Source organism: Malus sylvestris, chromosome 8, assembly GCF_916048215.2.
Source record: "Malus sylvestris chromosome 8, drMalSylv7.2, whole genome shotgun sequence".
Classification (NCBI taxonomy): Eukaryota; Viridiplantae; Streptophyta; class Magnoliopsida; order Rosales; family Rosaceae; genus Malus; species Malus sylvestris.
Window position 1 is genome coordinate 27,850,656 of NC_062267.1, and position 142,412 is coordinate 27,993,067.

The 142,412-nt window shown below is 38.5% G+C and overlaps 12 protein-coding genes and 3 long non-coding RNA genes across 22 annotated transcripts; 6 read left to right on the top strand and 9 right to left on the bottom strand.

Annotated features, from left to right (window-relative positions):
• Positions 1-4,910: 4,910 nt before the first annotated feature.
• LOC126631036 (uncharacterized) lies at positions 4,911-7,496 on the bottom strand. Its single transcript, XR_007626212.1, has 2 exons — positions 7,426-7,496; positions 4,911-6,495 (listed from the first exon to the last, which is right to left on the bottom strand). It is a non-coding gene; the product is annotated as an uncharacterized LOC126631036 (long non-coding RNA).
• Positions 7,497-10,414: 2,918 nt separating this feature from the next.
• Positions 10,415-12,538, top strand: LOC126631163 (protein ROH1-like). Its single transcript, XM_050301319.1, has 2 exons — positions 10,415-10,639; positions 10,862-12,538. Exon 2 carries the CDS (start codon positions 11,009-11,011, stop codon positions 12,203-12,205), a length of 1,197 nt encoding a protein of 398 aa, XP_050157276.1. The 5' UTR covers positions 10,415-10,639; positions 10,862-11,008; the 3' UTR covers positions 12,206-12,538.
• A 117-nt stretch (positions 12,539-12,655) lies between these two features.
• Positions 12,656-15,971, bottom strand: LOC126631165 (bZIP transcription factor 12-like). Its single transcript, XM_050301321.1, has 4 exons — positions 15,030-15,971; positions 14,836-14,907; positions 14,695-14,724; positions 12,656-13,149 (listed from the first exon to the last, which is right to left on the bottom strand). The coding sequence occupies exons 1-4, from the start codon at positions 15,747-15,749 to the stop codon at positions 13,069-13,071; spliced, it is 903 nt and encodes a 300-aa protein (XP_050157278.1). The 5' UTR covers positions 15,750-15,971; the 3' UTR covers positions 12,656-13,068.
• A 13,236-nt stretch (positions 15,972-29,207) lies between these two features.
• On the top strand, positions 29,208-38,322 carry LOC126631162 (sterol 3-beta-glucosyltransferase UGT80B1). Its single transcript, XM_050301318.1, has 15 exons — positions 29,208-29,353; positions 29,474-29,545; positions 29,831-29,933; positions 30,013-30,137; positions 30,488-30,558; positions 31,135-31,216; positions 31,408-31,509; positions 31,719-31,774; positions 32,404-32,438; positions 34,194-34,410; positions 34,635-34,850; positions 36,361-36,420; positions 36,603-36,642; positions 36,751-36,963; positions 37,686-38,322. Exons 1-15 carry the CDS (start codon positions 29,273-29,275, stop codon positions 37,743-37,745), a joined length of 1,533 nt encoding a protein of 510 aa, XP_050157275.1. The 5' UTR covers positions 29,208-29,272; the 3' UTR covers positions 37,746-38,322.
• Positions 38,323-39,443: 1,121 nt separating this feature from the next.
• On the top strand, positions 39,444-40,263 carry LOC126631169 (basic blue protein-like). The gene is made up of 2 exons (XM_050301324.1): positions 39,444-39,624; positions 39,948-40,263. The coding sequence occupies exons 1-2, from the start codon at positions 39,444-39,446 to the stop codon at positions 40,139-40,141; spliced, it is 375 nt and encodes a 124-aa protein (XP_050157281.1). The 3' UTR covers positions 40,142-40,263.
• A 1,037-nt stretch (positions 40,264-41,300) lies between these two features.
• LOC126631161 (uncharacterized) lies at positions 41,301-45,430 on the top strand. The gene is made up of 5 exons (XM_050301317.1): positions 41,301-41,741; positions 42,578-43,514; positions 43,643-43,738; positions 44,354-44,490; positions 44,883-45,430. Exons 1-5 carry the CDS (start codon positions 41,506-41,508, stop codon positions 45,040-45,042), a joined length of 1,566 nt encoding a protein of 521 aa, XP_050157274.1. The 5' UTR covers positions 41,301-41,505; the 3' UTR covers positions 45,043-45,430.
• On the bottom strand, positions 43,652-44,141 carry LOC126631170 (uncharacterized). Its single transcript, XR_007626261.1, has 2 exons — positions 43,991-44,141; positions 43,652-43,837 (listed from the first exon to the last, which is right to left on the bottom strand). It is a non-coding gene; the product is annotated as an uncharacterized LOC126631170 (long non-coding RNA).
• A 433-nt stretch (positions 45,431-45,863) lies between the features above and the next one.
• LOC126631504 (probable dolichyl pyrophosphate Man9GlcNAc2 alpha-1,3-glucosyltransferase) lies at positions 45,864-47,395 on the bottom strand (the record flags this gene model as incomplete). Its single annotated transcript, XM_050301623.1, has 3 exons — positions 45,864-46,437; positions 46,638-46,745; positions 46,862-47,395. Coding segments are annotated over 3 exons (816 nt in total), but the record flags the coding sequence as incomplete, so codon positions are not given.
• Positions 47,396-51,860: 4,465 nt separating this feature from the next.
• Positions 51,861-66,576, bottom strand: LOC126631164 (WAT1-related protein At1g25270-like). Its single transcript, XM_050301320.1, has 7 exons — positions 66,066-66,576; positions 65,863-65,922; positions 53,189-53,305; positions 52,818-53,073; positions 52,535-52,693; positions 52,267-52,418; positions 51,861-52,160 (listed from the first exon to the last, which is right to left on the bottom strand). Exons 1-7 carry the CDS (start codon positions 66,272-66,274, stop codon positions 51,989-51,991), a joined length of 1,125 nt encoding a protein of 374 aa, XP_050157277.1. The 5' UTR covers positions 66,275-66,576; the 3' UTR covers positions 51,861-51,988.
• A 10,575-nt stretch (positions 66,577-77,151) lies between these two features.
• On the top strand, positions 77,152-81,581 carry LOC126631166 (partner of Y14 and mago-like). Its single transcript, XM_050301322.1, has 4 exons — positions 77,152-77,473; positions 77,723-77,845; positions 80,614-80,844; positions 81,113-81,581. The coding sequence occupies exons 1-4, from the start codon at positions 77,270-77,272 to the stop codon at positions 81,257-81,259; spliced, it is 705 nt and encodes a 234-aa protein (XP_050157279.1). The 5' UTR covers positions 77,152-77,269; the 3' UTR covers positions 81,260-81,581.
• A 6,599-nt stretch (positions 81,582-88,180) lies between these two features.
• Positions 88,181-91,541, bottom strand: LOC126631168 (uncharacterized). The gene is made up of 8 exons (XM_050301323.1): positions 91,386-91,541; positions 90,694-90,859; positions 89,934-90,024; positions 89,794-89,852; positions 89,178-89,238; positions 88,774-88,864; positions 88,609-88,685; positions 88,181-88,477 (listed from the first exon to the last, which is right to left on the bottom strand). The coding sequence occupies exons 1-8, from the start codon at positions 91,411-91,413 to the stop codon at positions 88,361-88,363; spliced, it is 690 nt and encodes a 229-aa protein (XP_050157280.1). The 5' UTR covers positions 91,414-91,541; the 3' UTR covers positions 88,181-88,360.
• Positions 91,542-108,176: 16,635 nt separating this feature from the next.
• Positions 108,177-114,614, bottom strand: LOC126633237 (UPF0481 protein At3g47200-like). Of its 2 annotated transcripts, none has more exons than XM_050303809.1 (2): positions 114,426-114,614; positions 108,177-109,707 (listed from the first exon to the last, which is right to left on the bottom strand). In XM_050303809.1, exon 2 carries the CDS (start codon positions 109,662-109,664, stop codon positions 108,321-108,323), a length of 1,344 nt encoding a protein of 447 aa, XP_050159766.1. In that variant the 5' UTR covers positions 109,665-109,707; positions 114,426-114,614; the 3' UTR covers positions 108,177-108,320. The 2 variants fall into 2 exon arrangements, with proteins under 2 accessions (XP_050159766.1, XP_050159765.1); XM_050303808.1 differs by having other exon boundaries at positions 108,177-109,715.
• LOC126633240 (uncharacterized) lies at positions 110,731-112,589 on the top strand. Its single transcript, XR_007626998.1, has 3 exons — positions 110,731-111,673; positions 111,757-112,048; positions 112,167-112,589. It is a non-coding gene; the product is annotated as an uncharacterized LOC126633240 (long non-coding RNA).
• LOC126633238 (diacylglycerol kinase 5-like) lies at positions 114,291-120,129 on the bottom strand. Of its 6 annotated transcripts, none has more exons than XR_007626995.1 (5): positions 119,649-120,129; positions 118,144-118,309; positions 117,203-117,824; positions 116,663-116,713; positions 115,569-116,362 (listed from the first exon to the last, which is right to left on the bottom strand). XR_007626995.1 is itself a non-coding variant. In XM_050303810.1 (3 exons), the coding sequence occupies exons 1-3, from the start codon at positions 116,816-116,818 to the stop codon at positions 115,423-115,425; spliced, it is 369 nt and encodes a 122-aa protein (XP_050159767.1). In that variant the 5' UTR covers positions 116,819-117,196; the 3' UTR covers positions 114,291-115,422. The 6 variants fall into 6 exon arrangements, 2 of the variants coding, with proteins under 2 accessions (XP_050159767.1, XP_050159768.1); XR_007626996.1 differs by having other exon boundaries at positions 115,569-115,959; positions 116,053-116,713; positions 119,649-120,124; XR_007626997.1 differs by lacking the exon at positions 116,663-116,713 and having other exon boundaries at positions 115,569-115,959; positions 119,649-120,128.
• Positions 120,130-126,089: 5,960 nt separating this feature from the next.
• Positions 126,090-142,224, bottom strand: LOC126631265 (beta-amylase 5-like). 2 transcript variants are annotated; one of them, XM_050301436.1, is made up of 5 exons: positions 142,122-142,224; positions 127,986-128,077; positions 127,704-127,818; positions 126,659-126,717; positions 126,090-126,205 (listed from the first exon to the last, which is right to left on the bottom strand). In XM_050301436.1, exons 2-5 carry the CDS (start codon positions 128,011-128,013, stop codon positions 126,105-126,107), a joined length of 303 nt encoding a protein of 100 aa, XP_050157393.1. In that variant the 5' UTR covers positions 128,014-128,077; positions 142,122-142,224; the 3' UTR covers positions 126,090-126,104. The 2 variants fall into 2 exon arrangements, with proteins under 2 accessions (XP_050157393.1, XP_050157394.1); XM_050301437.1 differs by lacking the exon at positions 142,122-142,224 and adding an exon at positions 130,194-130,280.
• Between the last annotated feature and the right edge of the window lie 188 nt (positions 142,225-142,412).

Consider the following 142,412-nt stretch of genomic DNA (forward strand, 5'->3'; position numbering starts at 1 on the left):
AGTAATCAACCGGAGGCCCTCTAATAGCCCTGCACGGTTGAACCTAGAGCTCAAAGTCTATCACTCTCACTCTGCCGGAGTCACCTCTGTGACCTGTACGGCCTTCTGCACATAGGTTACGCTCTAGTGCTTCTCTCATCAATCATCTGTGCACATAATCTAAGGTCACCCACCAGTCGAAATCTCACTAACACTCTTCGACTGGCCCGTCGCACCCACTCCGCGTGGACTGTGCGACCAGCATCTACTTGGATCCAAGGCGAGCGTGCGATGCGGTGAATACTATAAGCACTAAACCATGGTGCAGGATTTGAGCTCAATATACATCAACATCATCATAACAGTAATTAAATACTCACCTGTGCGTCCGCCGCACCATTCATTCATATGCATCATATCTCAATTCATACTTTTCATATCATTTCATGCATGGCAATTCGATTCACATTTCTATATACTTTTCATATACTTTTATGCATGGCATCTCAATTCACATTTTTCGTATAATTCTATATACTTTTCGCATACTTCTATGCATGGCATTTCAACTAATATATCTCATATACTTTTATACATTTTCATTTAAAGCATAATTTCATGCATTTTCAATTTCTGGGAAAACGGTAAGTATATATGTATACGGAAAACAAAACTGCCCACTCACAGAATACATCGACGTGTCGAAGGTCCCTGAGCCTCCCTTAGCCATGCCCAACGTCCGTATAATCCTCGCCTATACGAGAAGTAACAAATTGACGTTATTTAACGCACAATCCCACTCTTAGCTAATAACTCCTCATAAATTGCTCAAATTGGGTATATGAATATACCACTGTGACCTACATAACCTCAGGATCATCCCCATATTTTTAAAATAATTTTTTGGAGTCCTCACGCGCCCCCACGCGCCTGACGTGGCACGGACCTACGCGCCCCCCACGCGCGGCCACGTGCCAAGCACACTGACGGTGTCAATTGACGCCGTCAGGAATATTCCGTTAACTTAACCTTTTTCCGTTACTGCCGTTAGGAATATTCCGTTAAATATAACGGATTATTCCTTCTTCTTCTCCGGTCGTCCCTCGCCGGACTCCGGTCACCGGAAACTGGGGAATATTTCAAATCCACTATTCTCCTTCGTTTTTCATCCAAATTTCTCGAATTTTACACCAATTTGAAGCCCTAAACATCTACTTTCACGTTGGACTAGTTTTAGGGCCTAAAAACAACGGGATCAAACTTTCAAAAATTCAAGAAATCGGCCTACCTTCGAACTAGGTGATCCCGACGTCCAATTCATGCCAACGAAGCACTCCGAGCTTCCTTGGGACTTCCTTAAGCTCACTGTGAGCTTGGTTTCACCTAAAACAAAGTCAATTCGAAGATCATGAACAGTGCTCTTCACGGGAACTTTGAAACTAGGGTTTTTCCGAAGCAAAACTTACCTGAAATGGATACCATCGTGATCGTGGAGGTTCCAGGAGTTTGATAGTGGTCTTAACTCCGTCGTTGGTAGAAGTTTAGGGTTGTTTTGTGGTTGGTTTGTTCGAACGGAGAAGAAGAGTAACAGAGAGAGTGAGAGAGTCGTGAGGGAAGAGAGAGAGAGACAGTATGCAGAAAATAGGGAGAGGATTGAGGGATGTGGGGATCCCTCGTGGTCCTTTTCCAATCCCCAACTCCAAACCACAAAATTTTAACCTAAAAATCTAAGTTCCATCCTTAATAAATTCCATTTTATTTTCAAAACTTAGGAACCTAGATAATTATCAACTTGAGCTTCACATACTTAGTATTTCTTAAGGGCAATTTCGTCCATTCACAGCCACGAATGTAATATTTTGGAACGGGCTGTGACAATCTCCCCTCCTTATAGAATTTCGTCCCCGAAATTCCAGCCACCAATCAACCCATCAATACTCATACCAAACTCGGTAAGTCTCTTTCATCCGATTCTCTTTCTCCCGCGTAATTTTCTTCCACTGAATAATTCCTTCACAAAACTTTTACCATTTACTCTATCTTAATTCTCAGGACCTTCTTTTTCCAATCCAAAGTCGTCATTGGTTCCTTATCAAGTCGAATCCAATTTAATTCTCAATAGTTGCACCAGAATCTCATGTGACGAATCTGCCACCTAGTGACAACGTATCGAACCCAAAATACATTATGTGCCTTAGCCAATTCTGAAGACATCACCACTTGTATGCAACTTTATTGATTCCTTTAGTGATCAAAACGGACTGGTGTGTTCAAGACTTATCTTGTCTTCCTTTCTGAATCTTACTATTTCTGTTCATGGTGAAATTCCAAAAATATCAAACCATTTACCTTACACACTCGATTAGTGGCATATCTATCTGTTGATCTCTTTTGCCATTCCTGGTTACTTCAGGTTAACTTAATCACCTGAATACTTTGAGGAGACTCATCCATAGTCTCAGGGTCTACTAAAACTCTTTCTTGATCGAATCTTTCTCTATTCAGAAGCATTTCATTCACACGACACGCTTCAGGGACCCTATGGCGTTATTTCGGAAACTGCGCACCCAACATACTTAAGAAACTCAGCAGTTCCGTAATCCAATTCTCTTTCCATAAAACAAATAAGTACCGTTGTCCTGTCTGGGAAAAAGTTATTACTCAGCACTGGAGTAATTGTACTAACTTGGTACATTGACCAACTATCACTTCAAATTCGATCATAACCATCCTATGTACAAGGAAACTTGTACACATAATCCAAAGTAATATCTTTCCATTTCCACTGCGAAACAGAAAATAGTTATCTCAATCCAAAGGTTTATCTCTTTCTGCCTCAATCTGCTGACCAAATAAAACTGTCGAATGGTATGATAAATCTTATTACTTTTGGAATATTGCAGAAGTTAAACAATGTACTTCGTCCAAAATTGCTTACTTTAAATCCTTAGCATTAGGCACATACTTTTTGTTTCCTTGTATCCACATACCATTTGATTCACGAATCATGTACTCATTCTTTTTCCTTTCTTTCTCTGCCTTGGTTAATTCTTAAATTTCCTCGTCAAACATTTAAGTTTCGAGTACGACCTTACCAAACAGGCCTAACTTGAAAATTAACAAGTATAACTTCTTCTCGATCTTTCATTCTTAACTTTTCTTCCGTTGGTTTTCAATCCACAAGATGATACTCTTGGCAACGTGCCAGACATTAATCTTACTGCAATCTTTTCACCAAGTGTATCAGCTAGAACAATTTTACGATCACCCTGGTCGTACAATCATATACATTAAACAATTCAATTACCTTCGCTACCTCAGATCAAAATCCTTCCGAGTAATGGATATTGAAGACTTTTTGGATTCGTAAAAATCTTGCATTCTTACCAAATATAATGCCTTCATAACTTCACAGCAAGAATGGTAATCGTGACTTCCAAGTCACCCGTAGGGTAATTCATCTCATGAGGTTCCATTTATCGTGAAACGTATGCAATCACCTTAACATTTGCATCAACATGCCTCCAATACCATTCAAGAAACATCACTAAAAATTTATGATTACCACTATTCTCTGGGAATACCAAAATACGTGCATGAGTGAGGAAATACTTCAGTTGTTGAATCCTTTGCTCACAATTTCCTTCCCACTCATACATAACCTCTTTTCTCAACAGTCTCGTCAATGACAAAGCAATGACTAAAAACTCTTTCACAACCATCCAAGATAGCCTGGTAAGCTAAGAAATTCCGAATCTCAATTACAGCTCGTGGTTGTTCCAATTCCTCAATTTCTGCTATCTTTTAAGGATTCACTTGAATACCTTAAGAATATATAACAAATCTCAGAATGCCACCTGATTCATCTAACTTTAGCATTTGCTATTTAGCATACAACCAACGTTCTCTCAATCTTTGCTTCACCGACTTAATACGTTTACATGCTCTGCTCTGGCTCAGAATATGCCAGAATATCTTCAATGAAAATGAAATCTATTTATCAAGGCATTACTGGAATACTTCATCCAATAACTCATAAAACAGCATGATTATCCATATAGCATCACCAAACTTCATAAAGACTATAACAAGTCCAGAAAACCATCTTATGATCAACGTTACTCATAATCTTCAATTGATAATAAACAGACTTCAAGTCAATCTTTGAAAATATACAAGCACCTTTGAACTGATCAAATGAGCGTCAATACACCACAATGGATAACGGTTCTCATTCGTTACCCGATTCCATTATCTATAATCAATGCATAGCCTTAAAATCCATTTTCTTCCTCACCAACGAATTGGGGCTCCCCCAAAGCGTTGTACTAGGTTGAATGAAACTTTTATCAACCAATTCTTTCAACTGAATTTCCAATTCCCTTAACTCATCATGAACTGATCTCCAATATAAATTTATACCTGGCAACAAATCAATAATGAACCTCATATCTCTGCTTGAAGACAATCCAGGTATACTTTCAGGGAAGACATCAAGAAAAGTCTAACTCTTTTGACATTATTCACACTACTCCAAACAACATCATTTAGCACCACATGAGCTAAGTATTTTTTTGACAGCCTTTCGAAAACAATCTCTTTGCTCTCACAGCATAAATAACGGTTTGACTCAATCCACTTTGCATACTTACAAAAGTAATCTCTGGTCATCCAGATCGATGGAAAGTGACTGGTTTCCCGTAATAATCCATTTAGTCACAATTATAACCAACCAATCTAATGGAAATAATTTAACCGACACAATACATACTTTAATAATACTGAACATTCTAATTAAGTACAACACTAACATAAAATAACCTACCGGTTTGCTTGCTTAACGAATCCACGAATGAGTTATTAATATTACGGTCTGCAGCCCGCAATACTGATAAATCATCGTTGTCTCGACAAGTAGGCAACCACTCTCAAAGATATAACATTACTATTTTGTCACTCAATGCAAAATACATACACTCGTCTCAACTACATTTATTTACTACTCTCTAGGTAATAACATACATAATAAGAAATATATCAGCCGAAGTCAACTAGAATGACCAATACGGCTGATTCAACTCTTATCTCAATAATACGTCGGCCGGATCCACTCCGCGTGGTCGGTACGGCCGAGCCTATAACTCACCAATTTCTCATGTGTCAGTCGAATCCACTTCTCATGGTCTGTACGGCTGAACATATAACTCATCAAACCTCTCTGTACTCACGGTCAATCCGACCAAACTACTAAATCCATAACTCTGCTGAATCGACACTATGATATCATGGAAAATTGTTGAGTACAACTGATTCTAGGGACGATTCACAATTCTGTGTCCCCTCTGTTCACATAAACACATTCATTAATTTCACACTTCCCAAAGTGTTAATTTTGTACCTGCTGCACAAGGTACATTTCCTTTACTCGAGACACCTTGTCTCAAATATCTGGGATTACCAGTATATCCATCACTTTTACTCTGACCAGCGACATTAAAACCTCAGCTGGAAGAATTAACTCTAGCTTCACTTCTTTCGAAGCTCTGAATTTTTCTATATCCTTGATATGACGAATCATTAACTTTATCGTCTTCTTTTGATTCCCATTCTTTTCTTATTCTTCTTTATTCTCGTTGCTCATGTTCTCAGAGTCCTCAAGGCTCAACAACATCTAGCATACTCCTGATAAGAACTACAATGGATAGTGGTCACCCAAAATACCACTTCCCTTTTTGCCACCCAGCTTAAAACAACATAACACCTCCACCAAATTAACAACAATATCTGGATGGAACGAGGCAAGTCTGAAAACTTTCTATAATATTCATTTATCGTCAACTTCCTTAATTCACATTTGCAAACTCTTGCTTACTACCATCGATAAATGCCGGAGGGATAAACTTTTCCTTAAACAAGTCCTTAAACAATTTTAAATCGGCTGTTCCTCCGATGACAACAAATCATACTCCTGTTTCCACCAGGATACAATTTCATACCCAAAACCAGGTAGTCGTCTCGACCCCCTGTCAGAAGGAAGATTCCTTTGACTTGCATAATCTGAAACATCTTTTCCAAATGGTTAAACCGTTACTTCGCTCCCTCAGGTTCATCATTTCATAAGGTGATTCAAATTCGACTCATAACCCGTCTTAAAATGTCCCTTTTTATAATAGACTGAATCACCATAATAATAGTTTTCCCTAAACCGCTATATTAGGGAGACTAAATTCCTCTAACTAAATGGCTTGCTACGAGGCGGTGTAGTTCTGACAGAATTCACTAGAACTTCTCAAAATGTCCAAGATTGCAACCATGCTCTGATACCAACTGACACACCCCGTCCCGAAGGAGGGCATGCTGGCCGTCACGTGAGAGTGACGTAACCATTTGCACAGTACGGAAGCTTTAAGATACAATTTATAAGTTGATACACCCGAAGGTGAGTCCTAATTTTGTCCAATCTGTCAGAACACCGTCGAATTCCTCGTAGTCACCACACCTTTGTGATTCCTGAACCTGGAGGGGCGCAAAACCAAAATTGAGTGGGTCAGTAAAACAATTCTTTTCCAAATCCAAACATTTCTCAAAACGTTATAACCCCTCTCCGTAAAACCTGTATACTTTCCCAGAAATGTAAAATATAAATATACATATATATTCTCAATACTTCAATTCATTAACTCAACATTTTTCAGTACAAATATGCCATGCCATATCGGAATTCAACAGTTAAGTATGAATGCATCAACAGTAATTATATCAGGTGCAAGAAGTAATCAACCGGAGGCCCTCTAATAGCCCTGCACGGTTGAACCTAGAGCTCAAAATCTATCACTCTCACTCTGCCGGAGTCACCTCTATGACCTGTACGGCCTTCTGCACATAGGTTACGCTCTAGTGCTTCTCTCATCAATCATCTGTGCACATAATCTAAGGTCACCCACCAGTCGAAATCTCACTAACACTCTTCGACTGGCCCGTCGCACCCACTCCGCGTGGACTGTGCGACCAGCATCTACTTGGATCCAAGGCGAGCGTGCGATGCGGTGAATACTATAAGCACTAAACCATGGTGCAGGATTTGAGCTCAATATACATCAACATCATCATAACAGTAATTAAATACTCACCTGATACTCACATGTGCGTCCGCCGCACCATTCATTCATATGCATCATATCTCAATTCATACTTTTCATATCATTTCATGCATGGCAATTCGATTCACATTTCTATATACTTTTCATATACTTTTATGCATGGCATCTCAATTCACATTTTTCGTATAATTCTATATACTTTTCGCATACTTCTATGCATGGCATTTCAACTAATATATCTCATATACTTTTATACATTTTCATTTAAAGCATAATTTCATGCATTTTCAATTTCTGGGAAAACGGTAAGTATATATGTATACGGAAAACAAAACTGCCCACTCACAGAATACATCGACGTGTCGAAGGTCCCTGAGCCTCCCTTAGCCATGCCCAACGTCCGTAGAATCCTCGCCTATACGAGAAGTAACAAATTGACGTTATTTAACGCACAATCCCACTCTTAGCTAATAACTCCTCATAAATTGCTCAAATTGGGTATATGAATATACCACTGTGACCTACATAACCTCAGGATCATCCCCATATTTTTAAAATAATTTTTTGGAGTCCTCACGCGCCCCCACGCGCCTGACGTGGCACGGACCTACGCGCCCCCCACGCGCGGCCACGTGCCAAGCACACTGACGGTGTCAATTGACGCCGTCAGGAATATTCCGTTAACTTAACCTTTTTCCGTTACTGCCGTTAGGAATATTCCGTTAAATATAACGGATTATTCCTTCTTCTTCTCCGGTCGTCCCTCGCCGGACTCCGGTCACCGGAAACTGGGGAATATTTCAAATCCACTATTCTCCTTCGTTTTTCATCCAAATTTCTCGAATTTTACACCAATTTGAAGCCCTAAACATCTACTTTCACGTTGGACTAGTTTTAGGGCCTAAAAACAACGGGATCAAACTTTCAAAAATTCAAGAAATCGGCCTACCTTCGAACTAGGTGATCCCGACGTCCAATTCATGCCAACGAAGCACTCCGAGCTTCCTTGGGACTTCCTTAAGCTCACTGTGAGCTTGGTTTCACCTAAAACAAAGTCAATTCGAAGATCATGAACAGTGCTCTTCACGGGAACTTTGAAACTAGGGTTTTTCCGAAGCAAAACTTACCTGAAATGGATACCATCGTGATCGTGGAGGTTCTAGGAGTTTGATGGTGGTCTTAACTCCGTCGTTGGTAGAAGTTTAGGGTTGTTTTGTGGTTGGTTTGTTCGAACGGAGAAGAAGAGTAACAGAGAGAGTGAGAGAGTCGTGAGGGAAGAGAGAGAGAGACAATATGCAGAAAATAGGGAGAGGATTGAGGGATGTGGGGATCCCTCGTGGTCCTTTTCCAATCCCCAACTCCAAACCACAAAATTTTAACCTAAAAATCTAAGTTCCATCCTTAATAAATTCCATTTTATTTTCAAAACTTAGGAACCTAGATAATTATCAACTTGAGCTTCACATACTTAGTATTTCTTAAGGGCAATTTCGTCCATTCACAGCCACGAATGTAATATTTTGGAACGGGCTGTGACATAATAGGTAATCAACTCCTAATAGAAAAATAAGATACATTCCTATATCTACTAGGATTTACACAATCACATTCATATTCTAAATATGATTGCAACATTAATTTTTTTTTTTAATTATGGATGTTTCAACCCATATTAAAAGCCCAATATTTTACAAAAATTATCCTATGGATTCAAGGAGGTGGCTATTGACCATTTTGATTCTCAAATCTCCACGGGAAGGATACATTTAATGAGGAGAAATTTTTAATTGTGACGGGAATATAAATAGTGCACCACATGTTTTAATAGAAGTTGTGAGAAATTTTATTTTTTAAGTTATTAACTTTTTAGCACACATATTCCACCATTTGTATAATGACACGTGATGTACCACCCCGTGTACCGATCACACTGAAAAATCTCTCATGTCATGTGACACCTCAATTTACAGGTCATCATAAGAAAAGTCTTTTACCCTTTACATGATATATGGCTCTCTTGAAAGTGTTTTTAAAATATCTGAAAGTGATTTTAGAGAAAAATTTATTGGGTTTCGAATATACTTTTCCTGCAAAAAGCACCAATTATGCAAGAAACACTTAATGAGGTATGTTATGTGATAGCTCAAATTACGATCATCATAAGAAGTCTTTTAACCTTAACATGATATATGGTTCGTTTGAAAGTGATTTTAGAGAAAATGTTACTGGGTTTCGAAAACACTTTTCCTGCAAGAAGCACCAGTTATCCGCTTTTAGTAGGAAGCACTTCAAGTATATTTCCGTGATTCATTTACATTTTTACTAAATATTGATTCCAAAAACATGTTCACGAAAAAAGAAAAAAAAAATTCAACCATTCTAAAAGTAGTTCCAAACGAGTCACTATTTAAACAAGGCAACCCATCATGGTCACCCGATGGGGAGCAATAACTCCATAACTCTTGGCCCATTCATGGGCCTAACCCGCAACCGAGTTAGCCGGAGTAAAATTCTCTCCACTCCAAATCTCCTACTCATTGCTCTCCTCCTCTCTCACTCTCTTTTTTTGTCCCTTTATAAAAAAGTCAACATAGATGTTGACGTAATTTAATTGTAACCGTTCAAATAAAATAAGAGAAGTTTGAAAAAGAAAGAATCCGACCCCAAATTAGCTACCCAAAAATCATGAACTCTGACTTGCGTCGTCTATCACGTCTCTTCCACTTAAACGGCTAATTAAACAAATCTACGTGATAATGGCCCAAAGAACACAAGCTGCATATACTTCTATCAACTAGGATCACACTTCAACTTAATCATTATAAGTTTAGTGGATCAAAATCAAGTTTTAGAGAGTAAAATATCGACTTTTGAGTTTTAAGTGACAAAGTTTAATCAAAATCGAGTTTCAAGAAGTAAAATGTCGGCTTTTGAGTTTCAGGGACAAAGTGAGATTGAAATCGAATTCCAACAAGCGTAGTTAAAAATATGAAACTTTAACGAAAAGTTGCCGGTATTGTTTACTTTAACGAAAACCACATTTTTACACTAAAAAATTAATCATGGTACCATTCACTTTACTCTTTATTTTTTCCTTATCGTTAAAACTCAAAGTTTTCAAACAATTTTTATAGTTTTCGTTTAAACCTTTCAAAAGCGTATTTTGACAATTCGTGAAATACATGTCAAAGTATCACTTGCATTCGTAATCAGTAAATTCGTATATAATACTTGTTACACAACTTGCGTACGTACATTTCAGAAATACACGTGATTTTTCAGACACGTCATCGACTTGTCAAATTTTCCTTTTGTTTTGTTCTTAAAATATATTTCCGCATCTGTCGCTCCTGGATTTTGGGTTTCGAAGGAAGCGAAGCGAGAGGGCTGAGCTGTGAAGATCCACTGTTTATATTGTTTGTCCGAGTCCGAGTCAGTGACTCAGTAGGCGCTCACATGTCTGCCTGTCTGTCTTCAATTATTCTCAACAAAAACATTCCTGGAGAGCGTTGAGAGTTGAGCTTCTGAGTTCTGAGCCTCCCTTCCAAGCAAAACCAAAGGTACTTTTCTTTTCTTTCACTTCTCAGAATTTAAAATTTCGATCCTTTGCCTCCTGAGATTTTCTGGATCTGGGTTTTTCGTGTTATTGCATTGTAGAGGTGGGTTTGTTCTTCGATTTTGTGTTAGGGTTTCAAATTCTTTGCATTTGTTTTGAGTAAAGGTGGAAGAACAAAAGCTTAAACTCGCGAGTTTTTTAACTGATAAACCTGAATGAATTGTAGGTGGATTTTGAAATGTTGTCGATTTTTCGCGGTTTGGTGCATCGAATTTAGCTGAATTGGAGGTGGGGTTCTGTTGGTTTTGTGAAATCTGTGAGTTGTGTGAGTATTCAGAAGGGTTTGGTGTTGGAATATTGTGGCATTGTCACCATGCCTTCGACGCACAATCAGGGTTCTTCTTCGCCTATGACTTCGATTGGTCGCTCGATTTGGAGCCGGCGAGAGCCATTTCAATCAGAAGAAGCTAATCAGGAGTTGAGTGAGCTGGAATTAGAGGTTCAATCTTTTCAAAAACTTGTTACGGACCTGTTTCATGACTTGTCAGCTGCTGGTGCTGATGAATTGCTCTCCATTGCGTGGATTCGGAAACTTTTGGATGTTTTTGTTAGCTGCCAAGACGAGTTCAGGGTTTTATTGTTGAAAAACAAGGTGCAGGTTTCTAAACCACCGTTGGACCACTGGGCGGATGAATACTTAGATAGGAGCTTGAAGGCACTTGACATTTGCAATGCTGCTCGTGATGGGATTGACAAGATTCGTGCGTGGCATAAGCATTTAGAGATTGTTCTGTGTGCCTTGGAGTCGCGCCAGAGGGCATTCTGTGAGGGCCAGTTCCGTCGAGCAAGAAAGGCTTTGGTGGATTTGGCACTTGAAATGCTTGGTGAAAGAGACTCTGGGTCTGTTTTTTCTCACCGCAACTGGTCTTTTGGGCGTAACAATAACACAAGAAAGGATGCTCGCCGTCGCCAACACTCATCTGGGAATCCAACTGGGCATTCCCGCTCTCACTCGTGGAGCATATCCCATTCTTGGTCTGCAGCTAAGCAGCTTCAGTCAATTGCAAGCAACTTGGTAGCACCTCGTGGAAACGAGGTTATTGCAACAAATGGTCTTGCAGGGTCTGTTTTCACAATGAGTTGTGTTCTCACGTTTGTTTTGTTGTCTCTTGTGGCTGCGATCCCATGTCAGGATCGAGGTATCAGCACTCATTTTTCGATCCCGCCGCAGTACTCCTGGGGCATCCCGTTATCCTCACTTCACGAACGGATAATAGAGGAGTCTAAGAAGCGAGAGCGCCAGAACTCTCACGGGTTGCTGAGGGAGATTTATCACGTCGAGAGATGTGCCCGCCACATGACAGACTTGATGGATCTGGTTCAGTTCCCGTTAAAAGAGGAACAGAAAGTGGAAGTCGAGCAAGAACTGCAGGAGCTAGCATCGATTTGTGAAAGTTTTAAGAACGGACTGGATCCGCTGGAACGCCAAATCAGGGAAGTATTCCGTCGGATTATGAATTGCAGAACTGAGGGTCTCGAACTTTTGAGTCGCGCAAACAACCCGGAGTAACTTAAAAGAGAGAGTTTCTACGGAGCAAGAAATGTACAAATTTGCGAATACATTCGTTGTTTTGCATATATCCGAGTTTGCAAGGAGAGAAGAAGTATATCGGTCAGCAACAATACAGAGGTTAAACAAACACCGTGAAAGAATCTCTTCGGTTTCTCGAGCAACATGGTAATTCTTTGTTTCTGGGACTTTTGGTAAAATGAGGTATGTATGTCACAGTTTGGTTTGTATATGTTACGTTCTAAAAGTCCCTTGCAATATTCTTACAGTTTGGTTGTAGCTCCGGATCGTTTGATATATATAACTCAGTCCAATTTAGTTACATACATACAATCGAAGCTAACACATAATCGGAACTTATCAAAACGAATACTGATCAGCATCGGTATATCACATTCGAAAACAGATCAACATCGGTAAACCAAATTCGAAAATCAAATCGTGAACGGGTTTTAGTATCATGTACCATATGGTTCCTCACTCGAGCATATCATTTAAGAGTAAACAGCAACATTAGTATAAATTAGTCCGTCGTCTAGCTCTGTCGGCTTGCCCTTCAACCGGCATGAAGGGCAACAGGGCTTTCTGTAAATGAGGTTATTTTCTACAAATACTAATTACAATGAACCTGTCAAGTGTTTGAAAAGGATCTCCCACAAGCCGTCAACTGAGAGCATCCACAGTTACTTGTATTGAAATTGATCCAAAGCTTCAGCTGTACCTGCTTCTCTTTACAAAATCCGCTTCGACTACCAAAAGATTAACCAACAGCTAATCGACCCTTAATCTGTTTTCCTTCTTTAAGTATTTATCTACCAAATTCCTTTTATGTATAACCGCAGACCACACGGTTGGTACCGCATCTACCAGTGCACCGAATGTACTCTCCGAAGAACATGTGGTGGCCTCCGCTTCTCTACAACAGGAATGAGGTTCTCCATGAGCTGCAAGTGCAGACAGAATGAGAGAGAATTAGATCATTTACTAACATTTGTAAAATGCAGCTTTAGATGTATATAAAGAAGATATGATCAAAATAAAAGGATGTATATAAAGAAGACAATGTAACATCGTCGAATCTAAATCACGGACTGCAATGCATTGTAGTTTTCGAATATCTTCCCGAACAAGGTTGTTTGACTTGTAAGCTATACAACTCAATACTAAGCAACCAGAGGGCGTATTCTACGAGTGATCGCTAAGAATGGCGGTGTGTAAGTGCAACCTAGTCTGTTTTCAACAATAGTATAGGGATGCAGCAAAACAGGGCCTTTGTTTCATCGATAAATCCAGAGAAAAAGCCAAGAAAAAGAATCCGAATTGTGAACATCTTGCATCTCCTTGTAAAAAAATTAACATATACTAAATAGTGTTAGAAAATCAGACCAGAAGATGAAAGGGTGACATGCAACTTAGGTTCCAGATATAGGCCAAACTTCAGCCTGATCAAAATACTAAAAGCTTTTGCTGATATCACCTCTTTTTGCAGTTAATTCAGTTATTTAACGATATGTTAGTTGATTGGCCACGTACAAGTTCCGGTTCACAAACCAGACAACTAACAAACTACGTTGTATGCTCGCATACTAACTGCAGCATACACATATCAAAACCCAGTCCCAACTTTCTTCTTATGGTCAAACCACAATATCATGATGCTAAAATACCAAAAGACGTTTGAAAACTTCAGTTAAGCGTTGTGACATTTAAATATAATGACAACTTAAGAGCTCGTTTGGATGAACTTTTAAAATGACTGAAAGCGCTTTTGGTGAAAATGTTTTTGGAACCAATCCTTAGTAAAAATGCAAGTAAATCTTGGAAAAACACTTAAAGTGTTTCACAGAAGAAGCACATAACTGGTGCTTCTTGCAGAAAGCACTTAAAGTGCTTTTGGAACCCAAAAACATTTTCTCTAAAGACGCTTCCAGCCATTTTAAAAGCACATCCAAACGAGCCCTAAGCCTCTCTGATTTGATTATACGAAAAGCTGCCATGCTTCTTACTGAGAAAGCATACAGATGTGGCCATAGAGTTGTCTCCCTCATTTCTCTTGCATCAGAAAGACTCCAAGGAGCAAATGAATACTCTTCTAATGGATTTTGTTGCATTTTATGAAAACTAATCCTAATCTTGTTCAGCCATAATGATTTTTTCTACCTATCCCAAGAACCCCCTACGTAAGTGATGGCAATGTTCGTAAATCAAATCTAAACTTTCGTTCTTCCCAATTGAGGTATTGTTTCTACACAGAAATCTTCACAATGCAAGGTCAAAAATCAGTAAAGCTAGAAAATAACTCCTATCAAGTTGATTACGTATTTTAAACTTAAAGCTGATTAAAAAGGAAAGTTCCAAGCTTATGAACTGGAAGCTGCTTATGTTCAACATGATCACACCTACGAATCATTTACGAAACTGAAAACCATAAAGAATAAATCGATACACACACTAAGGCAGTTCACAATTCATAGATGTAAAGTACATACCTGCTTAAACCTCTCCTTCTTTTGCTCAGCCTGCATTCAGAAATCAGAATTCATACGGAATTAGAGCGAAAAACTTTCTTTTAAACAGAATAGTAAAAGCATATGATCAAATTTTAAGAAATGATTGAATAATTAATAGACCTGTTGTCTGAGGAGCCGCGCATTTTCCTCCTCCAGCTGCGTTACCAGAGATTCGAGCTCTACGGTGTAAGCCTAAAATCGCAATTAAAACACGGCAATTTCAATAAACGATTTCAGATTTCTGTTTGTTTACAATCAATTTAACATTTTCTCAGAAACCAAACAAACATGGTCAAGCAAAGACTGAATCCAACCTGCTTCCGTTCCCTGGACCGGGCAGCGGACTCTCTGTTCTTGATCATCCTCCTCTGCTTCTGCTGCGTTGCCTTATCGAGTGGAGCTTCCTGCACGGCTCTCCTCTTCCCAGCCCTCCCTCCTCCACCACCACCACCTCCGCCTCCGCTGGCACTTGTTGTCCCGTTCGCGTACACCAGCTGACCCTGAGCAGCCGGAGGTGGAGGAGGAGGCTGCACCTGGAACTGCCCGTACCCAATCGGAACTCCGCCGGCATTCACGCTGACGTCCTCTTCCCTCACGGCCCCAGCCCTGGTGAGAAAGTCCTCCAAGGTCATCTCCTCCATCCCACCCCCACCACCACCTCCTCCCTCTCCTCCCCGCACCTGATCCCCGCCATCTCCCTCCGCCACTCCCACCTCCTCCTCTCCCACTCCCACTCCCACTCCAGCTCCTCCGGCGACGATCTCCTTCCAGACCTCGTCGACGGACCTGGCCTCGGCGTGATGATGAAGTTGTTGATGGTGACCGTTGTCGCGCATGTCATTTCCAGTGCCAGTCCCGGTGGAGCTGTAGATGTTCCTGAGGATGTCGTCCATGGTCATGGATTGGTGCTTGTGGTGACGGTTGTCGTCGTCGTCGGCCAGGAAAGTGGAGAGTGAACATATAGAGGACTCCCTCCGCGGCAGATCCGAATTCGCGGTTGAAACCACCGCCATTTTCGAAGACGTCGCCATCATCCTCGCAACTCTCCCCCGGATTTCCAGCCCTCTGATTTGATTCTTCACCTGATTTCTTTTTCTTCTTCGACGAAGAATTCCGATGAATCTTTTTTTAATTAAAAATAATAATAATTAAACTGCTTTGGAATTCCTTCCAAAACCAACAAACAAAACGAACCAAAAGTCGTGATGCCGTAGGCTCTACTCTCTCTGTGTGTTTCCTCCCACCTGCACTGCTTACTCGTTTACCATTATTATTATTATTAAATTCAATTAATTAATGCTTATCCAATCACTCAAAATTCTCAAAAATTTTAGATTTTAACGAAAATGACAAAATTGTTATAAAAATGTAAAAGTTATAGAGAGATAACCTTTATTCGGGACAGGAACGAAGCAGTTGCAGAGTATTATACCAACACAAGCTATTGCAGAGGAAGTAATGTATATTATTACTATTAGATATTTTTCTCTTCATTTTCTCTCTTCTTCTTATACACTCTTTTGCACAAATGAAGTGCTCTATTTATAGAGCCACTTCAATGGAAAATTACAAAACATTACTATTTAGCTTGTGAGTATATAGTACACACATGTGGGCAAACATACCCATTATTTACAACACTCCCCCTTGGATGCCCACATATCAACATCAGTTGCCTTATTAAAACCTTGCTTGGAAAAACCCTGTGGGAAAAAACCATAGCGAAGGAAAAAGAGTACAACTTTACCCGGATGGTGTTGAGCATGCTTAGGTTGCCTCGTTAAAACCTTGATAGGAAAAACCCAGTGGGAAAAGTCCTAAGCGAAGGAAAAAGAGTACAACATGCATGTATCATGGATGCTCCCCCTAAATTGTATCTCCCCCTGATTCCGCATTCTTCAAATCTGTAAGTCGACGTAATCCGATTCCCTGTACCAACTTCTGAAATGTGCACTTTGGTAGAGATTTGGTGAACAAGTCTGCTAAATTTTCATTGGAACGGATTTGTCTGACTTCAATAACTTTAGCCTTCTGAAGCTCATGTGCGCTGAAAAATCTTGGAGATATGTGTTTAGTCTTATCACCTTTGATAAATCCTTCCTTCATCTGGGCGACACAGGCTGCATTATCTTCATGGATGACAGTTGGAGTGTCTGTCTTTAAAGGTAGACCACATGAATTCCGGATGTGATGGATCATTGATCTTAACCAAGAACATTCACGACTTGCTTCATGTAACGCAATTATTTCCGAATGATTGGAAGATGTTGCAACTAACGTTTGCTTCGTTGATCGCCATGAAATTGCAGTATCTCCATTAGTGAACACATATCCATTTTGTGAGCGGGCTTTATGCGGATCGGAGAGAAAACCAGCATCTGCGTATCCAACAAAGATTTGTTCATTTGTGGGCTTGTCTGAGTAGAAGAGACCCATATCTGTTGTCCCACGAAGGTATCGTAAAACATCTTTGACTCCCTTCCAATGACGAATTGTTGGAGCAGAGCTGTACCTGGCTAACAAGTTAACTGAAAAAGCTATATCTGGTCTAGTACATTGTGCTAAATACAATAAAGCACCTATTACGCTCAAATATGGTACTTCTGGACCAAGGACCAGTTCATCATCTTCCTTTGGACGGAATGGATCTTTCTTAATGTCTAAAGAATGAACGACTATTGGGGTGCTAAGTGGATAAGCCTTGTCCATGCCAAATCGCTTCAGTATTTTTTCAATGTAAGCTGATTGATGGACCAAAATTCCACTAACACAATGCTCGATCTGCAGGCCTAGACAATATTTGGTTTTCCCAAGGTCTTTCATTTCAAATTCGCTTTTCAGATATTCAGCAGTTTTATGGAGCTCTTCAGGAGTCCCAACTAAGTTCATATCATCAACATATACTGCAACTATAGCAAATCCAGAGTTGGATTTCTTAATGAACACACAAGGGCAGATGACATTGTTGATATATCCTTCTTTAATCAAATACTCACTGAGACGATTATACCACATTCGCCTAGATTGTTTCAACCCATATAGTGATCGCCTTAATTTGATTGAGAACATACCCCGTGGTTTGTTTGTTGCTTCAGGCAACTTAAGTCCTTCTGGGACTTTCATATATATGTCAGTATCTAATTCTCCATATAGATACGCGGTGATGACATCCATAAGTCGCATGTCAAGTTTTTCTGAAATCACCAAACTTATTAAGTAACGGAACGTAATTGTGTCCATTACAAGAGAGTATGTCTCCTCATAATCAATTCCAGGTCTTTGTGAAAAGCCTTGTGCAACGAGTCGTGCTTTGTATCTAGCAATCTCGTTTTTCTCATTGCGTTTCCTTGTAAATACCCATTTGTAACCTACGGGGTTTACATCAGTTGGGGTTCCAAAAACACTTCGCCTTTCCAAGGAATTTAATTCTGCCTGGATTGCATCTTTCCACTTAGGCCAATCTTGTCTCTGTTTGTATTCATCAACAGAGCGGGGCTCAATATCATCACTTAATATGATTTCAGTGGCTACTGCGAATGCAAACATATCGTCAATAATTATTTCATTCCGATCCCACAATTCATTAGTACATGCATAATTTATGGAGATTTCTTTGCTTTCATGTACTTCTGTCTCTTCAGGGCCATTTTCTTCTTCTGGAAGTCCAGAGTCATGAATTGTGGATTTGTCATTTACTCTCTCTTCCTGAATGATTTCATTTGGATTCAGTTGTGCCCCCGTCTTTCTCTTCCGAGGGGCTGAATCTTTTGAACCTAGTGGTCTACCACGCTTCAGGCGTGCACCAGATGAATCATTCGCTGCCACTTTATTTTGTCCAACAAGGACATCAATTATGGCAGGTGCATTTGCAGCTGGTATATGCGATTTTGTCACTTCATAGCATCATTAAATGCATCTGGCATTTGATTGGCAATGCTTTGAAGATGAACGATCTTTTTCACTTCATTTTCACATTGAAGGGTTCGAGGATCAAAATGAGACAAGGTGGGAACAACCCATGTCAGCTCTTTCCGTTCTTCTGGAACGGTCTTTTCTCCCCCTAACGATGGGAAGACTGTCTCATCAAAATGACAATCAGCAAAACGAGCTGTAAACATATCACCTGTCAAGGGTTCCAAATATCTAATAATAGATGGTGAATCAAAACCCACATAAATTCCTAGTCTACGCTGAGGTCCCATTTTAGTGCGTTGCGGGGGTGCAATAGGCACATAAACAGCACAACCAAAAACTCGTAAATGTGAAATGTTTGGCTGATGTCCAAACACGAGTTGTATTGAGGAGTATTGGTGGTTGGCTATAGGTCTCAATCGAACCAATGATGCAGCATGTAGAATGGCATGTCCCCATGCAGAAACTGGCAATTTGGTTTTCATAAGCAAAGTGCGGGCTATTAACTGAAGCCGTTTGATCAATGCTTCTGCTAAACCATTTTGAGTATGGACATGAGGAACAGGGTGTTCAACATCAATGCCCAATGTCATGCAGTAATCATCAAAGGTTTGAGACGTAAATTCACCAGCGTTATCAAGTCGGATTGATTTAATGGGATAATCTGGGAATTGTGCTCGTAACTTAGTTATCTGAGCAAGAAGTCTTGCAAAAGCTACATTCCGAGTAGACAAGAGACAAACATGTGACCATCTGGTGGATGCATCAACCAAAACCATAAAATATCGAAATGGTCCACAAGATGGTTGAATAGGTCCACAGATATCCCCTTGAATTCTTTGTAGAAATGATGGGGATTCAGCATCAACCTTTAGTTGTGATGGTCTAATTACCAACTTCCCTTGAGAACAAGCCTTGCAAGGGTTATCATTTGAGATAGCAATGTCTCTGCTCAATAATGGATGTCCATTAGAGTTGGTAATGATCCTACGCATCATGGTGGATCCTGGATGACCCAGACGGCCATGCCAAAGCATGTAAACCTTTGAATCAATGAACTTCTGGTTCATGATAGTATGTGATTCAACTGTCCCTATGTATGTATAATATAATCCACTCGAAAAACCACGCAACTTCTCCAATATACGCTTCTGGGTATCATTGGAGGTAATGCATAGATACTCCACATTTTTTGCACTTTTCGTTTCAATGTGGTATCCATTTAGACGTATGTCTTTGAAACTCAACAAATTTCGAGTAGATCGAGTAGCATACAATGCATTTTGTATGGACAATATTGTTCCATTTGGTAACATAATCTGAGCTTTCCCTGAGCCTTTAATCACATATGAAGGTCCTGATATTGTTGTTACCCCTATTTTTGTAAGCATTAAGCTTGAGAAATACTTTCGATCACGAAGTATTGTATGTGTGGTTGCACTGTCTGCAAGACAAATATCTCCGCCATTTCTCATGTTCTGAGAATAACCACAGTTTTTATCCATGCTTTCTGATTAAATGGAATCACAGTTAACAAACAATTTATAACAGGAAATTTACATGCCATTTTTATTGAATTTGAAAAACTAGTTTTAGACAACAAGTTCAGCATAATAAAAGTACATCAAACATAAACGATTTAGTCGAACCGATATACTTCATTCCCCCTTTCCATAATGAAGTCTGAAACATCTAGGTGAGTTGCGTCAAATTGCCCTGATAAATCAAACACTGGATCAGGTATATCCATTGGTTTAGCTTGGTCGAGAAAATTGGTCTCGACACCCTTCTTCTTGAGGGAGGCTTGATACAACTCCACCAGATGTTTTGGGTACGACAAGTTCGCACCCAATGCCCATTGCCACCACACCTATGGCAGGCTCCTTCAGAGTTCCTGGGAGCATTGGTCATGTTAGCTTTGCCTTTGTGACGATTCACATTTTTGAAGCTCGGGCCAGAATTATGCCTCTGAACCTGGTTGTGAAACTGACCACCATGGTTCTTGCCTTTCCTATTCCATCGACCTCGTTTGTGGCCACGTCCTTGTTTATGATAATTACCACCAGAGGATGTGGCGTTCACTTCGAGGGAAGTAGCATTTACTTCTGGGAATGGTGCAGATCCAGTAGGTCGGGAATTATGGTTTTTCATCAGGAGCTCATTGTTTTATTCAGCTACCAGGAGCACAGATATCAGCTGGTTGTATTCAGTGTAGCCTCGCGCTCTATACTGCTGCTGCAGGAGCACGTTATTGGCATGAAATGTGCTGTAAGTCTTTTCCAGCAATATTTCATCAGTAATGGTATCCCCACAGAGCTTCATCTGAGAGGTAATTCTGAACAACGCAGAATTGTACTCCGCTACTGATTTGAAATCCTGAATTCTCAGGTGAGACCACTCATAGCGAGCTTTTGGAAGAATCACCGTTGTCTGGTGATTGTATCTGCTTCGCAAGGCCTCCTAGAGAGCTAACGGATCTTCAACCGTTAAGTACTCACTCTTTAGTGCCTCATCAAGATGGCGGCGAATAAAGATCATAGTCTTCGCCCGATTTTGAGAAGATGAGCTGCTTTCTTCCCTGATGGTATCTCCAAGATTCCCTGCTTCCAAATGGATCTTGGTATCAAGTACCCAAGTAAGGTAATTCTTCCTGGTAATGTCCAGGGCAACATATTCAAGCTTAGCCAAGTTTGTCATTTTCTTTTCTGAAAGAAAATGAGATGTGTAAGAACTTGCAGTAATATGTATTCCTAGAGGAATGTGATGTTAGAACTTCTGGTTCTTACAAATTTTTCATTTTGATCTTCAGGCCAAAATGATAAGCACTCGAAACTTCTGGCTCGAGATTTTCAGGGTGAATGAGAAGGGTGATTGTACCGCACCATTCTCATTGAAAGAATGTAACATGGAATGGGCGATTAGTCTGCACCACTCAAGTAGCAAGAAAATTGAAATACGCAGAGCAGGGTGGGCGATTATACCGCACCACCTAAAATTGCAATGAAATTAAACAACAGGTAAATTTAAATTTGGAGAGCAAGGAGGGCGATTATATTGCAATGAAATTAAATAACAGGTAAATTTAGATTTGGAGAGCAAGGAGGGCGATTATACCGCACCACCTAAAATTGCAATGAAATTAAATAACAGGTAAATTTAAATTTGGAGAGCAAGGAGGGCGATTATACCGCACCACCTAAAATTGCAATGAAATTAAATAACAGGTAAATTTAAATTTGGAGAGCAAGGAGGGCGATTATACCGCTCCACCTGAAATTTGCAGTAAAAGTAGATCTGCAGTCCAAGATAGGCGATGATACCATACCATCTTGGATCGCAGTAAGATGAAATTTGCAGTTCAAGACGGGCGATTGTACCGCACCATCTTGGATTGCAGTAAAATCAATATAAATACTATGTTAGTAATCAATATCCAAACCAAACAAGTAATCAAAGATGTATGTAACCGCTAGTTGGAGAACTACGAGCAGGCATGGAGCAAATAGTTCGTCGCGAGGATATACCGCGCAGTTGAGGCAGATGAAGAAGATGAACAGGAAAAACCTTAGAGGAAACATTTTTTTTTTTTTCGTTCGGCGGAGAGAAATGAGAGAATGATTTCCTTTATTGTTTAGTGAATGTAAATGAGACATGGTTATACTTAGAGACTCGTGCTGATAACGTGTTATAAAAATGTAAAAGTTATAGAGAGATAACCTTTATTCGGGACAGGAACGAAGCAGTTGCAGAGTATTATACTAACACAAGCTGTTGCAGAGGAAGTAATGTATATTATTACTATTAGATATTTTTCTCTTCCTTTTCTCTCTTCTTCTTATACACTCTTTTGCACAAATGAAGTGCTCTATTTATAGAGCCACTTCAATGGAAAATTACAAAACATTACTATTTAGCTTGTGAGTATATAGTACACACATGTGGGCAAACATACTCATTATTTACAACAAAAATAAATATATAAGTAAATAGTACCCGGAATAATTTTTTAAACTAAAATATCTTTTTCGTTAAAAATGAACAGTACCATAAATGATTTTTTAAGATTCCCTTTATTTTATACTTTCTCGCTTTACACTTGTTTATACCATATTTAGGGCCTCGTATATTTGGGCCTTGGGCCTTGTATTTGGGCCTCACACTAAAGCCCATACTTTGTAAAAGAGGAGGAGCCCCTTATTCTATAAAAGGGGACTCCTACCCTCATTCTAAAGGGGGCAAAAGAGCCAAGCCTAAGAAGGCTAAGAGAAGCTATCATTACATTCAGGAGAGACCTCACACCACCGAGGCTCTCCTCTCCCTTCTCTTCTTTCTCCTCCGGGGGACTTCCCCCAAACACTTGTATCCATACAATTACAGAGAAACAGAATCAACTACAGTGTGGACGTAGCCCAAACATTGGGGTGAACCACGATAAAATCCTTGTGTTCTTTGTGTTCTTCGTGTTCTTGAGCGTTTGTGTAGATTCACGGTCGGATTTACGTTGTTCCAAGACCTCCGGTTTTGTGCATCAACATTTGGCGCCGTCTGTGGGAATCGACACAAAAAACTATGTCGGTTCTCTTTCATTTTTTCACTTCCATCGTGAATCTGCAGAATCTGCAAATCTGCAAAATCCGTTTCAAACCTCCAAACACCACTCAACACAACTCAAGAAAACCTCAACTCATCGTTGTTTATTTCACAATGAGCTTCTCTGCTGCTTCAATCTCTGCCGTCTATCACGCATAATCACGTATCCTAATCTAACAGCTGAATACGACGGTAAAAATGATGTCGTTGAATGGCGCCATAGACCTGATGACGACGTTGGACGACATCCCGTTCGGGACGGGGTCGTGGTATCTCTACGCCGGCGTCTCATGCCTACTCGTCCTCTTCGCAGGGCAATTACTACAGGTTCAACGCCATGCAATCCCCGATCCAAAATACTGAGACCGGATCTGGAAGTTATCGGGAATGAGCGTCTAGAAACATTGAGGTGAATCCTCGTTGTGATCATTACCGCCTTCTTCCTCCTCGATGAGGTAATTGCTGCCATTTTTTTACCAGCGCCGCCGGAGCTCCTTCACCGGAACCAACTAGCGACACGGAAGTCCACGGCCTGAGCTTGAAATCAGAGGAAGACGAAGAAAGAGACCGGGATCGGTGCGACAAAGAAGCAGAGACCAAGAACGTCTCCAGTTTCGAGTACAACCACACCGAGAGCAAGATCTGACCCTTTCCTGATCTGTTGCAGATGCTTAAGGGTTACCACCGCATTCGTCGTTTACGAGGACATCTACGACGCCAAAACACCGTCTGAGTTGAAGGGATCAAACATTCAGAGAGCATCGCCGAAGTCTCACATGGCTCCCCCTAAATCATTCATACTGCCAGTCCCTGCATCCTGGTTACCGAGAGTGGCAGCCCCAGATTGAAGCTTTTGGGATATGTGGCGAAGAGAATCTGGAGCGTCGAGCCTACGGGTCCGCGGCGGCTCAGCTGCAGTACGACGAGAAAAATGTTTCCATTATTTTTTGGTTCTTTGCTTCAGTTCGTTGTTAAGGAAACCAAAGCCCTCCAATCCAAGCTCCACTGGAGATATCGCCAGAACTGAGGTTTACCCGTGAGGTTATTGTTTGGTTAGAAGAAAGGTCTGATGGATTTTGACGAGTACGATTATTTAGAGAAAATAGTAAAATTCACCACCAGACCAGGCAGAGGCAGGACAAGAGTCACAGCCGAACTCCGACTTCCCCAGCTCCACCACCGCGTCGAAGCAGGACCGTCGAGACCATCAAGGAAAACCTCGAGAACTGCCACCTCATAGCCGAAATCCGTTGCAATCGAGGGGACACCATGGGAGGTGCTGAAGCTGTGTATGACGGGGATGAACGTCTGGCTGTTCGTCCACAGCGAGGAAATCCCACCGGCCATTAAGCTCTACAGGGATTTTCAAAAAAAAAATAAAAAATATGGAAGAGTGGGGAACAAAAGCAGAAGAGCAGAAAAGAAAAGTACTTTGATGGGATTTTTACAGCTGGAGTACACCAGCTTGTGTTTCAAACAGCAGAAAAAGAAAAAAGAGGCGTGATAGTGGATGGGCACGACCAAGATGTCCAAGAAAAGCAAGTGGAGTTAACCCTTCAGTTTCGCCAAGAGACAGACAGAGATGCAGTGGGAACAAAAGTAGAAAAGAAAAAGGAAAAGGAGGAAAGGGTCTGAAGAAGTTTGTGGAGATGGCATGCGCCAATTGCACACCAGTGAAGCAATCCAGCCATCATGTCACTAAGAAAGCAAAAGTAGAAAAGAAAAAGGAAAATGGAGGCCCTCCTCGAGAGCACATGGGAGACAATGCAAAAGAAAAAGAAAAAAGTGGTGCAGTCATGGAGGGGTCATGTGCTCACAAAGAAGAAAAGCAAAAGCACTGACAAAAGCAATGCTATTGGCAGATTTAGATCAAAATACATTGCGCCTAGCCTACGCAGAAAAAGAAAAAGAAAGTGAAAAGAGAAAGCAAAGGGAAACACACGGGGACACTGCAAAAGCATGGAATAAACACCCCACCAGAATGATGTAATTTATTTTCCTTATCTTTCGGACACATCTGTATAAACCCCATCCGAGGGTAATATGTATAAACCCCATCAGAGGGTAAAAAAAAAAAAAAAAAAAAAAAAAAAAAGAACAACGACAAGCCCAAAATAAATGGGTTGGACTGGAATGTTGTGGAGGGCAAAGACCCATAAGCCCAAAATAGCACCAACCAGGTGATCAAAAGTACGCCTAGTACTTCAAGTCATACATGAGCATTACTCATGTCAATCATACATAAACATTCATGAGCATCACTCATGTCAACATTCATGAGCATCACTCATGTCAACATCCATGAGCATCACTCATGTCAATCAACATAAACATCCATAAGCATCACTCATGTCAACATCCATGAGCATCACTCATGTCAATCAACATAAACATGCATGAGCATCACTCATGTCAAATCAGCTTCAAAGACTTCATTTACAGAGCTCTAGCTTCAAAAGCTTCATTTACAGAGCTCTAGCTTCAAAAGCTTCATTTACAAGAGCTCTAGCTTCAAAGACTTCATTTACAGAGCTCTAGCTTCAAAAGCTTCATTTACAAGAGCTCTAGCTTCAAAGACTTCATTTACAGAGCTCTAGCTTCAAAAGCTTCATTTACAGAGCTCTAGCTTCAAAAGCTTCATTTACAAGAGCTCTAGCTTCAAAGACTTCATTTACAGAGCTCTAGCTTCAAAAGCTTCATTTACAAGAGCTCTAGCTTCAAAGACTTCATTTACAGAGCTCTAGCTTCAAAAGCTTCATTTACAGAGCTCTAGCTTCAAAAGCTTCATTTACAAGAGCTCTAGCTTCAAAGACTTCATTTACAGAGCTCTAGCTTCAAAAGCTTCATTTACAAGAGCTCTAGCTTCAAAGACTTCATTTACAGAGCTCTAGCTTCAAAGACTTCATTTACAGAGCTCTAGATTCAAAAGCTTCATTTACAAAAGCTCTAGCTTTAAAAGCTTCATTTACAGAGCTCTAGCTTCAAAGCTTCACTTGCAAAGCTTCACCTACAAAACTTCAGTGCAAGGTATACAAATACCACATCTGAACAACCGTCACTTCGGCCCATACATGGATTCAATTTGAAGTCTCCAGCCAACAGACTCTATTGACCGAAGACTTGGGGGACTACATTATGTATCATATATTGGGCCTCAACTGGGCCTCATAAAAAATACTTGGGAGACTCTAGCCCATCACTTATGTATTAAGGAGCGAGCCCTTATTCTATAAAAGGGACTCCTTCACTTTTAGAGAGCACTCATGAAAAATACTTGGGGGACTCTAGCCCATTATTTATGTATTAAGGAGCAAACCCTTATTCTATAAAAGGGACTCCCTCACTTTCATTGAAGATCACCCATGATTTATGTATTGAGGAGCGATCCCTTATTCTATAAAAGGGACTCCCTCACCACCATTAGAGAGCATCGCCGCCTACTGAGCAACCGTCTCACTGCGAGCATCAACTCTAACCCATCACTTATGTATTGAGGAGAGAGCCCTTATTCTATAAAAGGGACTCCCTCACCTTCAAACGCCACAAGCCGAGCCAAACAAGGCAACATAAGCTACAAGCAAAGCGGCCTCACAACATGTGCTACTTCTAGTTGAACATCATTTCAGATTGAGCACCGCCTCATATCGAGCATCAGTTCTAGACGACATTTAGTTACTTCGGCCCACACATGGACTGAATTTCAAGTCTCCAGCCAAAAGACTCTCTTGACTGAAGACTTGGGGGACTACTGTTTATACCATATTTAGGGCCTCGTATATTTGGGCCTTGGGCCTTGTATTTGGGCCTCACACTAAAGCCCATACTTTGTAAAAGAGGAGGAGCCCCTTATTCTATAAAAGGGGACTCCTACCCTCATTCTAAAGGGGGCAAAAGAGCCAAGCCTAAGAAGGCTAAGAGAAGCTATCATTACATTCAGGAGAGACCTCACACCACCGAGGCTCTCCTCTCCCTTCTCTTCTTTCTCCTCCGGGGGACTTCCCCCAAACACTTGTATCCATACAATTACAGAGAAACAGAATCAACTACAGTGTGGACGTAGCCCAAACATTGGGGTGAACCACGATAAAATCCTTGTGTTCTTTGTGTTCTTCGTGTTCTTGAGCGTTTGTGTAGATTCACGGTCGGATTTACGTTGTTCCAAGACCTCCGGTTTTGTGCATCAACAACACTCAAGTCTTTTTTTTTCCTTTTTCTTTAGCTCACTTTTAGTGCTCCACAGTTCATAAAGCAATTAAAAGGTTAAAAATGTCACTTAGCATTACATATCCGCGTAGATAAGCTCACACCAACCCGTCAATTTGAGATACAGTTTGGAATTTTCCTTGGATTTGGGCATCCAGGGCTAGCTCGCCCATCAGAAGGGCACCCTTCGGCTTCTGTGCAGAGTACCCGTTGGGACTGGTTTGTATTTCAAAAATAAAATTTCAAATCAACATCTCCACTATTGGATTAGTGCTTATATTTTATATATCGTTAAAAATGCTACATGTATCCCAATTATTTATTGGCGTTTTAATCAAAATAATCCTTAAGATTGATATAACTCCTTAATTGGTCTTTGAGGTTTAAAATCGATAGAACTGATCCCTGAGTTTGTCCGCCGTCGATCATTTTAGTCATTATGTGAGAAATCTATGTTAAAGTGAGGGTATTTTGTTAAATTTACCCTTCCCTCTCATAACACTAAATGATAAAATGACAAAAATACGCTTAATTTGTTGTCAAATTAATTTGGGTCATTGTTTATTAAATTGAGGGTATATTTATCATTTTGATCCTTATTTAACAGAGATTTTTCATGGAATGACAAATGTGATTGACCGTTAACAAACTGAGAGACTAGTTTTATCAATTTCAAATCTCAATAACCAAAATGAAAAATTATGCCAATATCAAGGATCATTTTGACTAAAATGCCTTTATATATATATATTTTTTTTTTACAAGAAAACAACACGAACACGATAAACACGACCAGTTTGCCAGACTATTTGTGGGGTCCACAAGAAATGGCAACAGTAGAAGGAGTTCCCAAAGGAAGAGGATCCCTTCGAATCCACTCTGTGGGAATCCTAGGGATCCCTACATCCTAACCGTTCATCGTGTGGCCAGCTTTCGTCAGATACTATTTGTGTTTAATTTTAAATAAAAAAAGTCAAATAATTTTTTACTGTACAATACACAATGAATGATTATGATCCCCACAAAGTGGATCCAGATGGGATCCAATTCCGTTCCCAAAATTGGGGTCGTACGGATGAGATAATGAAATTTAGCAACAATTGGGCTCGGGTTGGGAGTGGTTTTGGTTCCTAAATTCTAAATTTTGGGTTTTAGCAACATACATTAGAATTGGTCTAAATGCCTTAAAATTTGGAACCCAAACATGCCCTTATTTCCTCTAGTGACGTTTAATATTGTCATGTAACTCCATTTTTCATTGCTTTTGATATCCACGTCACTTATAAAGAGACACACTTATCAAACACATTATATTTTATTTCACAACTGATTATTCGAAATTAACTACAATATTTATATGTATTTAATACAATTCTCATTTAACAGTAAAAAATAATTCATGTGAATATACGTATTTAATACAATCACAATCTGCCACTTAGTATTACGTCTTAGTGGCATTCCTATTCACTTATAAGCGAGAGGTCTTAATTTTATGTTTGAGCCAAATGCCAATTCGAACCAAATCATCATGTTAAGCCCATGTGAGACTTAAGACTGGTTTGACATTGCTTAAATTTACAAAATACTCTTACACTACTTTTTTTTACTAAAAAGTACTTTTAACATTGTAGTTTACCAAACACTTATCTGTTTATTTTGTAGAAACAGTTTTGACAAAAAAAAAAAGCATAGTAATCCCAAACTAGCCCGTAGCAAGGCCCAAGTTGAACATTAGTGAAACAACTTATATTGGGTAGTACGGAGTGTGGCCCTGTGGGCTCGTCACTTAAACCTTACTTGTTAAACAGAAAGCATGGTCTGCATTTGCAGAAGCTAGTAGGGAATAGTAATGGAGGTCGAGACGGAGAGGACGAAACCTGCTGCTGCGTTCATGGCCTTTGGTACCAAAGGCGATGTCTATCCAATTGCTGTAAGTCATCATCCCTTTCTCCCACTCATTCTTTCCCTTTGGTTCCCGAGAAAATGCAAGAAATTGAAACATTGCCAGAATCTAATGACGGTTTTTGCTTCTGCGGTTTGCACTTTGCAGGCCATTGCGGCGGCTTTTGCTTGTGACCAGATACTGTACGATGTCGTCCTTATCACGCATTCAGCACATGAGGTTTGTTTGATAGTATACTATATATGTGTATGTATGTATGAACACTTCAAACTCGATATTTAGAGAACAACCCAATATACTTTGTACACCAAAGGAATTTTACAATTAAGAATTAATTAGAGCATGACGATTCGATAGGGGAGGGTTTAATTTTTTATTTTTTATTTCCCTCCAATTGAGCTTTCGAAGTGTTTTTCTATGAAAACTTATGATTGTAGGGGTCTTTTTTCTAATTTACTAATTGTTTTTGTAATTGGTTGGTTGTTGTTGTGACTTGTAATGCAGAACTTACGTTGTCATTTAGCCGAAAAACATGTTTCGTATCTTCCAATTTCATCACCACCTGTTGTCCCAATCCATCGGGAACATGATAGTACAGAAGAACCAGGTTCAGATTGCTCGGCTACTCTCTTGTTGTTGTTCTCTCAGCATGTGTAAAGTTGTCATTGGATGTTTTGTTTTACCAGGTTCTTTGGAGAAAATCATGTTTTCTGCTGAACACAGACAAGAATGTTGTTTGGCAGTGGAGAAGATATTTGGATCAGGCCCGAGCATGGAGGGTGATTTTATACTGATCAATTTCTTTGCTTTGGTACTTCCTTATTGCTGGTTTTTCCACTCTTTATCCTTTCCGTAACTTACGTCATAGGCATCTGTTCTATGGATGAATACATTGTGCATGAAAGAAGAATAAATTTTGAAAGGCTATATACAGGGATGTCAAATATTAACAAATAGAAGTTTTGTATGGTTATCTGGTTTTCCATTCAAGTTCTTACGTAGGTTTTATTGCCGGCTCAAACATCTTGAACATCTGCATCTCAAGTTAGCATTATGTTAAATTTTATTTGACCCTAAATAAGTATTGCATCCAACTAGACTTTCTGACAGTAGGTATAATGACGAGATATCTAAATTGGTTTCAATTGCTTGATGGTCAAGGAAGGATGGAGTATTGCAGAACTTTTTCATGTCCGTTGCATAGTTGCTGCTCCTTATGTTGTTCCATATAGGTACTAAACCTTTTGTTTTATTTTATTTAAGTTGAATATTGATCTTATGTAACAATCAATGTATATATGGTGACTGGCCAGCCTCAACTGTACGCGTTTTAATATGGAATCTCTCATGTTTATGAAGATCTTGGAGAGGTGGGGGATTAATATTAGGGCCACTTTGAAATTCTACTGCATAATGAGTTCCACTGATCATATAGAAAGGAAAATCAGTATTTGACTTTGTGTTTAATTGTATGAAGATGCATATAGGGTAGTGCTATCCACACACCCATTTTTACTTCTCACACACCCCTCTCAATTTTTCGGTTTTCAAATCGAATGAATTGAAGAAGATCAATGGCCAAAAATTAACAAGGGTGTGGAAGAAGAAAAAATGGATGTGTGAATAGCCTACCCTACATATAAAGTCAGGAAGCAATTATTCCATATCCTCATTATCAAATAACTAGAGCAACACTATTGTGTATAGGTATATAGAAAATCCAAGGAATAATGTAAGAACTTGTAAGTAGCTATAACGTTTTGAAGTTCTGGCTTGATGATTTGTTGCTGCTTCAAATTATGTTCCAGTGCACCTTCGTCGTTTGAGCGCCAATTTGAAAAAGAACTTCCACTTTTATATAAATACCTACAGGAAGCTCACAACACTAAGGTACTTTATTGTTTGTAGAGTAATATTTGAAATAATGTTGATGTAAGTGGTATTGATCTGCCTTAGGAATTGATGGTGTACAGCATCGCTAACAAGTGAATTTCAATTTTAGTACCTTGTCTATGTAATATAAATTAAGTTTGTTACCTGCAAAAATAACATTCTTCTTTTCAATTTTTATATGCACATAGGTTTGTTGGAAAGATGTGATCCACTGGATGTGGCCGCTTTTCAGCGAGTATTGGGGATCCTGGAGATGTGACGATTTGAATTTGAGTCCTTGCCCTTTTACGGTTAATATCTTTGACTTGAAACTCCTTAATGCATTCAGTGTATTGTAACAGTAGTTCTTGAGGACCAACGTTGACACATTTGGTATTTTTTCTGCAACGAGTTCTTCACTCATCAAATGAAGTTTGTACCACCTTAGCTGAAAATTGTCTATCACATATCTGCTGTAATTATATTTGAACTTGTGTAATTGTTTCTTTGTCAAATGCAGGATCCAGTAACAGGTTTACCCACTTGGCATGATAGGCCTCCATCTCCGCTTCTTCTGTGAGTTCCGAGTTTTCCACTTGCACATAGGGTACAAGTAACAAATTTACAATTCTGGAGAGAGAGGGTTTACCCACTTGGCATGATAGGCCTCCATGGCTCCATCCCCCCCTTTTCTTTGAGTTCTGAGGTTTCAACTTGCACATAGGCATAGGTAACAAAATGAACATTCAAAAACATTCAAAAGCAGAGAGAGAGAGAGAGAGAGAGAGAGAGAGAGAGAGAGAGAGAGTACCCACTTGGCATGATAGGCCTCCATGGCTCCATCCCCCCTTTTTCTTTGAGTTCTGAGTTTTCAACTTGCACATAGGTATAGGTAACAAAATGAACATTCAAAAGCAGGACCCAGTAACAGGTCTACCCACTTGGCATGATAGGCCTCCATCCACCCTTTTTGTTTGAGTTCTGAGTTTTCAACTTGCTCATAGGTATAGGTAACAAAATGATTTAAAAGTGTTGATTATCTTTCTGCAATTATCTGGTAAATACTGTAGATTTTAAAGTTCCATGTGAAAAATGGCTAGTTTTCCATGCATCTATTCAAATAAATGTGTGTTATTTATTTAATTCTTTGCTGGAAGAAGTTATTTATAGTTTCTATTCTGAAGATTTTCCTCACTGTGTGACAGGTATGGATTTAGCAAAGAAATAGTCGAGTGCCCTGGTATAAATGTTTATACAATTTTAAACTTGTACAAATTTCTTTTATGTCTGTATTGTACAGTTGTACTACTGAATTCATAGGTTTGATATAGGATACTTGCGAAGGTGATGGTTTTGCATATCATGCAACTAGGTAGAAAATCAATCTCTAGCTAACATTCTCAAATCCCTTTTATTTACTGCTCTTGCTTTAGCCTTTTTAAATCTCTTACCTTCTAACTTTGTTGTAGCCCTAAACTTTTTACACAGGTTGCACCAAGGTGCTCCTAAACTTTCTACTTAAAAAAATTGCCCAGAAAAGTTTTGTATTGTTTCATTTAGTGGGATGAGAGGAATTCAGTGATGAGAATGAATAATAGTCCCTTTAGAGATTAAGTAGAAGCATATTCATAATGCAATCATCGTTGAAGGCTTGGAGCCAAGACTTATAGAGAAATCTGAGAAAAGCCTAAGAAATGACTGAGGAAGATTTTGATAAACAGTGAAAATGGTGCTAAAAACTCTGTTAAAGGGTTAAAGCAGAATAGGAATTGGTCAGATGATATTTTCTTTTACTTCTAAGGTCTATATTATGAGTTCTTGCATACTTCCCTAAACAAATCATTAATTACCTTAGCCCATAAATATTACTCATGGGAAATATAAAAGGCTCTTGAACTCTTTTCTGATTTTCAGACGCTTATCTCAGCATCATTAATTTGTTATGTGTCATTTTCTCTGTGAAACAACTCGTCCCTGAGTATTAGTTTTTTATGATAGCTTCTTCATCTTCTCTTTCATCGTGCTGAGAAAATTTGTCACTAGTTTGAAGCATAGAGGATGGAGTCAATCCCCAATTTTTGGGTGCCTACTTCATAAGTAGTTTCATATTTAATGAAGACAAAGATAATGTTATTTTCCCGAGGTGCACTGCTTTGTTATCAAACTTACATGGTCTTTCCAAGAGTAGATGGCAGGATTCTGTGTCAAGCACGTCACACAAGGGATTGTTTGAACTACTGTGCGAAGCTTACTTTGATTGCTTTCTTGAACTTAGTGATTCTGTATGACCATGGATATGATTGCACTTCAAGTTCACTTTTTCTATATCTTCACAGAAAACCTCAGAAAGGTTTCTTGGCATTATGGCAATGATTCTACAATCTCTAGAAACTAGGGTACGGATTCAGTAAGGATATGTCAATAAGATAATATTATTAAGTTCAATGCTAATCATACATGACCCCTTTGTCCAGGCACCCTATTTATGTTTCCTCACCACACAAAAGAAAACACAAAAAGTTGCAAATTATACTATTTACATCATTCATAATACTATCTTTGCTCTCATTTTCCTCACGTGTAAATAATACAGCATCCCATTCTTGTTCAGCAAGGAAAAGATTTGCATTTTCTTATATGGTTTTCCCATATATCTTGACTGTAATAGTGGTGTCACGCTAGAGTGTCGGCGAAAATCCTAAAGTCAGAGTTGACAATAGCCAAGGGATATTTCAATTTTGGATACATATAGCCAAGGGATACTCCATACCTAAAATTTAGGAGTGCTTCACAGCTTAAATAGCTTCCCCCGGTCATTTTATGCTGAGTGATTTTTACTATAATCAATGCATGCGACTTTATCATTTATTAATTTTTCGTAAATGCTACGGTAGATCCTGTCTCTTCTTTTGAATATGGTCGATCTGGTCAAGTGGTCAGTCACGTTTTGTTCCTACTATGTCAAAATTCTCACTGGTTTTTAGCACTTTGACAGGTTATTGGCCATCAAATGTTCGGGTTTGTGGCTTTTGGTTTCTCCCAAATGAATGGCAGTTTTCGTGTAAGCAGTGCAGTGAACTTTCCAGAATTGTTTCTTCAGAGCGTCTTTACACAAAAGATGAAATGTGTTCAGCTCATGTTCAGTTAGAATATTTTTTGAAGACCCCAGTGTCTATGCCACCTATTTTCATAGGCCTGAGCTCAATTGGAAGGCAAGTTCTTTCTCTAATTGGTTCCTTAGCTACTTCTTTAATGCATTCTCAGAATTTACTTTACAAGAATATGAGGGACTCTGGATGTAATTGAATTATTACATGCTGTAGTCTTGCGCTATATATAATTAGCTTTCTTTGTTCTCCTTTGTACAGGTTAATGCACGATCAACTCGTATGATTTACTGAAATACTGATATCTGAGTTTCCCATTGTGCATGCAGCATGGGATTTTTAAAAAACACTCAAGCGTTTCTTCGTCTTCTCCAAACTGTCTTAGAGATAACAAATTACCGCTTTATCCTCTTTACAGCCGGCTACATACCTTTAGATGCAGCAATCCGAGCAGTTGCTGCTGAGTCATCACCATATGTAACCCACAAGCAGTTTAATGACGAGTGCATTTCTCTCTTCAATGACCGACTCTTTTGCTTTTCTGGGTGAGCATCTCGTATTTATAAGAATATAAAATGAGCATTTTTCTCTTGAAACTTGTAATGTTTGTGAATGTTTATTGGCAAACTTACTTGGAAACAATAACCTTGTGAGGATATTTGGAAAGAAAAAAGTATGTAAGCTATTTCAAAACTAAAAAAAATAAAAAAAAAAACTATGCAAAAAGCTTCTTGTATGACCATCTCATTCCGATCTGCTCCCACCTGAATGTGTTTGTGATAGCAAAATCACATTTTTTTTTTCTCTTAACATGTTGCATGTAGTTACAGGACTTTAATATTTGATAACAACATAATTACTCTTCACTGTGTTTATAGTTAGTGTATGCAATAGTAAACATGGATTGCACCCTCACGTAGCCGTTTGTAACTTCTTACTACCGTATTGTATAAAAGCTGTTTGCATGGCATTTGTTGACTTCTTGACTTTATGTAGTAGACTCCTGTGTATCGTGGTGTTACCTTAACTAAGGTTGACTACTGTGTACTCTTGGTATTAACCTTAACAGTTAACACCAAGATACATAGGAGTCTACTACATAAAAACCAACAAATGCCATGCGCACAACTTTTATATAGAAAAGGCATATTACCCAAAGTTGTCCTTGAGATTGACATAACTCCTAACTTTGGTCCCAGAGATTTGAAATCAATAGAAGTAGTCCCTGAGTTTATCAACCGTCAATCATTTTGGCCATTCAAATAAGGACCAAAATGACAAAAATATCCTCAATTTAATAAATAATGGGCCAAAATGGTTTGACAAAAAAAATGAGGCTATTTTTTGTCGTTTTGATCCTTCTTTAACAGAGATTTTTTACGGAATGACCAAAATGATTGACAGTGGACAAACTCAGGGACCACTTCTATCAATTTTAAATCTCAGGGACCAAAGTGAGGAGTTATGTCAATCTCAGGAACCATTTTGGCTAAAAAGCCTATAGAAAAGGCTAAGTAACTGAGGTAACTGGTTCTCATAATAACTAAATTTCAGGAATCTCTTTTAAGTTGTTTATGACTAGCACTTATTTGGAACTTTATTAGACTCTGGATTGATATGTTAAAGGAAAATTTAGAAAGGTTGTAGAGGATCATATTTGTTCATCCAATCAATTAAGTAGATTGTCCAAACCACTCAAGCGTTAGAATGAGAGAATCCGGAAGGCAGAGTGTGTGTGAGACAGAAGAAAGGGATAAGAGTGTTTCCTTGTTTTCTCGTTCTTGTCCTTTCTAGTTGTTCATCAATTCTTGAAGCTTGATAATATATTTTTGTTGTACCGTTGATGATATAGTGGAGATTCGTTGTTGCTGCCTTCTTAAAGTTATAGCCTAATGTACTTAATTCTTGGCGTTCTTCATCTTCTTGCTTATTTTTTTGTGTTTTTTGAGTTTGATCTTCCCATCCTTAAATTTCAAAACACAGTAAGTTGCAGTGGGTTGGCCTCTGGTTATTCTTTACCTCTGCTAAATAATATTTTATTTCCTTGTTGAATAGAACTGTACCGTACAAGTGGCTGTTTACTCGATGTGCCGCTGCAATTCATCATGGGGGAAGGTGAGAGTGCTCCAACTCGTATTATATGTTCACTTAATTGCTGATTTTTTCAATGCTGTTCTAATTGTTCTAATTGAGCCTATCAATTTCTTTTTTCCTCTCAAATTACTTCAACATTTTGTAGTAATATGTAACAAGCAAAGTATTGACTTTTTATTTCCTGTTTCCTGTAAATGTGGAAGTGGCACTACTGCTGCAGCACTATTGGCAGGAATCCCACAGGTTAGTTATGGAAGTACATGCATCTCTATATTCGATCATGAACATATGTTTTCTTTTGTTAATCAAGTATATCAGTTATAACAGTCAAGAGGCAAAAACAAATTGCAGGTAGTCTGTCCATTTGTGCTAGATCAGTTTTACTGGGCTGAAAGAATGTTTTGGCTTGGAGTAGCACCTGAGCCATTGAAAAGAACCCATTTACTTCCAGAAGAAAGTGATGAGAAAATAGCGGCAAATTTTCTATCGAGGGCCATACATGATGCATTATCCCCTGAAATTAAAGAACGTGCTGTAGAAGTTTCTAAGAGAATATCTCTTGAGGTAACACTTACTCTTGAATTATGAAATTAATAATTGTTGGTAGAAAGACCGCACATGTAGATTTATATATCCTTGAATTGGAATATTTTATATGAGTTATGTCCCGTTCTGTCACTCATAGGATGTGCAAAGTTACTGTATAATTCCTATTCCTAATCCATCACCTTCCTCACTCCCTTTCTGAAGTGTCATTACGGCACTGTAATTTGAAATAGATTTGGCAGAAGGGGGAGGAAGAAGAAGGGGACTTTATAGTTTATAGTAGCGTGCAACATGTTTTGTTTATGTTTTTCAATGTTCAACGTGATATGTGTAATCTGTGATGCCATTCAATGCGTCTACAAAATTTGCGTTGAAATGTTTTCTTTGCATGGAAACAAATATTTTCTTTAGAGGTCGCACTTGGTGTGATGGCAAGTGCCTTCGCCCATGAGCGGTAGGTCTCGGGTTCGAGACTTGGGAGCAGCCTCTCCATAAATGGGGGTAAGGCTAGCCGACGTTCACCTCTCCCAGATCCTGCGTAAAGCAGGAGCCTTGTGCACTGGGTACGACCTTTTTTTTATTTGTAATTTTCTACTAGGTTGGATATTCCTAGTTTCCATCACCATCGATAGTTTGGAGATCTGACTTTTATTTTGTGGTGGGTCTCTGAAAATTTGACCTGAGAACATGAATAAAAGTTGCTACAAATCTAATCTACCAAATAATGTTTTACTTTTCAGGATGGTGTCTCAAACGCGGTCAAATATATCAAGGAAGAGATCATTGGTGGTTCAAGCTAATCATTCGCAATCTCTTGCACTGGCCTTCGAACATAGTTTTCAGCAATGCGGACAGGAGATTCTGAAAATGGTGGAAATGCTTACTGCGCGAAGTTTTCTTCGTATAAAGATTTGGAGGAACTAATGATGTCTGTAAGAAGTTTTCTTACTAAGGATGCCTAAATCATGTGTGCCGTCGGTGTGTCAACTGTCCATGTACTTTGAAAAGTGGAACAGATGAAAGGGTGGCATGTTTCTATGAAAGAAGATATATGGAGCATATGAAGCAGCTTGTGTTTGATATTTGTTACTTTGAAAGAGATGGTTGTACATCTAACTCAGTTGAAAGGTTAGAGCAGAAACTGTTAACTTGACGGAAAAAGAGAACCGCCATTTTATCTCCACGAGTGCTTCTACCGTACACTTGGCGTATGAGATGCACTGATTATCTCTAGGAGTGTTTATATGGTCTGGTGATATTCATCCCCACTTGTAAGTGAAATGTCTTATATTCGAATCTCGTGGATGGCGAATTCGATACTAAATTAGGTTGCCCATTGTGTGGCTTAATCGAACTTCTTCTTCCCGTAATGTAAAATATATCGTTGCACTCAAAAAAAAAAAAAACAAACAAAACAAAACCTTATGGGCCACATTATTCCCTCCAATTTAGTGGGCTTGCATTTCGATTTATTAATGAAAGATCTGTAAGTAATTTTAAATCTACACAAGAAATTCAATATTTTATTACACTTAGGGATTTTTTTTTTAATTTTTACATGAAATTGCGGATTCAATAATCTAATGTTTTACTTTTAGCACTGTAAAAACAGAGATAAAAAGATAAACCACGAGTGCAAATTTAAGGGTAAAAACTCATGAGCTTTGCTCTCGGGCGCATGAAAGGACAAAAGATTGATTGGTTAGCGTTCCAATGTGCGGAGAAGAATTTCTATAAGACTCAGCAACCCAAGGACTATATTTACAAGGCTGTATTATTTTATAAGCTCAACTTCAATTAGGGGTTAGGAGTTGATGCTAGAGAGACTATCTACTTGAATAATTTTTCGTAGACCATTGACTACATGATGTGGCAATTGATGGTAAGATTCATTGTTTAAAGGATAATGCTATTTACACATTATTCTTTACTTCTCACACAACCTTGTTAATTGTTGTTCATTAATATTCTTCAATTCATTTGATTTGCAAGGTGAAAATTGAAAGAGGTGTGTGAGAAGTAAAAATAAGTGTGTGGATAGTACTATCTTGTTTAAATTATTATAAAAAATATCCAACTATCAACGACGCGTCACTTAGTCTACAAAATATAGTTTAATAATATGATCTCCCTAGTATTTTCCGGTGGTGAAAATGTATTTAAGGGTTTACCTTTTTTTTTTAATGAATATGGATTTCTAATATAGAGATTGGTACAATAGGTGGATCGAGAGAAATAAAATCATATCTTTCTCTAAGGAAATAAATATTATATTTCTAAATGTGATTTGGAATAAATTAAAATCATATCATTACAAAATCTTAAAACATTAAATTCCAGATTGACCTTCTGTAATACTATTCATCTTTATTCACCTATAAAAAGTGAACAAAAACCACATAATTGTATGCAAACTTGTCCGATTTACTGTAAAAATATTCATCTTTACTCTTTTTACATTTACCATCTGTCATTTTTCGACCTGCAACAGTCAGAAAATGGCTTCTCAGGTTAGAGGCAGTGCAGTTGTTACCGCAGTAATAGTGATAGGGTTGTGCATGGCGCTGCATGGTGGGATTGCTCATGCCAAAACCTTCATCGTCGGAGATGATGCTGGCTGGACCTTCAACGTTGAGGACTGGACCAAGGGCAAGACCTTTGCTGCCGATGATACATTGGGTAAATTTTAATTTAACTTCTCGCCAACTTATATATTTGTACGGGTTTGTTTGATAATTGTTTTCGTTTTGAGTTTTAGTTTTAGTTTTTACCTTTTGTTTTCGACGTATGAGAAAAGGATATTGAGGAAAGGAGAAATTAAAAAGAGAGGCGGAGATAGAGGAAGAAATCTAGAGGAATTGATACGAACACAATTTCGAAAGTGCACCAGTTGAAATGGTTTTTTTGTTTCGTTTTGTGCGTTTTTTCTTATATATATATATATATATATCTTCTGCATCTCTCTTATTTTTCATTTTTGCTCTCATTTGTTGTATTTGCAGTGTTCAAATACAATAAGGACCTGCACAATGTGGTATTGGTAGATGAAAATGGTTACAAAACATGCACAGCCAGCGGCAAAGAATTCCCGCCGGGAAACAATGAAATCAAACTTGCGCGAGGACAATACTACTTCATCTGCGGTGTTCCTGGCCACTGCGATCGTGGCCAAAAGATAGCAGTCACTGCTAATTAATAATATTAATAATAATTAATTACTTTAATAATAATAATGTCTTGCTTTAATAATATATTAAGAATTGTATGAGGCAAAAACCTTGACTCAATGTCTTAAGTTTAAATAAAATTAGTGAACTGTGTTTGTTGTCTGAATCGTATTTCATGACCAATCTCTCTTTTTATTTGATTTTTCTACGTTTCCAACAAAATTTGTATTTTTCCATGGAAAAAAAAAAGGAAAAGAAACATATGCATTGTTGGATAGAATAATATTAGTCAATTTACCCCTAAAACTTGTAAGATGTTACCAGTGTTATTCCTGTATTCTAATTCTAACAAATTTTCCAATAAACGCTTACAATTGGTTAAGTTTCGCCCCGCAGTTAAATTTTCGTAACTGTCATCTAGTCTTCCGTTTAATCTCCATGTGATCCTCTTCAAAAGGCAAAAAAGGTCATTTTCTTCCCTACCCTCTTCTCTTTCCTTTTCTCCACCTACGTGCAATGGCCCAATAACACATCATCTCCGCAACAGTAACAATATAACCGTCGTCAACTCGTCGCCACCGCCATCATCAACATAGTCTATTGTTCTTGAGAAATGCTTCAGTCTGTCTCATTCCTCGAACAAAAAAAAATTTCGGGATCCCTATCAACCAAACTAATATTTTGTTTCAACGAATGAGTAACCATTACCTATTTCCAAACAACGAGGGCACGGTAATTGCACATTTAGTGTGCTACTACCTTACTACCAAAGGGATGAGATGCCAATGCATCTATCAGCAATAGATCCTTTGGATTCAACATCAATCATGTTCCAACCTCGGATCCTCGGTGAAGAACATTAAGAAACTGTGCAAATGGTTAAAAATAGATATGACAAAAAAAAAATTTACAAAGGCTGGCTATTATTTATTTTGCTTGTCCAAATAGGGTGGAAAATAGTTGAGAAAAATAAAATTCAGGTTAGCCGTCAATTTGAGGAGAGATTCTTCAGTGTAACTAGCACACATATGATACACCACGTGTTATTATATAAATAGTAAGATATATGTGTTAAACTTAAAACAAAAAATATTTTTAACTACTTACATAAAAACTTATTGTGTATCACGTGTTCCCGTCATAATTAAAAATTTCTCTAATTCCGGTTACGTGCCAAAATGTGGTGCGTAACCACCTCCAGCCTGACCGACAGCAATCAGCAGTTGCATCCATCATCGACACATTACTTAGGTCTCACTCACCCTTCACCCTTCACTTCACCCTTCACCCTTCACAGTTCACCAACTCTCCTCTCTCTCTCTCTCTCTCTCTCTCTCTCTCTCTCTCTCTAACCTCAAACGCCAGAGCTCAACGAGTCCAATCTCCAAAGAGTATGGATTTCACAATCCAGGTTAGAGCAACGAGGAGAAGAAGAAGAAGCAACGGCATTACCCATGGCATTTTCTTGACGCTGTCTCTGCTCCTCCTGCTATCATTCCTTCCAAACCCATCAAACGCCTCGATCCACGTCTACGACAACCAAACCTTCAGAGAAGTCGGCAACGCCAACCTTCTCTCCGGCGGCAGCGAAGGCATCGCCGCCACTCTCTCCGCCCGTTCTTACATTCGGTAATGCTTTAGCATTTGTATTTCTTTCAGCTTATTGCTAGACCTGTGTACAATTTGCTTCGTTCAATTTTATTGGGTTTTTGTAATGTTGGACATGTGCAAGATTTTAGATTTTTGAATTTTGAAGTGGGTGATCGATTTGGGTATTTCTACTTTTGTTTTTGTAGCCAATAAAATGTGTTCTATGAAGGGGGTAAAGCTTATTTCAATCTATCTGAATGTGGGATGGACCACAAGTGGGGAAATTTAGTACAGTATAGTAACATTCTCAATGAAGGGTTTAGTATAAACATTGGGTTTTAGTTAGTAGCATCCAACTACGTTTTCGATGCAAATTAATGATCAATTACATTTACCAAGTCACTAGTTTATGATGACTGACATGGACGATGAATGCAAAATATGGTGTAACTATGATCCTGCAGAATCCATGGACATGACAGAGAATAAAAGAAGGATTTCTAGAAATTGTTTCGCGGAAAGTATGGTGTGCAAAACTAAATTCACAAAAAGTTTTTCTTGAAGCAGCTGAAGTAGATCTTCTAGTTTTATTTATTGTAAGCATCATTTCTTAGTCTCAGAGTGTCCTCACATTGCCATCCACCAAGTGCATAATCATTCTTTTTGGCGGGGACCTGAATAAGTATTAAGGACGCTGCTTTATATTGTGCAGACAATGTAACTGAATTCATAGTCCGATACATTTACATGGTGCGATTTATTTGACAGCAACATAGTTTTGTTGTATGTGCACATTGCTCCCTCGTTCCTGCCTCTCCTCACTAAAATTTTTTTTTTATCATCACTTTTGTCTCTGACATTTCTGTGTGGAACAGATTCGAGAATATCACCTTCTGGAGGAGCAAGGATGCTGCTGAGAAGCTTTCAGACATGGAGCATAGTACTGGGTTGATACAAGTTATAATATTTGAGACAGCTGATCGGAATAATATCGGTGGTTCTGCTTATGGCGGACAAAGAGCTATATGTTGCACTCCTGATCTTGCTAAGATGGAAGGTTGTAAGCAAGGTGAAGTCATCAGGAGACCTTCTGCAACAGATAAGAATTGGCCTATTGTTTTAAATGTACAGTTCAGTGGGAACTACCTGTACACAAACATGGATTATCAAGAGATTTTAATCCCAAAAACTGGGATGTATAACTTGTTTTTTGTAGCATGTGATCCAAAACTAAAGGGACTAACTATGAGCGGGAAGACTTTGTGGAAAAATCCTGATGGTTATCTACCGGGTCGAATGGCTCCACTAATGAAGTTTTATGTGTTTATGACACTTGCTTACGTGTTGCTTGGAATAATTTGGTTCACTCAGTATGTGAGGTTTTGGAAGGATATTCTGCAACTTCAGCACTGCATCACAGCTGTTATTGCTCTTGGGTTGTTTGAGATGATTCTTTGGTATTTTGATTACGTAAATTTTAATAATACAGGGATGAGGCCAATTGTTGTTACAACATTGGTTGTCACAGTTGGAGCTGTGAGAAAAACATTTTCCCGTCTTCTTATCCTCATTGTTTCAATGGGTTATGGTGTGGTGCGGCCCACTCTCGGGGGCCTTACCTCAAAGGTGTTTCTCCTTGGAATAACATTTTTTCTGGCCACAGAGTTGCTTAATATCACGGAGTATGTGGGGACAATCAATGATGTATCTGGAAGAGCAAGATTGTTTCTAGTTCTTCCTGATGCTTTCTTGGACGCATTTTTGATATTATGGATTTTTACTTCTCTCTCAAAAACACTAGAGCAGCTACAGGTATACAATTTTGAATTCCTCTATTTAAGTTACATTGGCATTGTTGTTTCTTGATTTCTTGCTTTACTTGTATTTTATTTTCGCCGTAACATAGCAGTTATAAATGTTGAACTATATATTCTTCTCAGGCAAAGAGAAGCTCTGTCAAATTGGATATGTATAGGAAGTTCTCAAATGCATTAGCAGTCACAGTCATTGCCTCGGTTGCATGGATAGTGTATGAGGTATGGTTTTATTTATCTTAAACTAGGTCCAGGTAAAGAATGAGTTACTGCATCCTTGGCTTACTTGAAAATTTTGTTCAAGTGTTTCATATCTTCAACCTGCACAAATTTGACGTACAAACACTGAGGATTCTGAGTGTGTTTTGTCTATTTGAAAATATACTCATATCAAGGCTTCAATTGAAGCCAAATTGGAATCTTAGCAATTCACCATATGAAATTAAATAGGATTGCATATGATTATGTACTCACCACTGTTCCTTCATGGCTTCTGATTTTGCGCCGAGATCCCCCTGGTCAAGATTATGAGGTTACTGAGTTACACTAGAAATCTTGCAGTTGAAAAATATCACCACCTTTTGTCTGGTTAATGTAAAGAAGGCATTATGAGTAGCAGACTAGCAGATTATGTTGGCAGACAGACAAAGTGATACTCGTATGGTGTAGTGTCTATATACTGTACTATTATTATGCATGCTGCATACTTTTTCTCTTGCTTTTTTTTGTCGGTTTTGAACTTGGGTTCTTTGTATGCCTGTGTCTTATCCTTTCAAATTTTTATCTTCTTCGTGGGTTTGAATATCTACTAGACGTTTGACAAGCCTCCGCTGGCAGGTGTACTTTAAAGCAACAGATCCATTCAATGAGAAGTGGCAGAGTGCTTGGGTCATCACTGCTTTATGGGATATTCTTGCGTTTGCATTGCTGTGTGTGATCTGCTATCTTTGGGCTCCATCTCAGAGTTCTCAACGGTGCGTTATACTCTTGTACTCCTATATAGTCAATATAATCCTTAAGTTGAATCCTTTTGCTAGGGAAATAAGGTGTCCTCAACGGAGAGTATGTTGCTTACTTTGGATCCGCTTGCAACTTTTCTGCAATTTGTATTGTCACTTATTGAACCAATAGATGCCAGAGTATACGGACTTAAATCATCATGTCAAAGTGTCAAGCATCCACATGCTTTTTTAGGTTCATTATTGTTTGGATTTTAATGCAATTGATGGAATGTTTCCCTCATTCATGACATCAGGAACTCTATCTGTAACTGACATTGCTCGTTAGATAAATTCCTTCATGTCGTAGAATTCTTAGGGTTCCCTTGGACCCGACTGAGCTGATTTGAACTGCCAAATGTCCATAGGTATGCTTACTCAGATGAAGTGGGAGAAGAGTCTGATGACGAAGAATCTCACTCTCTTACAAGGGCCAAGCTAGCGGGTGATATCAGCTTAGTCAAGCAAGACAACATTGAAAGCACCGAAGATTTTGATGAAGATGATACAGAAGACAAGAAGGAATGATGTTTCAACGACGACCTTATATTGAACCGTTCTCTTCATACAAGTTCATGGAGGCCGACATGGCTTAACGCCCCTCAACTAACTTAAGCAATGTCCCGTTGGCCCCGTCAACTTGGCATGCAAAGAGGTGTTGTAAAATTTTTGCTACTTTCAACTTGGTCGAATCAAAAGGATCCAGGTTTGTTTCCCCTGTTCTCGAAGCTAATTTCGTTTTGTTGTATATGTAAAACCTTAGGTTGTCCACAAAGTTTTACAAGAGTAGATGGAGTCATGAAAAGAAAGAAAAGGGTTGTGTATTGAAAAGCACATTTAAGCAATTGTAATCTTGACTAGTCATCATGTTTTGTAATTTTGCTCTAAAGGATGAATCACTGTCTTTTCTTTTGCACTTGTCATCTTCCTTTTCATTTCTTTTCTTTTACAATATTTCTCTTCCATTAAAAGAGAAATGAGATAATGAGATAAATTGAAGAACTTAATTTTTATAGGCATTTGTCGATTTTTCCCTTGAACTTTAATTTTAGCCGATTATCCCTCTGAACTTTTATAATTAGCCAATTTCTCCCTAATGTTAGATTTTAGAATTTTTCATTCAAGTTTCAATCTGTTTTGGTCACATGACAAAAGTTTGAGAGTAATAAAATAATTTTATTCCTAATGTAGACAACATGTCGCTTTTTTCTTCTCGTCGCTAGTTAACTCCATACACTTTTTGTTTGAATCGGCCATGGGTATCTAATTAGCAACTACAAAGTATAGGTTTTGCACCCAATTTAAATTAAGTTGAGGTTTGCTCGTCAAAAAGCTTTAGAGAATGCGAGTTACAAAAATAGCAGCAGTCGCATTCAATCTCTCACAAAACTTGCTGCCTGATCCACCTAAATACAGAGGTTTCAAAGGTGCTTCTTTTCTTTATCTACCAAGTTGGAGTCTTTAAGCAACATCCATTGTTTTGCATTGGCGTACAAAGTAAGAAACACGAACTGGGTGAAGCAAACGAGCATTACCAAAGCTTCGAAAAGGAAAGGATACCGGACGGGAGGATGCACGCTTAAATAAACAACATGAAGAACGACAGAGCACAAGTGACCAAAACTAATAAGGAAACGAACACCTGTTGTGCGTAAAGCGCAAACAAAAGAAACCAAGAATGTCTTGATTCTTTTTACAAAATAAAAGAAAAAAACAGAAGCTCAAAATTATGCGAGCTGACAAAATTAACTAGTGTCTTACCCCCAAGAAGTCTTCCGTTGAATGAACATATGGCCACCAGACAACAATAAATGTTCCTAAGACCACAATGCCAAGTTTTAACACTTCCAGAAGTGGATACCGACGCCTTAGGCATTTACCCAGGAGATGACTGAAAAATGCAGGGGCAAAATATGCACTCATCCGCAAAAAATCATATCGTGTTCAACAAGTAGATATCACCGAGCAGAAAGACAAAGATGTGATCACATTTAACTTCAGTTCAACAATTTCATTTTTCAAACCGTAGTTAAGTGAGGAAATACAACTGTCGCTATTCGCTAAGAATATAGAACGAAACTTAAACAACCATTATGCAGATTTAAAACTGAATTAAAAGATACCTGTTTGTGGTTGAGAGCAAGACTGTATAGGACACAGGCTACAAGATCTTTGTCCGAAAGAACAGAGGAAATAGCTCCCATAGTCAGACCCAAGCTGGTGCAATTGTACTGGCAAAAAATCAATAAGAAATAAGATTGTAAATTTAAACAGTTCAGAGTAACAACCACAAAAAATTTCATGGATGCCGAATACGAAGAATGCAATGGAAAAATGAACTGTAAACCTGGAAATGACCATGGTCAATCAGGATGAGACACGGATTAAGTAAAATAATCGCGATATGCCACGCTATGTCACTCCTTCGGCGACTTGGGTTTTGACCAGCATAGTAAACAAGAACAAAGTATAAAACTGCAGGAAAGAACACCAAGGCATCGGAGGACAACACTGTCCACCTCATGAGAAGTTTTCCCAAATAAGACTCATGGCCACGGGAAGCGAAAAGCGCAACTGTGTCAGGACTGAAATATCTGAGGAAAAGGCCATGAACATAACTCTGATAGGCAGTGAGAGGAGGGTAGTCAAGACCCCAGTATCTGAGATCATTGACCGTATTGTTTCGATACCAATCCTTGATTGGCAGATTGAGTGTGATCTCCATCCAATGCCTCTGAGCTTCAAAGTCCCCATATTTGGGAGGATTTCCAGCACCAGAGTAAGGATGAACGATACCGCGACTCGGACCAACAACGAAAACAATGCAATGGACAAGAATGAAGCTGTGATTCCCCTGTGGATCAACCACCACCAACCACCATCAGGATTAAAACTTAAACTTTGGGGTCAAAAGAGAGTTGGTCCAAAAGGAGGAGAGAAAGCCGAAGCCCAGAAGGCAGAAAAGGCCTTTCCCGATTAGGTGCAGATCATTTGCACCACTTGCTCACTTGCCTAGGGACCAAGTGGTATAGACCAACCAACTAATCAGCCCAAAAGTACTTTACAGTAGCAGTACAAGTAAATAGCTGATGAGTCATCATCCATCAAACTGCATTCGGGCAAAATTATTGCTACAAGGGGCCAAACTGAAGTGTCTATAAAATAAGAAAGAGAAATCAAAGATAGAGACACTCAATCAAACAAACAAATACAAGCACAAACTCTGCTCAAAGCCAGATTTGCCTTCAAACGAAACTGTAGTCAGCCCAAGCCTTCATCCATTTCGGGATAAACCCTCACCAAAAGTCTTTGTAATAGTTCAGCTACCTTGTCCTAAGCTTGCTATAGTATTGATTTCTTTCTGTAAACTCATCTCTTTACCCCCTTTCTAAAAGCTCTCAAACCCCTTGATAAACCACAAAGATAGGAAGTTGTAAGATGATCAGCCTTGCCTGACAAGATTAAACCTTGCCCGACCCTCTTTGTTTTTGTCTTTTCATTCATTAGCCTAGCAATATGTTGTATACTTCAAGTTGTATTCAAGTTATTTCTAGTAAGATAGACTATTAAAAGACTCCCTCAGCTCTTGAATCCGATTTGAATATGTCTTCATAGTTCAAACCAGATCTAAGTTCTAAGCTCTTGGGCATGTAAGATTGATCATTTAAAAGTCTTTGGCTTCAAGGCATAAAAAAAAACCTTATGTGGACTTAACCCATCCACGACAAGCTTTGATAACAAGAAGTCTGAAGTTACTTGGGGAACAAGTAATCGATCTATTTCTTAGTTTTATTTCTATTATATTATGATTATAGTATAACGTTTGAGTATAGAAGGGATTCTAATGGGAAGTCTCAAGGCCTATATCTAAGGCCCTACAAAGGCACCTATTTGGGTTCATTCTGCTCTGCGGGCTTGGATAATCAGAAGTATAATGATTATAACACTTCTGCAAACAATAAAACAGACATCATATATTCGAGTACTGGGTTAGTTCTTGATCGGAAGCCTCAAGGCCTACACCTAAGGCCCCACAAAGGCACCTGTCATAACTAACATGACCTCTCGAGTATATGTGCAACTAAACCTCAACATCCATTTTACATCTGTCATGCGAAAGATGGCAGTGGCACGCCTAAGCACTTAAAAATTAATCTTGATTGTGAGCCCCAAGGCCTACACCTAAGGCCCCACAAAGGCACATTTCAAAGTTAACTCTGTCATTCTCTTTCAGCCTTACCCGACAAGCCCGTCAGTGAAGTAGAAGCCCGACAGAAAGCATCAATCGGCGCCAACCTCTCGGGGAGCTGTGTGCTCGTCGGCTAGGAGACATCCTGACAGAAATTCTAGCCACGAACAGATTCAACAATCAGCTTTTCTTCCTTGCCCTTTCTAAAATTACCCTTCTTTTTGGAGCTCTTCCCCATTTTCTCTACTTCTTTCATTGGGGACAAAACGCAAACACGTGACCTGCAGCCAATAGAGAAAGGAAATGAAGGAACGCCGATCAATTCAATCAACTGACAATCACGAACACCCACACCCACTGCCAGCAGAGATCAGCATGGTCATAAATCCCAACCACACCGCCACTACAGCCGCCAGGGCCGCCACACAAACTACAACCACGACGAGGACAAGACCCGCTGTATCATCTCCTCTTCCTCATAAACTGTAAGCAGCCCAATCCCTTCCAGTTGGACCTAATCAGTTGCTAATCACCAGAAGCGCCATCATCACCTCCAATTGGTTACGATCTAATGGACGGTGAATTTGCTGAACTCCATTTGGCTCCGATTGGTAAAATCTACAAACATGTGTGGCTCTAATCGGTAACATCGAATAAATTGAAGAGGATTTTTTTTTTTTTTTTAACTAAGTGCGTGTAAAAGGTAAAATAAAAATTGCAAAACAAAATTTGGCTGCTTAAAAATAAGCAAGAGTTCATGCTCTCACCCAATAACAATTTGACAAGAGTTTAAGTTGTTAGTTCAATTTTTTTTTTTAGACACTTGTCAAATTGCTAGTGAGTGAGAGTAGGAGCTTCTGCTTATTTTTAAGACAATCTCCAAATGAGATATCAAATTTTGAACATAAAATTTAAATTTGACAGCCTATGTAGCATTTTAACATCTTTTAAAGTTTTATTATCTACCTGATATGTCAAATTATATTCTTATTTTATTATATTATAAAATAAATGATTAAATTAATAAAAACTTAATAAAAGCTATTTAATAATTATAAAATCCGGACCAATCATCATTTCTTTTTAACAAGAGGAGATCGTTCACTTATCTCGATTAAATAAAAGGGAAACGGGTGAACAACAACAACATTAATTGCAATGATGATTAAACCAATAAAAAATTAATAAAAAACATTAATAATTAAGTTAGAAGCTGCTGTCAATTTTGACAGCAACTGTCTTGCTGCCAATCCATGTTATCGCCACATAGGATTTGACATTTCAGTTGGAGAACATTAATGTGGTTTTCTTTTTACTGTTATAGCTTATATAGACATTTTGACATCTCCTTTAGAGATGCTCTAAGCAGCCAAGCTTTGTTCAAATTGGGTGGATAGCATTAATTATTTATTAATATTTATTTTAGATTGAAGATATTGGCACACCTTTCCTTTTCGATCGTCGAATTAAGTGAATTGTAAAAAATCAAAGAGTAGAAATTAACATGATGTGTGAATGAAAATGGTTTGAGCTAAATTTATCTTAACCGCAATTCATCCATAACTTTATTTAATGAAACTAAACGGTACTACACTATTTTTGAAACTGAACATTATTTCTGAAAACTGAACACTAATAATATTGAATATGTCTAGAAACATATACCCTGTTTGTAAGAGGATCCAAACACCGGTAACCCTTGTGAGCCTAGCTGTAACCAATAAACACACACATTTTGCTTTTTGGGTTCCAAGTTTGAAGAGGCAGGGTTTGAACAAGGGAAAACATCTGTGGCCAAAAACCCTGAGTAGTATAATCCGGGGCTCTCAGAAAAACTTGTTCCCATGGAGAAGATGTATAAGCTATAGGCACTTTGTTAATTAGATAGACTACAATAAGGATGGCCTCTAAACCTTGGAAGCAATCAAAAGTGTTCTAGCAGTTTCCACAATATGTCTGTGATTCCTCTTAGCACAACCATTTTGTTGTGGTGTGTATGGACAACTTAATTGTTGTTGAATACCATGAGGGAAAAGATAACTTTTGAACTCAGAACTAATGAATTCATCCCATAAATCAGATCTTATGGTACCAATTTTATTACCAGATAAATTCTCAACTAAAGCTTGAAATTGGACGAAAGTGTGAAACACATCTAATTTATTTTTCAGTGGATACAACCATGTATATTTGGTAAACTCGTCTACAAAGATGACATAAAACCTATAACCACTTGCAGAACATATAAGAGCTGGACCCCAAACATCTGCATGAACAAGCTGTATGATTCTAGAATTGGTACACATAGAATCTTGAAATGGTAATTTGGCACACTTGCCTAAAACACAATTTGAGCAAAGCATTCGCTGCAAGTATTCAAAGATGGAAGAGGTGCCTTTGTTCATAGATTACAAATTCGATCGCTATTGATGAATGTGAGAGCGAGAAACTCCACCAAATGTCGCTCCTTACTGTTTCTCTCTCTCTCTCTCTCTCTCTCTCTCTCTCATATCCTTACAATTTCACTCACCTCGGACTCACACCTCTCTCTCCTCTCCTTTCACTCACCTCTCACTCGTCGAATCTCCTTTCAGCCATCGCAGCCGCCACCGCGAATCAGCTTCCGCCACTGACTCGACTTACCCCTTATCTTATCTACTTTTACTCACCTCCCTCTCGACTCTTCTTTCGGCCATCACCACCACCGCAGTTTACCGAATAATACTGAAAAATTCAAAACAAATCCGAAAATACTGAAATAGGGAATACCAAATTTTGGTTCAGTTTGGTTTTAGGAATCCCGTCCCGAAAAGGGATCGATTCGGTGGTCGGTTTATACTTTTCAGTTCGGCGTTCCGAACCGAACCACCCCAGTGAAAGGACTAGGAGGACTCGTGTCTTGAATTGAATAGGAGGGCCTGCGCTTACGACTAAAACACAGATTGGGCTTTTCTTGGTTCACATATCAATCTTATATTCTGTCATTCTACCAAAATTTCCTAGTAAAGTTTGTAAACAAAAGTTCTAGTTTTTTTTTTTATGAAGGTTTGAACATTAATTTCGACTAGTTGAGATTTGTTAACGTATGAAGGTTTGGACATTAATTTGCAGAAGAAGCAGAAAAGAAGATGAACAACAGAAGAAAAGAAATGAAGGATTGTAGAGGAGAGAGTTGTTTATCATTCACGTTAAGCTCAACTAAATGAGCATTACAAACTTTTTGTCCAAGAGTTGCTACAGAATCTCTCTTAACAGAAAACTAACATAATCTCTCTTAACGGAAAACTAACTGATTTCATCACAAGTATCACCGCTAACTAGCGACTTTGCCACGTCAATAGAATGGGACTCTTCAAGTGGTGGTGGTGGTGGCTGTTGTGTCATCGTCTTCAGCTCCTTACTTTTACTCCACAAAACCATATATAATCCACAGACGATTAAAGCCCCTCCTAATATGCTGCAGTGCATACAAAATATAGAGATATTAATTAAAAAATATTTCTCATGCAGTTTTCTATTTTTCTCCCTTTTAATTTAACCAGAAAAAGGGCATAGTAAATTACCTTCCTAAGTGTAACTTTTCATCTAACAACAACATCGCAGCTAAGGCCACCAGCAAAAGGCCGAGTGGGTTGAAAATTGACACGAACAACGGCCCTCGCATGCGTACACAGCATGCGGTCAGAGTAAGTACCAATCCAGTAGTAACGACTCCCTGCATCATATAAAACACAGGTGTGGAACAGCTCAAGCTATAGTCTTGACAAACTGAGGATGCTAAGCTAAATACAGAGATAAGGCAGGATATGGAGATTAGTCAGTCATATTTACCGAATACAGTGCAGTGAAAAGTTTGATGTCCCAGCCCAACTTCCACTGACTCCAGTCCCTCTCCTTGCAAAGGGCAAAAGCAGTGGACTGGATTGATGCCATGATGGACATCAGGGCCGTACTTGAGTACTGGCAAGGGTAATCCTTAGTCATTTTTGTCTGTATTGTATGTATATACCAAGTTAATTATTAAAACACAATATTAAACAAATCATATGGATTAATTTATGAACGCATGGCTGGTTACTATTATATATATTTTAATTAATTAATTAATTTGAACCTGAAATATCAGCCACAGTGCAAAGGAGATGGTACTGCAGAGTGCTAAGACGGAGCCCAGCAACTGAGTGCGAGTGTTTCTGTGCAAGAAGTGGCTGTTTTTGTGGGAATATTTTCGTAAAAGATTTATGTCCGTCGACCAAATGACAATCTCGTGGCCTTTGTAGAAGGAGAAGATCATTGTCCCTCCTATACAAACCAATGTACCCACAACTTTTGGCCTCACCGCGTGTGTCCCAAGGGCTAACCTCTCCATTCTGAGATTTAATTTTAACCCGAATTTTCATATATATTAGTCTAACTCTGCATGCATATTCGAATCTGAAAATGCCGTTTAATTGATTGATTAATTACTTCTGTACAAGTACGTACCTAAAACATAATGCTATAAGGAACGTGATGACTGGAATAAGGTTATTGAAGGCTACGGTATATGTTGCCGATGTTAAGCCTAAGCTCTCTATATAAAAGTTTTGTGCCATTGTTGACCTGCAATAATTCAACATATACAGAAGTTAAAATAAAAATAAAAGTAAAAATAAAAAGGGATTTTTGAACATTAGTGTGAACACGAAAATTCCTGAAACGAAGGAGACAAGAACAACGTGCACAAACAAATATTTGTATTTTGATGATTTTGGGTTACAATCTCTCTCCAATTTGATCCTCTGATTCGATCTCCGTAAGGTGTTGATTTGTGGATGTTTCGTTGATCCAAGGGCCGTCGAGGCTTGATCTTGGATGAACTGTTGGAAGTTTCTTCAAGGGGCCGTGGGCTTGATCTTCGAATGTGGATTTGAGCGGATCTTCAAAGAGCCGTTGGGGCTTGATCTTGAGGATGAGTGTTTCTTCAAGGGCTGTTGAGGCTTGATCTTGAATAACGGTGATGAGCGGATCTTCAAGTGCTTTTGGGCTTGATCTTGAAGAACAGTGATGAACGGATCTTCAAGGGCTTTTGGGCTTGATCTTGAAGAACTGTTGCTTGTTGATCCAAGGGCCGTGGGGGCTTGATCTTAGGATGAACCGTTGTGTGGATGATTGTTAATCCAAAGGGACGTTGGGGCTTAATTTTTGAAGAACGATGAACGAAGAACGAATAACACTTTCTTCAAGGACCGTCGGGGTTTGATCTTGAATTGGTGGATGATTGTTGATCCAAAGGGCCGTTGGGGCTTGATCTTGGAAGAATGATGAACGAAGAACGAAGAACACTTTCTTCAAGGGCCGTCGGGGCTTGATCTTGAATTAGTGGATAATTGTTGATCCAAAGGGCTGTTTGGGCTTGATCTTAGGATGAACGAAGAACGAAGAACGAAGAGAGCTTTCTTGATTCTTCGGGAACCTGGATGCTTGAGAGCTTCGGAGTTTCAGAGCTTCACGAATTTTGCCTAATGATTTTGGTTCCTTATCCTTTCCCAAATGAATGAAATGGGCTTGTATTTATAGAATTTTCCAAGGCCTAATTTTGAATATAATATCCCAGATGAAATAAGTCGTTTCTGCCAGGTGTTGACACGTGTCTTGTTTGATGACTTTTCCAACTCATTTCAATTTTTCGTCGAGTCACACGCTACGTGTAAAATTTATGTAATATATGAGCGTTGACACTTTGATTTATCGGTCAACATTTATTTACTGAAATTTCGATGTCTACAAATGCCCCTACTTCAAGGCGCGTTGTATACATGTGCTTGTCGCGTGTAGGAGATGCGTTTTGAAGTCCCTTATTGTAGATGTCGATCCAAGGGCCATCGAGGCTTGATCTTGAATTGGGCTGGAAATTTCTTCAAGGGCCGTTGAGGCTTGATCTTGAATTGGGCTTGAGATTTCTTCAAGGGCCGTTGAGGCTTGTTCTTGAACTTTTGTTTGAAATTTCTTCAAGGGCCGTCGAGGCTTAATCTTGAAGGTTGAAATTGGACCACAAGGAGCTTCATGTGGTAGATGATCTTTGGCTTTGGTAGTGGATAAATCGGCACGTATTTGTTTTTTTGCGCTTTGTTGACTTTCCACAGCTTTGATCTTGAACTGGGTTGGAGGATTTTCTGGATTCCTCCAATTGTTGATTTTCCACAGCTTATTCTTGAACTAGGTTTTGATTCAAGGGTGGTAGACACTTGATCTTGAATCGGACTTGTGATTTCCTCCAGGGCCGTCGAGGCTTGATCTTGAATTTGGCTGGAAACTTCTTCAAAGGCCGTTGAGGCTTGATTCTTGAAGGTTGACTCGAACACATGACAAGCAGGCACGAGGTGAAGGTGACGACTTATTACTCTGTTCAATCTTTCTAATTCACACCTGAGCAGTTTGGTCAACGGTATGATCTTCAATATTGATGAGCTCTTCTTCCAGTTGGTGACTTGATCTTTAAGGATTTGATTCAAGGGTGGTGAATCGGCACGTGCAGCCCACAACGCCTAGTAAGTCGACCCAAGAATTTGAAGGTCAAAACGAGTTCATCGTCCAGAGTGATTGCAACCCTGATGATATGAGATACTTTTGATTTTGAAGAAGTAGCGGATGAATCGGCACGTGCTTTGTTTCACTTGTCTCCACATGCTTCAAGGTATCATTTTCATTTCCTTTATCTGTTCCTCAGACAGATGTGGCATCTTTTCGAGTTCCTCATCTCAGACTCCTTCTGCTGAGTTGACTGTGCAGGCTGCATTCTTCTCTGCTTGTTTCTTCTGCACGTTATCTTCACGTGCTGCAAGGTATCATTTTCACTTGCCTTATCTGTTCTTCAGGCAGATATGGCAGCTTCTTTGGAAGTACAACAGCAGTGGGAGACGAGTACTCGAGAGCAGTGCTAGGTAGGCAATCAGGGAAAGGTTCCAAGCAGTCGGTTCCTTACCCGAGTTTGAGTAGAGGTTCCGGCATATTGTTTTCTTTATCCTTGTCTTTGTAGGTAAGAACAAAGACAAAGGAAAGGACAGGGAAAAAGCATGATATGAGATACTCTTACTTTCTACCCTGGTGATATGAGATACTTTTGCTTTGGAGTCATTTGCTTGCAGAGGTACCCCAAAGAATAAGGAACACGGAGTGACTTGAAAGGCTTCGTTGGGAAATCATTTTTGGAGATGAAAAAAGGTTCTGTATGTCTGCCTTGCTATGGAAGGTGAAGGTGGACAGTTATAGGAAGTTCTTTAATACCTGTAGAGGTACTATTCTTTCACTCGTGTCGGCAACTATTGAGTGATTGATCAGTATAGCTTCATGCGCTTTTCTTCTTCATCAGAAATCTTCGACAAATTGTCCGTAATTTTCACCAAGCTGAGTGTGCATGTGACAGGTGTTGACGCGGTTGAAAAAAAACTGGCGCCTCTTCAATATCTGGGATCGGTGCTTCGACAAATTGCCCGTGATTTCCGCAAAGCTGAGTTTGCGTGTGACGAGTGTTGACGAGGCTAAAAAGACTGGCGCCTCTTCGATATCTGGGATCGGCGCTTCGACAAATTGCCCGTGATTTCTGCAAAGCTGAGTTTGCGCGTGACGGGTGCTGACGCGTCTGGAAAAGCAAGATGCTTCTCCGATTTTTGAGCTTGCCTCTTTGATTTTTTGAATTGGCCTCTTCGAATTCTGAGCTCACCTCTTCGATCTCTGAAATCCCGTCGAGTGTTGATTTTTATAGAGGCACGCAGTTCGTTTCAAAGCACACTTGAATTTTCGCTTGTAGAAACTCCCTTCTTGCACTTCTAAGATCTTAATTTGTCCGACCTCTTCTTTCTTCAACACCTTTGAAAATGTCTGGACCCTCCGACCGTCGTTTTGATTTGAACCTTGGTGAAGAGGTAGTCCCGCCTTCTCCAGACAACATATGGCACCCATCCTTCATATCCCTTACTGGTCCTCTTACCGTTGGGGATTCGATGATGAAGAATGATATGACCGCTGCGGTGGTGGCCCGGAACCTTGTCACTCCCAAAGATAACAGACTACTTTCCAAACGGTCTGATGAGTTGGCTGTTAAGGATTCTCTGGCTCTTAGTGTGCAGTGTGCAGGTTCTGTGTCTAATATGGCCCAACGCCTATTTGCTCGAACCCGTCAAGTTGAATCATTGGCGGCAGAAGTGATGAGTCTCAAACAGGAGATTAGAGGGCTCAAGCATGAGAATAAACAGTTGCACATGCTTGCACATAACTATGCTACAAACATGAAGAGGAAGATTGGCCAAATGCAGGAATCTGACGGTCAGATTTTACTTGATCATTAGAGGTTTGTGGGTTTGTTCCAACAACATTTGCCTTCGTCTTCTGGGGCTGTACCGCGTAATGAAGCGCCAAATGATCAACCTCTGATGCCTCCTCCTCCTGGGGTTCCGCCGAGTGTTGAGGCGCTGAGTGAGCAACCTTCGTGAAGGCTTTCTCTTTTTTTTTATGTATTTATTTTTTAATTTTACTCATGTATATGTTCGCTTTGTAATTTTCCAAAGAAATCAATAAACGAGCTTTGTTTCATTTAGTGTACATTTTTTTTTTGCCACGTACATATATATAATACACACCCACACATATGTGCATACACACACCCACCCTTTTTTTCTGGTGGTGTTCAGATTCACCATCCCTAAAAATATATATATTATTATATTATATTTTTTTTCTTTTTTTCAGAATGGTGCCTGATGCACCTCTTCTTTCTTCTTTACAATAATTATGTCGCCCTTTTTTTTTTTTTTGCCACGTACATATATATAATACACACTCACACATATGTGCATACGCACACCCACCCTTTTTTTCTTTTGCTTTTTTTGGTGGTGTTCAGATTCACCATCCTTAAAAAAAATATATATTATTATATATTATTATTATATTATTTTTTTTTCTTTTTTTCAGAATGGTGCCTGATGCACCTCTTCTTTCTTCTTTGCAATAATTATGTCGCCCTTTTATTTTTTTTGGATGGTGCCTGATGCACCGAAAGCTTTATAACTCTTTTTTTTTTCTTTTTTTTTTTGCATGGTGCTGTCCACCAAGATTTCACCATTTTTTTTTTTAATATCATTTCTTCTTCTTTCCATATTGGTTTGTCTCCTTTCTTCCAGTGTCTGAATTATTTGGGGTTGAGTGCTCCAACATAATTAGTGGGGAATTTTGCTTTCTCTGTAATGGGTTTGGGATCCTTCAATTTTTTTATTGCCAAAGTTTCAAAAGGAACCACCCTCTATGCCGCTGCTGTTCGGACTAAGGGGGCCACAATTCTTTATTGCTGAAAATGGGAGCCACCCTCCACATTGTGGCCGATAGAAGCATGATTCTGAAGGTGTGCAGCATAGTGCAGTGGGTATGACTCCTTTTAAATATATATATTTATATATTGGTGCTCTGCAAGGTGAAGCCAGGAGCTTGAGGCTGAGGAGAAGGTTGTCGGTGCATTTGCAGGGATGACAGCAGCTGGCATAGCAGAACTGGACGATCGGACACGAGTAGAGGTGAGGTTAACAGCTCTTGCTGAACTATCAATCACATTGTTGCCCGGTATTGTAGAACCATATGTATCAGTGACATCTGGCCTGGAAAAAGCAATGGAGTGTCCAACAGTTGATGAAGTTTTCCCCGTCATGGCCTTTCTTTCCTCTTCCACATTAGAGGAATCCCCTCCTCCGGTTTTTTTTTTCTTCTGGAACACGATAATTCTCCTTCTGTTGTGCAGTTTGCGCAGCCATGTACTGATAGTTGTGCCTAGCAACATCTGGAAGGCTCTGGAGAAATGCATGATTCATTGATGTTAGGTCAATGCCAGGAGCAACGGTAGCACCATTTAAGGAAGCAAAAGACATGGCGAAAGTTTGGGATACTTCAACCCCAGCCTTTGAACCCTGTAGCTGCTGCTGCTGCTTCTTTTCACTACCACTTGCACCTGTTGCACCGCTGACACTTACAATTGAAGGACGTGTCATCAAAGCAAAGTTTGGCGGGTGTATTGGCATTGCAAAATTCTGACCATAAATACTCATGTTCGCACGAGAGCCATGACTATCAGCAGTTGACGGGCTGTCTTCGCCACCCATTTCAGGTTCAAGTTGACGCGAAGCATGCAGGTTCTGTTGTTGCTGCTGTCGCTGCTGCTGCTGCATAAGGGTTTTTTTCGCACTGCCACAAGTTGATTTGGGAGTTGGGAGGCCCGAGCGAGGAAGAATGAGAGCACGGAAGAGGGCGCTGAACTGCTGGGTTTGTCTCATATTGGGCCGAGAAACTGGCATTAGCATGGGCTGCACATGGCATTTGGGTTGTGTTCCTCAGCTGCTAAGACCTGAGTAGATGGGCTCGCAGATTGGTGACCGTATGGTGGGCCTGCGAATATGTTTGGGTAGATTCGTACCTGGGCTTGCTGGTTTTGGAAAGAAGAGAGTTTTGGACCGGCCAGAAAGACCCTATTTTAATATATATATATATATATATATATATATATATATATTTTTTTTTTTTAATAACATCAAACTTTTAATAAAATCTTTATTCCTTATTTTGATGTGATGAAAGGAATCTTCTAATTTTGAGAAGACAAAGCATGATGCCGGGACCTCACGAAGCTTCCAGAGACGTGGTAGTGCTTGTGTAAGAGACTGCAATAGGGTTTTGCTGTGTAGTGCCTTTTGTTCACAGTCTTTTTCCCTCGGTGGTGCGCTGCCGTGTGGAACTGTGCAAGAGCCCGCAGCGAGACTTCGTTGCGTGATGCCTTTCGGTCACAACTCTCCTCGGTGGTGACGTTGATGTGCACATTGACCTTGGTGCTTGTCGTGGGCTCTTTGCCGTTACTGCTTGGAGTTTGTTCCAGTACGTCATTTTTTACCGTGTGGGGTTGTGCAAAAGACTGCAGCGAGTTTATGCTGTGTAGTGCCTTTTGTTACAACTTTCCTCGGAGGTGACGTTGGTGTGATGCTCACCTTTGTAATACGGCTTTGTAACCAAATCATTCCTTTAAAGAAATAAAGTATTCATATTCTGAACTTGCTTTTTATTCTTCAAAGTGTTTGTGTGTTTTTTTGTTGGTGATGTGACTGTACTTGAAGTTTTGAAGTTTCAAGTTGCCTACGTACCCTTAGTTGAGGAGGGATCAAGTCATGACGTAGTTCAAATGAGCGATGAATTTAACAATGATTTTGATGATGATTTTGCCGTACACAGTTTATGCTCTTGCGGGCCAGGAGCTTTGGTGTCGCCTTTTATGCTCGTGCGGACAAAGAGCGTGTTGTATTGCCTTTTATGCTCATGCAGACCAGGAGCGTGTTGTATTGCCTTTTATGCTCATGCAGACCAGGAGCATTGGTGTTGCCTTTTATGCTCGTGCAGACCAGGAGCGTTGGTGTCACCTTTTATGCTCGTGCGGACAAGGAGCATTGTGCCACGCAGTTTAGGCTCGTGCAGGCAATGAGCCCTGTGTCCTACAATTTAGGCTCATGCGGACAATGAGCTTTGGTTCATGCAGTTTAGGCTCGTGCGAACAATGAGCATTGGTTCGTGCAGTTTAGGCTCGTGCGAACAAAGAGCATTGGTTCGTGCAGTTTAGGCTCGTGCGAACAAGGAGCATTGGTTCGTCAAGCGATCTGAGAGAGTCGTTCCTCGCAATCTTCATAGCAAGGAGCCTTGACTGAGTAGTTGAAAAAGTCTTCTGGGAAGATGTCACGCATCGTGATGGGGATGGATGATCTTCGTGTCAAAGTTTCATTATCTCCAACACTTTCACATTGTTCTGGAGGTGAACAAGAGCTACTTTGCCCCATTTCCCATTGGTGAACTTGTGGAGAAGACATATGCTTCTTGTGCAGTTTTTTCGGAGTGACATAAGTCCATCATTCAACTTCACTCGGCTTGACTGGCATGTTTTTGGAACATGCCCCCAGCGATTGAGGTGAAGATTTTGAGTTGACAGAGCCGGAAGTGACGTCTTCTTCCAGGATTTCGTCTTCTTTGTCTTCTTAGGCCTCCTCTTCAGTGCGGTCCTCTTGGGTTTGTTGCCGTGAAGATTGGCCAGTGTAGATGATGGTGCGCCTCCTTACCTTCAGTGGTCCTTTTGTGTCGACTTCCAAAGTTGCTTGGCACTTCATCCTTGAAGGAATCAAGCTTTGAACATCGTATTTTCCCGCTAGACTGTCGAGCTTTTCTCCCTTTGGCGTTGTCTTCCTGTTTCTAGAAGGCTTCTTAGTTTCTTCAAGTCTGTCCAAAGCCGACCGTTGTGGAGGAGATCTAGCTGTGCCGCTTTGTTTCTTGGGTTTTGATAACCTTTCAAAGACAGACCTTTGCAGTGTTGGCGGCTCAAGCCTTCTGAAGACGGAAGTTTGGTCTCGACCACTGATGCGATCAAGTGCCGAAATTCTAGGTTTTGAACAATTCAGCCTTTCGAAGACTGAAGTTTGAGGGGCGGGTTTAGGCTCATCTTTTGGCCTTGTGGCTTGTGGTCTTGGCTTCCTCGTTTTTTTGTAGGTCGCCGATGTCCACCCTTTCTTATCACCAGTAGATGCATCTTGGTTGCTTGCCCCCGGTGATGGTTGTGTAGGAGGTGTCTTGTGACTTGAACATTGACGGGAATGGTCATGCATGCTTCGGAGAGGCACATGATCAAGTGATCCAAACACGATAGTAGTAGTGTGTGCCGCAACCGTGTCTTCGAGGTCAAGCTCGATTTTCCCTTATTATGCTAGCTTCAGGATGAGATCTTTCAGTACGAAGCACTTTTCCGTTGGATGGCTGATGAAGCGGTGGAATTTACAGTATCTTGGGCTGTCGGTACGATTTATCTCTTCCGGCCGTCTGCACTCAGGCAAACTGATCACCTTATTGTCCAACAGGTCATCCAGCATGGCAACCACATTAGAGTCGGGGAATGGATAAGTCTTCTCCTCAAGCTCCTTCAAAGTGCGTCTACGCATCTCTTGATCACAAAAAGCTTCGGTTTGACTCGCCTTGCCTCGTGTGGAGATTTTGACGGGAGCTGTGTTGACCGTCATTGTTTCTTTGGTGGGTTTCCACGCAGTCTTCTCCAACTTTGGCCCAACAACTTTGTCACTCTTGTAGTCAGCGATTGGTTCTTTCTTCCCATGATGGGTGATGCTTAACTCCATGTCATGGGCGCGAGTGGCCAATTCCTCGAAGGTCCGTGGTTTAATGCCTTGAAGGATGTATTGCAAACCCCATTGCATTCCTTGGATGCACATCTCGATTGAAGAGGTTTCCGAGAGCCTATCTTTACAGTCGAGGCTTAGAGTGCGCCATCTGTTGATGTAGTCAATGACTGGCTCGTCCTTCCACTGCTTTGTGCTCGTTAGCTCTAGCATGCTCACAGTGCGGCGGGTGCTATAGAAGTGGTTGAGGAATTCCTGCTCTAATTGCTCCTAACTGTTGATGGACTCAGGCTCTAGATCCGTGTACCACTCAAAGGCGTTTCCTTTCAGCGAGCGCACAAACTGCTTGGCAAGGTAGTCTCATTCGGTCCCTGCGTTGTTGCAAGTTTCAACAAAGTGGGCAACGTGCTGTTTCGGGTTTCCTTTTCCATCAAACTGCATGAACTTTGGTGGTTGATAACCCCTTGGCATCTTCAGGGCATCAATCTTCTTGGAGTAAGGCTTCGAGTAGAACAATGAGGTATGTGAGCTCCCTTCGTAATGTGCCTTGATGGTGTTGGTGATCATCTTCTGCAGCTGCTGGATAAAAAGAGATCCCATGAGTGCCGCTGCTTGGTCTGGCTCCAGCTTCACATCGTTTTTCTCCACCTGAGGCTCCTCTTCCTCGTCATCTCCTCTCTTTAGTGGATCATTCTCTGGGTAGGGGTTCTCGTCGTCCTGTGGCTCCAGTCGGCTGACGAGTGCAGCGATTTGCAAGTTTTTTTCTTCAACAATCCGTGTTAGCCTTGCGATCGCTTCATTCATTTGAGCCAGTTGTTCTTCGATGGAGGTAACGCTGATGGTCATGACTTGTGCAACCAATAGACGTGACTTTCCTTTAGACATCCAAGATGCTGACGAAGAACGTCGTTGGCTGTTTTGGGATGTCATCTTGTGTGCCTCAGCAGCATGCTTTGGTGCCCTCAGCGAGGTCAGGTTGATGACAGACTCACACCTTCAATACTCCCCTTGCTCTTTTAGCGGCACCAACTTTGAAGTGGCATGTTGAGGAGCGGTTGTGGCACCAATGGATTGTCCATTTGCGGCAGAAGTGCTTAGGATCCTTCCCTCAGTGGTTGCGAGAACGGCTTGTCCCTTGCTTGATGCCATTGACTTTGAGGTGTGTTTGGATTCCTTGAACGGAGAAATAGATGAGAGGTAGAGATAGTCCCACTGGGCGTGCCAAATTTGTGAACACGAAAATTCCCGAAATGAAGGAGACAAGAACAACGTGCACAAACAAATATTTGTATTTTGATGATTTTGGGTTACAATCTCTCTCCAATTTGATCCTCTGATTCGATCTCCGTAAGGTGTTGATTTGTGGATGTTTCGTTGATCCAAGGGCCGTCGAGGCTTGATCTTGGATGAACTGTTGGAAGTTTCTTCAAGGGGCCGTGGGCTTGATCTTCGAAGGTGGATTTGAGCGGATCTTCAAAGAGTCGTTGGGGCTTGATCTTGGGGATGAGTGTTTCTTCAAGGGCTGTTGAGGCTTGATCTTGAATAACGGTGATGAGCGGATCTTCAAGGGCTTTTGGGCTTGATCTTGAAGAATTGTTGCTTGTTGATCCAAGGGCCGTGGGGGCTTGATCTTAGGATGAACCGTTGTGTGGATGATTGTTAATCCAAAGGGCCGTTGGGGCTTGATCTTTGAAGAACGATGAATGAAGAACGAATAACACTTTCTTCAAGGGCCGTCGGGGCTTGATCTTGAATTGGTGGATGATTGTTGATCCAAAGGGCCGTTGGGGCTTGATTTTGGAAGAACGATGAACGAAGAACGAAGAACACTTTCTTCAAGGGCCGTCGAGGCTTGATCTTGAATTAGTGGATAATTGTTGATCCAAAAGGCTGTTTGGGCTTGATCTTAGGATGAACGATGAACGAAGAACGAAGAACGAAGAGAGCTTTCTTGATTCTTCGGGAACCTGGATGCTTGAGAGCTTCGGAGTTTCAGAGCTTCAGAGCTTCACGAATTTTGCCTAATGATTTTGGTTCCTTCTCCTTTCCCAAATGAATGAAATGGGCTTGTATTTATAGAATTTTCCAAGGCCTAATTTTGAATATAATATCCCAGATGAAATAAGTCGTTTCTGCAAGGTGTTGACACGTGTCCTGTTTGATGACTTTTCCAACTCATTTAAATTTTTCGTCGAGTCACACGTTATGTGTAAAATTTATGTAATACATGAGCGTTGACACTTTGATTTATCGGTCAACATTTATTTACCGAAATTTCGATGTCTACAATTAGTTCTTGCAAAAGATTAAAATCTTAAAAAAAAAATCTAGTGCTAGATTACATATTCAATTTATTCCCTTATAGTGTACTTTTATCAAAATTTATATTCAATTTTTGTTATTTAATGTGTATTTTTATTTAATCTCTCCACATTAAAATTTAATTTTATTAATATGCACATATTTAGTTCTTTAATTATAAATGAACATAAATGAGAAAATATTAAAATAAATATGTGATACAAAAATATATAAATACATAAGTGTACATAAATGATTATGCTGAAATATATAAAATTGACTTTTTTTTTGTACCGAAATATTTGTACCTACATGATTGTACCAAAATATATTATAATGAACCTAAATGTATTATATTGAATTAATGTACCTAAATGTCAATACTAAAATGTACGTACCAAAATATAGTATATTGAATTAATGTACCTAAAAGTCAATACTCAAATGAGGGGTATTAGGTTCGAATCTCGTGGATGGCGTATTCAATACCAAATTAAGTTGTCTATTGTGTGACTTAGTTGAACCCCCCCCCCCCCGGGCATTTGTGTAAAATATATCGTTGTACTAAAAAAAATCTCAAATGTGTGTACCAAAATGTACGTACCGAAATGCATGTATATGTTTGTATCGATGAATTAATGTACCTATATGTTTGTCTCGATGGATATACTAAAATATTCAAATGTATTAATGTACCTAAATGAAGAACATACAAAATTGTTATCGGATTATATATTATAAAAAATAAAAAAAATTAGTTGTCTAAATGTAGACATGGACATTAAAATATATTATGATAAATTAAATGAAAATTAAATTTAAATGTAATTAATACATTAAAATAGGAATAAAGAGATAAATAAAATATCAAAATATAACTAATAAATGAGATGATTAAATGTACTAGGACTAAAATTGGATTTTAATCTTACACAAGGTTATAGTCTAAAACTCATCTTTTTTAAGGATTAAAATGAAATTTTCTAAAATAAAAATTGAAGAGAAATACACTAATTATAACTAAAACCATTGTTTTAAAATCTCCGTCTAAATGCTAAGCAGCTGGTCACTGCCCCGATTAGTCTCTAGGCTTTTGTAAATTAAGAAACTATGTCTAGTCCAGCTTAGGCGTCCGCCTAGCCCGCCTACATCGCGACTCTCACTTAGACGAAAAATCAATAGCCTTCAGTTTGTATTTGAATTTTTCAATAAAATATAAAAACTTGTTGAATACTTGGATGAACACTCATTATATGTTTGTTCCCTATGTTTTCAATATGTTCTAATACTTTATAATTTATATGACATTTTATTTTGCAATTTATATATTTCAATGTAATTATGTGCGTTTTTTAAGTATAAATATGAATTTATTTATAAATATATAATACATTTACTTAAATCTGCTTAGTCCACCAAGGCTCCGCCTAGCTGTCTAGTCGCTAGGCCTCAGCTTGCCACATGACTAGCGCCCAACTTCTTCTATAACCTTGACTAAAACACATCAAACTAAACTTATGTTAGAAATTCTTGTTTATCTCGGAGGTATTTATAAAAGAACAAAAAATAAAATATCATGCTTGGAAATATAAAATAACCTAAAAAAGAGTAGGATATGTGATTAATAAACAAGCACAAAAGGGAAATCAATAACTTTTGAATATGTTTTAGCATTCTTACCCCAATAATCCGGAGATAAAACCTTGAAACGGGATACCTAAGGTAAGTTTGGGCCTCATCCTGTTATTTTATAAGTTAAATAAGAATAGTTAGCTAAATGAGAGAGAGAGAGAGAGAGAGAGAGAGAGAGAGAGAGAGAGAGAGAGAGAGAGCATATTATCATACATTAATTTCGAAGAGATCGATCATGATCATTGACGAACCTTTCAAATATAAGGGCAAGAGGAAGCATAAGGGCTGCAGAAAACATGTTACGGTAGGCAACGAGGATGGTGAAATTCATTCCAACCTCTGCTACCAGTTTGTAAGATATATTCATCCCTACATATGACGCCTGAACCACCACCATCATCATCACTGGCTTCAACCCTTGCACTATACTAGTACTGCAATACATCAGTTTCTGCCCCATCGTCTCTCTCTCTCTCTCTCTCTCTCTCTCTCCAAGACATCCTGCTAACCCAACCGAGTTTCAAATCCTTTCTACGTTTCCGAAAAGAGAGTAATTGGACTCGTGAGAACTAGCTAGCTAGCGCTGAGGAAGCATAACATCCAGTAACCACAGTTATTTCTACTTTTCCAGTGTCAGACCACTTGTAGTGTTTTTTTGAGAAAAAGGTGGAAGAGCGTCAATCGGTGCGTCCTTCACTTCCAAAGCCTTCGTCTTTGCCCATTTTGCACTTCTCTTCTGCATATTCATTGAAGTAATAGGAAAAAGTACAACACTTTATATGGTCCTCAACAAAAACCATGTAAAGTGAATTCCTTTTTAAAGATTGCGCGTGTATATTGAGGATAGGGTTCAATATTAAGTGTCGGACCACTTGTACTGTTGAAAGAACCATGCAAAGTGAATTCTTCTTAAAGATTGTGCGTGTATACCGACGGTCACAGTTATTTCTACGACGTGTAACAACTCTCTAGTTTTTCGTAGTATCATATTAAAGTTTCGTAGATTACAGGAAGGTTTCATAGATTTTTGTGATGGATGGATTGTCAACTCGTCCATTTTCCAATCTTAATGTTTGAACTGGTGAACTATGATAATTTGAAGAGTAAATTGTAGCAATGGTCCCTCAACTTTAACATAATTGGAGCTCTGGTCCCTCAACTAAAAATCTATTACCATTAATCCCTCAATTCATCAAAACGTGCAGTTATGATCATTTTCATCAACTCCATATAAGAACTTCCATCAAAATGAATCACGTGTCAAGCATGTGAGGCTAAATTAAGGGGCAAATATGAAAAATCAAATAAGAACAACTGTATCAATGATCGCTTAACTTTAATTCAACAAGAGAAATGGTCCCTCAATTTTAACCCAATTGGAGCAATGATGCCTCAACTTTAACCTAATTGTAGCAATGGTCCTTCCAATGACTCATTCTGACAAAATTTTGACAAAGTTGACTAAAATGACCATGCTACACATTTTGATGAGTTGAAGGATCAATGGTAATGAATTTTTAGTTGAGGGAACGTTACTCCAATTTGATTAAAGTTGAGAAACCATTGCTACATTTTACTCTAATTTAATTGGGGTTTTTCTTTCTTTTTCACATTGTCTCTAATGCCCATATAAAGATAGCATTTGGAGTTTAATTTGGGAGACGTGCATAATCAGTATATTGCGTATATATCCTCCTCAATGGTTTCCTTAATCTTGTTATGTAATGTGTTATGATAGTAATTCAGATAAATGTATAATGTGACCACTGCCGAAGAGAGAGATAGGTGGCCGTGGAAAGCTGGTATCTATAGTTTGAGGGCATGTTTACCTAATTACGTGGTAAAAGATGAGAGAATGATGATGAGATAAACAATTTTTTAGTGGGATTTACGCACTTTGCTTATTCTCTTACCAGCTGCTTGAGTTTTAAGTTGTTACTCATTTGACTGTAGAAGAGCTTTTGGCCATACTCCAACAATGTCAATTGGGTTGTTTACTATTTTACAGGCAGTCAAGTTTGCACACCTCCACTACATACGGTAATGTGCAAATTTGATTTCAACAAAACCTGATGTTAATGTTTACAAGATTAAAAAAAAAGAAAAAAAAAAGTAAAGTTAGGTAGACTAAATTTGTAAACTAAATGATATGTCACCAATAGAAATAAGCACGTTAATCAATACTTAAATAATAATCTAATCATCAACTTCCATGTTATTTAATTTACAAGATTTTGTCCACAAGCATTACCCAAAAAAAGATATGAGCCACCTTCCCTCATCGACATCTAAAGCCCTATTTGGCAGATCGGATAGGAATAGTTATACAGAAGTGGGTGTTTGACGTTCACTCATACTAAATAAGCGCCGAATTAATTTAACCGGTCTGTTTATTTAACACGGAATATGCCGGATTAATAAAACCAACCAAAAGACTCAGATTATTAGTCGGCCCTCTCTCTCTCTCTCTCTCGCCTTCTCTCGGCGTTGTCATCCTCCCCATCACTTTCTCTCACCATCGCCGTCCTCCCCATCGCTTTCTCTCGCCGTTGTTTTCTGTCGCCGTCGCTTTCTCTCGTCATCTCTGTTATCCTAGTCCTCGTTGCCTTCCTTGTCGTCCTCTCTTTGTGGCCTTCCTCATCGCCTACTTGCCGTCCTCCCCTGCAACTAGGTGGCGGAGAGATGATTTCAATTTGGGATTCTTCCGCAACTAGCTATTTGAATTTATTTGGGATTCTTCTGCAGTCGGGGAAGAAGAAGGGAGAGAGAGGGAAGGAATTTGGGGGGTGCGACAGAGAGATCTGGGGAACAATTATTTGGGATTCTTCTGTAGTCGGGGAAGAAGAAGAAGGGAGAGAGAGGACGGGAGTTTGAGGGGTGCGGCGAAGAGATCTGGGAACAAAAGTGATGGTTTCTGTTTCTTTTTTTTTAGTTTGATTCCTCCTATTCGGTATAAAATCAAACACATTATAAATAATACGATCATTAGTCTAATACTGCACCAAACACCCGACTAATTTGGTCAGTACTATTCGGTGGCTATTTATCCTATCCGTCAGTACAGTTCGAGCTACCAAATGAAGCCTAGTTAAAGTATTTCTTTATGATTATAAAAGATAAAAAACCAAAGTAAACGTGTTAAAATGCATGATGAATAGTTATAAAGCCTAGGTATGTGGAAGCCAAAATATTATTACTTGGTATAAAACCAAAGAAAAAAAATAAGAGAGTTTTAATGAAAAAGGAAATTAAGTTTATTTTAACAAAATACTATCATATAAATTTATTTAAAGAAAATAACTTAAACTTTAATAAAAATAACGTAAATTTTAATGACAAAAGTTTAATATAATAAAAAAAAATTAAAAAAAAACTTGATGCGCAGGACCCCGCACGTTTATCACACACACAATTTCTTAAACTAAATTGTACTACATTATTTCTAAAACTAAACGATACTATACTATTTCTAAAACTGAATGGTATTGCATTATTTTTTAAACTAAACATTATTTCTCAAAACTGAACACTAATTATTTATGAAACGTACTACACTGATTCTAAAACTAAACACGAGTAGATTAGGGAATTGTTATTAGCACTCCAAAATTTTTATTCTGCACTCCAAACTTTTTATATTAGGACAGAAAAATACACTTATGAGAAATATAAAATTAGATTTTTAAAGTGTCAATAATACTTCACGTAGATTAAGATCATAATTAACCTCTCCTCTCCAATTTTCTTTGATTAAACTAACTAACTAATTCATTCAATAAAGAAAAAGTAACTAACCAACCTAACATAATTAAGGCCAGCCCCAAAAAGTTTAGGCCAAATCTAATGAAAGGTCCAGCCAGAGCCAGCCCCCATCTTCACCTACTACTACTACTGAGATGGACACACATGCGACTTTCTCTAGGCGCCATTTTTAGAGAGAGAAAGCTTTAAAGAGAGGAAAAAATTGGGCTGTGGGAATTTCTTCTTCACCGTATTCATGACCTTCCACATCTCATCAGTACAACATCATCATCTCAGCCAGTTCACCACTCCAGCAGGACCTTCCCGGTCCGTCAAGATCATCATCGTCAAGAGAAATTTTTAGTTGTGACGGGAACATGGATGATACATTACGTATTTTTATGCAAGTGGTAAAAAATTTTAATTTTTAAGTTATTAACCTTTTAATACAAATAACCCATCATTTCTATAGGGACATGTGGTGTACCACCTTGTGTGACGATTACATTGAAAAATCTCTCCATCATCGATTGTTGTGGACCCCATCATCCAGATGCCAATGCAGGCGAGGCAAATCAGGGAGCTCAAAGCGACTATCCCACACAACGGTGATGGCCTCCGACTCCGTCTACAACACGTGGCAGTGCATGATCATGTACTAATGGAGAGATTTTTCAGTGTGACTGTCACACGATGTGGTACATCACGTGTCCCTATATAAATGGTAGAATATGTGTGTTAAAAAGTTAATAACTTAAAAATTAAAATTTTCTACCACTTATATAAAAACACGTGGTGTATCATCCGTGTTTCCATCACTACTAAAAATTTCTTGTACTAATGGTTCAAGAAGTTTCAAAATGAACCCGGTTCGAAGATGTCCTTCATCTCCCTCACCTTCCCAATCAAGACAAGAACTGGGCTGAATATGACCAGCAGGGGCGTGCTATTACACGTGCTTTTCATCATCTTGTTTTTATTATTAAATAAAGTTATAGGATGATTTTTTTTTTTTTGTTAAAACTCAAAATTTTGTAGTCATTTTCATTGATTTTCCTTAAATATAACTACTTACTCTTTTTATCATCATCTAAAGATCATATCTGAAAATAATCATTTAATTGGAAGACCGTTTAGTCATTCATATGATTAAAACAAATGGATAGTGCATCATAAGGATGCTACTTGTTACCAAAATAGTTAATTGATTTAACATGTATAGATGACTAAACAATTTTTAAATTGAATGATTTTTTACAAATATGATTTTTAAATCATGATAAAGAAGAACGGTTTCAAATTCCAATTATGATGTTCAAACGGTAAAAATTCATTAATAATAAGTGGGTGACAAGTAAATATCTTATGAAAAAAACTTATACACGACCATTGTGATCATCCACCACTTGCTCTTTTTCAATAAAATGTATTTTGTATTATTTTATTGGTGTGTCATTATTTAAATTCCATAATTCAAGAAAATTGGGGTTGCCTACCATTAGATTTATATCAAACTATAGGTGGTCGTTTAATTTTTTATGTTGAACTTTTTTCATCCATTGTTGAATTAAGATCGACTAAAGTTGCCTATAATTTGCTTGTATCATAGAGTCAAGAGAACGAGATTTTATTTTATTGACAAAAAATTTAATAAAAAATGTTGCGGGGCTCATTTACCCAATGGGGCCAGGATGTTAACATTGATTTGAACATTGGGTGGGTTGGAAGTAAGGATGCATTGGGTGGGTTGGTTGGGTTAGACCTTAATCTGTTGGCCGATCCTAAGCTCAGGTTGGAGATGTTCAAACCCATTGTTACGCAATAACATTGGCAATGGCAACCCAACTCACTCAAATCATTAGGCTGGTTTGGTTGGGCCGGTTTTATAAATTGGGCTTAATTGATGTTATTCTTATTCCTAATGCAAGTATGAGAGATAAATAATCAATCTTTATGTCAAACTAGACCCAAATCATATGAATTGAATGTTTGTTATATCACCACATGTTACTATTACATAAATTTCACTTTTCAAATCATGCATTAGTATATAAATGCATGTACAAGTTACTAAATTTTACGTATAGATGTACATAATATACATTACATTTTAAAGAATTATTGTCCTTTAGTGAGTTAATTTTGGTCAAAATAATAATACTTCAACTCAACATAATCCACTTATTAAACGGACAATTAAATTTTGCTAAAAAGTCAAAATGATCCATAAGATTAGCATAATTCCTTACTTTGATAATACGATTTGAAATTGATAGAAGTGGTCATTGAGTTTGCCTACCATTAATCATTTTGGTCATTTCGTGAAAAATTTCCATTAAATAAAGATAAAATGACAAAGATATCCATAATTTTTGTCAAATCATTTTGATTTTTTTTAAAGGAAAACTAATGAAAATGGCTTGAAAACTTTGAGTTTTAACGATAAGGACAAAATAAATGGTAAAGTGAATAGTACTATGTTTGACTTTTTAGTGTAAAAATATGGTTTTTCGTAAAAGTGAACAATACCGCGGTCTTTTTGTTAAAACTCTTTTTTTTAATCAAATTGAGGTTATTTTGATCCTTATTTAATAGAATTTTTCACGAAATGATTATAATTGATGGTAAACAAACTCAATGACCAACTCTATCGATTTCAAATATCAAATATTAAAATGAAGAGTTATGCCAATCCAAGTTTTAAAAAAAATTTGCCCAAAAATAAAAAATTTTAATGTGTAAAATCCAACCAATATCGATAGGTTTTAGTGTAAAATCCCACTAAAACCTAGTTGGAGCTAAAGAAACCTGCGAAGTAGCCACCTAAGCTTAAAGTACCAGCTCGCTCGCTCGCTCTCTCTTTGTGGAAAAAGGAAAACAAGCCCAACCCATCATACAGGTGGTCAAGTTTACACACCATCACTACACACGGTAATGTGCAAATTTGATTTCAACAAAACCTGATGTTAATGTTTACAAGATAAAAAAAGAAAAAAAAAAGAAAAGAAAAAAAAAAGTAAAGCTAGGTAGACTAAATTTGTAAACTACATGATGTGTCACCAATAGAAATAAGCACGTTAATCAATACTTAAATAATAATTCAATCATCTACTTTCATATTATTTAGTTTACAAGATTTTGTTCACAAGCATTACCCGAAAAAAGATATGAACCACCTTCCCTCATCGACATCTAAGTTAAAGTATTTCTTTATGATTATAAAAGAGAAAAAACCAAAGTAAAAGTGTTAAAATGCATGATGAATAGTTTTGAAGCCTAGGTATGTGGAAGCCAAAATATTATTACTTGGTTTAAAACCAACGAAAAAAATAAGAGAGTTTTAATGAAAAGGGCAATTAAGTTTATTTTAACAAAATACTATTATATAAATTTATTTCAAGAAAATAACTTAAACTTTAATAAAAATGACTTAAATTTTAATGAAAATGATAAAAGTTTAATATAATAAAAAATAAAATAGAAAAAAGTTAAAAAAAACTTGATGCGCAGGACCCCGCGCGTTTATCACACACACGATTTCTGAAACTAAACTGTATTACACTATTTTTGAAACTAAACGATACTACACTATTTCTAAAACTGAACGGTACTGCATTATTTTTTAAACTAAACACTATTTCTCAAAACTGAAGACTAATTATTTATGAACTACACTGATTCTAAAACTAAACACGAGTAGATTAGGAAATTGTTATTTGCACTCCAAAAATCTTATTCTACAATCCAAACTTTCTATATTAGGACAAAAAAATACACTTATAAGGAGTGTATAATGAGATTTTTAGAATGCCAATAATACTTCTTGTAGATTAAGATCATAATTAACCTCTCCTCTCCAAGTTTCTTTTGATTAAACTAACTAACTAACTAACTAATTCTTTCAATAAAGAAAAAGTAACTGACCAACCTAACATAATTAAGGCCAGCCCCAAAAAGTTTAGGCCAAATCTAAGAGCAGCTCCAGCGGGAGCTCCTGCTCGAGGGACAGGCTCTGGAACAGGGCTTGATTGCCCGAGGGAGGAAGTCCAGCGTTGGCTGGCGAGGGAGCCCGAGCACCCCCGAGCGCCAGGCCCGTCGATTCTCGCCGGCCCGAGAGCCTGAGGTGGGTCTGACGTTAGCTGACGTCAGACGCCTGTTTTAATGTTTTTTTTTCTGTCGAGCCTCGAACTCCTCCAACATCTTGCCGATCTCGTCCACTATCCCATCCTCTCCAGCTCCAGCGGTGGTCACGGTGGAGGAGGAGAAGGAGCTGACGGAAGATTCGGAGCATGCGATTTCGGCACCAAAATTGTGATCTGATGATGCATGCAAGAGAATGAGAGAGATTAAAGAGAGAGAGAGGTTTCAGAAATGAGGGGGGTTGCGTCGTAGAGAGAGAGAGAGAGAAAGGAGAGACAGAGGGCTAGGAAACATGAAGAGTGTTCTGGAAAAAAATGAGAGAATGGTTGTCGGTTGAGTTTGGAAAAATGAAATGGAAAAGGAATAGGAAAAAAGAAAAAGGAAAACAATTAAAAATGATTTTGTATTATTTTATAAATAAAAAAAATACTAATATTTTATTGCCAATTGCCCCGGCTATTCAGTGCAGGGGTGGAGATGCAAAAGACAATTGCCAGGGGAATGCACTATTTATTAAATGCGATTACTGTTCATTGGGTGGATTAAATAGTGAATAGCCTGGGGGGAGGGCTCCTACACTGGAGTTGCTCTAATGAAAGGTCCAGGCCAGAGCCAGCCCCCATCTTCACCTAGTACTGAGATGGACACGCATGCGACTTTCTCTGGTCTCCATTTTTAGAGGGAGAAAGCTTTAAAGAGAGTAAAAAATTGGGCTGTGGGAATTTCTTCTTCACCGTACTCATGACCTTCCACATCAGTACAACATCATCATCTCAGCCAGTTCACCACTCCAGCAGGACCTTCCCGGTCCGTAAAGATCATCATCATCAAGAGAAATTTTGAGTTGTGACGGAAATACGAATGATACATCACGTGTTTTTATGCAAATGGTGGAAAATTTTAATTTTTAAGTTATTAACCTTTTAATACACATAACCCACTATTTCTACATGGACACGTGGTGTACTACCTCGTGTGACGGTCACACTGACAAATCTCTTCATCGTCGATTGTTATGAACCCCATCATCCAAATGCCAATGCACAAATCGCGAGGCAAATCAGGGAGCTCAAAGCGACTGTCCCACATCGCGGTGACGGCCTCCAACTCCATCTACAACATGTGGCAGTGCATGATCATGTACTAATGGAGAGATTTTTCAGTGTGACCATCACAGGAGATGGTACACCACGTGTCCCTATATAAATGGTGGGATATGTATGTTAAAAGGTTAATAACTTAAAACTTAAAATTTTCCACCACTTATATAAAAACACGTGGTGTACCATCCGTGTTCTCGTCACAACTACAAATTTCTCGTACTAATGGTTCAAGAGGTTTCAGAACGAACCCGGTTCGAAGATGTCCTTCATCTCCCTCACCTTCCCAGCCAAGATAAGAACTGGGCTGAATATGACCAGCAGGGGCGTGCTACTGTATACACTTTTCATTATCTTATTTTTATTATTAAATAAAGTTATAGGATGATTTTTTGTTAAAACTCAAAATTTTGAAGTCATTTTCATTGATTTTCCTTAATAATAATGCTTGTGTCCTTTCATGGGAGGACTTACTTGTTCCCCACTTATAATTAACGAACATTTTTCGTCTGAACAGAATAATTAGAAATACTTACTCTTTTTATCATCATCTAAAGATCATATCTAAAAATAATCATTCAATTGGAAGACCGTTTAGCCATTCATATGATTAAAACAAATGGATAGCGCATCATAAGGATGCTACTTGTTACCAAAATTGTTAATTGATTTAAGTTTTAACACGCATAGATGACTAAACCATTTTTAAATTGAATGATTTTTTGCAAATATGATTTTTAAATCATGATAAAAAGAAAAACGGTTCCAATTATGATGTTCAAACGGTAAAAATTCTTTAATAATAAGTGGGAGACAAGTAAATATCTCATGAAAAAAAAAACCTATACACGACCATTGTGATCATCCACCACTTGCTCTTTTTCAATAGAATGTATTTTGTATTATTTTCTTGGTGTGTCATTATTTAGATTCCATAATTCAAGAAAGTTGTGGTTGCCTACCATTTGATTTATATCAAACGGTAGGTGATCTTTTAATATTTTATGTTGAACTTTTTTCATCCATTGTTGAATTAAGATCGACTAAAGTTGCCTATAATTTGCTTGTATCATAGAGTCTAAGAGAACTATATTTTATTTTATTGACAAAATATTTAATAAAAAATTGTTGCGGGGCTCATTTACTCAATGGGGCCAGGATGTTACCATTGATTTCCCGCATCAGTACTTTTGCTTCGTTGGATGTTGGAAGTAAGGTGAACATTGGGTGGGTTGGAAGTAAGGATGTGCATTGGGTGGGTTGGTTGGGTTAGACCTTAATCTGTTGGCCAACCCTAAGTTCGGGTTGGAGTTGTTCAAACCCATTTTTACCCAAGAACATTGGCAACCCAACTCACTCAAATCATTCTTAGGCAGGTTCGGTTGGGCCGGTTTTATAAATTGAGCTTAATTGATGTTATTCTTATTTCTAATGTAAGTATGAGAGATAAATAATCAATCCTTATGTCAAACTAGACCCAAATCATATGAATAGAATGTTTGTTATATCACCACATGTTACTATTACATAAATTTCACTATTCAAATCACACATTAGTATATAAATGCATGTAAAAGTTACTAAATTTTATGTATAGATGTACATAATATACATTACATTTTAAAGAATTATTGTCCTTTAGTGAGTTAATTTTGGTCGAAATAATAATACTTCAACTCAACATAACCCACTTATTAAACAGACAGTTAAATTTTGCTAAAAAGTCAAAATGATCTATAAGATTAGCATAATTCCTCACTTTAATCATGAGATTTGAAATTGATAGAAGTGGTTATTGAGTTTGTCTACCATTAATCATTTTGGTCATTTCGTGAAAAATTTCTATTAAATAAAGATAAAATGACAAAGATACACATAATTTTTGTCAAATCATTTGGGGTTTTTTTAAAAAAGGAAAACTAAGGAAAACTAATGAAAAAAGTTTAAAAATTTTGAGTTTTAACGATAAGGACAAAATAAAGGGTAAAATGAATAGTACCAAGTTTTATTTTTTAGTGTAAAAATGTGGTTTTTCGTAAAAATGAACATTACCACATACTTTTCGTTAAAATTCCATTTTTTAATCAAATTAAGGTTATTTTGGTCATTTTGATCCTTATTTAATAGAATTTTTTATCAGAATGATTGTAATGATTTATGGTAAACAAATTCAAGGATCATATCTATCGATTTCAAAACTCAAATATCAAAATAAAGAGTTATATCAATTCAAGTTTTATAAAAATTTTGCCCAAAAATAAAAATTTTTAATGTGTAAAATCCAACCAATATCGGTAGGTTAGTCGGGGTGATCGGTAGACCCACTAAAACCTAGTTGGAGCTAAAGAAACCTGCGAAGTAGCCACCTAAGCTTAAAGTACCAGCTCGCTCGCTCGCTCGCTCTCTGTGGAAAAAGGAAAACAAGCCCAACCCATCATATCTGATCACTGGATTGTTTGGGTTGTGAATCAGCCATGGCAAGCAGCAACAATGGAAGCGGAGGAGGAAAAGATCAGCCGCTGGAGAAATTGGCGGAGCTTAGCAAAACCCTAAAAGAAGGGGAGAGGCTTCTGGCGCCAACCCGACGACCCGACGGTACGCTCCGTAAACCCATCCGCATTCGGGCTGGATATGTTCCCCAAGAGGAAGTCGCCATTTACCAATCCAAAGGTGCTTTGGTATGATATCATTCTCCCTCTTTAAACCTGTTTGCCTTTTGCCCACAAAACTCTCAGTTGCAATGATTGGCTGCTTGGTAGAAATCATAGGAAAAGTGAAAAAGTTTGAATCTTTTCATAAACCCGTGTTTTATCGTTTCGGTTTGATTGTTTGTGGAAGCTGGGAATGTCAGAAGTTAGTTTTTTGAATTTAGTGAAGTTGGGTTTTGAATGGAAGCTCAGGGTGGGGTTTTCATTTTTGTAATGCAGTGGAAAAAGGAGATGGCCTCAGTGGCTGGACCTCCGGGTTATGATGATACTTCCGTTGATACAGCGAAACCCAAGACTAAGTCTGTAAAGAGGAACGAAAGAAAAAAGGAGAAGCGGATACAGGTATGTCTGTTATTGAGCTGCCATTGCATAAAACTTATTTACCGCTCTTCGGTTTGTTTTGTTTGTTGATCATTGTACTTTGTTGCTAAATGGAATTTGTAGAGTAGGTTTTAGCGAATTTCCTTTGTTCTTTGATTTTCTGGTGCAAAGCTCGAAAATCTACTCATGAGGAGCGGTTTGATATCATAGTTTTGCTGTCACGCTTTGCCCAAAAGCCAGAACTTTTCTGTAACTTGGGAGCTATTTTGAATTTCAAACAAAAGCAAAAACAACATTCTATTCTCTTCACATTTCTTACTATCTACCCTTTAATGAGTTTGCCAACATTTGAAGAACTGATACATGTCTGGCAATGACAAAAACCAAGGCTAAGCATCTGAAGTGTAATGCTTTATGGATGAACGGATGATCTGTTAGATTAGTCTTGCAAGTAGCACGTCATCTGAAGTGGGGCTAAATTTTGCTCCTTCTCTCTTGTGAAACCAACATGAATAGGGAAGCAATTTTGAATTGCGTTCTTCTTTCTTCTCCCAAGCTATTCTTAATAGCGCTGTGGAGGATGCACAATGAAGGCCATGTATGTTAATATCCTATGTAGAAGCTTTGAAATGATTGGATCTTTTTCTATTTCTACAATTGTACATCTTGGGGGATTTTCTGGCACTTTTACTCCAACGATTAGGAAAGTGTTTTACTTATATTTTCAATAGATTTTTCCCACTATGTATGTTTCTTCCTTTCATTTTGTTTCTGTTTTTATTTTGGTCAAAAGATTTATGGTTGTAGGTTATACTTTGGTGCTTTTAAAAGCTTAATTAAACAGGAATAACAGAAAATGCATTTGATGTGATTTTTTACTCTATTTGTATTACTAATGATTTTTAATGAGGGTTTCCATTGCATCAGTATATGAACATTAACTACCTAGGTTATTGATGCAAGCTTTAGGGAAGTAAGGGTTACAGTGGTGCTGACCACGAGAGAGAGAGGAGTTTACAATTTGTAGCATATGTGGGGTGTGAATAAAACAGGATTAGAAGCAAATACTGTTCTGATCTTGTTTAAACTGGCTGTAGGGTTTCTTAAGTGGCACCGAAGTCACCTTTTTTTTAAAGGGTTTTAGAGCTAACGATGAGAGTGAGAGATCCCTTTGGTTTGTTCTTGTTTATCATAATGGATTTGGCTGGTAGGTTTCTCTCTGCTTTTACTGCTGGACCTGGATTTCCATGCCTTCAGGCTTAACAGCTCAGCACAACAAACAGGTCGACAGAACAGACAAGATTGTGACAGAATATACGAGTTTTAAAAAATAGTTATAATGGATTCAGTGCCTCATGAGGACATTGAGTTTGAGACAACAACAGCAGCCCACATAAACCATGTCATGATCTAGAAACCTTCTGATTCTTTCAAGACCAACTTTGCCGTCACTATATTCAATCGATGTCCATAGGAGCTGTTTCAGTGCTTACTTTAGTGCTCAATTGATGCAAAAACTGAATTCACGCAATTGGTTTCCAAATGCTAAATTAAACAGCTACAAGCATAAAACTATAGCTGTTACCATTGTGGAAGTATCTTCTGGCAACAACCAAGGTGCCAACGTCCCTAGGAACAACCCCACACAAATTGCAAACACCCATGATCATTATTTTCTAGCCTATAACCCATGCATTTGTCTTCTATTTGAAGAAAGTTGAGGTTCCACCATAAAACCAATTGGGAGTAGCCAAACCTCTTATAAGCCCATGCAAGGTCCCTCCTCCCACTCATTCTCAACATGCCCCCTCACGTGTGGCGAATTTTCAAGCTTAACATGTGAACAACATAATTAGGTAACGTGGAGCGCGTGTGGCCGTTTGGCTTCACACGTGGGACAACCTAGTCTGATACCATGAAGAAAGTTGAGGTTCCACCATAAAACCAATTGACAATATGGGGAGTAACCCAACCTCTTATAAGCCCATGCATGGTCCCTCCTCCCATCAATGTGGGACTCATTCTCAACACCATTAACTAGAGACTGAAATGGATAGCATGAGCTGAAGGGAAAGTCACTTGATCCTGTAATACTGAGTGACCCAGTGATTGTGAAACAAATTGAATTGAAAGAATTTGCAACGAAGGCCAAAACTGGTCAATTTAAAGTGGTTCCTTCTTGAAACTTTCAAAAACTTTGAATATTTGAGGAGTAAAAGTTTTGAAAATTTGATTGGGTGACCGCATCATCGATTGCTCCCATTCTAGATCCATTTATACCGCTCAAAGTTAAATGTTATACATTGCCATCGCACATTCTCAACTTACTGCCCTTACGATATTGGCTTCCAAGGCAGAAATTATGATGTAATGATGTTATAAAGGAGCAAAAATGATAGGTAATTGTCCCTTTTCATCTTAATGTTGATGGGGAGGTTTATCCATGTATCGGAATAACTAATTTATGAAGTAATAGGAATTCTCTTTGTTCTTGTTTGCTAACAACACAGAAGTGTACAAAGGGATTCTCGATTTTAGACATAGCTTTGCTTTTAAGTTGAGCAAGAGATTTTCAATATAGCAATGCTTAATTTTCTGAACTCAGGCATTGCTATCATTACTGTTATGTAAAATTACAGTTTTTTGGAATCAATGTTTATCTGTAATTTGAAATTACACAGTTTTTTGGAATCAATGTTTATCTGTAATTTGAAATTACAGCTTAGTTTTGCAAATTTACTAGTTTTATTCAAGCTGCTTGTTTTCCTCTGTTTGTCTGTGTTCTGCAGGCTGCTCTTGAAAAGGAGAAAACCTCGGAAAGTGGGGAAACTAAGGAAGAAGAAGTCGAAAATTTAGGCCATGTATCAGAAGCTGTCGAGTCATTGGCATCTCAGATGAACGAGCTAGGTGTTTCTTCTAGTCCTCCTTTAGTTACCCCTCCCTCTGATTCAACAGAGGATTCGAATCCAGCTGGTCCAGCTCAAGATATAGATAAAAGAATTCGAGCTCTTAAAAAGAAGGTATAATACTATAATTAATTAACCCTTTATCCTTGCCTTTAAATGATATAGACCATCTGTGTTCTGCAGATTATGGAAATTATTTGCAGGTTAGAATATGCATCTCTTTCCTTTTTGCGTGTCGTGGATTTGTCAAGATGATTTTCTTCTTTTGATATCAGATTCAGTTAAAACTTTTACATATCAGTTTTGATTAAGTCTACAATCTTGACCTGATTTGAAAACCTATGCAGTACGTTTTCTCTTATGTTATGGTTCACCATTGCAGATTCGACTTGCAGAAGCTCAACAGCAGAAAACTAATCAGCAAGATATCAAGTCAGAGCAGTTGGAGAAGTTGACGAAACTGGAGGGTTGGCGTAAGGAGCTTAAGCTTTTGGAGGATAAAAAGAAGGCTGAGCCGGCCGCACTGTGAACGAGGGTTTGTGTTAGAACCAATAGACCACGTTTCGTTTTCAGTTTATGTTTTTCACTCATGAAGACATGAATGCTGATTTTAGAAAGAGGTTCATCTCTTCATACACATTATTTGGAATGAACCTACTGCTCCAAATCGAAGCCCTGCACGTGTACAATGGGTGTTCGCTCCCTTGCATCGATCAACCTCTAGGCAATAGTAATTACCCTTATTTAGTAAAAGCACTAGAAATTTATGTCTGCGCGTTGCTGCAGGATGGAAAATTGTATGAAAGATTATGCAACTTCATTCTCTTCATAAGCAATGTTTGAGTCAAGAACTAAGGTTTACAATTGCTAAAGCAAGCAGCAGGCCTTGGCAAGTGATGCTCAAAATGCCTTGGCAGGTAATGCTGGACATTAGGCCTTCGAAGTTGTTGATAAAACTAAGAAGCTAACGACATTTTCACTAAGTGTTCGACTAAATGCCTTAATAAAAGAATTGAAAATTTCCTGACAAGGTTAAATCTTTGGATTCGCCATTGTATACAACCATCAGACAAAAATCCTGAGGCCTTTTACAGTGGTTTGAGTGAGTGTGATACTTATATATAGGGAATCAAGCTGCTTGAGTTTGATTCATGCTAGTGAGTTTAATAACTATGAGACTAGCCGTTGGAAGAAGATGGACCGTTGACCTTCAGTCTCATAAAATCTAGGTAGTCCATTTAAATTCAAAAAGTGACCCGCTGACTTTTAAAAAAAGTGAGTTGATTGTTCATTGTTCAACAGAAATGTAACACAAAAATAGTGGAACCCAACTCATTTATGTTATAACTATCACTCATAAGTCTAATATATTGCTATTACATTTACATTTTCCGAACTACTGTGGAAGGCCTAAGATCGGTCTGACAAAACACCCGCCAGGCCGAGGATGCAGAATTACTCCTGCTAGTTACATGGGGCTTCCTCCTCCAAAAGCCTAAAAGCAGAGGGCTCCCCCCTTTGAGTACCAAAACCTTCAAGGAACATTTTTTATTTTTTAACAAACGATATAATATTATCTACTCTAAGAGCAAGTCCACCGGAGTGGACATTGCCCAGCACCCTGTCTAAAAACAAGGCCAGCACCCTGTCAATTTAGTCCACCCCTTCAACATGACTGGTACCCAGCCCGAGCTAGTCTTTGGGCCAGCCCAAAAGAGATTGACCAAGAAGCCGGGCTGTTTGCCTGGCGCGTGCGTTTCACAGGGCCGTGGCGCGAGTGCTCGACAACCTTTCAGAGGCCAGACCCGCGTTGCAGGTGCACTCAGAACTCTCCCCGAGTAGGCAACGTGGCTCACATTCTGCCGTTGGATTTCCAACGGCTAGTTTTTCTAGACTGTTGGATTTCCAACAGTAAAAAAATTTTTAATTTTACTTTTAAAATAGACCGTCCGATCACAGATCAACGGTCCACGTTTTTTTTCACAAAAATTAAAAAATAAAAAATAATAAAAAAAGGCCCAACGGTCAGAAATATGACCGTTGGCCACGTGGCAACTCCCTGGCTCTTGGATTTGAATATTTTTCAAATCCAACGGTCCAGATTAATTAACTATATTAAAATTTATTAAAAAATATTAAAAAATACATAAATATTATTAAAAAATACATAAAATTTTAAAAAAATTACAAATTTTTTTTAAAATGTTTTTTTTTTCTATAAATACCTAACCCTCATCTTCCACCTTTACACCACATTTCAATATTTTCTACACTTTCTATAGTATCTACATTTCAATATTTTCTACACTTTAAGAGAAAAAAAATGTCTTCGTGGAAGATCATTGAAAATGTTACGTTGTGTGAATGTTGGGTTCACACTACTCATGACCCGATTACGGGTAATGAGATGGATAAGCGAGAAATGTGGAGTAAAATTACGAAAGCGTTTTGCGATGTACATGGAAAAGACGCCAGAACTAGTCAAGGTCTTCAAGGTCGTTGGAAACAACTCAACGCATCCTTTACTTATTGGAAAACGCCATCTCTAATGCTTCCGGTAACCTCCGTAGTGGGACAAGTTTAGCGGATCAGGTGACAATATTTTTATTTATTTATACGCATTCCACCCACATCAATATTTTGATTTATTTAATTTCGTTTGTAATTTTTATGTTATTTCTTATGTAATTTTTATATGCATTCCACCCGCATCAAAATTTTAATTTATTTAATCTCTTATGTAATTTTTATTTAATTTCTTATGTCATTTTTATGTAATTTATATGCATTCCACCCATATCAATATTTTAATTTATTTAATTTCTTATGTCATTTTTATGTAATTTATATGCATTCCACCCGTATCAATATTTTAATTTATTTAATTTCTTATGTAATTTTTATTTAATTTCTTATGTCATTTTTATGTAATTTATATGCATTCCATCCATATCAATATTTTGAATTTATTTATTTGTGTTACACTCGCATTTTTTAACACTATCTTATCCCACATTTTTATAGACACTACAAGCTCAAGCATTCTACAATTCACAGAACCAGAACAAATCATTCACCAGATAGGATGTTGGCAAATTGTCAAAGATTGCCCTAAATACAAAATTGTGGCAACCGGTCCAGAAGTTGTCATGCACGGTATGGGTCTACACAGTTCTCTAGAACCAGACATGGCCGAACAAGAAGCAGACACATTTCAAGACACGGAAGGGACGCCTGAACAAGTGCCCGAGACCCAACCGACTCGTCATTCCCTTAGGCCTCAAGGTAAAAAGGCATCAAAGAAAAAAGGTAGTTCTTCCAAAAATGACTACACTAAATATATGGAGGAACTTGCTCGCCAAGGTGAACTGAACATGGCACGGGAAAAGGCTAGAGATGAGGAAAAAGTTGCTGCTATGGCAGCAATATTAGCAGCTACTGAGGCCCGTGATGCTGCTGCTGAGAGACAAAGAGAAATAGTTAATCGAGAGAACGAGCTGGTTAGAGAAGCACTTCATCGAGAAAATGAATTGCTTAGAGAAGAAAGGATGGCTCAAGCACTTCATCGAGAAAATGAATTGCTTAGAGAAGAAATGATGGCTCAAGCACTTCGTGACACTATGAGCAAGTCTCTAGTAGGACTGTTTCCGAATTCTAAATATTTTTGGACATCGGAAAAAAGAGATGTCATGCGAAGGAGGCGTGTAAGAGATGCGGAAACAAGTCAAAGGGGTTCTAGCTACACAAATCATGGCAACCAAGATCCTAACTCGAGAGACTTTGTATAATTTTTATGTAATTTCTTATTTTTTTAGAATTTTATTTAATTTCTTATGTAATTTTTATGTTTTTTCTTTCTTTTTTCTTTTGAACTTTATTTAATTTCTTATGTAATTTTTACGTTTTTTCTATTTTTTTCTTTTGAACTTTATTTAATTTCTTTTGTAATTTTTATGTTTTTTCTTTTTTTAGGTTTGAACTTTATTTAATTTCTTATGTAATTTTTATGTTATTTCTTATTTATTTTTAAAACTTTATTTATTTTTATTTAATTTATTATGCAATTTTACTATTTTCGACTATTAGGCTGAAAAGCAGCTGAGCTCTAGTTGGATTCTTATGCGGGCAGGTTCTCTAGGAGTTCCTACGACTATTGAATGGTTGAATAATGTTTTGGCTCCTGGTGGGAGACTCGGCATCGATCCTGTGAGCAATACTTATCCTCTTTAAATTCATCTTCAACATATCTTTTCGTAAGTTTCTATCACTAACGAACACTACTGTTTTTTTGACTTGTTGAACTATTAATTTTTGAAATGTGGAATTTAACTACCTCTCTGATATTCATTTTTATCCTCTGAATTACAATTAGCATCTTTAATTATTAATTTTATTTTCCATTTATCATACTTGCTTTATTTATAGAGGTCGCACTTGGTGCGATGGCAAGTGCCTTCGCCCATGAGCGGTAGGTCTTGGTTCGAGACTTGGGAGCAGCCTCTCCATAAATGGGGGTAAGGCTAGCCGACATTCACCTCTCCCAGATCCTGCGTAAAGCGGGAGCCTTGTGCACTGGGTACGACCTTTTTTATTATGCAATTTTAATGTAATTATTTATTTATTTTTGTACTTTATTTAAACACATGAAATAAGATTACATAAAAACAAACACACTACATAGAATTACATAAACTCACCAAATAAACTTAAAAACAAAACACACTACATAGAATTACATAAACTTAAAAAAAAATACAATTTATTCTTCAACCACAAGCCTCATTTTAATTATGTTCGCCTTCATGCAATCCCCACTGGTGCTCAATCAAGTCATTCTAGCGGGTTACGTGCCAGTATGGCTCTTACACATCAGTGTACCGCTGAACGATCAATTCATTGTAACATCCATTGCATTCCAACAGCTCGTGTTGCACTGGATCTTCGGTCCGGTCATGAGCACAGTAGATACGTGTTCTTGAGTTGTTCATCGGATCCGGCTCATATTCATCGACGGCATCATAATCATACTTATCTTCAACAATCATGTTGTGGAGCCTCAACATGAAACATTCTAGATGCAGCCCTGACAATCGCCCAACCAGCTTGCAGGATACCAAAACAACGCTCGACATCCTTCCTACACCCTTCTTGACATTTTGCGAAGTGTTTTTCCTTTTCAATCTGTGGATGTGGCACTGTTTTGACAAATGTTGACCACCTTGGATAAATGACATCTGCAAAGTAGTATGATTCCTCATATTGGGTACCATTAACCCAATATGTGCATCTCGGCGATTTTCCTTGCAGCAGTTCGTCGAACATTGGAGATTAGGCAAGGACATTTAGGTCATTCTGAGCTCCTGGAACACTAAAAAAAGCATGCCAAGTCCATGTATCAAATGAAGCCACCGCTTCCAAAATGATGCTTTTGGCTCATTTTCTGTCGCCATATGCTCCTTGCCACGCACTTGGACAATTTTTCCAAGTCCAGTGCATGCATTCGATGCTTCCAATCATGCCAAGGAAGCCTCGCATCTCACCCTTCCTCAAAAGCCTTCGCATGTCCCTTGGCGTGGGTGTCCGGAGGTACTCATTGGTGTAGAGGGCTTCAATTGCAGAGCAAAACCGCATCAGGGACTCCAGAACAGTTGTTTTTTCCATCATCACGATCTCATCCACTTGATCTGCAGATGCTCCATATGCAAACATTCGCAAGGATGCTGTAATTTTTTGCTCGGGAATAAAACCTAGAACATGAAAAACATCCTCTTTTTGCACAAAGTATGGATCATGGTTGCAAATATCACTCATGATTTTGTCGAACAAATTTTGTTGCATTCTAAAACGACGTCTAAAAATATGATCAGGGAATATGCTATTGGGAATAAAATAATCTTCCAATAGATCTTTACCTCGTTTTTCCCTTTTTCTATCGAGGTTTGCAGCACGTCTTGGTTTGGCTATCTGACACACGGCTTCCATGACAGGGCGGGAATGTGAGGCCCTCTGCCTTCTATGGTGATCATCCTCATCCTCCTCCATGAAGAAAGCCTCATCTCCACCCCCACCTTTCTCGAGATTGGCCAATTCTGCATGTTGTGCCAACAACCTTTTCTGTTGCTCATGCAACTGTTTATACACTCTCCTTGAAGAAGACATTGTAATAAGAACTCAAGATTTGAAAACGATGAACAAGGATTGAGCTAAAAAGAAGGATTGAGCTTGGTGTGAGGATGGATGTAGGGATGTAGGGTTTATATGAACAAAAAAAGAAAGGATGAGGTTCTGGACAATGCCACGTGGCACTACGTGATTGGTTGAAAATCTTATCGAAATCTTGGCTAAATTATTGTAAACCGGAAGTGACACGTGGCGTGTCGGGATTGGTCGGAAATATTATCTAAAATCTATCCACAAAATAGTACGTTCGGATAATGACACGTGGCATGACGTGATTGGTTGAAAATCTTATCGAAATCTTGGCTAATTATTGTAAAATGGAAGTGACACATGGCGTGTCGGGATTGATTGAAAATCTTAGCGGAAATCTATTCACAAAATAGTACGTTCAGATAATGACACGTGGCGTGACGAGATTGGTTAAAAATCTTATCCGAAATTAAAACTATTTTATTTTTTTATTCTTTTAGAAAAAATTTAAAAATATTTTAAAAAGGCTAGGTGCCAGCACATTTTGTAGGGATGAAGATCGTTTGTGCCAGCGTATTTTTTCACTGGGTGCCAGCGCATTTTTTTAGGAGTGGAGATGCATTGGCCTATTACTGTTCATTGGAGTATGTTATTGTTCACTGGAGTGGATAAATGGGGTGGGTGCTAGCACAAAGTCCTTAGGGGTGGAATTGCTCTAAGAGGATGTGAAAATGAACTAAGCCTCACAATTGATTAGTAATAATGTGGTTCAAATTCACCATTGACGAGAATCAAACTTAAGATTTCTCATTTACTAGTGATGAAAAATATCATTAAACCGTAGTATTAAATGACAACCTTCAAGGAACATTATTTTTGGAGAAATGCTAAGGAGACTCAAAAGTGGGACTTTTATGTACCCTGTTACCTCATATTTTTGACACAATATTTTATAAGGAAAACTAATGAAAATGACTTGAAAACTTTGAGTTTTAAATTTAAGGACAAAATAAAGGATAAAGTAAATAGTATCAAAATTGACTTTTTAGTGTAAAAATATAGTTTTTCCTTAAAATAAACGGTAAGCTTTTTGTTAAAGTTTCCTATTTTATAATATTAGCACGAAAGTATCGTTATACTGTGACTTGACAAAGTCCACAAAGAGTCGCACGTTGCGATGGGCATTTCTCTTATTTCTGATAACCTGTAATAACTAGGAATCCGTAATTTGGGATTTTGCAGAAATGGCAAGATTTCTTATAAAAGCTAAATGGTCTACTGCAAAAACGAGAGCATACAGTAGCGGGTCAAAACATATGGATTAAAATTTAAAAGTGCATAGGTTACAGACTACGGCCACAAACTCAAAAATGGCCCGAGGTTCTGCAAGTGCCATTGTATTCCTTAGTACAAACACTAATTCCCCATAACCCGTCACATTAGTGTTGTATTCAAATGCCTATGGATCTCATATCAGCATTTATGAGGATTCGACACCTGAATCGTCTGGTCCTGGAGCATATTGTTCAAAATCACCGGGGCTCCATCTGCAAATCAAGTGAAGTCGGAAGCTAGCCATCTTGGTTCCCAGCAAACGCTGCGTACAAATAGGTATTATTATCATTACTAATTTGCATAAAAACTTGTTGGGACTGGAAAGGGACAAAAAAAATGACATTTCATGGACTTGAAATACAAACTAAATAAAAATACGAGCATGAAACGAACCAGTATCCTAGCTGACTCAGGTGACAAGGGCTTTCCTTCATCACAGACAAGGAAGTCTGAAACAAGCTCTATGACACCTGCAAGTATGATTAGTAGACTCAAACGGTTTACATTGTCTTCTCTTACATGCACAGAGACTAGCAAACCAATAAAGCAAATAGGTACCTTTGTTTAATCGAACAGGCATCCCTTGTTTTCTAAGGAAGGGCTCCATCTCATGACTGAATTGCTCCAAAGGACCCTCCTTGAGCTCCACCTAACACATTTGAAAGAAAATTCATGAGTTAATGGTAGGATGGTTGAAAGCTAACAACTAAACCAAAAAATATAACCCCAGAAGATAAGTCTAGTGTTTCAACTAAAACCTCATGATATGCAAATGGCGCTTTATCGCAATGGCAGAAAGCAATCATGGCTATGCACCCTGGTGTAGGTTTGATCCCCACCGATCCCCCTCCCCCCTAACAACTAACAATTTAACCCACTACTGCTAACGTTTGTCAAAAAAAAAAAAAAAACTATTAACCTCAGAATATAACACTAACAACACACAAAAAAATCTCAAGAACCTTTTCTGTTGAAATGCTTCCTGTCCTTGCGAAGTCATATTCCTCATATTCATTGAATAACCTGCAAAAAGAATGAGGATTTGAAAATGAAAAAAAATAAAACAAGTATAAGGTACTTGGAAGAAAGGATATTTTCAAACTTCGAAACTTAGAAAGGAAATGAGCACAACTTTGGATACAACTCTCAAGGTACCCTACAAGATTAGAACAATTATATGTGGCAAAATAATGTAAGCATCAAAGCTCTGCACCAGAAACATTCAATTAACCATTCTTCTAGGTGGCCATGGTTGTATACACTTGAATATATTAACTATCAACAAACTTATGTTTCTTCCTTCAAACTGTGTTATATTCTTTTTATTTCAACTATTTTTCCAGTGGTAAGGTGCGTTAATAGAGTATTTATAATGTCGATAAAGTTGGATGTGTTTTGTAATCTGTAAAATCACAGCAGGCATCGATCTCATATAATTGACCATCACATACTCACATATTTTGAAGTTCTATGAACTGAGTTATAAAGCTTCATATCAGCCATCTTCTATATAAGTAGATAATCCAAAATTCCACACATTTCCCAAGCTTGTAAACATGAGAAAATGTGAACTTTTACCTTTCAACCTCTTCCTTGGGCAAATTGGTAAAACATAGACCAGCATCTCCATGTAGAACCTAAGAAAATAAACATAAGGTGTAAGACAAAGTTTCAACTAAAAAAAGACAGTAGAAATCTTGGGTGCATAAAAGGAGTACCTTAGAGATTTTGTGGAGGCCCGGTCTAATCTCATCGGATTCAGACCGACCTAAGGCAATTTGCATGACTTTGTTTGAGCCAAGGAAAAACCTAAAAACAACAATGAAATCCCTCATGATACACATGCTCAAATTGTAGCATCCATTACTAAGAAACTTATCATTCCACAAAACAATTACATATTTACGTGTACAAATTGAAATTACCATATTAGGGGCACAGTTAGTTTACTCCAATACAGGATTTGCCTCTCAAAGCTCACCTTTTATATGTTAAGTTCAATTCCCGGGCAACAACTCACTTTTAATTGTGATTAGTTGTCCACAGGAAAGTGATCTTAAATCATTTGAAGGCTTTAAATTTTGATTTGGAAAAGGCTGGCTGGGTTTTGTAAAAGATGCTTTCTCACGCCCTTAAAAAGTTTCCGTGCCCAAAGCCACAAGAAGCATCAAATTTTTTTGGCCCACATTTTAATACAACCAATCAAAGCACAATAAAAAGTTGCATTTATCTTCTCAATTTTTATCTATAATGTCTCTCCTCTCTTATACCTTAAATTGCAAAACAAACTATAGATGACCGATGCTCTCCATGATTTGGATGCAATCAAATTAAAAAGAGTTGAAACATTGATTGAAAATATTCTGTGTAGTCAACCAAACATCAGCGTGCGATTTTGTTTTCTCTAACTTTCACGGCATACATACTGAGTTACCAGTTACCACTAAAACAAATGGAGCATCTTGAAAATGAACTTGCCTGCTGTTTGATTTGAGCTGCTCTCTGAACTCCTTGAATTTGTGATTCCGCATGTTCTCAAAAGAGAACACATAAGCAGAACTGTAATCTTCCGCTGCCTGCCGAATCGTATTTACTATTGTTTCTTTATGTTCCCTTCCCTTCTTCTTTGTCTTGGATAATGTAACTGCAACCATAAACTCAATAAATCACGAAACGGACCATAACATTATTCATACAATTCTCCAATCCATAAGACCAACGCTCAACGCTTGCGATATGTACAAGAAAAAAGAAAAAAAACTTCCATCATATATGCATCTAATTTCAAAAATATGAACTTCATTTTCTACATATTTAAATTTCTGTTAGCATCTCACTACAAACTTTTAACAAAGGAAAATAATATGAAACAAAATTCAAACCATATAATTTTAATTTCCAATTTGAAACACAAAAACATAATATTCAAGAAAATATAAACAAAATTCAACAATTCAAACCCACAATAAATTATATGTATAACAATAGAAAGCAATCTCGTAACTCATGAAAAACAACCTGTTTTACAGAGATTTCACCTGACAGTTCAGAACATATATATATAGATATATATATATATATTAAAATTTAAAACGAATAAAAAGATTGGAATTTCTTGGTTTTCTCCAAGTTTTCTCGGCAACCAAACAGAAAGGAGAGAGACTGCAGACCTTGTCGATCGCGCTTGGACTTAGGCATAGTGAAGGGTAGGAAGGGGGTGGATTCTGGTTAGCTCTCTGCTTTTTGCTCTCAGCGACAGCAGAAATCCTAACGAGCGGCAAAAGAGTTTTATCGTTCTTTGTTTCTAGGGTTTTAAGTTGCCAGTTGATGGCGGGTCGGTTAGGCCCGGTTTGGATGGGTCAATGGGTCATGTCTATTCTTTTGTGTCCCACGGTTATATTTTTCAAAACTCCAAAACAGCCCATGTTTAGAAGATAAGGAAAACTAATGAAAAGAGTTTGAAAACTTTGAGTTTTAACGAAAATAACAAAATAAATGGTAAAGTAAATAGTACCATGATTTACATTTTAGTGTAAAAATATGATTTTTCGTTAAAATGAACAATATTGAGAACTTTTTGTTAAAGTCCTCCAGAAAATTACTAAACTAAAAAAATTCATTTAGTAGAATAGGTCGGTGGATCGAATTTTATTCCGACACGATCCGAATTTGTTATAATTAACAGAATATATGTATTGAGGCTTCTAATCTAATACTAGCCATTTATTACACTGATGAAAAAGTATTACGCTCTTGCATGATAATGTGAGTTTGAACCTCATCAACTTATTAACACTATCGCTCGACTAAAAAAAAAAATACTACTATATGCTGCGTGAAATTTTTTACTTTTATTTATTTTTTAAATTGAAGGAGAGCATAAGAGAGTGAGAGAGAATGTGGGAGGGGAGAGAGGGAGAGAGATTTTATTTATTTATTTTATAGATGATAAAATCACCATGCAAGTGAGGCTTAAACAAAAACAAAGCAAAATTTTATTTTGTAAAATTACGTTGCTGTTCTTCACTTTTTTGTTGTGATAGAAGACAAAAATGTATTTTTACCTTTTTTTTTTATAAAGAAGATTTCATTAATATGTAGTTTAGATATCACATATTATTATTTGTTATATATAAATATGGGATAGGATCAAGGGACGAGAAAAACTTGTATAGGCTTGCAATTGGATTTTGTCGAGTGGCAATACAATCTAGTCAAAACTCGTCATGTAATAAGTTTAAAATATACTGTTATTTTATCATGTTTTATTTTAAAATCTTCATGATTATCTCTTTTACTAATTAAGGATATTAATTAGGAATTATCTACAACTAATTCATATATGAAGAACCATATCCATATCCCACTGTTAAGCCGATTCCCACAGGATATAAAAAGTTTAATTAGAGCTCTGCATAGTCCTCACAATCATTCCTGTAGTACAATATAGAAGAAAATTAGAAAAATGAAATCAAAATATAAAATATAGAACTTAAATCCTACTGAAAAAGTTCTAGTGTTCAGCAAAATGAAGCAAATATGAACGGTTGTGCATGCCTTTCTTCAAACGAATATAAAATGTAAACAATAACATCTACAATTCTAATACTTTATCAATAAATATGAATTGAGCATCCATTTGACTAACAACAAAATTGAATATCACAAAAATATATATTAAATAATCTGTAAGTTTTGTTTTGCTTTTTCTTCTTCTACCTTGATGAGCAGTAGCCCAGAATTTAGATCATGGGTGAATTTTCTCAATCAAGATTCGATTAAGGATTGAGATGATTTAAAGTATGTTTTTGAAATTGGATTTTTTTTTCCTTTTATTTCATGATAGTTGGAGAAGATTGGCTTTTTCCATATTCTTATGAAGAAACGAGAAAAACGTGTGGGGAAGAAGATTGCAACGGCAGGGAGGGAGGGAAAATGAAAAGGAGGAGGGGAGGAAAAAATATGAACTCTTAGATGGTGTATATTAATTAATAGAAATGAAAAATTTTAAATAGAAGAATGATAAATATTGTATTTACAACTTACCACATGACGAGTTTTGATTCGTTGTAGTGCCACTCAGTAAAATCCAATGGCAAACCAAACCTCACACAAGTTTTTCTCTCAAGGGACACATATTTTTACACTTTTTTATGGTCTTTAATTTTTATGACATTTTTTTTATATATTCATTAAATGGTATGGATGCTTATGTGGATTTTAATTAAATATTAAAACTGAAAAATACATAAAATCTGGAAATTTTAAAAAATGAAGATAATTTTTTTTTAAACAAACGATATTATCTACAATAAGAGGGAGTGAATGAGCTTAGCCTCACAATATGATAGCAATAATATGATTAAAATTCTCCTTTGGTGAGAATCAGACCTAAGACCTCTTACTTACAAGTGAAGATGAATATTACTAAGCGAATTATTGCTAACCCATTTTAAAGCTTAGCCTATCCTACTCTCCTTTAGTGTAGATACTATTGTTTGTTCAAAAAGAAAAAGTGTAAGTATGTAAACCAAAAAAACTAATAACACATAATATAATTTAAAAAAATCTACATAATTGCAATAACAAGGAAATATGAGACACTACAAGACCAATAAACAAGATCCACAAACCTAATTTATAAAAGGCTTAATTGCTCAGTTACCTCTTGAAAGTGTTTTTAAATCTCACTTTGCCCTCTAAAAGTTGTTTTGTCCCAATTTGCCCTCTAAAGCATGTTTTGGTGTCCCACATTATCCTCCATCGGCACCCGGATGCAGTGTTAAATGAGCAAGGGGGCCATAGAAACTTCTTTTTGAACGACTCCACTCAAAGTTGTTTGGGAGCATATGCTCCTATCAACTTTACACAGGACACACAAAAGAAGTACTTTGATCCTATTAGACGGGGGAGGGTGAAGAAGATAGGACAGAAGGGTAGAGTTCAAGAGAGTAGAATGCATTTAGGAACATGGAATATAGGAACCCTAACGGGAAAATCTATGGAAGTAGTGGAAGTTATGGTGAGGAGAAGGATAAATATTATGTGCCTACAAGAAACTAAGTGGGTTGGTCTTAAGGCAAAGGATCTAGAAAACTCAGGGTTTAAACTTTGGTATTCGGGCACAAATAGAACGAGAAACGGTGTTGGCATCATCGTGGACAAGACCTTGACACAATATGTTGTAGATGTCAAGAGGGTAGGAGATAGAATCATGGCAATTAAGATTGTAATAGGACAAGAACTCATCAATGTGATTAGTGCGTACACACCTCAAGTAGGGTTGGATACTAGTTCGAAGGAGAAATTTTGGGAAGACCTTGGAGACTTGGTGCAAGGAATTGCTCAGACGGAGAAGTTATTTATAGAATGAGATTTAAATGGACACGTGGGCAAGGAGACAGGCAACTATGGAGGTTTTCATGGTGGCCATGGTTTTGGGGAGAGAAACGAGGATGGGGAAGCTATCTTGGATTTTGCAATGGCATATGATCTCTTCTTAGCCAACACCTTCTTTAAGAAGAGAGAAGAACATGTGATCACCTACAAGAGTGGGTCGTCAAAAACACAAATAGATTTTCTTATAATGAGGAAAGGGGATCGTATAACTTGTAAGGATTGCAAAGTTATACCGGGAGAGATCTTGGCTAATCAACATCGCTTGTTGGTGATGGATGTACATATCAAAAGAGTGAGAAAAAAGAACAAGACTTGGAAGTGCCCAAGGACTAGATGGTGGAATCTAAAAGGAGAAAAACAAGCCATTTTCAAAGAGAAAGTAATCACCCAGTGTGTGTGGGATAAAGAAGGGGAAGCTAGCCAAATGTGGGATTCCATGGCTAGTTGTATCCGAAAAGTAGCAAAAGAGGTATTAGGAGAGTCCAAGGGCTTTGCTCCATACCAAAAAGAATCTTGGTGGTGGAATGAGGAGGTACAAACAAAGGTGAAGGCTAAGAAGGAATGTTGTAAAACCTTATACAAGGATAGGACCGATGAAAATGGTGAAAGGTATAGAAGAGCGAAGCAAGAGGCGAAGAAAGCTGTGAGAGAAGCTAAGTTAGCGGCTTATGACGATATGTATAAGCGACTAGATACCAAGGAAGGAGAGTTGGATATCTATAAACTAGCTAGAGCAAGGGAAAAGAAGACAAAAGACCTAAACCAAGTGAGGTGCATCAGGGTTGAGGATGGAAATGTTCTTGTTACAGAGAACGCGGTAAAAAACAGATGGAGAGGTTATTTTCATAATCTTTTCAATGAAGGACATGAAAGAAGTACTTCTTTAGGGGAGTTGAGTAACTCAGAAGAGTGTAGAAACTACTCATTTTATCGTCGAATTAGGAAGGAAGAAGTGGTTGTAGCTTTGAAAAAGATGAAACATAGAAAAGCAGTGGGCCCAGATGATATACCGATCGAAGTGTGGAAAGTCTTGGGAGAGACAGGTATAGCATGGCTCACTGACCTTTTCAATAGGATTTTGAAAACGAAGAAGATGCCAAATGAGTGGCGAAAGAGCATTTTGGTGCTTATTTACAAGAATAAGGGCAACGTACAAAATTGCATGAACTATATGGGTATTAAGCTAATGAGTCATACAATGAAGCTTTGGGAGAGAGTCATTGAGCATAGATTGAGGTAAGAGACACGGGTTTCGGACAACCAATTTGGGTTCATGCTAGGGCGCTCAACCATGGACGCAATCTATCTCTTACAAAGATTGATGGAAAGATATAGAGATGGGAAACAGGATTTACACATGGTCTTTATAGATTTGGAAAAAGCGTATGATAGGGTCCCAAGAGACATTATTTGGAGGATTTTAGAGAAGAAAGAAGTACGAGTAGCATATATCCAAGCTATAAAGGATATGTATGAAGGAGCAAAAACTGCCGTAAGAACTCATGAAGGACAAACCGAAAGCTTCCCCATAACTGTAGGATTACATCAAGGCTCATCCTTAAGTCCTTACCTTTTTGCGTTGGTAATGGATGAGTTAACAGGACATATGCAAGATGATATTCCTTGGTGTATGCTTTTCGCAGACGATATAGTGTTGATAGATGAAACTCAGGAAGGGGTAAATGCGAAGCTTAACCTTTGGAGAGAAGTGTTGGAATCTAAAGGTCTTCGCCTAAGCTGATCAAAGACAGAATATATAGAGTGCAAGTTCAGTGCAAATGGAGGCCAAAATGAGTTAGGGGTGAGGATCGGAGATCAGGAAATACCAAAGAGCGATTGCTTTCGCTACCTAGGATCTATCTTGCAAAAGAACAAAGAATTGGTTGGAGATCTCAACCATAGAATACAAGCTGGATGGATGAAGTGGAATAGTGCATTCGGCGTGTTGTGTGACCGTCGTATGCCACTGAAGCTTAAGGGAAAATTTTATAGGACGACAATAAGGCTGGCGATGCTGTATGGCACAGAATGTTGGGCGGTGAAGCATCAACATGTACACAAAATGGGTGTAGTGGAGATGAGGATGCTTCGTTGGATGTGTGGGCACATGAGAAAGGATAAGATTAATAATGAGGATATCCGAGGTAAAGTAGGAGTAGCCGAAATTGTAGGAAAGCTGAGAGAAAATTGGTTACGGTGGTTTGGACATGTGCAAAGAAGGCCTACTGACACTCTGGTTAGAAGATGCGACTACGGGACAAAGGTTCAGGGCCGAATGGGTAGAGGAAGACCTAGGAAAACTTTGGAAAAGACTCTAAGAAAAGACTTAGAGTACTTGGATCTAACGGAGGGCATGACACAGGACCGAGCACAATGGCGTTCTAAGATTCATATAGCCGACCCCACTCAGTGACTTGGACTTGGATTTTTCAAGTCTCCAACCGAGAAGTTTTCCTCACTCGGGAAATTAAGGGAACACTACCTCAACCTACATGTTTCACTCACAAAGCTTCAACATACAAGCTTCAACAAAAGAAAAATTCAAAGAACTTAGTGAAGAAGGCTTTGATGTATTTAACACAATACGTTGAAATGAAGCAAAGCTTATTTATTGATATCTCCGATAAGTTACAAATATGTACTTATACATGAGTCAAAATAAACAAACAAGAGGGAGCATTCACAAAAGTTGCTTAGGAGAAGTCTTAGTAGTTGGTAGAGCGCCAGAAAGAGAAGGCACCGAAGGGCGATCATTCAGAGCCCCAGTACTGGACAGAAGAAGGAGGAGGCATCGGAGGTTGATCATTTGGAGCTTCATTAAACGGTACAGCCCCAGAAGATGAAGGCAATAAATGCCTTTGGAACAAACCCACAAACCTCTTATGATCAAGTAAAATCTGACCATCAGATTCCTTCATCTGGTTAAGTTTCCTCTTCATGTTTGTAGCATAGTCATGTGCGAGCCTGTGCAACTGTTTATTCTCATGCTTGAGCCCTCTAATCTCCTGTTTGAGACTCATCACTTCAGCCGCCAATGATTCAACTTGGCGGGTTCGAGCAAATAGGCGTTGGGCCATATTAGACACAGAACCTGCACATTGAACACTGAGAGCCAGAGAATCCTTAATAGCCAACTCATCAGACCGTTTGGAAAGTAGTCTGTTATCTTTGGGAGTGAGAAGGTTCCTGGCCACCACCGCAGCGGTCATATCATTATTCATCACGGAATCCCCAACGATAAGATGACCAGTAAAGGATAAGAAGGATGGGCATCATATGTTGTCTAGAGAAGGCGTGGCTGCCTCTTCACCAAGGTTTAAGTCAAAACAACGGTCGGATGGGCTAAACATTTTCAAAGGTGTTGAAGAGAGAAGAGGTCGGACAAATCAAGATCTTAGAAGTGCAAGAATGGAGCTTCTACTGGTGGAGATTCAAGTGTGCTTTAGAACTTAATGCCAGCCTCTATAAAAATCTACACTTGACGGAGCTTCAGAAATCGAAGAGGCGCCTGCTCAGAAATCGAAGAGGCGTTTTCTTTCTCAAAAGCTGGGCTGCTCAGAGACCACGAGAGCCGATCTCAAAAATCGAAGAAGCGTATGCTTTCTCAAAAGTTGGGCTGCTCAAAAACCACGAGGGCCGATCTCAGAAATCGAAGAGGCGCTTGCTTTCTCAAAAACTGGGCTGCTCAGAGACCACAAGGGCCAATCTCAGAAATCGAAGAGGCACCTACGTTTTCAGCTTTGTCAGCACCTGTAACATGCACACTCAGCTTTGCGGAAATTACGAGCAATCTGTCGAAGATTTCTAGTGAAGTAGAAAGCACGTGAATCTTACTGTTCAATCATCCACTTTCCACACGCAATACCAGCTCATGGGTACCACATATAACTTTGCAAAAGATCTCTGACAAAGTTTAGACACGTGAAGCTTGCAGCTCCCACTACATCGCTATGACCTAGAAGGGTAAAATAATAGCAAAGAAACAGCACTAACAAAGTTTAGACACATAAATTTTGAAGGTCTTGCTACCATATTATTACCCACAAGGGTAAAGGAACAGCACCACTGCTGGATAATTGGAAAGTCCATGTGTGTCAACCTCTGTGCTCTGTGGTATGGTAGACTAGCAAAAATGCCCAACCTTTACTCACATTCGAGAAAACACTCCCAATAAGATTGCTTGCTCCAAAATCGAAGAGGCACCGCCCTCCGAATCTCGAAAGCCAGACTCCCAACATGATTACTTTCTCAAAAATCGAAGAGAGATTGCTCTCCGAATCTCAAGAGCCAGACTCCCAGCAGGATTGCTTTCTCAAAAATCGAAGAGGCACCGTTCTCCGAATCTTGAGAGCCAGATCCCTGACAGGATTGCTTGTTCGAAAATCGAAGAGGCATCGCTTTCTCAACTTCGAGAGCCAGATCTCTTTAGATAAAGCTTGTCTGTAATGTTCACACGCAACATCAGCTTTCAAGATACCACAGACCACTTTTTCAAATTGCTCTGACAGAGTTAAAACACGTGAAGCTGGCAGCTCCCACTACAATGCTATGACCAAGAAGGGTAAAGGAATAGCATTACTACTTGTTGTTGGGGAGACTCCTATATATGTCGACTTCCATCCTCAACGGAGATGCAGACCTGCAAAAATGCTCAACCTTTCCTCATATCTGATAGGGCACTCCCAACGAAGCCTCTCAAAATACTCAGCTTTCTTTCCCCCCGATAATACCTTTGCAAACAAGCTACACAAGAGCAAGAATATCTCATATCATCAGGGTTAAAAGCAAGAGTATCCCATATCATGCTTTTTCCCTGTCTTTTCTTTTGGCATTGTTCTTACCTGCAAGACAAGGAGAAAGAGAGCAATCAGTCAGCACTTGGAATCAAGCTTCCAGTCAGGAACTGACTGCCTGGAACCCCTTACCTGATTACTTACCTGACATTGCTCTCGAGTACTCATCTTCAACATCTTATGCTTCTAGAGAAGATACCACATCTGCCTGAGGAACAGATAGGGCAAGTGAGAAGGATACAAGGAAGCATGTGGAGGCAAGCGTAACAGAACACGTGCCGATACATCCACTACTTTGTCAACAGCAAAAGTATCCCATATCAGCAGGGTCGAACATACTCTAGATTTGATGGACTTGTTTTGACCCTCAAATTCTTCAGTCGACCTTATACTCTGGAGGAAACCAGAAAACCCTCCAACTCAGTTCAAGAATAAGCTTGTGGAAAGTTACTTCTTCAAAAGCAAAAGTATATCATATCATATTTTCTCCTTTTTCTTCTCTTTATCCTTCATGCTGCCTGCAAGATAGGGAGAATGAGAATAATCAGCCGAAACTCGAAATCAAACTTCTAATTTGGGACTGATTGCTTGGAGCTCTAATTGCTTACCTTGTCTGTCACCTCTTTCAGCAGATCCCTTAGCTCGACAACTTGGGGGACTCCTACTACATGGTTTGTATCGCGCTTGACCAAACCTGAAACTACAAGTAAGCTTCAAGTGAAATTGATACATTACCTTGTGCATTTCCACCAGTTAAAGATACCACTCCTGGATGAAGGAAGAGTACTTCCAGAGAAGATGCCACATCTACCTATGAGACAGATAAGGCAAGTGAAGACGATACCACACTTCGGTACTTAGAAGTTTCGTGATTACTCAACGGCTTGGATCTTGCAAGTCCCCAACCGAGGAGCTTCCCTCACTCGGGAACTTAGGGGAGCATTGTTTGTACTATACTTGACCAATCCCGAAACTACCGAGCACCGGTCAACGTGACCCAGAAGAGTTTCCCTTCAACCAGGAGGCCAATCACATAGCGACACGTGTCGATATCAGAAGCCAATCATAGCACGACATGTGTCAACATCGGAAGATAATCACAACACGACACGTGTCAATGTCAGAACAAGGCTAGAAACTCTCTTCTATAAAAGGAGATCATTAATGAGAACTCCTCTACTCTGTGGACGTAGCCAATCTGGGTGAACCACGTACATCTTGTGTTTGCTCTCCTGTCTCTATCCATTTCCATACTTATCCACACTAATGACCGGAGCAATCTAGCGAAGGTCACAAACTTAATACTTTCTGTTGTACCAAAGTCCTCACTGATTTTGTGCATCAACAATCCTTAAGTCCTTACCTTTTTGCATTGGTAATGGATGAGTTAACAGGACATATTCAATATGTTATTCCTTGGTGTATGCTTTTTGCAGACGATATAGGGTTGATAGATGAAACTCAAGAAGGGGTAAATGCGAAGCTTAACCTTTGGAGAGAAGTGTTGGAATCTAAAGGTCTTCGCCTAAGCCGATCAAAGACAGAATATATGGAATACAAGCTGGATGGATGAAGTGGAAGAGTGCATCCGGCGTGTTGTGTGACTGTCGTATGCCACTGAAGCTTAAGGGAAAATTTTATAGGATGGCAATAAGGTCGGCGATGCTGTATGGCACAGAATGTTGGGCGGTGAAACATCAACACGTACACAAAATGGGTGTAGCGGAGATGAGGATGCTTCGTTGTATGTGTGGGCTCACGAGAAAGGATAAGATTAGGAATAAGAATACCCGAGGTAAAGTAGGAGTAGCCGAAATTGAAGGAAAGATGAGAGAAAATCGGTTACGGCGGGTTGGACATGTGCAAAGAAGGCATACTGACGCTCCGGTTCGAAGATGTGACTACGGGACAGAGGTTCAGGGCCGAAGGGGTAGAGAAAGACCTAGGAAAACTTTGGAAGAGACCCTAAGAAAAGACTTAGAGTATTTGGATCTAATGGAGGACATGACACAAAACCGAGCGCAATGACGTTCTAGGATTCATATAGCCGACCCCACTTAGTGGGAAAAGGCTTTGTTGTTGTTGTTGTTTCTAGAGGATTTTGGTTTATGATCCCCTTCTTATTCATGTTCTTTTTCTCTTTTTTTTTTTTTTTTTTTTTTTTTTTTTGGTATTATAAGGGGTAAGGTTTATGTCATCCTGACTAGGTGTAACTTCATTTTTCGTTTATTAATAAAATTTCCCACGTATTTCCTTAAAAAAAAAAAAAAACTTTTCCGTTAGAAATACTAATGTGGCATGTGGGGCCCAATGCTTTGCTTATGTGCATGCCACATCAGCATCACGTGTAAAGAAAACAAAAAAAGTATTTTATATTATTTGAATTAATTCTAAATTTTATAGGGAATTGTTATTAGCACTCTAAAAATCTCATTTGACACTCCAAACTTTCTATAATTAGAAAGAAAAATATACTTGTGAGGAGTGTAGAATGAGATTTTTGAAGTGCTAATAACAATTCTCATTTTGTATTAAGAAACAAAAATATGAGTGTCGGGTCAAGGTGATGGGGGTAGGGTTATTGGAATTTTCGCGGACAAGGAAGAAGGAGATGGGGGTGGGCACGAGAAGGAGGTGGAGGGTGAAGGGTAGATGAGCAAGAGTTCTCCCCTGAAAGCAGCTTTCTATTGTAGTGCCAGTAGTGTAACATCACGATCTTTTTTGTAACATTGTGATCTTTTTTTTTCTTTTTTCCTTTTTGGTTTTCTAATATTATATTTATGTTTGAAATATACTCTAAAGCTAATCATGAGATGATATTTTACAGACATTTCATATGTTAAACTAATCTGGATTAATGTAAGTGCAAAGATTATTGTTTAAAGTAATCTCATCAGATGTTATACACTTAAACAATAAGTCCAAGAAATATATACTTAAGAGAATGTGATCTAAATATGTTGGATTCATGAGAATGATTGAACAACAAATTGTAACTTTCCTAAATGATGCGTGGTGTGGGAGCTAAAAGCCCACTAATTTAGGGTGAGAGAGATATCATTGATGGTTGCTAGTTTTGAAGTGGCTAATTAGGTTTTCTAATGTATTGGTAATTTTGAAGGACAAGGGAGGCTTATGGCAAAGACTAGAATGAAAGAAAAGCTAAGGCTCATGAATTAGGGTTTTCTAGTACCCAGAGATTGCTAGCTTTGCTTGGTGCGTTATGTCTTCCAAGCGTGATGATGACTTGAATTTAGAGCAACTCCACCCTTAAAAACAAAGTTGGGCAAGAGTCTATTCAATCCACCCAAATGAATAGTAATTGACTGCAATGAATAGTAATTGTCAAAGTGCATCTCCATCCCTAAACTAAATATCCTAGTCAATTCATATTAAAATATTATTATGTTTTTTTTTTATAAATTATTTTGTAGACCGGTCTCTTGCTAAGTCTATTTTGTGTTGGGCTCAAAGCTGGCCTCCACTTTGGGCCAGCTAAATGGACGAGGTGGAGTGGATTTTTGGAGGGCTAGGGGGAAAAATGGGCTATTGCCCATCTTATTTGTTAAGTGTGGACTTGCTCTTATAGGCGCATGAATTCCTCAAAATCTCAGCTGGAGAATCCTTTCATTTTCTCTCCTCTTCTTGTTTTTTTAAGTCTTCCTTTTCCTTTCTCATCTCCATTGTCGCAACTACATTTTACTTCTTTGGGTTAGAACTGTAGCGAGTTGGCAGCCTTGTGAAGGCTAGGTTGAAAGCTCTGCCGCCCAGAATCCCTCCTTTCATGCACCAAATCTCTCCTTTCCTGCACCAAATCCCATAACAAAGCTCCATCTTTAGCTATGCTTCTACTCCGTTTTCTTCCTTGGTTTCCTGCACGAGCTTAAAATGGTAAGTTTCTTCATGCACGTTAATACAAGGTGCGGGACTTAAGGTTGGGCTATGTCAATGCATGAATCTAGGCAAATTGGGTTTTGAATATGGTTAAAATGTTAATATATTAATATTATAAGCTTGTTTCAATATGACTTGGCATAATGAATATACGTGCTGTATGGGCTTAGCATGATTTTCCGAATGTCCGAATTATCATTTCTATTGTCGTGGCGTGATTATGAATTTGCATACCCCTTGTTTTGCACTATACGCATGAATTCAAGCTTTGTGACGAATATATAATGATTGTACTTCCAAGTATTATTGGGCTTCTTAGTAAATTTTTGGGCCCTAACAAGATGTAATAAAATTAAAACAAGGAAGTGGCGTTCAATGAAGAAAAGTGTTTGGAAAATTGAAAATTTCAAGGTTAGAAGATTATTTGTTGTTGTCATATCTCGAAAGTTAATGTTCAGGACTTTTCATGTAGCTTGACAAGCAAAAAAGAAAGAAGAGTCAGTTTTGACAAATCTCTAGGTTTCTAGTCTCAAGACTTGTTCACCAGAAACTTGCACATAAGTTTCGGAATTATTGGTCTTGGGACCATTCTGCTAGAAACATTTATTCCGTATTTTTTATATTTTAGGGAAGTCTTTAAAATTTTAATTATTCCTATTTTATTTTCCTTTTGTAGCTAGTGTTTGCTAGGACTATATAAACAACTTTTAGGGCTGAATTTCAACAATCTATTCATTTGATTGTCAATTCAACTTTAGAGTTTTCTCTATCTTCAGGTGGATTCCAAATTGCTAGTGGACTTCAGCTTGTGATCTAGGATTTGACGATGATGGGTCCTAGCTATTCCGTTTCTCGCTGTGTTAGTTATCAACTCTCTGATTATCTAATGACCCATTTTCATTTAATACTATGACCAAAACCTATTTATGAATAATACTTGCATCCCACATGAGGGAAATCCAAAATACTCACCCTTGCAAATAAGGTATTTTCACCGTATACATTCTTTAATCGAAACCGTGCAAACATAATCTTCATTTGAAAATCATCCTTACAAAATATTAATAAAATGAGAGATCTTTTTTTTGTGGTTTTGATACGTTTACTGTACCAAAAATCTCGTACCAATTACCATATCAAACTTTTCGTATATCAAAATGGCATACCAAATGAATTGATTGGCATGGGTTAGACTATTTTATTTAAGCACGAATCTTTTTTTCTTTTCTTAAAGTCCAATTTATTGAATACTTTTGAGGCCAAATCTGACGGTTGGATTTTGACACACCCCGACCCGGAATGTTCACCTGGACCCCGAATCGAGTTGTGTTGGCCGACACCAAGAGGGTGACGAAGCCATAAAGTGTGGTGACGTGGAAAATGTGAGTAAATTTAAACCTAAAAGTGCCTAAATGGAAAAGTGTGCATGTAAGCGGGAATGAATCAATTTCACACGTGATGTCAGAGTTTAAGTAAAGCACAGTAAAAGTAGAATGAGAATTATACCATCGAAGGTAGTCTCCTATACCAACTTTTGCCAAGAATCCTTGTCGACACGTAAACTCTGCTACTAAAACTTGGAGAGGAGAAAAACAAGGGTGAGTGGGCCTAAAAATAAAACTTTGTAAAAACTTTTTGAAAACGTAATAACCCATCGCCATAAAACAAGTATAGTTTCCAAATATATATACTACATATAGCATGAAAATATTTACCGTAGCCAGCAATATCACAAGAATGCAATACGTCGCAATATTGCGTAAATAAACATATAACAACCGATATCACATAATCTTGCATAAGCAAACATATCATATAGAGTGCTCATCGACATATGTTGACACACGAGTTCATGTAGAGATATTTTGACAAGAACATGACTGGGTGTAATAATGATTTACACTCTAGTACTACAATCACGTGAAGATTGGAGCTATGCGCATCACATACGAGTCCGAATTGCTTATAGCAATCTAAGACAGGACTGGTACCTACAATAGATCCAAAGTGAGCATGCGGTACGATGTGAACATTCACATGAAGCCTGGCCCTGGCCCGGGCAAGTACTAACACCAATGTAGCATACAATGAGCAAATAAAGTAAATATGATCATGCCACAATAATTCAATACTTCTAGTCAATATAACCCTTATTCCTGGTCGTAATATAATTAAGGCATCCCCTTATGGTATGCTTATATATATATATATATATATATACACACACACATACTGTTGTGCCTTGGCCTGTTCGTTAGTGCGGCAGCGAGATTCAGATTATCTCACCAAACTACAAACCCACAGTTGAACAGTTTAAAATACAAGAAATAAAGACACTGAGAAATTTACGAGGTTCGGCAAAAACATGCCTACGTCCCCGGAGAGATATTGCTTTTCACTATGAGAATAACTAGTACAAGTACACATGAGTTAAATCAACATAACCCAATCCTGAATCCCTTGCACACCCACTCATAGAATTTTCCCAAGAGCCTCACCCTACCCCAAGAGTTCTTTCACTAGAATACTTTTCACCCTAGCTTTCTTGATTTTCTCTCAACCCATGTTCAACCTTTCCCATGGGAGAGCCGGATGCTCTCCCCCTTGGATGCTTCTATGATGCTTACCTTCCCACTTTCTAAGCATTCTAAATGCACAAATATTGCATCTAGTTATAGGCATACACTAGCAACTATGCCAACAAACAAGACCAAAAAGTCTTAAGTTCACATGACATAATTATCACCTAGCCTACCTAGCATGCACCAAAGTCTATACCTAGTTTATAAAGTACAACTTTTCTCCATTTATCATTTAATGCATATAAAATAAAACATGCACAATCATGCACAATTGTGTGCAAGCAAACACAAAGTCAAGTCTTGTTTGCTTCCAACTTTGCTTGTGGCAGTCACCATGTCTTCTCTTGAAACAAGACTTCCATGCCACAACCGAAAACCAAACACAAAGTGGTTGTTGCCATTTCCCTGTAGCACTCAGAAAGTTACACTATCAAAATTGTTGCCAACTCATAAGTATATGAGCCAAACACAACACATACTATATAAAAGAAAAGACCCACTCACAGATACTTGCGAGGTCGCAGCCGTTCGGACAAGAAAAGCTGGAATGTTCGATAGTAATTGATCCTAAGCATAATATTGGGTGTCATTTGTAAGACTCAATTGAAACAATTAAATTTGGGAAAAACAGAACGTCGAAATATGTTAACAAGGGTCCCGGACAAATTTTATAAAAAGTCAACGGTCAACCAAAAAGTCAACCAAGACGCCGAGCCGGTCAACTACTTTAAAACTTAGAAATTTCACTAAATAGATGTCAAAAGGGACTCGGGGCGTCGAAATTAGCCTAGGAGGGTTTCTGAGAAAATTTCAAAAAAGTTAACAAAAGGAATATTTCAGATCCATTTCGAAAATGAGCCGGGCCGGATCCCAGGTTCAGATCCGGATCCGGGTTTTGGATATTTTTTTTTCAGGTCGGGTCGACCCAATCCCCATCGTGGGTCTGGTCGTCGGTTTATGGGCTAGGTTGGCCAAGATAACATCCTGAGCTTCGATCGAGCTCGATTTTTATCCATTTCACTCTAAATTAAAATAAAGACAAAAGGACGAGGGAATCAAATCTACCTTACCCAAGTAAAATAAGTGACCAGAGAGGCCTGAAAATCACCTGCAAGAGTCGCGGCTCTTGCCGAAAAACAGGGAATTAGTTTCCTCGAGTTGGTTCTGCGATCAAACATCTCTTAAAATCCTCAAAATTGGCCTAATCGTACTCCAAAACAAGATCTATGAAGTTCTAGAGAGTTTTCGAACCTTACCTTCATCGAGAACGGCGAGAATTCGCGTGAATATCATTGGAAAAGAAAAACATGAACAATGGCCTCGTGGAAAAAAGTAAGTGGTGCTGGTTCAACATGGGGGAGAAAACAACAATGGTGGTGTTGGCCTAGGTCATCGAGTGGTACAACTCGCTGGAGTTGGGGACAGCGAGGGTGGTCCAGTGTCAGTGTTTGCAGAGATGGACGGAGAGCTAAGGGAGTCTGAGAGAGTGAATGGAGAGAGAGAAGTTGGGAGAAAAGAGAGATATCCAAGTATTTTTAGGGATGAGTGACATGTGGCAAGAAAGGAGAGGAGATTTTGGGCGAGGTGTGGATCCCATGGCCTAAAAAAATATTAAACATTAAAATAACAATATAATTTTTATGAGAAATATATAAAATATAAAATAGTAATTTTCACAAAAGTATTTTTCAGATTCGTAGTTTCGTAAAACCTCTATCGTAGCTCCGATTTCGATTCCACTTGCGCCTACGCGTTCGTACCATCGAGTACTTCGAGAATATGGTAGAATAATAGCTCACACATGTCACAGAATGGCGGTCAACGAAAGTCAACAGTCTAGCCTCTAGTGCATCTTCGTCAATTCCCTTTTTTTAAATTAATAAAATCGTAAAATTAGGGATGAGTTTTTACAGATTTGACTGCAGTTGGAAAAACAGAAATAGAAATGCATATGTATGAATTTGTAGCCAATATATGTTTTGCCCTAAGTGCTTAGGGTTTGGAATGAGGTTATAATACTTCTTAAGATTCTAGGGACAGATGTAGTCAAGGGGATGGCAAATTGATTAGAAAATAAAACGATCGAAACACGGCCAGCCTTGAGATTTTAGCAACTCTATGAGAGAATTTTCCAATTTTTGGTTGCCGTATATAATTGTTTCAGCACATAGAAATAAGTTAAATTGGGGTAGTTAGTTGCACATTTCCTTCTTTCTAAGAACGCCTAGGTTCGGACTTGGGTTTTTTTTTGAGTTTTTTGTTTCTTAAAAAACAATCTTAGCTTTACAACACATTTTTATACTTAAAAAAAAACGAGTTGATATTATTATACCCGAAAACAAAAATTAAAATACATTGTTATACTAAAAAAAAAATACATTGTAAAATTAAAATGAATTACATGCATACATGCCACAGATTTAACTAATCACAAACTTCATCCCTGATGAGAATAGTATTGCTTAATGGTGTATGCAGTCTGCAATGCGGTGAGAATCAGAAGGATACTTGCTGCAATCCAGGAGGTGGCTTTCCATGGATCTGACCAATAGTTACGCTTGAATATTTCTCGCCACCTCCTCGATGCAGTTTGGTAATCCTTCACTCGAGCACAGAGTCCATCATAGTAGAAATAAGTAAGCACCGTGTCGCAGTAAAGCTTGCTGAAGAACTCAGAACCATTTTCAGCGCTCAGCCAGTTACCTATAATCCCCTTGTCGCAGAGAAATTTTATGTCGTTGCCAGAACCGAGGAGGTTATCCATCAGAACGGCATAAGATGTGATTTTATGCGAACGACCATAACAGCATTGCTCCAAGGCGATCAGGTTCCTGAATATCGATTCAGTTAACTCTCCAATTTCTAGATGCGGAATCATAATAACCCCATTCTCGCATTCTATGTTCATTATGCTTTTACATTCATCGGAGCTCATTTTGAATCTAATGCCGGCCTCAGAAAGAGCAGTTGCTGAAGCTAGCAGTTGTATCTTTGCATCGTGGAAAGGTTTCTCATAGCGTTCAGTGAATGAGAAAACTATAGAAGTTCTTATGAGATCGAGTATGTGGAGCACACCTTCATCCTCTTTGTAATTATTTCCTCTTAGATGATCCAGATACCACCGGCAGTTATGGGACAGTTGTGGTTGTGAGCTGAGAGCGGTGAGGATGAGTACCGAGAGGCAGGGCTCAGGGTTCTGGTAATACTTCACGGTGAGCTCGTATATGTCCTGGAGGACAAACCAAGGGATCTGATTTTCTAAGAGCAAAAGGTCATGGCATATGTACTGGAACATGCAATCCATGTTGAATAAAGGGTCATTAATGTCCCTCTGTTCCTTATTCATAAACTTCCTAAATATTTGTACTAGGAAGCAACCATCAAGTATCATCATGTGGAGAAACTCCATTTTCATCAGAGGATCAAACGGATGCGCATAAAAATCACGAGCTTTTTTCTCAAACTCAGCCATGGCTTGTACTTTCTTGTGATCTAAAATGTAATTGATGAGTTTATAAATCGATGCTTCTAACTCCATATCCCTGTCGTGTGAACTATCCATGTGTAAGAGAAGGTCGCGCAAATACTCGTATTTCAGATTTTCCATAGCTTGAAATTGTACATTGTCTCGTGGATGATAGGGTCCGATTGACACAATGTCAGGTGCGTATGCCTCTACTTTATGTCTGCGGAGAACTTCAGGAACTCTGAAGATGCACCTGGGAATAAGCTTTGGTGTCGAGGTGTTATTCGGCGCTTCAAGTAAAATGTTTATGTCCATAGCGATTACTTATGATTCCAATATAATTAATTTGTTCGTGGTCCTGAAAAGCTGAAAACAAATCAAGTTAACTGTAGAATTAGGGAGATTAACATGACATTCTTCCAAACATAATGAAATAAAACTGAAAATACTTCCAATCTAATGTATCTGAAAATTGACTACAAAGCGAAGAAGGATTAGAGAGATACAGTTTGCGCCTTGAGCTTGAGGAAAAGTTAACTAACATTTAATGTGAAAGTTAATTTGAGTGAAATGACACGTGTCAATTGATTAGGTGTATGGTGAGCATACATCATAGTTTATGATGGTGAACAAAAATGACCAAGGCAATAGTTAAAGAACCAAATTGATGAGTTGTCAAATAACTGATTTGTTCACTTTTTGCATTTCAACTCAATCATCCATTTTACGTAAAAACCTACTGAGACTAGTAAACCTCAAGGGGTAATTACACAAACACCCTTCGTGGATTTCTATGTTTTCACAGAACCCGCTTAGATCTATAAACTTACATTAACACCGCCTAAGATTTTGATTCATTTTCACATAAATCCTTCAAGGACAAATTTACCTTCGTTGCTAATTACTTAAAAAATAAAAAATTATAAATTATAAATAAATAGAAAAAGTCAAATTATTTTTTTAATTTAAACATAAATACGGAAAAGAAGGCTACAATTCTTCTATGCAAACTATCACTGCCAAAAATTACCATTTGCCCGAAGCACCAAATTTCATTGGGAAAGTAACTTTACCTGACGGAGTAAAAAAATTTGGTCGGGCAAAAAGTGGTCAAGGTTTTGATTTTTTTTTTTAAAGACTTCGGGTGATGAAAAATTTCAATAGTCAATGTTTTTGCGGCAAAGGAAAAAAATTGGTGCGTATTATGCCACCTTTTGCCCAACGGAAAAACAAGTATGTCAGCAGAGGTAACTTTGCCCAACAAAATATTGGTCAGGCTAAGTATATGGGTCGTTGAGCAAAGATCCATAATGACCTGTCCTAAACCCTATCGATACCCTTTTGCTTGCGATATTGGTGACTGTACCCGACGAACCATTTCGTCGGGCAAACCCCAATTCATTAAAACAAGTCATGCGACCTTCTCCATTTCCTTCTCCTTCTCTCTTCTTCTTCCCCAACTCTCTTCTCTGCTCTGTATTTTTGGTCTCTTTCTCACTCAAACCCATCTCACTCTCCCTCTCCCAATTAATTTAATTTTTTTGCTTAATTGTGTAATTAATTAATTTTGTTTGTTGTAGGATTGTGATATAATTAATTTTCCTTGTTATAGGTTGCAAATATTATTTTCCAGATGTCGCGTTTGATATCTACACTGTTTCCCTGGCTGGCAAGCCATTTGGATAGTTATGCGACATTGATAGCTGAAAAAGATGTGTGGTAGCAGAAATTCGCCACCTTTTGTCTTGATGAATTTGTACCTACAAAAAAAATCAACACCTTGTGATTTTTTTTCCACAGATGTCATCGTGGTTGATCGCCAGTGGCAACTACTCTGCCTCTGGTACCCAAGTGGTAGAGATGGCAGATATTCCACTGGAGGGGACTAGCAGTACCTAGGCGGCTACCGCCGAGTCGGCCACATCATCAGTTTCATCAGTCCGGAAGGCCCAATCTACCAGGCGTATTCACAGTTGAAACGGCTTGGCGCTGTGCCAGCCTCAACCCCGACTGTTTATGCTGGGAAGGCCTATTCAGATTCGGTGGCCATGCCCTTGACGGGGGATATAGGACTCCCAAGCGGTTTGAAGAAGGTGAAAGTGTGGGGGATTTGTAAAGGCTTGTCCTCGAACCGGATCATTCACATAATGCAAGCCAAGGTCGTGGTCGTTTACGACCCATGACATTGGCGAGCGGACGCCAAAGTCAATAGCCTGTTGACTCATGAAATGAGAGCTATCGTCTACACCAATTGCCTAATCAAAGCCTCTACATAGAAGAAGCTCGCTCTTGAGGTGAAAAAGGCTACGATGATAGAGATCTCGGTAAGTGTGCTTTAAAAAAAATATTTTTATTAATTTTTTAGAGTGTATTTTTTAAACTAACGTTTGTTTTTGTCTATTTCAAGTCAACTTCGAGATTGACATGGAAGACTCCGTATACATAAACTGGGTGTGGACTGATCGATTCAAGGTGTGGAAGTACAAGCTACAAAAATACTATGAGACTTGTGCCTCTTTTGCTAAAATCGACATCAAATAAGGCTAACCCAGAAGCGAAGCAGTACATCCATAACTCTGGTGCACAACCCCTCACTTTTTGGGTCGAGGAACAGTGTGCGAAGAGTTCGCTTTTCCTGAAATGACTCCTGGGGGGATACGCTTGCCAATTATGGCAACCAAGTGGCTGTCAACATTTATGTAAGTATTCCGTTCAAAATTTTTAATTTCAAATTTAACACTTAAAAATTTTAAAATATTGATCGATAATCTTAATTGATTTGTCTTTTTATTTTATTTTATTTTATGTAAGGAATAGCTGACACCTGATCCAGATGTGTCTCTACAGTTGTTTATGTATAGGGTTGGGCAACGGAAAGGTCGAGATATCTGCGACCTAGGAAAGGGTCGGGTTCGGGACCTCGGGGGATCTTCTTCATCTACCTCTCAACCTACAAGCATCACGACTTCTAGACTGCAGTAGTTGGAGATGGAGTTAGAGTCCATGCAACAACGAGCAGAAGCTCAGGAAGCAGCTGAGCACCAGTGGGATGATGACTTTCGCAGTGCATGTGGGAGATGGCGTAGGCAATGGCAGCCTCTAGGATTCACCTCACCGATCCTTTAAGCGACCTTTAGGCGCCATCCTAGTAGTCACCCCATGAGTAGTTAGTTTAGGATATTTTACATATATTTGTTCGAATATTTCGGTTTTAATCTAATTAAATAATTTTTTATACTATGATTTCTTTTGAGAATAATATCGTCGGGCCAAGTTGGTCAACGCACTTGGCTCAACGAAAATGTCATCGATAATTTTGTCGAGCAAACAATATTTGCCTGACAGAGATTTAATATTTGTGGGTAAAATATTTGTGCGACGACTTTTCCCCAATTAATTTTGTTCAACGAATTCGCATTGGATAAAACCTTAAGCAATGAAATCCTTTAGTTCGAAAAGGGTGTTTAATCTAATATAATTTTTCATTTGTAACCTTTTTATTTATAACTTTTTTTTGAATGAAACGATAGTGTTAGTAAGTTAAATGTTAAATTAGATACTAACGGAGTTCAAACTCACGCCATCATGTAAAGGCACAACACATTTCCACCACTGTGGTAAAGGGCCACTAGCTTATTTATAACTTTTTATTACGCTCTCGTAGGGATGAAAACCTAGAGAGCCACTCATTATTTGTTACTCTTTATTATAACCTTTTTTTTTAATTTATAACTCTTTATTATAACCTTTTTATTTAGAATCCTACTAGAATTTCTAGAGTCATTGATCAGACTCTATTTCCTTTCCGTCTAACATATCTTCCCCTTGTTTTCTCCGTCTAACCTCTAATCTTCCTCACTGGATTTTTCTCTGTCATTTCTCCGCCTAATCTCTCATCTTTTTCACTAGGTTTGTGGGTTTTGAAGTGTTTTTTCAGGGAGGGAGAGAGAGGAGCAAACCTACAATTTTAAGGGTTGGGGATTCTGGAAGAAGATAAAGATCAGATTAGTCACTTGGGCTCTCCTAATTTTTAGAAATACGAAGAAGCAAGGCATTTTATGAGGATCCAAATGTCTGAAGCTTTGAATTTGGGGGTAGAATCGGATTTACAGAAGAGCACATGATGCGGTGCGATCCGGGCAAGATATGGGAGGAAGGACGTCCTTCTAGACTTCCAGTTGGTAGATGTGTAAATTTTTTAATTGTTTAAGGTCATTTTGGGTGCTTGGAAGTTTCATTAAAGGGCTTAGCGCTAGACCTATAAATGGGTTGGGTTTATTGGATTTAAACCCGATCAGGTAATTTAACGGGTCATCTGAACCCAACCTGCTGTTAAGTTAACGGGTCATCCGAACACAACTCCAGTTAAGTTAACGGGTCATCCGTTTCACCCGTTAAGTTAACGGGTCACATTTTTTCGATGAAGAAGAATCTAGGAACCGGAAACTTCTCTGCCTTTGGGGAAATTAGGTTTGGGGAAATTAGGTTTGCGCATAAGCTGTGGAAGCACCAAAACCCGGTTTTCCAAAGCTAGCTTTTGCTACTTTGGCTTTTCAGTTTTTTTTTTTCAACCAAAACTATGAAAAAAAAAACTAATTTTAGATGTTTACCAAACACAAAAGCGCATGAAGCTTTTTTTAATACCTGTTTTTTTTTTTTTTAAAAGTTAAGCAATACCAAACTAAACTGGTACATAATCACATAATCAAAAGCCACAACAGCAGATCGTACATGGTTGCTGGAAAACAAATATGGGAAGGGAAGAAGAAGATGCAGGACTAGGGCTTAGGAGATGCATAGGATTTATTTAGTGGCTGTTTGAAAAACATTTTGTTTTTATTTTTTAGTTTTTACTGAACAAATTTTCAGTTTTTAAGAAATTGACAACAAAAAATGAAAACGATTAAACGATCAGCAACACTTGCTTGCAAACTCAGGGACTAAGCTAAAGTAGGATCTGTTCTAACTAATTGCAGCGATACATTTCATTTGAAACTAAGACTGAAAAATAATCAACATTTAGAAACTTATCACAATAAGCTACAGAAAGTTCTTGAGTTTCATTGTCAGACTTACAAGCAAACCAGGCAGCATATCACAGAACCTCGAGCTCGCTAGGAATGTGCTGAACTACTATAATCATTCTCGGCAAAGGTTGTTTGGGCTTTTGAGTTTCCTCTACTGCTTTGCTCAAGTATTGACATTATTATAGTACTCGTTGACTAGGGAGACCTTGCGATTACGAGTCATGGACTCATGAGAGACACGAGTCACGACTTTGCTTTTAATTTTTTTCTTTAACTATACTTACTTACCAATACTATCCTAAACGTAAATTTCATATCTAATGTTGATCGACTCTTATTGTTCATTGTATAACTTGTATTTTCAGTTGTGGCTCCCATGCCAATACCAGCTTTCATCTTCCATTCAACTAAAAATAATGTTAGGTTTTTTGTTTTAACTTGTAAAACTTGCATATCTTCCATTCAACTAAAAATAATGTTAGGGTTTTTGTCTTAACTTGTGAAACTTGCAAAGTCCATAACGCTGGCACGAGTTCATAACTTCACTGAATTATTGGGAATTTGGACCATTACTTTTTACAAACCTAGCTAATACTTTAGTTTTTCTTCCATGGGATACCCCTAAGCTCTACAAATCTTTTGTCGGTGGCTGTAGGTGCATGTCATGGGCAACGAAAGCAACTTGTGTAGTACGATTATACCACCATAGTAAAATTGCAGGTCACACGTAAACAGAAACTAACACATGTTATTATATTATTTATAAAGAACCTCACTGTAGCACAATACATGTGCCCAACAAATTATTCTCCACGTGCAACACAGGCAACCACATCTTTAATTTGCTTTACGTACGTGAAACATGTTGACTAAATAGAAACCATGCATCAATGTTTCAAGCAAATTAAGTCCGATGGCCTTCACATAACTTCTGGTGTATTTGTACAATTCCCTTGTCCCAACAAACAATAAATAGTGATAGGAACATATTTACGTGACGTTGTTATCTTATTTCTCTATGTTTTCTTAGTTAATTTTCATTTGTTTTAGTGTTTTACTAGCAAAAATGCCCGCACGTTGCTACGGGACTTGAATGCATTAGCCTTAACCACATGAATGAGACATTTAACCTAAAAAAATATTCAACATAATCATAAACGAACAAAAGAGATGGATGAGTGAAAGGTGTCGGTAAGATAAGCAATTTGGCTTTTATATACATTCAACCGAGCTTATTACAAAAGATACAGTTGCAAAAAATGCTCTTTTTCTTGAGAAACATAAGCAACATGCATTTAACACTTATATTGCCCTTCAAGTTAAGATAGCAAAATATACGTCCAGCAGGCCATGCACGTGTTTTAACAGCTAAACAAAAAAGCAAAAAAAGTGTGTTGTTCTTGTTTCAACAACTAATCTTTCAAGCACTAATGTATGGATTAATGTATAATATATGAGATCCTATTTGTTTTTTATTGACTGATGCTTCAACATCATCCACCTAATTCATATCACACATCCATAGATACCTGAGAACGCTTATTCTCACCACCATTGCGTTGTTACTTTAGTATGTTTTTTCACTGAGAAGAAAAGGAAAGAGCATCACGAAAAACACTAACAATTTTAACTCTATAATTTCTACTCTATAATGTCACCTTATTTCTATAACCCACCTCAATCAACAACAAAAGAAGAAAAATAATTGATTCGTTCAAAGATGCTTTCATAAACTAAAAGATGTCCTACCCATCAAAACAAAAGTGGCATGTTATTTTCAGTCCCATGTGATATCGGCACAATGGAAAAATAATTGATCCGTTCAAAGATGCTTTCATAAACTAAAAGATGTCCTACCCATCCAAACGAAAGTGGGATGTTATTTTCAGTCCCATGTGATATCGGCACAATGGAGGGTGACTCTGGTAATCTCAGATCACAAATAACTCCAAGAATCCAGTTAACCACATCATCCCCACCAACAATCTGAGAATAAATGTATGTTAGAAAGACAGCTACAGTACAACCCAAAGATTAATTAAAGAAAAAAAATATCCAAAATGTCTGTCAGAAATTGTTGAAATTATAAAAACAAATCCAAAAAAAAAAAGGGAAAAAGTGTTGAACAATTGGCCATATGGGATAAATTTAACATGTTACTCATTATAATTTGAACACTATCAAGTTAAGCATGTTTACAATCATACATGTCAGATTTCTTTTTTAAAATAATCATTTCAATATGCCTTTCCTCAAGGAGAGACAATTACAAAGAGAGAATAATACCTGTTTTTTATTAAGACGGTAGCAAAATTCGTTATAGAGTCGTCCTCCAAGCTTCTCATCTTTTATATCAACAAACACTAAAACTGGGCAGCTTGGTATATCAACAGAAGGTTTACCATCTATATCATGTTTAAGCAATTCATCAAGTATATACATCTCCTTCAAGAGACGTTTGGACCTACAATTTGGTCCGCAGTATTCTTATTGCATGTAAAACTAATTTTGGGGAACCAAATCTTAGCAAACCAAACAAAACAAAACCCCAAATCAATTAAAAAAACAATTAGGCCAAAAGAACCCACACCTAACAAAACCCCAAATTCGCTCAAAAAGAGATTTATCTTATTTTAGCAAAATGAATTCCAACTGGCCACAAACCAAAGCCTTGACCAAAATGAATTGCACTTAAGTGTCAACCAAATTCGCAAACATTTAAAAGTTCTTAGATTTTCACACACCAAAAAAACATATCAAATTAAAAAACCAATGCAATGTTAGTGAAATAAACTCGCACAGTATTTTAAGCTGTAAAACAATCACCTTGCAAATGAATTGGCATATCTGATTCTTCCAAATCCTTTCACCTCCATCCTATAATTCATCCCCCGTGCCACCACAAAAACATGTAAAAAAATCCGAGAAAATCAAATGCTATAAACACCAAATTCCAAATTTGCAGTCAAAACCAAATTCCAAACGATGATTGTATGCATATCCGAGCCATAAGGGAACCAAATTTAAAGAATTATTTGGAGATGAAAAGCCTAATGTAAACCCTAATAAAGTTTATAAATTTTATAATAATCCTCCGATGTGGGATAACATGAAGACCCTATTGTCGAGTTGTGTTTGTATTCCGTTCCAAGGATTGCGTAACTAACAAATCAGGGCTCAAAATTTCAGATTTATCTTTCAGAGGAAGAGAAAGAGAGTGTTACAGTGACAATGGCAGTGAGAGCTAAGAAATAGGAATCCGTGACTTTTCCCATCGAAATTGTTTTGGATTGTTGCTCTTGAATAAAAAACTCTCTGCTTTGCTTGCAGCTGCTGAGTTATCAAAAGTGGAAAGGAAGCCCTTTGAAAATTCAATACAACAGGAAAAATTTATTTGCTGCAGTTTAGCACCGTCAGATTCCAAGTAAATCATACTATTGTAACAATTCTCAACTTTAACACTGTCATGTGGATTTGGCAAACTAATTCTGCGCAAAAATAATATTTCGAGGATTCATAAGAATGCGGGATTGAAAGAACTAAAAACATAGTAATGCCATTAAATCTCCCCTCTTAGAATTACATATCATTGTTTATATGGTTTGTTGTAAATAGTAGAATTCAACTAAATACTTTCAATAAGAACAACTGAAGGCATCTAAATGGTAATATTGTTAATTACCAGTCAATTTCTATTAACTAAAAACACTACGCAGATCAACATTAAATAAAAAGCAATTTATTTGGAAGCTAAATTTTCCATTTACAACTGATGTCAGTGGCCGGTTTACCATTGCAAAACCTTCCAGTAAGCTGATGGTTCACAAAGTTCCTTCCATAAGGAGGGTAATCAACCTTTCGGTGTCTGCCAACCACCGCCTTACATCCAGAGCCCCCATCTGCAGCAACCTAAACCAACCAAAATCCAAAATCCTGAAATTCCCAAACATAATAAATCCATTAGCAATTCTGAGACTTTCAAATATAAGGAGATGGACCAACACAGAGAGTAAAGACTAAAATTTACAGCAAGATGAAAGCTTTTTCAAATTTGAGGGCCAAATCTAATGAAATTTAGCAAAATGACCAAACAGATGTGGAATCTTTTGCATCCGTGGGAATTCTGGATTAGGGTCTTACGGAGATGAAGATATGAGCAATGTGTATAGGGATTTTAATTTGGTAATTGTTCTTTTATTCTTGAAGAGATGCTAGAGTAAAACTTTCAAAGACTAATTCTAAAGTTTTCTCAAATAAATAAATGTAGGCTGAATGGTTCATTGCTATTCGAAAAGAAAACACCTTAACAAAATGGAAGCAATCTTATCGTGTGTTAAGCTTTTTTTATTATTGGAAACCCATGATATACAATCATGAGCTCTACGTAAAGAAACATTGGAATCGTCATGAGAAAAAATCTTTAACCAACCACATGACCACAATTTAAGCCTCGCCTTGCTTGCTAATTGTGGAGTTTTAAAGCTAGAAGCCCATTAAACATTGACAGACACCAGACTCCCCAATGATGCAAATTTCTATTGCATATCTGACCAAAACAACCTTCAGACAGAATGTCCACTTAGAAGCGTACTTCCTACAACCAATTTTAAAACATGCATAGAAATTTTGCATGTTTGATTTCTGAAAAACAATCAGTATCTAAGCTAGTAGAACTTTGGAAATGCTTGACAAAAGAATACGCATAGGGTGGACTAATATATATATCTCTGTGTGCGTGTGTGTGTCACAACTGTCCATAAATTCCTTACCACATCAACCTTGACCCATTTGAATCTATAAATTTGAATTTGTTTAAATTCCCATGGCTACACTTCTTTACAAACACTTATTAGCTGCTAATAATTAAACTGACCAACTATGATTACTGTGATTAGCTATAGGTTACAAAATGTGTGATATAATTCTGTTTGTTTAGTAAAACTATTACACAGCTAATGTTTCTCTCGCCTCTCTTTTCCTTCCAATAATGATTGATACAAAACAGCCATTCTTCATTGGGAGTCAAGGATTGCAACATTAATATTATCAATGATCGACAATGTAAATTGACCCAAATAAAAGGATAGTCCAAATTAAAATATGTTAAAGACTTAAAACATTCTTCTACATCCACAAAAAATCTTTACTTTTTAAATCCTCTAAAATTATATCGTGGTCAAATACATTTGAATTTTCATAAGCTTTATGCTGTTAAAAGTTTAAAATCAGATAATAAAAAATAAGTAAGCACAGGATAGGAACTCAATGAAACCTGCAATGTCAAATCCCGAGTCTGCAGCACGTTTCCTGCAATGGTTCACGTGGCTACCTCAAAACAGGTTGACAATTAAGCTTCATTATGAATGGAAACATTAATAGATGATAATTAAGAAGGATCAAGAGAAACAAAAAAGCCAATGAACTCATGAAAGAGAGAAAAAGAGAAACAAAAAACCTCAATTAAGCAATTAAATGGAGTATTACTTGTTAGAGCTGGAAAAGTACCCAGTTCCTCAGAGAGAGGATCAAGAGTGACTGATGAGAGTGCAGAGAAACGAATGATTGAGAAATTCAAGCTCTGAGCTCAAAGTTGGGGCTTCCACTTTCCAAGTGGGGAAGAAATAACAGACAAAACACAGAGAGCCAAATCCACCTAAAATATTAATCAAATGGGTTTTCTTCTAATTCAAAATTTGGACCTCCCAAATTCTGATGAAGCAATAACCATTCAAAATTCCAACAGATTGAAGCCCTCACAAACAACAAATCATCAATACCCATCAGTAAAAATTTTGAAAACAGTAATAATGAAGGAAAAAGAAATTAAGGATGCGAGCCATTCTCAAAATCTTAGACACCAATCCAAATTACCAATAACCAATAGATAGAAAAGATTTGACTTTTTTTGTATCATTCAATAAGGATTCTATATCTACCAAGCGCAATGGTACTCTAGGATTCATATACCCGATCACAATGATCAATCAACACACAGGAGTACCAATTAAGAAAGAATCTGCAATAGTAGCTATCATAATCACCTCCGTCACGGAAAAACCCTGTCTCATGTGGTTGGTATAAGGATCCAAGTGAAGACACAAGTGAAGGAAATAGCTATCCAAGTGAAGAGAAGATCAAGGGTCAAGTCAAGTGACACTTGTCAATAGATTAAAGGGATGAGTTATTACAAGTTGTTAGAATATAGTTGGGATAAGGAGATGGAAGATTAGCAGCTAAGTAAAGGAAGATTATATAACAGCAATTGTAACCATAACTTGATAATCAAGAAATCAAAATATCTCTCTTACTCTCTTTCTATTTCTCTCTCTCTCTCTCTCTCTCTCTCTCTCTCTCTCTCTCTCTTTCTCTTTGTATACATTCTGTGCAAGTTCTCAAGAACACATTTCATTGAAGCTTTCATAATCTTCATCTGGTATCATCGCCCAGAACGTGATCTGGCGCTTCCGCACCTCGATTAAAAGCATTCATTTCTTCTTCTAATCCTCTATTTTGCAAAGCTACTGTGTGATTCTGTAAATTTGGGCTTTCTCATCTCTTCACGATCCTCAAGAATCTGCTCTTCTTTGTCTGCCCTTTACGTGTTTGATAAAAAACATCTGAGAAAATTTCAACAATGGTGACTGCTGATCAATTGAAGATTGTTCAATCCCCTATCACAAGTCTTGTTTCCACGGTCTCCACTTTGGTTACAGTGAAGCTTGATGACTCCAATTATCTCATATGGAGTTTTCAAATCAAACTACTCTTTGAGAGTCACGGTATTATGGGGTTTGTTGATGGATCAAGAAAGTGTCCTTCAAGATTTGATGATGATTCTAACATCGAATGAGTTGAGAAAGATGAGTACTTGGTCTGGAAAATGCACGATCGTGCACTTATGCAACTGATGATTGCAACGTTATCTACTACGACAATGTCCTGTGTAATTGGAAGTCAAAGTTCTCATGAGATGTGGGTGAATCTTAATGAACGATTTTCTGCAGTTACAAAAGCCACGATTTTCCAGATGAAAACTGAGCTTCAAAATATCAAGAAAGGGTCTGAATCTGTCTCTGATTATCTGCAAAAGATCAAAGATGCCCAGGATCATCTTGCAGCTGCAGGAGTCATATTTGACGATGATGATATCATAATTCTAGCGCTGAAAGGACTTCCTGCAGAGTTCAACACTTTCCGGTGTGTCATAAGGGGCAGAGAAAATGGTATTTCTCTCAAAGATTTCAGGTCACAACAGATTGGAAAAGAAGCTATCCTTGGTCAGTTTTTTGACTCCTCATCCTTTTTGCCATTTGGGATTGCAATGGTTACTGGCACACAGTCAAACAAAGGGAAAGCATTAGTTCTTGATCAAGAGTCCTCACATTCTCATGAAGTTGGTTCTATTTCTGCAGTCTCTAGCCAACAGTTTTCCAATCATGGTGGCATGGCAAATGCTCCAGGATATACCAATTCCTATCAAGGTTCTCATCATTATAGGGGTTACAAAGGGAATAATTTTCGTGGCAAGGGACGTGGCAGAATGTTTAACTATGGTCCTCGATCTTACACTCCTTCCCCAAATGGTAGTCCTGGAATTCTTGGTGCCCCAAAACCTTATCAATCCACTTGTGCAGAGCATCTTTCTGAGGTCTCTATCTGTCAAATTTGTAACAAGAAGGGGCATGTTGCTGCTGACTGTTTTCAAAGACACACATCAAACTCTAGTGTCCCAACTCAATGCCAAATTTGCTGGAAATTTGGTCATTCAACTCTACAGTGCTATCATCGAGGCAATTTTGCATACCAAGGCAAACCTCCTACACCAAATCTCACTGCCATGCATGCTCATCCTCAACCTTCTGCACCTGAGCAACAGTTATGGCTTGCAGATACTGGAGCCACTACTCATATGACCTTTGAGTTAGCCAATCTGGAATTAGCTATTCCATATCAAGGAGCAGATACCATAACCACAGCAAGCGGTACAGGTTTGACTATTTCTCATATTGGCACATCACGGTTTCCTGTTTCCAATACCACACTTGCATTGAAGAATGTTCTCCATGTTCCACAAATTTCACAACACTTATTATCCATTTATCAGTTGTGCAAGGATAATAGGTGTCAATTTATTTGTGATGATACTTGTTTTTGGGTTCAGGATAAATCCACAGGAACAATAATACTCAAGGGGTTGTGTAGAGAGGGCTATTATCCCATTCCTTTCAACATCCCAGAAAAGCTGTCATCTGCATTACCTCATAAGCATACATCATGTCTAGCTAAACCTGTTAATACACATTTATGGCATAAGAGACTAGGGCATCCATCAAATGTCATTACCTCTACAATTCTACATCAGAATAAGATCCCTACATCACTTGATCCATGTCACTCTATTTGTACACCTTGCTTAGAAGGAAAATTTACAAAGCTACAATTCAATTCTCATGTTGCTAAATCTGTAAAACCTCTAGAGGTCTTACACATTGATGTATGGGGACATGCCCCCTTGTTATCTCATGAAGGATTTAGGTATTATGTAACCTTCATAGATGAATGTACCAGATACACATGGGTTTTCCCTTTAAATAATCAATCAGAGGTTTTTACAACATTTGTGCAATTTTATGCTTATCTTTGTACTCAATTCTCTGCAAAACCAAAGTTTTACAAAGTGATGGTGGGGTTGAGTATGTTAGCACAAAGTTTCAACATTTTTTATCACACCAAGGCATGTTACATGAAAGATCTTGTCCTTACACCCCAGAACAAAACGGTTTGGCCGAAAGAAACATAGGCATGTTGTAGAAACTGCCATTTCCTTACTTCAAACTGCACATTTACCATCTAAGTTCTGGTTTCATGCATGTGCTACAACAACATATCTGATTAATAGAATGCCCTTAATTGTGTTAAAAATGAAATCTCCGTATCAATTGTTATTTCATAAAACTCCAGATATTAGTCATTTGAAAGTCTTTGGTTGTGCCTGTTTTCCCTTACTTAAACCATATAATCACTCCAAACTGCAACCTAAAACTAAAACCTGTGTCTTTCTGGGATATGCAAATCACTATAAAGGGTTCATTTGTCTAGACATGGTCACTCAAAGAACATACATCTCTAGGCATGTCCTATTTGATGAAACTCGTTTTCCATATCTTCATGCACCATCTTTATCTTCTTTCCCAGTGTCACCACTTACACATTTAAATGTGCATTCTCGCAACATTTCACCAGCATCCATATCATTACGAAATCAAGTTGTGTTCCTTGCATCTCATACTCATTCATTCTCATCTACAACCATAGATTCCTTGAACTTGCATTCATCTAGTGCTTCAGAATCCTTGACTGCATCCAGAGCCTCAGAATCCTTGGATACACTTGCATCTAGTACTTCCGATGTTATTTCTTCCTCTCCACATACATTCAATAATAACCCTGCCTCTCTTACACAGCATCTCATTCCTGTGGATCCTGATTTCAACATGAAAATCTGCAAGTTGTGTTACATGTGCCTATGAATGTTCACTCTATGCAAACACGATCTAAAAATGGTATCTTCAAGAGGAAGGCTCTCTTTGCCTCTATAAGCTCTTCTCAGGACTTCATCACAAAACCAAAATCCTTCAAGGTAGCTTCTCATGTTTTAGAATGGCAAGCCGCTATGAAAGAAGAAATTAGTGCTTTGCATACTCAGAAGACTTGGTCTCTGGTTCCTTTGCCACCTGACAAGAACTTAGTTGGTTGTAAATGGGTATATAGGTTTAAAAGGGATGCAAATGGGTGTATTGCTCGATATAAGGGACGGCTTGTTGTGAAATGATACAATCAGGAAGAAGGGATTGACTACGGTGAAACCTTTAGCCCTGTGGTAAAGCCTACTACTATAAGACCGATTCTTGCATTAGCTGCACAGTTCAATTGGCCTTTCAGACAAATGGATGTTAAAAATGCCTTTTTACATGGCATTCTTCAAGAGAAGGTGTATATGGAACAACCTCCAGGGTTTCAAAGTGCAGATCATCCTCCTCATTATGTGTGTAAGTTACAAAAATCTCTATACGGGCTTAAACAAGCTCCTAGAGCCTGGAATGACAGGTTTACAAGTTTTTTACCTGGCTTAAGATTCAAAGCTTCTCAAGCGGATCCCTCATTGTTTGTTCAACATTCATCCAAAGGTACTGTAGTTTTGAGGCTTTATGTTGATGATGTGATACTTACTGGCAGTAGCTCTAAACTTATTTCAAATGTGATTAAGGGTCTCACAGAGGAATTTGATATGAAGGACTTAGGCCAACTGAATTATTTCTTAAGGTTACAGATTAGTTATACCTCATGAGGGTTATTTGTCTCTCAAACAAAGTATATTAATGAGTTAGTTGCGAAGGTTGACTTGCAAGATTGTAAACCTTGTGCTACACCTTGTTTACCGTATCATCGATTACTTAAGGACGATGGCAAACCATACCATAATCCTGAGCAATACAGAAGCATAGTTGGTGCCCTTCAATATCTCACATTTACTAGACCCGATATTGCATTCTCAGTGAATCAAGCGTGTCAGTTTATGCACAATCCTATGGAGTCTCATGTTATTGCGGTTAAACGAATCATACGATATCTCAAAGGTTCATCAAGCCTTGGTATTCAGTCCAAGCCAGGATCACTACATGTATAGGATTTGTTATATTTCTTGGTTCAAATCCGATTTCTTGGTCATCCAAGAAGCAGCACACAGTTTCCAGGTCTTCCACAGAGGCTGAGTATCGAGCCTTAGCCATTACAGCTGCAGAGTTGGCTTGGGTTCGACAGTTGTTTTGTGATTTACATGTTTATCTTTCAAATCCTCCACTGATCTATTGTGATAACATCTCAGCGATTGCACTTTCCACTAATCTAGTGTCATGCCAGGTCAAAACACATTGAGATCGATTATCATTTTGTACGGGAACGGGTCATTCGAGGAGATCTTCAGATTCAACATGTCTCATCTGCTGACCAATCAGCTGATGTACTTACAAAAGGGTTGTCAACCCCTTTACTTCAACAACACTGTGGCAATCGCATGCTCAGTTCCCTTCAGCATTCGATTGAGGGGGGATTTAAGGATCTAAATGAAGACACAAGTGAAGGAAATAACTATCCAAGTGAAGAGAAGATCAAGGGTCAAGTCAAGTGACATTTGTCATTAGATTAAAGGGATGAGCTGTTACAAGTTGTTAGAATATAGTTGGGATAAGGAGATAGAAGATTAGCAGCTAAGTAAATGAAGATTATATAACAGCAATTGTAACCATAACTTGATAATCAAGAAATCAAAATATCTCTCTTACTGTCTTTCTCTCTCTCTCTCTCTCTCTCTTTCTCTTCGTATACATTCTGTGCAAGTTCTCAAGAACACATTTCATTGAAGCTTTCATAATCTTTGTAGTTAGGAATTATAAAAACCTGCATTATTTGGTACACTGGCCCAAAAGGAGTGGCCCCTTGCTTTTGCAACCTGTGTCAGATTCTTCATCAAGTATCGATCATAACATTGCACCAAACCAGGTTGAATCAGAGATACTTCAAAGTTCAGATAGAAGTAAAAAATCAAATGAGCTAAAGGCTTAAGGTCATAACCACAGATGAATGAAGGGCTATTAACTTAACATTTAGAAATAACCGTCAATCCCTAGCTATTATGCATGCCACTAATGAAAAGAGGGATCACCGTTTATTAAGGTACCTGGAATTCACCAATACCAGGATATTTCCAACCATGCCGTTCAGGATAAGGATATTGTAGCTCTCGACACGGACCTAATCCAACTTCAATTTCTGATATTATTCCTCCCTAAAAATACTCATCAAATTCAACTCTGAAGCTCCACATGTAGTCAAAGTAAACCTACATTGGTTCCATTATAATATAACAGAATAGAAACTCTCAGCATTAAACAGTAAGAATGCATAGGGTATGATTCTTATAGCATAGAAAAGGAAAGTTCTTCCATTTTCTGCCAAGTCTCATTGATTAAAACTTTCACCCAAAAAAACACTCTATCTCTCTTATTAAACGAAAACTCCAAAACCAATTCAATGGTTGATTCAACAGGTTTATACTATAAAGAAAATAACCATACAGTATGGATACCTAGTCTTTTTTTGGTGGAAAAGAATCTTGTTTTATACCAGTTGGAAAACAATGCTTTTGTTTGATTAATACAATCTGGTCTCGGTTAAAATCTAGTATCATTTACAGAAAGGGGAAAAAAAGTTGTAGTAATATACCCATAATACGCTGCAACATGCTTGCATTTCTCCGCACCAAGATTCCAAGGAACACCAACCTTTGGTTAATCATGTCAGCATCCAGAATCACAACCCTGAGCCTGATAAATAAAGCCAACCAGATACTCGAGATCAAAAAAGGTGAAACTACATGCATAGAGAACTATAAATAAGACAAAAGTCAGTTCTTTGCAAAACCAACAATTGCATTTACCAAAAAATGAAATAAAAATAAAACCCAATAACCAAAAAAGAGGAGCATGTGCAGTAGCAATCATGTAAAAGTTCAGTTCGGAATTTTAGATTAACCCATTACATCATTTCTATATAAAAAAAAATTCCAATTATGGCATTATCATTGAGCAAAATCAATATGTTGGCAGAAAAACAAATCTTATGAAAATGGTGTGTGGATTTGTAGTTAACCAAAACATTGATTATAAAAACTGTGACATCTAATTGATCAAAAGAATAATCTTTACATTGATAACATACAAATGCAAAGGTGATATCAAGTTTTTCAACTGCTTCGCCCACCCCCCCCCCCCCCCCCAAAAAAAACATTTATAACTTGTAAATGGTCTTGCTAACTACAGCTTACGTTAAGTCCCAAACTTACGATATTTGAATATATGATAGTGAAACTGTAACAGTGTTCTTTGCATCCAACATTAATTCCTTGAAATATATGTTTTAATCCTTGGATCATCTACTTTTATCTCAAGGATTACCACAACTTGGATCATCTACTTTTATCTCAAGGATTACCACAACTGTGTCTGTCAAATTTTATCTTCTCCATTACTTTCCAGCCAAAAGAAGAAGAAAAAAAGGAAACTACACACATTTGATAGCAGAAACAGAGATCACTTCCATAACCTGTTGGGATAAAAATGGCATCACACTGCCGGATAAAACACAAGTGCTAGTGGCTACCAATACAATATGTGGAAATATATATACTAGCCCAAGCATCTTACAGTATATAAGCACATAACTAATACATACATATAAATAGTCGTTTGGGATATAGATATGGGTGTACCTGGAAGAATAGAGACGCAATGAGTCGGAGAGAGTAAAGAGAGATAATGGAATTTCGGAGGAATACTGGACGACGACGAACTGCGCAGCCATAGCTGTTGGTGGCGGTGATTCCGCTGCGAGAGACAGTTTGAAAAAATGTATTCAATAAATCTTACAGAACTATAATAATTCAGTCATGAGCTTCGAATCATTGGCATTTCAATTATAAGGATTCATAATTTCAATTTTAAGATAGTATTAACTGTTTACAAAATTAGAAGCAGCTGATGGCATAGCATACCAGCTTCAAGTATGCTAAAGTTAGACATAATCTTCGGTATGTAGAGGTGTTTTCTTTTCTAAATCTTTCGTGCAACAGATCACAGCTAGTTTCTACAAATTTTGAAAACTGAAGCTGTTAGTATGGATGTCTGTTAAATTTAATATCGTAACAGTATGACATATAAGAAAACAAAATGAAGGTGCATACATAATCCATGTTTCCCTCTTTTTTCATCTACTCTATCAGATAAATGTGAGTGCTAAATGAGTGCATTTAAATTAAAAAGAGTTGACAGTAGGGCTGGGTTCGGTTCTTATCGGTTCGGTTTTTTGCCAAAACCGAAACCAAACCGAATTTTCGGTTCGGTTCGGTTCGGCCCAAATTTTTTTCGGTTTTTTTCGGTTCGGTTTTTTTTTCGGTTCGGTTTTTCCAGTTCGGTTTCGGTTTTTTTTCGGTTTTTTTTCCCCTCCAAAAAATGCAAAACAACCACTGAGAAGGACAGTAATTGTTTTGCACAGGAAACAGGAATGTGGGACGCCTTGGCAGCTTGGCTGATACATGCCAAATGCCATACAAGATTCCCCGAATGCGAATCATATGCAATATGCTTAAACAAACATCAATTATTTATACAGAGAGAGGATGATAGCATCAATCCTAATCCAGATTCACAGGATTCACAACCTACCAACAAGATATTTAATATTAGGAATGTACACATCAAGTTCTTCATTTTAATATTAAGACAAATGAGTACAACAAAAATGGAGGTAAAGTAGAGCTGCAAGCAAAACAAGCCGAGGGAAGGGACATATCGAAAAGATCTAATTTCTCCAATAACCCTAATTTCCCCAACAGCCCCAATTCCCCTACAGCCCTAATTTCCCCAACAGCCCTAATTTCTCCACATCGACAGACACTCCCCAACATACCCAAAACAAATTGCAGTGCATAACCAAAATTTCTCACAAATTAATTAAATCTCAACTAATAGTCTCATAGTGTTCAGAAACGAAATTACCCAACCAAATCCAGCATACCCAAAACAAATTGCAAAATCCATGAAATTGAAAAGCTACAGATCAGAAATGGCGAGAGGAAGTCGTGGGTCGCGCGCGGGTCATGGGTCACGGGGGTGAGAGACTGATAGTGAGATGGCATCGGCGAGATGTGAGACGACATGTCGCAGGTCGCTGGGAAGGAAGAAGACGACAGGTCGCAGGTCGCCGGGAAGAAGATGACAGGTCGCAGGTCGCAGGTCGCCGGGAAGAAGACGACAGGTCGCAGGTCGCTGGGAAGGAAGAAGACGACAGGTCGCAGGTCGCAGGTCGCAGGTCAGGGGGGTGAGAGACTGATAGAGAGAGACCCAGCGAGAGAGAGAGGAGGCTCGGCTGCGCGAGAGGGTTACTGCTACTGGGTTAGGGTTAGACTGGAGGCAGGGAACGAGAAAGAAGAGAAGGGAGGAATGAAAAAAATAAAAGGTGTGGGTGTGGCTGCTAGTTGCTAGGGTTAGAAATAGAAAGGGTTTTGACGATTTCTCAAAAAAAGTTTAAAAACTTTTCTGAAATCGTGGAGGCATGAGGGTTCGAACCCATGCGCTGCAGCTTTAAAATTTTCCCTGAAACCAACTTGACAACAGGTTATATTTTGTTATGATTGTATGACTAAACTATTTATAATATTGAAACAAATAATTAAATATATATATATCGGTTCGGTTCGGTTTGGTTCGGTTTCCGAACCTCAAAAACCGAAACCGAACTGACCAAATTCGGTTCGGTTCGGTTTGACAGTTTCGGTTCGATTTTTTTTTCGGTTCGGTTTTTTTCGGTCTCGGTCCGGTTTGGTTTTCGGTTTTTTTCGGTTTTCGGTTTTTTGAACCCACCCCTAGTTGACAGAGGCATAACTGGAGAAAGAAAAGGTCTTTATATCAATAAAAAAAATGCTTCATAGTTGGACATAGAAAATGAAGAAAATCATAGGATGAAACAAATAAAGGCCCTTAAAATTTTGACAGAGGCATTCTCAGCAAGTTAAAAAAACAGAGGCATTCCCAAACAGAAGATACAATATGCAGTAAAAGGAAAATATTACCCGAGGAGGAAAAATAAAAAGCAAAAAGTAAAAAAAATTGTAAACCTCAGTAGCAACATAGAATGCATACGAATGAAGCATTTTTTTTTTTCAAATGAAAACTTGTAAGAAAATAAAAAACCAAGTGAATACTTGAATCAAGAAAGTCCCTAACACAGCACAGGGGGCATCTTCACTGATAGCACCAATCCAGAAGTTTAAAGCAGCACAGTCCAACAATCCATATACAACTTGTTTGGGTTAAAACTTGAACTTTAGGCTCAAAAGGAAGTTAGCTTAAAAGAAGCCTCAAAAGGAAGGAAGCCCAAGGGTCAGCCGAAGCCCAGAAGGCGGAAGAAACCCTTTTTTCGACTAAGTGCATATCACTTAAGCCACTTGCTCACCTACCTAGAGGTCAAGTGGTGTAGACTAGCCAACTAATCAGCCCAAAAGTACTTTATAATGGCAGTACAAGTAAAAAGCTGATGAGTCACTACCCTTCAGCTGCATTCGGGCAAGATCGATGTTGCAAGCAGCCAAGCCAAATCATCTATAAAAAAGGAAAGAGAAATCAGAGATAACGACACTCAATCAAACAAACAAATACACAAACTCTTCTCAAGCCAGATTTGCATACGAAGCTGTAGTCAACACCAAGCCTTCATCATTTTCAGGATCAACCTTCACCGAAAGCTTTTGTAAAAGCTCTGCTACCTTGTCTGAATCTTGCTGTAGTATCGATTCCCTCCTGTAAACTCATCTCCCAATCTCCCCTTCTAGCACTCAAACTCTTTGTAAATCACAAAGATAGGAAGTTGCAAGACGATCAGCCTTGCCCGACCCTCTTTATTCTGTCTTTTCATTCATAAATCTAGTAATATGATGTATACTTCCATCTGTATCCAAGTTATTTCTAGCAAGTGTATGATTAAAAGACTTCTTGGTTCTCAGATCTGGTCGGTTTAATGGTGCCGAATCATGCAAAAGATAAAGTTGGAATCCGCATTCATAGCTTGACCAGATCTAAGTTCTAACCTTTCGGGCACAAGATTGATCAATCAAAAGTCCTTGGTCTCAAGGCATAAAAAAGAACTTTATGTGGACTTAACCCATCCACGACAATCCTTGATAACTAGAAGTCTGAAGTTACTTGGGGCGCAAGTAATCAGCCTATTTCTTAGTTTTACTTCTGTTATATTATGATTGTCACAGAACGCTTGAGTATAGAATTAATTCTGATGGGAAGCCTCAAGGCCTATACTTAAGGCCCTACAAAGGCACTTATTTGGGTTCGTTCTACTCTGCGGGCTTGGGTGATTAAAGTATAACAATTGTAATACTTCTGCAACAATGAAACAACCACTATATGTTCGAGTACTTGGTTAGTTTTGATTGCGAGCCTCAAGGCCTACACCTAATGCCCTACAAAGGCACCTTTCATAGCTAACTTGGTCTTTTGGGCATATACAATTAAACTAAACATCTGTTTTACATCTGTCATGCTAAAGATGGCAGTGGTACGCCTGAACACCCAAAGTTAATTTTGATTGTGAGCCTCAAGGCCTACACCTAAGGCCCCATAAAGGCACCTTTCAAAATTAACTCTGTCCTTTTCTTACAGCCCGCCAATAAGCAGAAGCCTGACAGACAATATCAACCGGCGCCAACCTCTCGGGGAGCTGTGTGCTCATCGACCAGGAAATGTCCCTATCCGAAATTCCTCCAGACGAACATAGTTTTGGCACGCCCGGTGGGACCCCTTGATCAAATCTTGTCAAAGAAATATGTCAAAAATACCTGAAGATTTAAAAAGGGCGGCTGTTCTAGAAAAAATAATTAATGAAGACTTGCAAACTACCTTGTTACAAATGTTGCAAAGATTGGAAAACGCCTCTGCAGGCTTCAGAAGGAAAACAAACCTGGTTATGGGACCAACTATTCCTATATCTTTACCTCTACTTGGGGAAAAAGATGATGGGGAAAAGGAAAGAAAAAAGCTTGAGGCCAGCCAGCCAGATGAAGAAATGACATTGGCAAATAATCCACCTAGCCCATCAATATTCTTATAGAATAATCAGGGGCAAGTCGAAGCAATAGTGGACAAGCTTGCAAATCCCTTTTCAGAGGCCCCAGTAAATATGATTAATTTAGCATGGGTCGAGAAGGGGAAAGGAAAGGTTGCAAGGGAGACAGAAAAATGAAGGCCGGCTGACAAATCCACAAAAAGGGTGATCAAATTGCCCGAACATCCAAAAGCAGCCATAATCAAAGGGATGGTTCTGTGTAGTAGATGCCGATGCGAGTGTGAGCTCGAAATACCGCCAGCAGGAGTCCTCATTGATCATAAGCTAATCAGGATCAATGAAGAAAAAGAAAGAAAAGAAGCTCGCGAGAAAGCTAGGCGGACAGCAGGAAGAGATACTTCCTGAAGTGTTTTTCAACGGTTGGGAGGGGATTCCCAACCTAGAGCTTTATCAGAAGTGTTTCGAAATCATGAAGCTTCTGAGGAGGCGGAAGACAAGGAGGCTAAAAATCCAAAAAAGAGGGAGATATGGCATCCTCAATATGGCCATACAGGAAGAGAAGTCAAAGGGAATGATAGGATAACAAATCCTGTCAAAAAGGATAATCCTGCCCGTCTCGGGCGAAAATGGTACGTGGTAAGAAAAAATGGGCAACCCGCCAAACAAATGGGAGCCTCCATGATTAGAAGGGTCCAGAGGCAGCACAAAGCCTACATGAACTCTTTAAAGACTCCTGCGACGTCTGAAGCCTCCAAGAATCAAAAGTTTGAAAAAACATCATCTGGGGGAAGTAGTCAGTTTCATTGGAGGAGTAAAAAAGAGGTGGAGATGGCTAATAGCAAAACAGAATGCGAAGGAAACCATGTACCATAGAGCCTACACCCTGGGAAGTACAGGATCTTGAGGAGAGCTCAAGAAGATATGATAACGATGCCAACTCCCGGATGGAGGACATAACCTATTTGTTTTGGAACTGTTTCGCCCGAAAGGAGACTCCCTTCTATATCATTGGTGGATCCTTTCGGTGAAGTTCCAAAGCAGATACCAGATTCGGGCATAAATCAATAGGAGGGGGCACCAGAACCACTATTCCCAGAAGATGCAATGGCCTGGTTAGATGAGTTTATGGGCCAAATCAGGAGCAAGAAAGAAAACTTTCCAGAGCCTAGTAATTTTCATGTCAACATGACGTATGTGTTATCCGCCATGTTTGGTGCCAAACCTGATCAGCCCGCCACTATGGAAGGTGACTATTTGACAGCAGAGCCAATGATGGCCCATGTTAATGTTGAAGTAGCTGGAGAATGAGAGTTGGGAAAAGCTGAATCATCTGAGACATCCAAGGATGGTCCATTAAGGATCTATACAGATAAAATGGTGTTCAGCCGCCCAAACATGTTGCTAGCCAACCATCTTAAGCCAATATATATTGCAGCTCATTTGGAAGGGGTGCCCTTCAAAAGGGTTTTGATTGATGGTGGAGCGGATGTTAATGTATTGCTAGCCAAGCACATGAAGAAGATGGGGAGATGTGTAGAAGATCTCATTCCCACGGACCTCACGATTTCGAGCTTCTCTGACGCTATCACCAAAACTCATGGGATATTGCCCTTAGAAGTGGACTTGGGGTCCAAACAAATCATGCTGGCATTCTTTGTGGTGGATTGCACTTCCACCTATGGAGCACTACTCGGAAGGGAATGGATCCACCAAAGTCTCGTCATACCCTCCACTCTACATCAGCAAGTTGCTGTTTACCATGAGGTTGGGATGGAGGGACCAGGCTTTTGGGAGATAGTGGATGCCGAATCACGGCAATTTCTCCCTACAACCAATGTTGCGGAGGCAAATTTCTACAATCCCAATGTAGGAATTCTGAAATGTTCAGGAGCAGATGAGAACGGCCGCCCTACCAAGGTGACGGCCCAAAAGCTCTTAGAACAAGGAATGCTCCTTACTAGAGAAGAATGAGATAGACCCTACATCGTTCCAACACCTCAACACCATCATTGACAGAATAAAAGAGAAAGGATCAGGTAATGGCAGTCAGGTCCCTGATCAAAAGACTGTTGGTGTATAGGAGAGGGAGAAAGCAAGAAAGGGAGCTCTTAGAAAAAGAAGACCAGGAATGGCAGCTAGGAACTCCGAATAGCCAGTATAAAAATAGAGAAGAGCTTTGCAGAGAAGAATTGGATGCGGCCATACGAGTGGCCGAGTGCATATATGACTTGGATGGGCCAGACGACTTGCCCGAAAGCCCGAAGTTAGTCGAATTTTTATGTGCAGAGCCTGACAAGCCACCACCAGAGGTTCAGGATCCTTTGGAAGTCATTGATTTGGGGACAGAAGGAGATCCAAGACCTATACAAATCAGTGGCTTGTTAGAGACTAATGATCGGGCAAAGATTGTCTGTCTTCTGCAAGAATATAAAGATTGTTTTGCTTGGAATTATACTGAGATGCTAGGTTTAGATTCAACCTTGGTGGAACACAGAATGCCCATCAAGGAGTGATATAAACCTATTAAGCAAGCGCCACGAAGGATGTCAAAAGAAATAGAAGAAAAGGTCAAAGAAGAAATTGAAAGACTAGGAAAAGCTGGATTTATTAGACCTGCCAAATATGTAGAGTGGTTGGCCAACATTGTACCCGTTTTAAAAGCCATAACAAAAGCAGTACGATGTTGCGTTGATTACAAAAATATTAATGGCGCTACACCAAAAGATGAATATCCCATGCCAATGGCTGATTGATAGGAGCATATTTATGCGACTTAGTTAGCTTGTTCTTGTGCATTTATGTTGTTATGTCTTAATTAATTATGTATTTTAAGCTATTTTCGTGTGTTTGTAGGTCCTAATAACAAAGTTGGCAAGAAAGTGCATTTTGGAGCTTTTTGGAGCATTTTTGGGCCAAGATTGGATAATGCAAGCATGGAGACATGATGATGGACGTTTTTGAAGATTAGAAGGCTAGAAATCAGCATGTGTGTGTGCAAGTGTGTTGACCTACAACTACAAACATCCGCCCACTACACCCATTACATCCACTCATTACCAAACATCCACCCACTACACCCATTACACCCACTCATTACCAAACATCCATCCACTACACCCATTACATCCACTCATTACCAAACACTCACCCACTACACCTATTACATCCACTCATTACCACAACACTCACCCACTACACCCATTACATCCACTCATTACAACTCCATACACTCATCTCCCTAACCTATAAATACATCCACCCTTCACCATAACTAGGGAGATTTTTCCATCAACACAATCCACCTTTCACCATAACTCACCTATATCCATCCACCACCATAATTAACCATTCACCTCCATCCAACCTAAATCAAACACATTCAGCCATTCCCTTCTATATATCCATACACATCCTTAGACACTTGTGCCGCAACAAGGTGGTGAAAAAGAAGGTCCTTGGTGTTTCAAGCTTGAAGATTGGAGCGTTTTAGGTGTACTTCGTTCTTGCTTTCAATGTCTACTTTGTTATTTTCTAATTTTGTTGCAATTATGAGTGGCTAAACCCATATTTAGTTAGGGGGAAGTTTGAAGCCATGAACATGCTTGAGATTTGAATTGATTTCTTCCAATTGTGATTTGATAAGTTGTGATTGCAATTCAATTATCTATTTTATTCATAACTGATTCTTGTATGTTTATTAAGGATGCATACTTAGTTTTCATGCATGAATTAGATGCTAGAATATAAATGAGTTTCACCTAATCATTACAAGTTTATATTCATTAGTAGTGAAGGGTGTTTATCACAATCGCGTTAATTGAATTCTTGGCAATTGTATCATGCATTCATAATTATAATTGCCTCGTCAACACTTATGATTTTCATTGAACGTAATGATCTCTGATTGTATTTCTATTATGCATTCATATAAGGGACTTTTAGAGAATGATTTGGGTTGTCGCATGCATTCATCCAATTCAACGAGTAAAGGAAAATCTGAGGGTTAATTTGTGCATCACGATTAATCTAGGGTGTTAAGCATCATAGTTTATTGAAAAGCAATTGGAAATCAATTCATGTACAAGTGTGTCATGTGTGAAGAACAGACCTCTAACTAATCCATCCATCATTTTATTTCTCAAATTCATTTTATAATCTGCCTAGTTTTATAACTTGCTTGTTTATTTCAAATTCATCCAAATCAAAACCCCCATTTTACTTTCTTATTCCAAAGTGTTTAAAATATGTTTTGTTTTTATGTTTTTGAGTCAGTTTAGAGGTTTTAGCAAGCCCTCATAATCCCCGGTTTAGAACGATCCCTACTTGCATTTATACTACAATTTGACAACAAGAGGGTTTAATTTGAGTGCTTAACTTTCATCACATCACTGATCTATCCATAGATGCAGTGGCAAAACACAAAGTCTTATCTTTTATGGATGGAAATGTCGGGTATAATCAGATAAAGATGGCCCAGGAAGATATACACAAAACAGCTTTTAGGTGTCCCGGGCATGTGGGGGCATATGAATACCTAGTCATGCCATTTGGGCTCAAGATTGCTAGTGCAACCTACTAAAGGGCAATGAATGCTATCTTTCATGATTTGATTGGCCATAACATGTAAGTGTACATCGATGACATCGTGGTGAAATCCAAAATAGAAGAGCAGCATCTGACAGACCTCAGACAAGCTTTAACAAGGATGAGGATCCATAAACTAAAGATGAATCCAAAGAAGTGCGTGTTTAGAATGAGAGTGGGCAACTTTTTGGGATTCCTGGTGCATTAAAGAGGTGTAGAAGTGGACAAGAACAAGTCTCAGGCAATAATGGAGTCGCCTTCGCCCACCAACAAGGTGCAACTTCAGAGACTGCTAGGAAAAATTAATTTCTTAAAGAGATTCATTGCCAATTTAGCGGGCAAGATCCAACCGCTGACTCCTCTGCTGAGACTGAAGGATAAAGAAAATTTTGAGTGGGGACCACCACACCAAAAGGCTTTTGACAGCATCAAAGCCTATTTGACTTCTCCACCAGTGTTGGTACCACCTCAAAGGGGAAAACCCTTAAAGCTATATATCTCTGCTTCAGAGAAATCAGTCGGGAGTTTACTAGCCCAAAACAATGAAGGTGGGAAAAAGCAGGTGGTGTACTACCTCAATAGAATTCTGACTGAGGTAGAAACAAGATACTCCCCAATAGAAAGATTGTGCCTAGCTCTGTATTTCACTGCTAGTAAGTTGAGGCATTACATGTTACCTTGTCACGTGCACATCATCGCCTAAACAGATGTGATAAAGTATATTTTGTCAAAACCAATGCTAACAGGAAGGATTGGGAAGTGGATTCTAGCATTATCAGAGTTCAGCTTTCAATATGTACCCCAAAAGGCGGTCAAGGGCCAAGCAATTGCCGACTTCTTGACAGAGCATCAAGAGTCTCAAGATGAGATTATCAGTATACTGGGGACCTTGGAAGTGACTAGTGTTTGGATCCCACCAAGCAAGGACATCTCGGCAAAGAAGAGTGGGTCCAACAAGAAATAAAAAGAGTAACTAGTCTCTGGATTACTCATTGGAAGCTGTATTTTGATGCTTCTTGCATTCAGAAGGCTTCTGGAGCTGGAATTGTCATCATAAATCCCCAAGGGGTTCACCATTATTACTCGTTCCTCCTAGATTACCAAGGGAACACCAACAATCAGGCAAAATATGAAGCCTTAATAATTGGCTTGGAAATCTTGATAGAGCTGGGCGCAATGGAGGTATAGGTGTTTAGTGATTCAAAGTTAGTAATAAACCAACTAAATGGAGAATACAAGTGCAGACATATCACCATGGCTGGGTATTACTTGGCGGCCACGCAATTGTTGAGCTATTGGGATTATGAGATATCAGTTAATCATGTCCCCAGGGGATTCAATCTGGTGGCCAACGAGATGGCCCAAATACCCTCAGGAGTACCAATCCAGGAAATGAAGTATGGAGTAGATGTTGAGATTCAAAGAAGAAATCTTCCTTCTATCCTAGAAAGGGGATTCGGTCTAGATGTAATGGTTTTAGAAACCAAGATGGAAGACTGGAGATCGCCTATCATTCATCATTTGAAAGATCATTCTTCACCCACAAGCAAGAAGAATAGACAGCAAGCAACCAAGTATTTTTTATGGGTAGAGAACCTGCTAAGGAAAACTCCGGATGGGCTACTATTGAAATGCCTAAGCCAAGAGGAATCTATGAAAGTAATGGCCAAAGTACATGAAGGAATATGCGGGGCACATCAAGCTGGAACGAAGATGAGGTGGTTGCTTAGGAGGTGTGGGTATTTCTGGCCCGACGTAGAAAAAGATTGCAAGTCTTATGCCCGAGGCTGTGAAGAATGTCAAAGGCATGGACCCCTCCAACATGTGCCTTCAGTACCTTTAAATCCAGTAGTTAAGCCTTGGCCATTCAGAGGATGGGCAATGGACTTCATCGGGCAGATTTATCTAGCTTCTAGCAAGGGGCATACTTTCATAATTGTGGCTACGGATTACTTCACCAAATAGGTAGAAGCTTCGGCCGTAAAGACCATAACCTCAGCGGCAATCAAGAAATTTATTGAGACCAAGATTCTGCACAGGTTTGGGGTGCCCGAAACCATAGTCACGGATCATGGGCCATCTTTTATATCAAAAGAAGTTGAAGAATTTGCAAACAAATACAAAATAAAGATGATCCAGTCCAGTCCTTACTACCCTCAGTCAAATGGCCAGGCAGAGGCCAGCAACAAGATTTTGATAAACATTATCAAAAGAATGGTGACAGATAGTCCGAAAAAGTGGTCTGAAAAGCTAGGGAATACTTTGTGGGCATACCGAACCTCTAAGAAGGCAGGAACAGGGACAACTCCTTATGCTTTGACTTTCGGGCAAGATGCGGTTCTTCCCATGGAAATCAATGTAAGTTCTGTCAGAATTCAAAATCAATTCGGGTTACACAGTGAATAGTACATAGAAGCCATGTGTCAAGGGATTGAAGACTTAGATGTAGCCCAAATTGAGGCCTTGAACCAGATTTAAGAAGGGAAAAGGGTTGTTGCCCAAGCTTATAATAAGAAGGTAAAGCTGAAATCTTTCAAGGAAAGAGATTTAGTATGGAAGGTAGTCCTCCCTCTAGGAGCTCAGCTTAGGGGCTTTGGGAAATGGAGCCCGACATGGGAAGGTCCTTTCACTGTTAGTCAAGCATTAAACAAGAGAGGATACTACTTGGCGGACATCGAAGGAAATTGGCAGAAACATCCCATCAATGTCAAATTCTTAAAAAAGTATTGTCCTACATTATGGGATGTTAGGGATTGTTATATTGAAGAAGATGAAAGATAAAGCAAGCTTCGGGGTGCCGGAATGCAGTGTTTATTCATCAACCATTCAAGAAGACAGAAAGATAAAAGTTGTTAAAATGATGTTTTATTCATTTCAACGAATTGGTGAAATTTACATCAGATTCAGCTCCGATGTGCGATGCTCGATTCCTTCTAGTTGCAGTGGTGTTTCGACTAGTTTTCCGGTGTTTTCATGGATAAAACTCGATCAGGTGATCGGGTTGTGTGGCCAAGATAAGCCTGGTAGAGGACTCTCAATGCAAACCTTCACCAGGAATGATGGTGAAGTCTGACTTATCAGGGCAACTATCAGGATGACGATCCCTCGACCAAGCTTGTAAAAGTTCAAACAAGCTCAAAACGAGGAAACCGGCTGACCAAAGGTGTTGGGGATAGCGGGGTGTTTGACCAAAGGTGTTGGAGATGGTAGTTATTTGATGAAAATTCTTTTTCTCACGAAAAGGGAGTTTTAGGAAACTCCACGTGAATCCTGAGGAACCCATTTCCATAGTTTTAGAAGAAAACTTAGAAGGCAGAAACGCCCGAGGGTGATAAAGGGAAAGGTTGAGGATGATCTGTTGGCTGGGCATGAGAAGCTTTTAGCTTAAGTTATTTGTTCAAAAATGAAGGGTTGCACTGGAATTTATAGGAACATCAGAGGATAGCTCAAAGGTCATGAGAAGAGCAAGAAACGTGAGATTGCATTAATCTCGTCTAGAAGACACAAGTTCCAAAAGCAGGCGTACATGCGCATGCGGATATTCAATCAACATTGGCGCTTGGAATTCCAACCTAAGTATTAATTGAAGGGGCACTGTTTGGGTTAAAACTTGAACTTTGGGCTCAAAAGGAAGTTAGCCCAAAAGAAGGCTCAGAAAGAAGGAAGCCCAAGGGTCAGCCGAAGCCCAGAAGGCGGAAGAAGCATTTTTCCCGACTAAGTGCAAATCACTTAAGCCACTTGCTCACCTACCTAGAGGTCAAGTGGTGTAGATTAGCCAGCTAATCAGCTCAAAAGTACTTTATAATGGCAGTACAAGTAAAAAGCTGATGAGTCACTACCCTTCAGCTACATTTGGGCAAGATCGATGCTGCAGGCAGCCAAGCCAAATGATCTATAAAAAAGGAAAGAGAAATCAGAAATAACGACACTCAATCAAACAAACAAATACACAAACTCTGCTCAAGCCAGATTTACATACAAAGCTGTAGTCAGCACCAAGCCTTCATCCTTTTCAGGATCAACCTTCACCGAAAGCCTTTGTAAAAGCTCTGCTACCTTGTCTGAATCTTGCTGTAGTATCGATTCCCTCCTGTAAACTCATCTCCCAATCTCCCCTTCTAGCACTCAAACCCTTTGTAAATCACAAAGAAATGAAGTTGCAAGACAATCAGCCTTGCCCGACCCTCTTTGTTCTGTCTTTTCATTCATAAATCTAGTAATATGATGTATACTTCCATCTATATCCAAGTTATTTCTAGCAAGTGTATGATTAAAAGACTTCTTAGTTCTCGTATCTGGTCGGTTTAATGGTGCCCAACCATGCAAAAGATAAAGTTAGAATCCACATTCATAGCTTGACCAGATCTAAGTTTTAACCTTTCGGGCACAAGATTGATCAATAAAAAGTCCTTGGTCTCAAGGCATAAAAAAGAACTTTATGTGGACTTAACCCATCCACAACAATCCTTGATAACAAGAAGTCCGAAGTTACTTGGGGCGCAAGTAATCAACCTATTTCTTAGTTTTACTTCTGTTATATTGTGATTGCCACAGAACGCTTGAGTATAGAATTGATTCTGATGGGAAGCCTCAAGGCCTATACTTAAGGCCCTACAAAGGCACCTATATGGGTTCATTCTTCTCTGCGGGCTCGGGTGATTAAAGTATAACAGTTGTAATACTTCTGCAACAATGAAACAACCACTATATGTTCGAGTACTTGGTTAGTTTTGATTGCGAGCCTCAAGGCATACACCTAAGGCCCTACAAAGGCACTTTTCATAGCTAACTTGATCTCTTGGGCATATACAATTAAACTAAACATCTGTTTTACATTTGTCATGCTAAAGATTGTAGTGGCACGCCTGAACACCCAAAGTTAATTTTGATTGTGAGCCTCAAAGCCTACACCTAAGGCCCCATAAAGGCACATTTCAAAATTAACTATGTCCTTCTCTTACAGCCCGCCAATAAGCAGAAGCCTGACAAACAATAGCAACCGACGCCAACCTCTCGGGGAGCTATGTGCTCGTCGGCCAGGAAATGTCCCCATCGGAAATTCCTCCAGACGAACACAATTGAACAATTATCCGCCTCATGTGCTGAATAAACATGCTTTCTAGCTGATACTCATACATGCCTACCCTAACTTTTCTCATGACCTGGTTAAAAAGAAAATAGCAATAATGACTAAGAAAAAGGGAGTCAAGTTTTGAAATATTTCTGAAGATGTTATAAGAATGAGCCCAAAAGCAAGATTTCAAAGTGCACAAAGTTCATGCAGAAGTGAAATAACTGTCTATTCCTAAGCTGCTTCTTGCTATTAGAAGTACATAACAGTTATGTACTCACAGATATACTTACAACGAAGTTATGCAGAAGTAAGTGTTAAATGGACATTTATTTGTTAAAGACGCATATGATGTATCTACGAAACACATTTGTGCAATCGAACGTTTTCATAAAAGATTACGTCAACATGAGCTTCAGAGCTTATGTCATTGGCAAACTGGATAAGGGCAAGCTCCAGATCTGATTTTGTAACACGGTATTCAGTCAAAACTGGATGCAAAACATCAGCAGAGATAACTAAAACGATAAAAAACTCTAAAAAAATTTAAACAAAATTTTAAAACTTTAACTCACAGGAAGCTCTGTAACCAGTTGCACTGGTTGCCCAGTTCACAATTGTGAAGTCTGAGGAGAACCCAAAACTTGAATACTGTAATATTGAGTTTTCTCATAGAGTAGCAGATTTTCCATA

Excerpts from the sequence above, each read along its gene's own strand:
- LOC126631162 (XM_050301318.1), top strand. The coding sequence starts at position 29,273 with ATGGAGGTCGAGACGGAGAGGACGAAACCTGCTGCTGCGTTCATGGCC. Across the intron at positions 34,411-34,634 it reads GGCCTGAGCTCAATTGGAAG|CATGGGATTTTTAAAAAACA; the intron begins GCAAGTTCTTTC and ends TTGTGCATGCAG. Across the intron at positions 36,421-36,602 it reads GCAATTCATCATGGGGGAAG|TGGCACTACTGCTGCAGCAC; the intron begins GTGAGAGTGCTC and ends TAAATGTGGAAG.
- LOC126631168 (XM_050301323.1), bottom strand. The coding sequence starts at position 91,413 with ATGCCTAAGTCCAAGCGCGATCGACAAG. Across the intron at positions 90,025-90,693 it reads CAGCTCAAATCAAACAGCAG|GTTTTTCCTTGGCTCAAACA; the intron begins GCAAGTTCATTT and ends TGTTGTTTTTAG. Across the intron at positions 88,478-88,608 it reads CTGAGTCAGCTAGGATACTG|CGTTTGCTGGGAACCAAGAT; the intron begins GTTCGTTTCATG and ends ATTTGTACGCAG.
- LOC126631165 (XM_050301321.1), bottom strand. The coding sequence starts at position 15,749 with ATGATGGCGACGTCTTCGAAAATGGCGGTGGTTTCAACCGCGAATTCG. Across the intron at positions 14,908-15,029 it reads GGTCCAGGGAACGGAAGCAG|GCTTACACCGTAGAGCTCGA; the intron begins GTTGGATTCAGT and ends TTGCGATTTTAG. Across the intron at positions 13,150-14,694 it reads AGAAGGAGAGGTTTAAGCAG|CTCATGGAGAACCTCATTCC; the intron begins GTATGTACTTTA and ends CTGCACTTGCAG.
- LOC126631166 (XM_050301322.1), top strand. The coding sequence starts at position 77,270 with ATGGCAAGCAGCAACAATGGAAGCGGAGGAGGAAAAGATCAGCCGCTG. Across the intron at positions 77,474-77,722 it reads ACCAATCCAAAGGTGCTTTG|TGGAAAAAGGAGATGGCCTC; the intron begins GTATGATATCAT and ends TTTGTAATGCAG. Across the intron at positions 80,845-81,112 it reads TTCGAGCTCTTAAAAAGAAG|ATTCGACTTGCAGAAGCTCA; the intron begins GTATAATACTAT and ends TCACCATTGCAG.
- LOC126631161 (XM_050301317.1), top strand. The coding sequence starts at position 41,506 with ATGGATTTCACAATCCAGGTTAGAGCAACGAGGAGAAGAAGAAGAAGC. Across the intron at positions 43,515-43,642 it reads AAACACTAGAGCAGCTACAG|GCAAAGAGAAGCTCTGTCAA; the intron begins GTATACAATTTT and ends TATTCTTCTCAG. Across the intron at positions 43,739-44,353 it reads TTGCATGGATAGTGTATGAG|GTGTACTTTAAAGCAACAGA; the intron begins GTATGGTTTTAT and ends CTCCGCTGGCAG.
- LOC126631265 (XM_050301436.1), bottom strand. The coding sequence starts at position 128,013 with ATGTCTAACTTTAGCATACTTGAAGCTG. Across the intron at positions 127,819-127,985 it reads CTTTAGCATACTTGAAGCTG|CGGAATCACCGCCACCAACA; the intron begins GTATGCTATGCC and ends TGTCTCTCGCAG. Across the intron at positions 126,206-126,658 it reads CATGTTGCAGCGTATTATGG|AAATTGAAGTTGGATTAGGT; the intron begins GTATATTACTAC and ends GAATAATATCAG.
- LOC126631169 (XM_050301324.1), top strand. The coding sequence starts at position 39,444 with ATGGCTTCTCAGGTTAGAGGCAGTGCAGTTGTTACCGCAGTAATAGTG. Across the intron at positions 39,625-39,947 it reads TGCTGCCGATGATACATTGG|TGTTCAAATACAATAAGGAC; the intron begins GTAAATTTTAAT and ends TTGTATTTGCAG.
- LOC126631163 (XM_050301319.1), top strand. The coding sequence starts at position 11,009 with ATGCCTTCGACGCACAATCAGGGTTCTTCTTCGCCTATGACTTCGATT.
- LOC126633238 (XM_050303810.1), bottom strand. The coding sequence starts at position 116,818 with ATGTATATACTTGATGAATTGCTTAAACATGATATAGATGGTAAACCT. Across the intron at positions 116,363-116,662 it reads ACCGTCTTAATAAAAAACAG|ATTGTTGGTGGGGATGATGT; the intron begins GTATTATTCTCT and ends ATTTATTCTCAG. Across the intron at positions 115,507-116,233 it reads TCCCACTTTCGTTTGGATGG|GTTAAATGTCTCATTCATGT; the intron begins GTAGGACATCTT and ends ATATTTTTTTAG.
- LOC126633237 (XM_050303809.1), bottom strand. The coding sequence starts at position 109,664 with ATGGACATAAACATTTTACTTGAAGCGCCGAATAACACCTCGACACCA.
- LOC126631164 (XM_050301320.1), bottom strand. The coding sequence starts at position 66,274 with ATGGGGCAGAAACTGATGTATTGCAGTACTAGTATAGTGCAAGGGTTG. Across the intron at positions 53,074-53,188 it reads CTTATAGCATTATGTTTTAG|AATGGAGAGGTTAGCCCTTG; the intron begins GTACGTACTTGT and ends ATTAAATCTCAG. Across the intron at positions 52,419-52,534 it reads TTTTCACTGCACTGTATTCG|GGAGTCGTTACTACTGGATT; the intron begins GTAAATATGACT and ends TATATGATGCAG.